This window comes from Triticum urartu, chromosome 3A, assembly GCF_056163025.1.
Source record: "Triticum urartu cultivar PI428250 chromosome 3A, HENAU_Tu73, whole genome shotgun sequence".
NCBI classification, from domain to species: Eukaryota; Viridiplantae; Streptophyta; class Magnoliopsida; order Poales; family Poaceae; genus Triticum; species Triticum urartu.
The window spans coordinates 580,901,399-581,045,577 of record NC_141875.1 but is presented as its reverse complement, the minus strand read 5'-3'; the positions used below and the strand labels follow the sequence as shown (position 1 = coordinate 581,045,577).

The 144,179-nt window shown below is 45.4% G+C and overlaps 4 protein-coding genes and 2 pseudogenes across 5 annotated transcripts in view; 1 reads left to right on the top strand and 5 right to left on the bottom strand.

Moving 5' to 3' along the window:
- Positions 1 to 1,701, bottom strand: part of LOC125545206 (uncharacterized) — a 3,346-nt gene extending 1,645 nt beyond the window's left edge. Inside the window, exons 1-2 of one of the 2 annotated variants that reach the window (XM_087513421.1) lie at positions 1,308 to 1,701; positions 867 to 1,206 (exon numbers count right to left, since the gene is read on the bottom strand). In XM_087513421.1, the coding sequence (XP_087369547.1) occupies positions 867 to 1,206; positions 1,308 to 1,627 (660 nt within the window). In that variant the 5' untranslated portion in view covers positions 1,628 to 1,701. The remainder of the gene's footprint in view (positions 1 to 866; positions 1,207 to 1,307) is intronic. The other variant, XM_048709091.2, reaches the window with a different exon arrangement.
- Positions 1,702 to 14,749: 13,048 nt separating this feature from the next.
- On the bottom strand, positions 14,750 to 15,527 carry LOC147980628 (uncharacterized; annotated as a pseudogene).
- A 41,650-nt stretch (positions 15,528 to 57,177) lies between these two features.
- LOC125545204 (uncharacterized) lies at positions 57,178 to 60,637 on the top strand. The gene is made up of 6 exons (XM_048709087.2): positions 57,178 to 57,635; positions 58,675 to 58,803; positions 58,891 to 59,011; positions 59,106 to 59,187; positions 59,980 to 60,133; positions 60,223 to 60,637. Exons 1-6 carry the CDS (start codon positions 57,312 to 57,314, stop codon positions 60,355 to 60,357), a joined length of 945 nt encoding a protein of 314 aa, XP_048565044.1. The 5' UTR covers positions 57,178 to 57,311; the 3' UTR covers positions 60,358 to 60,637.
- A 173-nt stretch (positions 60,638 to 60,810) lies between these two features.
- On the bottom strand, positions 60,811 to 63,098 carry LOC147980627 (Tetratricopeptide repeat (TPR)-like superfamily protein). Its single transcript, XM_087513420.1, has one exon. It carries the CDS (start codon positions 63,051 to 63,053, stop codon positions 60,945 to 60,947), a length of 2,109 nt encoding a protein of 702 aa, XP_087369546.1. The 5' UTR covers positions 63,054 to 63,098; the 3' UTR covers positions 60,811 to 60,944.
- Positions 63,099 to 75,494: 12,396 nt separating this feature from the next.
- Positions 75,495 to 80,328, bottom strand: LOC125545203 (uncharacterized). The gene is made up of 8 exons (XM_048709086.2): positions 79,806 to 80,328; positions 78,821 to 79,432; positions 78,066 to 78,372; positions 77,703 to 77,982; positions 77,334 to 77,441; positions 76,774 to 77,052; positions 76,192 to 76,335; positions 75,495 to 76,054 (listed from the first exon to the last, which is right to left on the bottom strand). The coding sequence occupies exons 1-8, from the start codon at positions 80,062 to 80,064 to the stop codon at positions 75,881 to 75,883; spliced, it is 2,163 nt and encodes a 720-aa protein (XP_048565043.1). The 5' UTR covers positions 80,065 to 80,328; the 3' UTR covers positions 75,495 to 75,880.
- Positions 80,329 to 95,732: 15,404 nt separating this feature from the next.
- Positions 95,733 to 97,956, bottom strand: LOC125546998 (uncharacterized; annotated as a pseudogene).
- Between the last annotated feature and the right edge of the window lie 46,223 nt (positions 97,957 to 144,179).

Here is a 144,179-nt window from a genome sequence, read left to right as displayed (position 1 = left end):
TCCATTAGAAAAATCTGGATGGAGTACATCGAGCTTTCAACTGCACTTTAGACTATTCAATCTAGGACATGATAGGACAGGTTGGTTTCCAACTCCAGCGAATGAATGATGCACTTCCATAGGATAATGACGCAACAGCAATAGTTTTAATAGGCTTCCGACTCTACAACCAATAGCAGTATAAGAAAGATTGGAAGTTTTCCAACTCCAGCTCACAATAGTCCACTTAAGACAGGCTGAATATACCACAGTGGGTAGCAGTAGCCCATGGACTAAATGAAAGCTTTATGATTGAAATGCGTACATAATTGTGAATTCATCAAGAACTGTCTGACAAACTCTCTGAAATTAGTAAAACCTTAGGTAACGTACTTGTGTGCAAAGTGTGAAAAATGCACAATAATTCGTATATCATAGTCTACCTCACGAAATTTCTGAAAATTGAAGCAGCAACTTCAGTATCGTCTACAGTAGTACTCCCTGCGTCCCTTAATATAAGACGTTTTTGCAGTTCAATTATTTTGCAGTTCAAATTGAACTGCAAAAACGTCTTATATTAAGGGACAGAGGTAGTACCATAGAAGCTACTTCAAAAGGAACTTTTATCTTAGCACTGTGAGTCTGTGATTTCTATTGCATTTCAAAATTAAGACCGGTGATATGTCAGGCTCTACTGCTCTAACAAGACACACGAAACGAACAAGTTCAATTTTATTCCAACCAACAATGACACTGCAACTGCAAAGCTAGACAAAACTAGCTAGAGGAATTTGTTAGAAGCCAGATTGAACGATTGTTTCCATGCACTAAATGCAGTACTAATAATGTACTAATAATAGCACAATGACATAGCAGACAGCACTCACATTGGTGTTGCTCAGCTCTAGATTATAGAAATCCACGGCGTCTGCCTTGAACAGCGGCCCGGCGTGCCAGGTCCCGGCGTGCAGCTTGAGAAATTTCGGACCGGAGACACGGAAGACGCAGACCTCGGACGGGTCCGGGGGCAGATAGAAATGCCCAGCGCGCGACTGCACGGCACTCCCGCCACCACTCTGCTCCGTCGCCCCGTCAACGATGGAAGGCTTGGCCACGCCGAGGTACCAGTCCTGGCCGCCGATGGAGCCCAGGCACTGCGTGACGCTGGCGTGGTGGGTGATGGACGAGAACTTGAGCGGCCTGCTCTCCAATCTCATGATGTAGAACCTGGCAAGATGGAGAGGGGAGAATAAAATTTCAGAATCTTGAGTCTAGTTCAGGTAGGAGAGGATGATTGGTTGGTGGTGCTAGTATGTGGAGAATCGAACCTGGGGATGCCGCGGCTGAGGTCGAGCTGGGCGTCGTGGGGGCCGAACTGGTCGCCGTCGGGGGAGGCGGCGATGACCTGCCCGAAGGGCGCGAAGGACTCCGGCGTGGCCTCCACCGGCCGCAGCGTCACCACCCTCGGCTCCTCCCGCTTGGCTTCCATCGCCCGCGGCGCCGACGACCAGGCGGCTCTGGCTCCGGCGCGCACGGCTCTGCAGCGCTTGCTGTTGCTGCGAGGAGGGGGAGGGGGAGGAGTGGCCGTGCTGCGGCGGCGGAAGTGGCCGAGGCGGCACGCGCGGCCCAGGAGGCCCAGCGCCTCCATCCAAACGTTTTCCCGTGGCCGAAACTGCAGCGTGCACGGTGTGGTGTGGTGCGCCGCAGTGTGCTAGTACCAGGCCACCGTGCGGCGTGTGTGCACCGGTGCATCTCTCTCGTTATGCCAGTGTCACTGTGTCAGGGCATCTTCAACGCGTGTGGATCTTACTCTGCCATCCAACATCATCCAAAAAAAAAACATCATCCCGCACATAGGGCCAGTTCTTTTCACGCAAGATTCTATAGAATCAAGATTCTGAAAAAAAAATTCTAAAATCTACTTCTCCTAGAATCTATGGTCAAGTTCTTTTCTGAGATTGTAGTTTAAGATTTCGCAAAAAAAAATTATAGTTTAAGATTCTAAAGAGAGTTATGTGTTAAAGAAGTTGCAGGCCTGTACCAGACACCTGTGTAGCATGTTTGATTGCACAGGGTCCTTTTACTGCTTTTCTTTGAACACTTTATGTAAATACTAGTACTACAACTTAATGATTAATCAAGGCACGAGGTATTAAAACGTATGGACAGCGATATTTGGCAACAGTGTGCCCGATAGGAAATTTACCTTACCTGTCGATCACCCGCCAGCTAACCAGGCCAACCACCCCGCCAGCTAATCAGGCCGACCACCCCGCCAGCTAACCAGGCCGATCGTTCTACAAGGCCCAACAGAATCTCAACTTTCCCCCACCCCCTTACCTCCCACGCAAGTATACCCTCTCTCACCCTCCCCACCACCCACACGCCCCTCCCCACCACCCACCCGCCCCTCCCCGCTACACAGCTGCTCAAAATCAACACCAAAGACCTACCCCTCCTCCAGATCTGGATCAAACAAGAGCAGATCATCAGGGAAGCGGTGGAAATTACCAGGGATACGGCGAAGAAATCACCAGGCAACATCACCTCACCCTAGTAAGAATCAAAGACTCATTCAAAATCTCCAAAAAATTCTACTTAATACAAATACTTACCCCACCGCCACCCCCTCCCAATCTGTGCAAAAATTACCATCCTTTCACCTCTAGAAAACAGAATAAGCAGACTTCTCTCATAATTTTGCATATTGCAGTGACTTACCAACCAACTAATTGCAAAATTACCAGCCCCCCGTAGTTTTTGTTACCAACTTTATGCAACAAAACAGAGTGCCCAAAAAAATACCACATTCCCCTGCTACACTAAACACAGATTTTGTGTTCTACCATGGAAAAATAAAGACAAATAAAGGAGAGAGGAGCCTTTATTGACCACAAAAATCATTCTCTCATACAATGGAAGATGCATTGCAAAAAAGGTTCATTTTTCAGTCTACAAGAATGTTATACTGCATGAAGTAAACAAGTTATCAATCTGTACATAGAAAAAGTTATCATCCACTTTAGCTAAGTACTAACATTGGATAAAGAAAAGTGCTGCCTTTTAATGGAGATGCTCATGTTGTACTGTAAATTGTCCTGTTTAGTGTTCTTCCCAATCACCCCTGCGATTCTTGCCTTCAAACACCTGTGTAAAGAGTAAAACAAAACAATGAGTTTCAAAAAAAGAGTGAACACGTGTAAATGTGTACTAACGTGCAAACGTAAAAACAAATCAAGCAGGAGTAGATAAATGGATGCTAGTAGAGGAGATAATGCAGAGGATGGAGGAGGGGGTAGAATGCATGAAGAAGGCGATGCAGCGCGCACAACAAGCAGCAATTCAGCATACCCAAACATCATGGGGACAGGTAAAATTACCAACATTACTGTTTACATATCATCATGGAATGAAAAATCCAGTCTTATACTTTACTATTGAAGTGGGTTTGAAATTTACCAGCATTTGTGCACACATATTACCAGGTCCAAAAAATGCAAATTACCAAGGTTTTTTAGGCATAAAGAATACTTTACTATTGAAGTGGGTTTGAAACTTACCAGCATTGGTGCACACATATTACCATGTCCATAGGATGCAAATTACCAGGGTTTTTTAGACAAAAAAGAAATGCTTTACTGTTGAAGTGGGTTTGTAAATTACCAGCATTGGTGCACTCATAATACCAGGTTCAGAGTATGCAAATTACCAGGGTTGTTTAGGCAGAAAAAGAAAGATACATTCACTGAATCTTCAGAAAACTACCATGATGGAAAACTGTTATTTATCATGTAATATTCCACTAAATCTACCAGGCCAAATTGTAGGTGCTCGGGCAATCAGCGCAAACAACAGCTTGCCCAGTGGTGGAACAAGTGCACATAGTGCTGGAACAAATGCAAGCACAGGAGCTGGGAGCCTTGGAGAGCAGACAATAAGCGAACCAACAACTCCAGAATCTGCTGGGATCGATGCTGATATGGAAGGAAGCAACATGGAGGCATATTCCACACCTAAGCCACCTTTGCAAGGGACAAAATTTGACACCCTGAAGAGCGCACGTGACCACTACAGCACATACGCGCGCAGGACTGGCTTTGCAATTAGGCAGCAATTCAAGAAAGAGAGGGTTGATGAAACTATAAGCAGGGTGCTACTAGTTTGTACAAAATATGACAAACGGCGCAAGGACAGGGATGAGCTGCAAGATGTGGAAAACCCAGCCAACATTGTTAAGAAGAGGGAAAAAAGAAAATTGTTAGGACTGAATGTGAAGCGCACATGTACCTATCCCACGATGATGCATGGTGGACTGTTGACCATTTCGAGGACACCCAAAATCACCCCCTGATCAAAAAGCCTTCCCTAAGAAAATTCTTATCATCACATCGATACATTCCGAAGGAGGAGCAGGACTTCTTGAGGGTTCTGCACGGATGCAACATTGAGACTGCGAGGCAGATGCAGCTGATGTCATGGTTCTACGGGAGCGCTAAAGACGTACCCTACACGACACAAGACATTGCTAATCAACGAGCTAAGTTCCGCTTAGAGCACCGCCACAAGGACGTTGGGAGCACAATTGCATACTTCCAAGAGATGAGGGCAAAAGATTCATATTTCTACTAGAGAATCAAACTTGATGATGAGGACAGGGTTGAGAACTTGTTCTGGATAGATGACGCATCACGCAGGGCATATGCAAAGTATAATGACTGTTTGTCGTTTGACACGACATACATGACAAACATGTACAAGATGCCGTGTGCACCATTCATTGGAATTAATAACCATGGTCAATCCATCCAGTTTGGGTGTGGCTTCATTCGAAACGAAGTAAAGAAAAACTTTGTGTGGTTGTTTAACACATTCCTCCATGCAATGGGTGGTGTTGCCCCTAAAAACATCATCACAGACCAGGACTTTGCAATGAGGAGTGCGATCGACGAGGTCTTCTTGAACATAATACACAGAAATTGCCGCTGACATATAATGAAGAAGGCGCAGGATAAACTTGGAAAACTTATGGCTGATGATAAACCACTAAACAGAGCGTTCAAAGACTGTGTCGACAACAGCTTGACTGGTACGTACCTAATCTGTTGACCCATTTTAATTACCATGCAGCAAACTTGAGAAGCCATATGAATATATGTGATGCACAAGTTACCATGTGTGGGTCTACACAAGTTACCATGATCTTGTTGGCTATATTACCAGGGGCAGTTACATATGTTGATACCAACTTGTGGTTTAGAAAAGTTACCAGATCTGGAAAAACTGTTCAATAAAGTTACCATCTAACAACTAAGAAAAGTTACCAGCATACTTGTACTTTAATCACCAATGATTGTGTATGATGTTGTAATTGTCTCATGTTTTGTGTATCATAGAGGAAGAGTTTGAAAACAAATGGTGGGCAATGATGGATGAATATGGCCAGATCGAAAACGAACATTTTCAATGGTTGTGGGAAAATAGGAAATGTTAGGCCCCAGTGTACTACATGAAGCATTTCTTTCCATTCTTGCAGACAACTGCAAGGAGCGAGGGATTCAATGCTGTGCTCAAGAAGTACGTGAACCCCAACAACTCATTAATTGAATTCGCAACTCAATACACTGCAATCCAGGAGAAAGTAATGGTGGTTGTGGCGAAAGAGCAAGTGGACACAATTTACAAAGAGGCAGACATGTATTCATTGAACCCAATCGAGTTACAGATGCGAGGGATATACACACAAAATCTGTTCTCCAAGTTCCAGGTAGAGATGAAGCTAAAGACTGCTTACGGATGCGACACTTTGCAAGATGGAACATTCATGATATGGTCGCTCCGAGGCATACTACCAAAGTATGGGGATAGGGACTACCATGTGTAGGCGAACAAGGATGAAGGGGTATACTCATGCACTTGCTGCAAGTTTGATCGCGATGGGCTATTATGCGCACACATACTACGAGTAATGGAACATATTGGAGTCTACGAGATACCAAGGAGGTATATCCTGGATAGGTGGACATGGGATCCAGAAGAGGATCTTGTTCAGCCTGATTACCAACAGCCAATAGTTAAGAAGGGTATGACAGAGGAAGGAAAAAATATCATGAGATATACATCTATTCTGAATGATTTCAAGAAACAAGCAAAAGACGCTTGCACTACTGATGAAGGGATGGCATTGGCAAGGAAACATGTTAATGCTTTCAGAGACGACATGGATGCACTAAAAAAGAGGCAGCTAAAGAAAGCAAGAAAGGAAAAAGATGAGGGAAAAGAAGCACAAATGTTTTCTTCACCAGGGACTAGTGCCCCTGAAGGTGTCCCAGTAGCGCATCAAGGAAGCATTCCTGTCACGCATGTGTCTGGCAATATTTTCCAGTTCCAGGGCTCACATGCCGAGGGATCCCAATCATTAAACACAAGAGTGATACTAGACCCACCAAAGTCTACTACGAAAGGGCGTCCGAGAGAGAAAAGATTCCAGCACCCATTTGACATTGCAAAGCCAAAAAAAAGAGGAAGTGTAGAGTTTGCGGGTCGACAGATCATGATAAACGCAAATGTACCTCACCCATCTTGCACTGAGAAATGCAAGTTAGATGGGCATTGAAATGCAAGTTAGAGATTTTACTTATCAATTTTACCCATTTATTGTGTAAAACGGTGTCGAGACACCATGTAATGAAAAGTTATCAGCACTGAAGCATGTAAGTTATCGTCCAGAATGTAATGGGGATTTTCAGAAATGAGAATGAGATTAGTTATCATTCTTTGTTTGTGAGCAAAATGTTATGACGCAATGAAAAAGAAAGTTATCAGCACCTATTATAGTATGTTATCAGCATTGACTATCATAATTGAAAAAATTCCTTATTTGACACTGTCTTAAAATCTGGTTCCTTATTTGACACTGGAAAAAAATTTCTTTCCTATTTGACACTAGTCCTAAATTTTATTCCCTACACGACACTTTCGTCCATTTTGAGTCTAAATGACACCTAAAAAGATGATTTTGCCCCTCATACGGTATGTGTATGCGCGCGCGTGTGTGCTGTTGCGTGTGTGGGTGCACGCGCACATGTCTGCTGTTGCTGCATGTGCTGCGTGTGTGTTTGCTACTGCGTGTGTACGTGCACGTGCGCGTGTGTGTGCTGTTGCGTGTGTGGGTGCACACGCACATGTGTGCTGCTGCTGCATGTGTGTGTGCATGTGTGCTGCTACGTGTGTGTTTGCTACTGCGTGTGTACGTGCGCGCGCGTGTGTGTGTGCTGTTGCGTGCCTATGTGCTGCATGCGTGTGTGCTGCTGCAGCTGCGTTTGTGTGTATGTGTGTGTGTTGCGTGCGTGTGTGTTGTTGCGTGCGTGTGCGCGCGTGTATGTGTGTTGTTGCGTTGTGTGCGTGTGTGTGTGCACGCACGCGTGCGTGTTGTTGCGTGTGTGTGCGCGTGCGTGTGTGTTGGTGCATGTGTATGTGTTGCTGCGTGTGTGCTCCTACCCTCGCACTGATGCTGCGTGTGCGCGCTATTGCCCCCCACACACATACCACATGAGGGGCAAAAGAGTCTTTTCAGGTGCCATTTAGGCTCAAAATGGACGGAAATGTCATATAGGGAATAAAATTTAAAACTTGTGTCAAATAGGAAAGAAAAACTTTTCTAGTGTCAAATAAGGAAGCAGATTTTAAGATAGTGTCAAATAAGGAATTTTCTCATCATAATTATCAACAAAAAATGTATAAAAAAGATAGTAATTAGCCCAGAAAAAAATGTATAAAACTATCATCGTTCTTAAACATAAAACTTATATTGGTGCAAATTTCTCACATCAATTACTCCTTATTGAACAAGTGATAGCGCCATTGCGTGCATTTGTTAAGAGGATGGTCCAGCCACATGCTTGTCAATATCTTCCTCGGCGCCGGGATCTGCTCCTTAGTTATTGTCGGGATATTTTTACCATCCCAGAACTCCAAGATCTTGAACGCGAAAAAACCGCAATCAGTGCTGTAAGGAAAAAAATAAAAATGTGTTAAAAAGCAAAATAAGATAAGCAAAAAGGTGAATGAACTTTTAAAATGCTACACTACTAAGTTACCGGGTATTTAGTTGAAAAAAAATGATGGGGTACTAGCCAAAAAAACTAACCCATTGTCCTGTTTGAACACATCGATGTACAGCAGATCATAGTCTTGGATCTGCTTACTCGAGTCCTTGTACGCAATCAACCAGGATTTTTTAATGCCATTCATAAGCTTCGTCGCATGTGTGATGAGCGAAGGGCTATCTTATGGACGAAGAGAATCAAGAACTTCAAATCGTTTTGCCTTGGGATTAAGGCACAAGACATACCAATGCCCGTCCTTTGGTAGACGTCCCAAATTTTGCAGTGTTGGAAACAGTAGGTGTTAAAAAATGTGAACACTTGAACACAAGAAGTTATGAAGTTATCAATGCATTTACAGTTAAAAAGGCAAAGTTATCAGGACACTGACAACATATGTTACCAGTAGGCATACATGAAAGTTACCACAGAAAGGAAAAATGTGAACACATGAACACAAGAATTTATCAATGCATTTACAGTTAAAAAGGCAAAGTTATCAGGACACTGACAACATATGTTACCAGTAGGCATACATGAAAGTTACCACAGAAAAGTAACATAACTAGGTACCAGCTAAAATTCTTTAATGGTACGATGTCTGACAAAACCAAAATAAGAGCCTGGTAAAATTGCCTGTTAGACCAACTAAAAAACAGCTTGTACGATTTAAAAGAAGAAAAGTATGTAGTTTACGTAAAAAATTGTACCTGATTTTGGTGACTAAGTATGTAGTTTGCATCACGACGGAAATATTTGATTAGGAACTTGCTCGTCATATCATGTATGAGAACATATACTGACAGCAACCATGGAAAGATGATCTTCCCTGGGGGTACAGAATCAGAAAGAGTTCGGATGTGGAGCTCTGCAATATTATTCGAAACTTGACCACCTTCTATCACACTATTAGCGAGCTCCTCCAATGTGACCCACCGCCCATCGATGTCAATAACCCTAATACTGAAAAGCAAACAAAGAAAAAAAAGTATATAGGCAAATGTTTTGCCGGTGAGGGGTTAAAATACTAGAGAAAAAGATAACAGTAAATGTCATTACTGTTTTATCTTGGAGTCAACTGAATCAGTGGTGTGCTTGATAACTTCCGCGTAAATAACCTCTTCGAGTGCAGATGTTGTGAGGCCACAATATGGAGGCAGAAGGAACTGCGATGGGCGGCTTACCCTAACTTTCCGAATGTACGATTTAGGAGTCACACTGGCTGAATGATTACCATAGGGAGGTTGAATAACTGGTGTAGCGAATTCAAGGCTGATGGGGTGGTCTAGAAGAAAAGTGAAGGGAGTTATCAGAGTTGGGAATGGTGGAAAGAAATATTATGGGAAACAAAAAAGAAAAAGAAGTTATCGGAGTTTAGAACAGTAAATTATCAACATGAAGATAATGATGTTATCAAGGTTGGCAGTAGGAAAAAGTTTGTTAAATAAAATCTTCCTATCAGTACCTTTTACAGAACCATAATTTGCTTTTGCTCTAACAGTGGCACGTTCGACTTCTTCAACCCACATAATTACATCGTCGTCTTCAACATCCGCATCATAAACTCGAAATCGACGCTCTTCAAAAAGTTGCGATCAGGTCAGTTTGTGAACTGACAAAAGGAATGTCAAATATGTGGAAAAACAACTAAAGAAAAAAGTGATAGATAGTACAGAATGATGATATAATTACTGTAGAGAGAAAAAGGGAAGAAAATGAGGGGGTCAGGATAGTTAAAGGGGCAGCATAAATGTATTAGAATGGTTTGTCTGTGCATGCAGGGAAAGGAAGGGGAGGGGTGTATTTACAGCATCAATAAAGGAAACAAAAGGGTTGGAGTTATCAGCATGGTGATAGCAGAAGTTATCAGGGTATGATCACAAATGTTACCATTTAAGTAACTAGTTAGCAAAAAAAATGAAAACATGTAGGTATCTAGTTAGAACAAAAAAAATACTAGCACAACATTCGCAAAAAGTTATCATGGTGAAAGTTACCATACGATAAAATGGTAAGCTGGAAAACAAGGTACAAAAATCTTTCATGTAGAGCGATGTATTTATCAGTTAAAAGTAGAGCGCTACAATTATCAGTCAGATGTTAGCATGGTGATAGCAGAAGTTACCACACAAAGGGTTGAAGTTATCAGCATGGTGATAGCAGAAGTTATCAGGGTATGATCACAAATGTTACCATTTAATTAACTATTTAGCAAATAGTTATCAGTCGGATGTTAGTAAAAGTTACCAGGAACCAGGAAAAACGAACAATAATAATCATGTAAAATACATCCACACACCAGACAACATAAAAAATAAAGGAGCGCAAATGTGAAACGAAAACACATAGTTCATTACATAGCACACACGCAAAAGCATAAGTCATTACATGTGAGAGGGGGGGAGGTTGTCCATACATAGGATAAAAAAGAGCATAAATATACACACAAGGATCAAACTAAAAGCATAAAAAAGGTCTTCGAAAAGCAGACATCCATCACATCACTCTTTTGTGATAAAGCGAAGACACGTATATGCCTTCACTTACCAAGGTCAGCAGGCTCAGAGCCTGAAAACGGATTGGAGTCAATAGGATTATCTTCTGCATTCTTTAAATCTCGTGGTGCTGCCGCCATATGATCAATTGGGGGTGCTGCTGCTCGGTCTTGGGGAGCATTGTTAACCGTTGGGGCCACTGCTGGTGCTTGAGTTCTCGAAACAACCGCTGGGGACGGTGTTAGTACTGCAGCAGGGAATGCGGTAGTCGTAATAATATCTAGTCTGGGCGGTGTGGGGCCAAAATCTAGGCCAAGAGAGCAAGATGGTGGGGTGAAATCCCAGTAGGCCCTATCAGCAACAACATCTTCTACATCTGCATTAATGCTGAATTCTTGGGCGGCGACTTGGTCATCCCCAGGTTGAGCTTCAACAAACACTGCATCTTCAGTTTCAACTGGTTCTGCCACATTGAATTGGGAAGATTCAACTTGAGCTTGAACAACACATGGTATTTTGACAGAAGCTTGGTTATCCTCAGCTGCAGCAGCGGTCATTGGAGGAGCAATTCCTTGAACTTGATCGGCAGAAGCTTCAGCTACGGCAGCGCTCGTTGAAGGAGCAATTCCTTGAGGTTGATCAGCAGAAGTTTCAGCTACAACATCGCTCATTGGAGGAGCAATTCCTTTAGGTTGATCAGCAGAAGTTTCAGCTTCAGTGCCAATAACAACATTGGCAATTTCTTCTACCACTTGAGTAATAGTGGCTGCTGCCGCGAGCTCATTCACAGCTCCAAAACCAGCATCTGGTGAATTCCTCGCAGGGGCATTATCTTGCACAACAGCTATTGGAGAATTGACCATGGGGGAGTCTTTAAAATCATCTTTCGCGTCCTTGGGAGCAAAACGAGGAGAAGACCTAGTTGCAGCTGCAACTTTAGAAGACTTCGTAACCTTCCTCACAGTAATCTTGGTCTTCTTGCTGCACACAAAGAAAAATAAACATGAACATCACCAGCTTATAAAAACATTAGTTACTAGCTTATATTAACATTAGTTATCAGATTATATTTGCATACAACAGCTAAAAATAACATTAGTTACCAGCTTATATTGACAGAAGTTAACAGTTAAAAAATAACTTTAGTTACCAGCTTGTATTCAAATTATTTGACAGCTTATCGCCAACTTGGTTATCCACATAATGCAAGAAATCAACATCGTCACGAATCATTAATGAAGATGGTAACTATGAAGATAACAAAGTTACCAACAAAATTATCATGCTAAAAAAATATTGTTAAGAGCTTTGACTATAAAAACTACCAGTCATTCCCGTACAGATTATGATGCCACACATAAAAGAGTTAAATTACCAGTATATATTCACCTAATTTACAAATAAAAAATAAACAAATAGAGAAAATCATTTAGATATCATATAGCAAGGAAAAATAACATTCATAATCACCTACGTGACGTGTCGGACGAGTCAACATCTGCCGAAGAACGCGCAGGATTACTAGGTATCTCCTCAGACGTGACACCCACACTGATAGACCGCGTTTGCTGAAGGTCGGCAACACTAATAGATGGAGCATTCGAACCCCTGACAAGTTATTATTTGAAAAAGGATATAGTGCACGTGAGAAAAATGTTACCGTAGACAAATAACACATGCTTACCAGCATATAACTACTAAAATTATCATGCAAACAAAGTTAAACTACCATTGTTCAAATAAAAAACTGAAGTTATTATCGTGAAAATAGCTACTGAAAGTTATCAGCCTTACCATGATATAATTACTATCCTTTCTAGAAAAAAACACAAGCTTGATAAGGAATAGAAACTATCCAGACATATTTACTTCTAATTATCAGAAGCTAGGTGCTAGGAAAAGTGATAACACAAAAGAGTAACAACAAGTATGTACACAAAGAAAAATAAACATGGACATCACCGGCTTATAAAAACATTAGTTACCAGCTTATATTAACATTAGTTATCAGATTATAATTGCACACAACCGCTAAAATATAACATTAGTTACCAGCTTATATTGACAGAAGTTACCAGCTAAGAAATGCAATATAACAAATGAAAATAAAAAGAAATCAACTAGCAGATGATAAGAAACTCACTTGCGAGGATGTTGCTTCTTCCGCGTGGGATTGGCAATTACTGAGTTAGTGCCCTTATCAGGGCCTACAATGCCAAGCTCATTGATGATTATTGCCTTGATAGAACGATGTGTATCATCCAACGACGACTGGTCAGAAACAGTTGTACCAGTGGCCATGGGCGGAGAAGGTAGGCGTAATTTCTTGCGACGCCTGGAATATTGCTTTTCCAAGTTACGGACGAGAGAAGAACCGCACCTCTTCACAGTAGCATCAACAACAGCCTCGTTTTGAGTATCCGTCATATCTGGCTGGTTATGCAATCCATCAGTAGATACATTCCCAGAACATGCAGTAAGCATAATTTGAGACTCGAGAGGCTGATCAGTTCCTGCAGTAGTAGTTGTATCAATTCCGGCTGACCTTACCGACACATTGGCAGTTGCAAACATGGTTGCACCCAAATCAGCATTCGCTGCGCCACTACCTGAAGCATCATGGACATTCGGTCCAGCACTACCCCCACTACTTGAAGCCTCATGGGCGTTCGGTCCACCCGAAGAACCATGGTAATGAACGTGAAAATCTAGATCTTCGTCAGAGTGACCATCACCGCCACCATCACTATCCTCATGATCAGAATCTGAACCTTCGATAGTTTGCTTGCCGGTATCTTTTAGTTCACACGAGCAGGATGCAGGACGGGTGCTTGCAGTCTTCCCGGCAGTCTTCCCGGCAGCAGAAGATAAACCCTTTAGTTGGCTCTCTAACACACGGGACATCCATGAGCTGTCTTCATCATCCAAGGACATGAACTCATTAACAAGACCACCCAGGAGGCCAACCATGCCAGATGAAAAGCGACCCACAATAGCAGAAGCTTTAGCAAGTTTCTGATAGAAAATCACGAATGAAAAAATAAATAATCAGGTTGTGAGAGACATTAAGTACCATGCAAAAACAACTAAAAATACCACACAAAGATAAGTTCAAATGAAGTTATTCCAAAGTGAGAATCTAAAAAATAAAAAAGTTACCATCCTAAAAACAATACAAGTTACCAGGTCTTTATAACAATATTTACCAGGAAAAGGAAAACAAAAATACCCAAACACACTAAAAGGATTAAAAATACCTGTTCAGAACAGTTTTGCGGTGCATGAACACGCATGAATTTATCTAGACCTTGTAAACCACCAAACAAGCAATAGTCTTGACCATATTGGGGCTTAAGCTAAAAAAATATGATAAAAACCAAATTAAGATCTTGATAAAAAAGATGGCAATACATAGAAGGTAAGAAAAATGACGAATGGGAAATTTGTCCCTCTGGACATCCATCCGGAGAACTTTCGATGCCAACTCATTCATCCACACGTTAATTGCAAAAGGACCATTAGGCAAGATGATACCAAGGCAAGTTAAGTCAATAGCATCTATATACAGAAGCTGGAAAAAACAGAAAAGGTCATTACAATCTAGCTGTTTGGCGGAATAAGACGTACAATCCAAATATCATGGGAACAAAAAAAGAATAGGGGGACTAACATTGTAGAATAGGAGGCAACCCATCATAGGCTTTCCTTTTGAAAGGGCTTCGTGAAGCTGATCCGCAATAAATTTGCACCAGTTGAGGTTTTTTACATTGCCAATATTTTGCTGCGAAAAAAAAGAAAGCACATGAAACATAGAGGAATGTATGCACACAAGTTAGCAGGGGACATAAGTAGATACTTATAACACTGTTAAAGCATTGAATCACCAAGTACATAAGCACACAATTACCACATTATTGAGAAGTCAGTCAAAATTACCACATTGCAAGACATAAATAAATTATCAGGTGCATTACTAAATAATTACCATACTTTCAGAAAAAGTTATCAGGCGCATTACTACGTAATTACCACACCATCAGAAAAAAGTTATCACGTGCATCACTATGTAATTACTACACCTTCATAAAAAGTTATCCGGTGCATTACTATATAATTACTACACCTTCATATAAAGTTATCAGGTGCATTACTACATAAATACCACACTTCAGATCACAGAAAAATCAAAGGGACAGAAGTTACCACACTCCAAAAATCAGGGAAAGTTATCAAAGTGCATATGTGCATAATCATCAGACTAAGAAGCAAAAAATTACCAGGTAGAAAAACAGAAAAAGAAAAGCGATAAAAAGCATGAACTAGAAAGATAGCCAGATGTTCTTACCAACACAGGATACCATCTAGTGCTGATCTTGTTCGAAGTCGTCGGCGCCATCACGGTGCTGGCAGCAAGCACAAGCCACAAGCGCTTGAAATTGTCGTCATGATGGTTAGTGCTCAAGATAAGGTTTAATACATCCACAGTTTTAGGAGCATGTCCAAGATCACCAAAAAGATCTCCCGCAAGCTCAAGCTGTGCATCTGTAGGAACCTTGAAATCCATCGCAATATCACCTCTGGGCACACCCATTATACGATGCACAGACTCTTCACTGACCGGTAACCTTCCGTGACCGGGTACAACAACCTCACGGGAATCAGGGTCGTATAGACCAGCAAGCCATTGAGAAAGCCGATTGAACAGATTATCACACTTGATATTCCACAGACTAGTGAAATCCATGTCATCGATCGCGGCCATTCTCTCATCTGACATATCCTTACAGGCAGTCACAAGAGCACTAGGAGAAGCCCTGTTCCGATCTGCGGGAGGCTTATGCTTCTTTAAGGGGTTCACCTCCTCAAAGTCATCATCTAATTTGCGCTTCCTTGGCATCTTGACCCGACACACAAGAATAACAAAGAGAAAAAGTGAGCATAAAGGATGCATAGCTGTTGAATTAATAGTCACACACCTATTCTTATGATACATTGGTAACTTGTGAACATACAACAAGATAACTCATCCACAACAGAGAAGGACGAAAATAAAAAAAGGACATGTCTGCTTCTACTAGATATTGAATACCTGATTTTTTTTGCTTACGATACACCGATAAAATGTATGTATCAGGCAAGATAACTTATGCAAAATAGGGATGGCAACAACTTACACACAAACACATATATTGGACATCACATCACTAAGTATTAAAAAATCAGTGACATGATAAAATTTACAGGGGACTCCTGATAAATTATTCACACCACTGATGGTAATATTCACAATTAAAGTTCAGGTAAGTTAAAATGATGGCACATCCATCAGTTAGAAACACAAAAATGCATCATGAAAAGAGACACCACTGATAGTGCTAGAACAAACAATCCATCATGACAACCTAAACACAAAATGAGATGAACTGCATATAAAACACACAAACAGTATGGGATTATCACCAGCAACCTAATTATACAGGTGGTAATTCAATTCCTTCACTGCAACCATAAGAGCATGATAAAACTGAGCCCAACATAGATACAGAGTGAGGAGAGTCGTTGTAAAATCCCCGCACCAAACCCTACCGACGACCAAAATAACGGCAGAAATCATCATAGGATAACGTCGTCGAATCATGAACGGAAACATAATGGTTATGCATCTAGAGAAAACCCTAGAAATCAGAATCGAGCCGTGTAGCAGGGGGGTCAGTTCAAAAACTTACGGCAACTACCCACGAGACTGAAAACGGCAAATTAAGCACTAAAATGATGTGCATGCGAAACAGAGGCTAACAAATAGCAAATGCACCATGAATTGAACGTATTGGGCGCATTCCTCGTCTGTTCTAACCCGCGACCAATCTGATGAACATCCCGCCACTAACGGCATCCAGAAACAGAGCACAAACTAGTGGGGCAGATGTGAGGGGGATTGAGCGATACTCACCGGTGGAACAGAAAACTACCGCCGAGAATCGGCCGGAGAAAGTGCCACCGCTCGCCGTCGACGAAGAGAGAGCGGGGGCGGAGCGGCCAATAAACACAGAGCGGAGCAGCGCGCGGTTACCAAATAAATCAAGGGAGTGGGGGGAGGGAGGACTTAAGTCCGCATCGGGGGGGAGACGGTTCGAGCGAGCGAGCGGATGTGCAGCGGTGGCCCACACAGTAGCGAGAGAAAAGAGGAAACGGCTCGCTGGAACGAGTAACGCGCGTTCGATTCAAAATCAACGGCATCCAGGTGGTGTGGCCTTTTTTGCAATCTATCACAGGTGTGCCAAATACATTTTTCGAAAATGTATTCATTGGGAACATGCACCACAACTCACAGCTACTCGATCTCATGCACACCTCTCCTCCTTCCGATACTGTTTCTCCGTCTACTTCTTTGTATTCTCTTTATAACTTTCAGCGAGCAGTGCAAATCCCGTCCTCCATCGATGGCTGGTAGATTAATTCCTTCAAGGTACGCTCCATCCTCAATCCAACAACTATTTATTCGGTGTGTTCTTCTCGATTTCTCATCTCTACTCTGTTTCTTTAGATTCCATTGCTGCTTGCTACCGATGCTGCCCGACTAGAGCATTAATCGGACTATTAGACGCACTGCCTTTGGTCGCCATATGGTCTTCTTCCCAAGTTCTTTTCATTCCTTTTTGTTTCTATGTTCTATTTCTTTCCTTTTTGCGGGAATATATGTTCTATTTCTAAGTTCTAACACATCATAAGTTTTTTAATGAACTAATCACTTGATCTAAAACATGTGATCTGGATAAGTGTTTAGCAAAATAATCAAATGATATTTTGGAGAAGATTGCTTATGAAAAAAAAACTGAAGATTTTGTGACAGAGAATGCTAGTAGGATGGCATGCTTATGCTAAATAACGTACTAATTGTGAGTTTCGAGAATCGCCTTTTGAGTATAAAATTTCATTTCCGTAATTGCCACTGGTTATATCAAGGGCCTAGTTTTAGATTTGGCACGGGGCCCCCGTTTTCTTGGGTACGGCCCTGAGAAATTGTTTGATGAATTGTTAACACTTTGTTTTTTTTGTAACAGTATCTACTAGTCGGATGAGTACGAAAGTGATTATGAATGTCATAAAAAGTGTTAAATATTACATTTAGAATGGAACTAAAGTTTTATTCATTACAAAAGTGGATAAACTAAAAAATGAACAATCTCAAGGTACGAGACTAGCAGCAATCGCCTCGCGTGTTGCATTCATGGTACCATCATCTTCTGGTGGTAGAGCGTTGGCACCTGTAAATGGCAATTGAGGTTGCACATATGCATCATTGTCATACTTGTCAAAATGCTCATCACGTGATTTGCTATCACGAATCCAATTGTGGAGACACATGCATGCAGTGACAATCATCTTTTGGGTCTCCGGTTTGTACCGAGGTATACCTCCGAGAATTCGCCATTTCATCTTGAGAACACCAAATGTTCTTTTGATGACATTTCGCAAAGAAAAATGCCGATGGTTGAATGTCTCGTATCTCCCAATTGGTGGGTGTTGTTGGAAATCTAGTACACGGTATTGTTGCCCTTTGTATGGTGCTAGATATCCAAACATGTTTGGATATTCAGAGTCGACAAGATAATATTTATCTACAATAGGACATCAACAAAAGACATTAGAAAACTACTACATACCATCCTACTTATAACAATATGGATACATGCGAGAGATTACCTGTGTGGGGTTGTGGAAAGTGATCATAACGAACTATGGCATCGCTCCATACAAGTGTGTCAGGAACAGATCCAGGCCATCCGGGAACAACAAACGTGAACCTCATATCAAAATCACAAACTGCCATAATGTTTTCACTTGTGAAGCCTTCCTATTCCTGTGTTGGGGCTCCAACTCCTTGGGCATAATCACCTTAATGTGTGTTCCATCAATTGCTCCAATAGCATGTTGACAATGAGGCCAAAACTTTGTTTTAGTAAGTACTAGGTGAAGTTCATGAAGGAAATATGCCCTAGAGGCAATAATAAAGTTATTATTTATTTCCTTATATCATGATAAATGTTTATTATTCATGCTAGAATTATATTAACCGGAAACATAATACATGTGTGAATACATAGAAAAACAAAGTGTCACTAGTATGCCTCTACTTGACTAGCTCGTTGATCAAAGATGATTATGTTTCCTAGCCATAGACATGAGTTGTCATTTGATTAACGGGATCACATCATTAGGAGAATGATGTGATTGACTTGACCCATTCCATTAGCTTAGCACTTGATCGTTTAGTATGTTGATATTGCTTTCTTCATGACTTATACATGTTCCTATGACTATGAGATTATGCAACTCCCGTTTACCGGAGGAACACTTTGTGTGCTACCAAACGTCACAACGTAACTGGGTGATTATAAAGGTGCTCTACAGGTGTCTCCGAAGGTACTTGTTGAGTTGGCGTATTTCGAGATTAGGATTTGTCACTCCGATTGTCGGAGAGGTATCTCTGGGCCCTCTCGGTAATGCACATCACTATAAGCCTTGCAAGCAATGTGACTAATGAGTTATTTGCGGGATGATGCATTACGGAATGAGTAAAGAGACTTGCCGGTAACGATATTGAACTAGGTATTGAGATACCAGCGATCGAATCTCGAGCAAGTAACATACCGATGACAAAGGGAACAACGTATGTTGTTATGCGGTTTGACTGATAAAGATCTTCGTAGAATATGTAGGAACCAATATGAGCATCCAGGTTCCACTATTGGTTATTGACCGGAGATGTGTCTCGGTCATGTCTACATAGTTCTCGAACCCGTAGGGTCCGCACGCTTAAAGTTTGGTGACGATCGGTATTATGACTTTTTGTGTTTTGATGTACTGAAGGTAGTGAGGAGTCCCAGATATGATCACAGACATGACGACGAGTCTCGAAATGGTCGAGACGTAAAGATCGATATATTGGACGACTATATTCGGACACCGGAAGTGTTCCGGGTGATTTCGGAGAAAATCGGAGTGCCAGAGGGTTACCGGAACCCCCGGGAGAAATAATGGGCCTTATGGGCCTTAGTGGAGAGAGAGAGGGGGCTGGCCTAGGGCAGGCCGTGCGCCCCTCCCCCTCTGGTCTGAATTGGACTAGGAGAGGGGGGCGGCGCCCCCCTTTCCTTCTCCCTCTCCCCCTTCCTTTCCCCCTCCTAGTAGGAGTAAGAAAGAGGGGAGTCCTACTCCTACTAGGAGGAGGACTCCTCCTCCTGGCGTGCCATAGAGGGGGCAGGGGGCACCTCTAGACACACAAGTTGATCAGTTGATCTATTCCAGCCGTGTGTGGTGCCCCCCTCCACCATATTCCACCTCGGTTATATCGTAGCGGTGCTTAGGCGAAGCCCTCCGTCGGTAGCAACATCATCACCGTCATCACGCCGTCGTGCTGACGAAACTCTTCTGTGAAGCTTTGCTAGATCGAAGCTCGCGGGACGTCATCGAGTTGAACGTGTGCGGAACTCGGAGGTGCCGTGCGTTCGGTACTTGAATCGGTCGGATCGTGAAGACGTACGACTACATCAACCGGGTTGTGCTAACGCTTCCGCATTCGGTCTACGAGGGTACGTGGACACACTCTCCCCTCTCGTTGCTATGCATCACCATGATCCTGTGTGTGCGTAGGAATTTTTTTGAAATTACTACGTTCCCCAACAGTGGCATCCGAGCCTAGTTTTATGCGTAGATGTTATATGCACGAGTAGAACACAAGTGAGTTGTGGGCGATACAAGTCATACTGCTTACCAGCATGTCATACTTTGGTTCGGTGGTATTGTTGGATGAAGCGGCCTGGACCGACATTACGCGTACGCTTACGCGAGACTGGTTCTACCGACGTGCTTTGCACACAGGTGGCTGGCGGGTGTCAGTTTCTCCAACTTTAGTTGAACCGAGTATGGCTATGCCCGGTCCTTGAGAAGGTTAAAACAACACTAACTTGACGAACTATCGTTGTGGTTTTGATGCGTAGGTAAGAACGGTTCTTGCTCAGCCCATAGCAGCCACGTAAAACTTGCAACAACAAAGTAGAGGACGTCTAACTTGTTTTGCAGGGCATGTTGTGATGTGATATGGTCAAGACATGATGCTATATTTATTGTATGAGATGATCATGTTTTGTAACGTATTTATCGGCAACTGACAGGAGCCATATGGTTGTCGCTTTATTGTATGCAATGCAATCGCCCTGTAATTGCTTTACTTTATCACTAAGCGGTAGCGATAGTCATAGAAGCAATAGTTGGCGAAACGACAACGATGCAACGATGGAGATCAAGGTGCCGCGCCGGTGACGATGGTGATCATGACGGTGCTTCGGAGATGGAGATCACAAGCACAAGATGATGATGGACATATCATATCACTTATATTGATTGCATGTGATGTTTATCTTTTATGCATCTTATTTTGCTTTGATCAACGGTAGCATTATAAGATGATCTCTCACTAAATTTCAAGATAAAAGTGTTCTCCCTGAGTATGCACCGTTGCCAAAGTTCGTCGTGCCGAGACACCACGTTATGATCGGGTGTGATAAGCTCTACGTTCATCTACAACGGGTGCAAGCCAGTTTTGCACACGCAAAATACTCAGGTTAAACTTGACGAGCCTAGCATATGCAGATATGGCCTCGGAACACTAAGACCGAAAGGTCGAGCGTGAATCATATAGTAGATATGATCAACATATTGATGTTCAGCATTGAAAACTACTCCATCTCACGTGATGATCGGACATGGTTTAGTTGATTTGGATCACGTGATCACTTAGATGATCAGAGGGATGTCTATCTAAGTGGGAGTTCTTAAGTAATATGATTAATTCAACTTAAATTTATCATGAACTTAGTACCTAATAGTATTTTGCTTGTCTATGTTGATTATAGATAGATGGCCCGTGTTGTTGTTCCGTTGAATTTTAATGCGTTCCTTGAGAAAGCAAAGTTGAAAGATGATGGTAGCAATTACACGGACTAGGTCCGTAACTTGAGGATTATCCTCATTGCTGCACAGAAGAATTACGTCCTGCAAGCACCGTTGGGTGCCAGGCCTGCTGCAGATGCTGCTGATGACGTTAAGAACGTCTGGCAGAGTGAAGCTGATGATTCCTCGATAGTTTAGTGTGCCATGCTTTACGGCTTAGAACCGGGACTTCAACGACGTTTTGAACGTCATGGAGCATATGAGATGTTCCAAGAGTTGAAGTTAATATTTCAAGCAAATGCCCGGATTGAGAGATATGAAGTCTCCAATAAGTTCTATAGCTGCAAGATGGAGGAGAATAGTTCTGTCAGTGAACATATACTCAAAATGACTGGGTATCATAATCACTTGACTCAACTGGGAGTTAATCTTCCTGTTGATAGTGTCATTGACAGAGTTCTTCAATCACTGCCACTAAGCTACAAGAGCTTCGTGATGAACTATAATATGCAAGGGATGAATAAGACAATTCCCGAGCTCTTCGCAATGCTAAAGGCAACGGAGGTAGAAATCAAGAAGGAGCATCAAGTGTTGATGGTCAACAAGACCACCAGTTTCAAGAAAAAGGGCAAAGGGAAGAAGAAGGGGAACTTTAAGAAGAACAGCAAACAAGTTGCTGCTCAGGAGAAGAAACCCAAGTCTGGACCTAAGCCTTATACTGAGTGCTTCTACTGCAAACAGACTGGCCACTGGAAGCGGAACTACCCCAAGTATTTGGTGGATAAGAAGGATGACAAGGTGAACAAAGGTATATGTGATATACATGTTATTGATGTGTACCTTACTAGAGCTCGCAGTAGCACCTGGGTATTTGATACTGGTTCTGTTTCTAATATTTGCAACTCGAAACAGGGACTACGGATTAAGCGAAGACTGGCTAAGGACGAGGTGACGTGCTACCTCTTGAGCACTGCGTTGATTTTCCCTTGAAGAGGAAAGGGTGATGCAGTAAAGTAGCGTAAGTATTTCCCTCAGTTTTTGAGAACCAAGGTATCAATCTAGTAGGAGATCACGCTCAAGTCCCACACACCTTCACAAACAAATAAGAACCTCGCAACCAACGCGATAAAGGGGTTGTCAATCCCTTCACGGTCACTTACGAGAGTGAGATCTGATAGATATGATAAGATAATATTTTTGGTATTTTTATGATAAAGAGAAATAAAGATGCAAAGTAAAATAAAAGGCAATAGAAATAACTAAGTATTGGAAGATAAATATGATGGAAGATAGACCCGGGGGCCATAGGTTTCACTAGTGGCATCTCTCAAGAGCATAAGTATTACGGTGGGTAAACGAATTACTGTCAAGCAATTGACAGAATTGAGCACAGTTATGAGAATATCTAGGTATGATCATGTATATAGGCATCACGTCCGTGACAAGTAGACCGAAACGATTCTGCATCTACTACTATTACTCCACACATCGACCGCTATCCAGCATGCATCTAGAGTATTAAGTTCATAAGAACAGAGTAATGCTTTAAGGAAGATGACATGATGTAGAGGGATAAACTCATGCAATATGATATAAACCCCATCTTTTTATCCTCGATGGCAACAATACAATACATGTCGGTTCCCTTTCTGTCACTGGGATCGGGCACCACAAGATTGAAGCCAAAGCTAAGCACTTCTCCCATTGCAAGAAGGATCAATCTAGTAGGCCAAACCAAACTGACAATTCGAAGAGACTTGCAAAGATAAACCAATCATACATAAAAGAATTCAGAGGAGAATCAAATATTGTTCATAGATAATCTGGATCATAAACCCACAATTCATCGGATCTCGACAAACACACCGCAAAAGAAGATCACATCGAATAGATCTCCAAGAAGATCGAGGAGAACTTTGTATTGAGATCCAAAGAGAGAGAAGAAGCCATCTAGCTAATAACTATGGACCCGAAGTTCTGAAGTAAACTACTCACACATCACCGGAGAGGCCATGGAATTGATGTAGAGGCCCTCCGTGATCAATGCCCCCTCCGGTGGAGCTCCGGAAAAGGCCCCGAGATGGGATCTCTCTGGTACAGAAGGTTGCGAAGGTGGAATTAGGTTTTAGTGGTGCTCCTGGATGCTTGGAGGTACGTGGATATATATAGGAGGAAGAAGTACGTCGATGGAGCAACGAAGGGCCCACGAGGGTGGAGGGCGCGCCCAGGGGGGTAGGCACGCCCCCTGCCTCGTGCCTTCCTCCGTTGTTTCTTGACGCCCACTCCAAGTCTCCTGGGTCATGTTCGTTGGGAAAATCACGTCCCCGGAGGTTTCATTCCGTTTGGACTTCGTTTGATATTCCTTTTCTTCAAAACCCTAAAATAGGCAAAAAAAAACAGCAATTTGGGTTGGGCCTCCGATTAGTAGGTTAGTCCCAAAAATGATATAAAGGTGTAAAATAAAGCCCATTAACATCCAAAATAGATAATATAATAGCATGGATAAATCAAAAATTATAGATACGTTGGAGACTTATCAAGCATCCCCAAGCTTAATTCCTGCTCATCCTCGAGTAGGTAAATGATAAAAGAAGAATAATTTTTGATGTGGAATGCTTTCTAACATGTTTCTCAATGTAATTTTTCTTTATGGTGGCATGAATATTCAGATCCATATGATTTAAGACAAAAGTTTAATATTGACATAAAAATAATAATACTTCAAGCATACTAACTAAGCAATTATGTCTTCTCAAAATAACATGGTCAAAGAAAGTTATCCCTACAAAATTATATAGTCTGGCTATGTTCTATCTTCACCACACAAAATATTTCAATCATGCACAACCCCGATGACAAGCCAAGCAATTGTTTCATACTTTTGATGTTCTCAAACTTTTTCAATCTTCACGCAATATATGAGCGTGAGCCATGGATATAGCACTATATGGTGGAATAGAATGGTAGTTGTGGAGAAGACAAAAAGGAGAAGATAGTCTCACATCAACTAGGCGTATCAACGGGCTATGGAGATGCCCATTAATAGATATCAATGTGAGTGAGTAGGGATTGCCATGCAACGGATGCACTAGAGCTATAAGTGTATGAAAGCTCAACAAAAGAAACTAAGTGGGTGTGCATCCAACTTGCTTGCTCATGAAGACCTAGGGAAATTTGAGGAAGCCCATCATTGGAATATACAAGCCAAGTTCTATAATGGAAAATTCCCACTAGTATATGAAAGTGATATCATAGGAGACTCTCTATCATGAAGATCATGGTGCTACTTTGAAGCACAAGTGTGGAAAAAGGATAGTAACATTGTCCCTTCTCTCTTTTTCTCTCATTTTCTTTTTTTCTCTTTTTTTATTTGGGATTTTTTTGGCCTTTTTTCGTCCGGAGCCTCATCCCGACTTGTGGGGGAATCATAGTCTCCATCATCCCTTCCTCACATGGGACAATTCTCTAATAATGATGATCATCACACTTTATTTACTTACAACTCAAGAATTACAACTCGATACTTAGAACAAGATATGACTCTATGTGAATGCCTCCAGCGGTGTACCGGGATGTGCAATGATGCATGAGTGGCATGTATGAAAGAATTATGAAGGGTGGCTTTGCCACAAATACGATGTCAACTACATGATCATGCAAGCAATATGACTATGATGAAGCGTGTCATAATAATGGAACGGTGGAAAGTTGCATGGCAATATCTCTTGGAGTGGCTATGGAAATGCCATAATAGGTAGGTATGGTGGTTGTTTTGAGGAAGGTATATGGTGGGTTTATGGTACCGACGAAAGTTGCACGATACTAGAGAGGCTAGCAATGGTGGAAGGGTGAGAGTGCGTATAATCCATGGACTCAACATTAGTCATAAAGAACTCACATACTTATTGCAAAAATCTACAAGTTATCAAAGCAAAGTATTACGCGCATGCTTCTAGGGGGGTAGATTGGTAGGAAAATACCATCGCTCGTCCCCGACCGCCACTCATAAGGAATACAATCAATAAATAAATCATGCTCCGACTTTATCACATAACGGTTCACCATACGTGCATGCTACGGGAATCACAAACTTTAACACAAGTATTTCTCAAATTCACAACTACTCAACTAGCATGACTCTAATATCACCATCTCCATATCTCAAAACAATTATCAAGTATCAAACTTCTCATAGTATTCAATACACTTGTATGAAAGTTTTTATTATTTCCATGTTGTTCTAAAGGACTCTCAAAATAATATAAGTGAAGCATGAGAGATCAATTATTTCTATAAAATAAAACCACCACCGTGCTCTAAAAGATATAAGTGAAGCACTAGAGCAAAAACTATATAGCTCAAAAGATATAAGTGAAGCACATAGAGTATTCTAATAAATTCCCAATCATGTGAGTCTCTCTCAAAAGGTGTGTACAGCAAGGATGATTGTGGTAAACTAAAAATAAAAGACTCAAATCATACAAGACGCTCCAAGCAAAACACACATAATGTGGTGAATAAAAATATAGCTCCAAGTAAAGTTAACGATAGACGAAGACGAAAGAGGAGATGCCTTCTGGGGCATCCCCAAGCTTAGGCTTTTTGGTGTCCTTGTATTTTACCTTGGGGTGCCATGGGCATCCCCAAGCTTAGGCACTTTCCATTCCTTGTTCCATAATCCATCAAATGAACTTGAAAACTTCACAACACAAAACTCAAAATAGAAAATCTCGTGAGCTCCGTCAGCAAAAGAAAACAAAACACCACTTAAAGGTACTGTAATGAACTCATTCTTGATTTATATTGGTGTTAAACCTACTGTATTCCAACTTCTCTATGGTTTATAAACTCTTTTACTAGCCATAGATTCATCAAAACAAGCAAACAATACACGAAAACAGAATCTGTCAAAAACAGAACAGTCTGTACTAATCTGTAGCTAACGCAACTTCTGGAACCCCAAAAATTCTAAAATAAAATTCTGGACGTGAGGAATTTATCTGTTAATCATCTGCAAAAATAATTAACTAAATAGCACTCTCCAAATAAAAATGGAAGCAATTCTCGTGAGCGCTAAAGTTTCTGTTTTTTACAGCAAGATCAAAAAGACTTTCCCCAAGTCTTCCCAACGGTTCTACTTGACAAAACACTAATTAAACACAAAAAACACAACCAAAACAGAGGCTAGATAAATTATTTATTAAATAACAGCAAGGACAAATATTGGGTTGTTTCCCAACAAGCGCTTTCGTTTAAGGCCCCTAGCTAGGCATTGATAATTTGAATGATGCTCACATAAAAGACAAGAATTGAAGCACAAAAGAGAGCATCATAAAACACGTGACAAACACATCTAAGTCTAACATACTTCCTATGCATGGGCATCTTATAGGCAAACTCATTATCATAGCAAGCAAAAACTAGCATATGCAAGGAAGCAGAAAGAAACAATATCAATCTCAACATAACGAGAGGTAATTTAGTAACATGAAAATTTCTACAATCATATTTTCCTCTCTCATAATAATTACATGTGGGTTCATAAGAAAATTCAACAAAATAGCTATCACATAAAATATTTTCAACACGATCCACATGCATGCAAAGTTGACACTCTTCCAAAATAGTGGGATTAACATTAACTAAAGTCATGACCTCTCCAAACCCACTTTTATCAAAAACTTCATAAGATTGAACATTCTCCAAATATGTGGGATCTAAAGTTGACACTCTTCCAAACCCACTTTCAATATTATTGCAAACATTATAACGGATCTCATATTCATCATGGGGCTTAAATAAATTTTCAAGATCATAAGAAGAATCACCCCAATCATGACCATTGCAACAAGTAGTAGACATAGCAAAACTAGCATCCCCAAGCTTAGGGTTTTGCATATTATAAGCACAACTGACATTAATAGAATTTATAATATCATCATTGCAATCATGCTTTCTATTCAAAGATCCATCGTGAATCACTCCATAAAGCACTTCATCACAATTTTCAGATTCACGAATTTAAAGCAAAACTTCATAAAGATAATCTAGTGCACAGAACTCACTAGCAATTGGTTCATCATAATTGGATCTCTTAAAAAGATTAGCAAGCGGATGAGGATCCATAGATCTTAGGTTCTCTGTTTAGAAATAAATAAACAACTATTCCAACCAGACGAGCAAACGAGCTAAGTAAGACATCAAAGCAAATGGAAAGACGAACAGAAGAAGGGAGAATAAAACAGCAAGGGTGAAGTGGGGGAGAGGAAAACAAGAGGCAAATGGCAAATAATGTAATGCGAGGGATAAGAGTTTGCGATGGGTACTTGGTATGTCTTGACTTGTGCGTAGACTCTTCAGCAACGGTGCCAGTAATGGCTCGTTGTCGGGAGTCAAATCTTCACTTGACTTGGCGCGAATCTCCTTGGCAACGGCGCCAGAAATCCTTCTTGCTACCTCTTGAGCACTTCGTTGGTTTTCCCTTGAAGAGGAAAGGGTGATGCAGTAAAGTAGCGTAAGTATTTCCCTCAGTTTTTGAGAACCAAGGTATCAATCCAGTAGGAGATCACGCTCAAGTCCTACGCACCTACACAAACAAATAAGAACCTCGCAACCAACGTGATAAAGGGGTTGGCAATCCCTTCACGGTCACTTACGAGAGTGAGATCTGATAGATATGATAAGATAATATTTTTGGTATTTTTATGATAAAGAGAAAATAAAGATGCAAAGTAAAATAAAAGGAAATAGAAATAACTAAGTATTGGAAGATAAATATGATGGAAGATAGACCCGGGGGCCATAGGTTTCACTAGTGGCTTCTCTCAAGAGCATAAGTATTACAGTGGGTAAACGAATTACTGTCGAGCAATTGATAGAATTGAGCATAGTTATGAGAATATCTAGGTATGATCATGTATATAGGCATCACATCCGTGACAAGTAGACCGAAACGATTCTGCATCTACTACTATTACTCCACACATCGACCGCTATCCAGCATGCATCTAGAGTATTAAGTTCATAAGAACAGAGTAATGCTTTAAGGAAGATGACATGATGTAGAGGGATAAACTCATGCAATATGATATAAACCCCATCTTTTTATCCTCGATGGCAACAATACAATACGTGTCGGTTCCCTTTCTGTCACTGGGATCGAGCACCGCAAGATTAAACCCAAAGCTAAGCACTTCTCCCATTGCAAGAAAGATCAATCTAGTGGGCCAAACCAAACTGATAATTCGAAGAGACTTGCCAAGATAAACCAATCATACATAAAAGAATTCAGAGGAGAATCAAATATTGTTCATAGATAATCTGGATCATAAACCCACAATTCATCGGATCTCGACAAACACACCGCAAAAGAAGATCACATCGAATAGATCTCCAAGAAGATCGAGGAGAATTTTGAATTGAGATCCAAAGAGAGAGAAGAATCCATCTAGCTAATAACTATGGACCCGAAGGTCTGAAATATTGGAAATATGCCCTAGAGGCAATAATAAAATGGTTATTATTATATTTCCTTGTTCGTGATAATTGTCTATTGTTCATGCTATAATTGTGTTATCCGGAAATCGTAATACATGTGTGAATACATAGACCACAACACGTCCCTAGTGGGCCTCTAGTTGACTAGCTCGTTGATCAAAGGATAGTCATGGTTTCCTGACTATGGACATTAGATGTCATTGATAACGGGATCACATCATTAGGAGAATGATGTGATGGACAAGATCCAATCCTAAGCATAGCGCAAGATCGTGTAGTTCGTCTGCTAAAGCTTTTCTAATGTCAAGTATCTTTTCCTTAGACCATGAGATTGTGCAACTCCCGGATACTGTACGAATACTTTGGGTGTGCCAAACGTCACAACGTAACTGGGTGACTATAAAGGTGCACTACGGGTATCTCTGAAAGTGTCACGAAACGAGACTGGGATTTGTCACTCCGTATGACGGAGAGGTATCTCTGGGCCCACTCGATAAGACATCATCGTAATGAGCTCAATGTGACTAAGGGTTGATCATGGGATGATGTGTTATGCAACAAGTAAAGTGACTTGCCGGTAACGAGATTGAACGAGGTATTGGGATACTGACGATCGAATCTCGGGCAAGTAACGTACCGATTGACAAAGGGAATTGTATACGGGATTGCTTGAATCCTCAACATTTTGGTTCATCCGATGAGATCATCGTGGAACATGTGGGAGCCAACATGGGTATCCAGATCCCGCTATTGGTTATTGGCCGAAGAGTTGTCTCGGTCATGTATGCATGGTTCCCGAACCCGTAGGGTCTACACACTTAAGGTTCGATGACGCTAGGGTTATTAGGGAGATTTGTATGTGATTACCGAATGTTGTTCGGAGTCCTGGATGAGATCCCGGACGTCACGAGGAGTTCCGGAATAGTCCAGAGGTGAAGATTTATATATCGGAAGTCATCATACGGTCACCGAAAATATTCGGGGATATACCGGTATTGTACGGGGACCACCGGAGGGGTTCCGGGGGTCCACCTGCCACGGAGGGCCTTATGGGCTGTAGGTGGAAGGGAACCAGCCCCTAGTGGGCTGGGCACCATTCCCCCCTAGGGCCCATGCGCCTAGGGTTTGGGGGGGACCCTAAAGGGAGGCGCCCCCCCCCTTGCTTGGGGGGCAAGCCCCCTCCCCCTTGGCCGCCGCCCCCTCTAGATCTCATCTAGAGGGGCCGGCCCCCTTCCCCCTTCTCCCTATAAATAGAGGGGCGAGGGGAGGGCTGCAGCACCACATCCAAGGCATAGCCCCTCCCCTCCCCAATACCTCTCCTCCTCCGCAAGAGCTTGGCGAATCCCTGCCGGAGTACTGCTGCTCCACCACCACCACGTCGTCGTGCTGCTGTTGGAGCCCTCTTCCTCAACCTCTCCCTCCTCCTTGCTGGATCAAGGCGCGGGAGACATCCTCGCTCCGTACGTGTGTTGAACGCGGAGGTGTCGTCCGTTCGGCGCTAGGATCATTGGTGATTTGGATCACGACGAGTACGACTCCATCAACCCCGTTCTCTTGAACGCTTTCACTCGCGGTCTACAAGGGTATGTAGATGCACTCCTCTCCCTCTTGTTGCTAGATGACTCCATAGATTGATCTAGGTGGAGGGCGCGCCTAGGGGGGTAGGCGCGCCCCCCTGCCTCGTGCCTTCCTCCATTGTTTCTTGACGCCCACTCCAAGTCTCCTGGATCACGTTCGTTGAGAAAATCATGTTCCCGAAGGTTTCATTCTGTGGACTCCGTTTGATATTCCTTTTCTTTGAAACCCTAAAATAGGAAAAAAGCAACAATTTGGGTTGGGCCTCCGATTAGTAGGTTAGTCCCAAAAATGATATAAAAGTGTAAAATAAAGCCCATTAACATCCAAAATAGATAATATAATAGCATGGAGAAATCAAAAATTATAGATACGTTGGAGACGTATCAAGCATCTCCAAGCTTAATTCCCGCCCATCCTCGAGTAGGTAAATGATGAAAGAAGAATAATTTTTGATGTGGAATGCTTTCTAACATGTTTCCCAATGTAATTTTTCTTTATTGTGGCATGAATATTCAGATCCATATGATTTAAGACAAAATTTTAAAATTGACATAAAAATAATAATACTTCAAGCATACTAACTAAGCAATTATGCCTTCTCAAAATAACATGACCAAAGAAAGTTATCCCTACAAAATCATATAGTATGGCTATGCTCTATCTCCACCACACAAAATATTTAAATCATGCACAACCCCGATGACAAGCAATTATATGAGTAATATCTTTTATGGTCATGCACCCTTAAAGAGTGGTCTATTTTTGTTGAATCTCGATAGTAGTGATACACATATTCATAATGTTGAAGCCAAAAGATGCAGAGTTGATAATGATAGTGCAACTTATTTGTGGCACTGCCGTTTGGGTCATATTGGTATAAAACGCATGAAGAAACTCCATACTGATGGACTTTTGGAATCACTTGATTATGAATCACTTGGTACTTGCGAACCATTCCTTATGGGCAAGATGACTAAAACGCCGTTCTCCGGAACTATGGAGCGAGCAACAGATTTGTTGGAAATCATACATACTGATGTATGTGGTCCAATGAATATTGAGGCTCGCGGCGGGTATCGTTATTTTCTCACCTTCACAGATGATTTGAGCAGATATGGGTATATCTACTTAATGAAACATAAGTCTGAAACATTTGAAAAGTTCAAAGAATTTCAGAGTGAAGTGGAAAATCATATTAACAAGAAAATAAAGTTTCTACGATCTGATCGTGGAGGAGAATATTTGAGTTATGAGTTTGGTCTACATTTGAAACAATGCGGAATAGTTTCGCAACTCACGCCACCCGGAACACCACAGCCTAATGGTGTGTCCGAACGTCGTAATCGTACTTTACTAGATATGGTACGATCTATGATGTCTCTTACTGATTTACCGCTATCATTTTGGGGTTATGAATTAGAGACGGCTGCATTCACGTTAAATAGGGCACCATCAAAATCCGTTGAGATGACGCCTTATGAACTATGGTTTGGCAAGAAACCAAAGTTGTCATTTCTTAAAGTTTGGGGCTGCGATGCTTATGTGAAAAAGCTTCAACCTGATAAGGTCGAACCCAGATCGGAGAAATGTGTCTTCATAGGATACCCAAAGGAAACTGTTGGGTACACCTTCTATCACAGATCCGAAGGCAAGACATTCGTTGCTAAGAATGGATCCTTTCTAGAGAAGGAGTTTATCTCGAAAGAAGTGACTGGGAGGAAAGTAGAACTTGATGAGGTAATTGTACCTGCTCCCTTATTGGAAAGTAGTTCATCATAGAAATCGGTTCCTGTGACACCTACACCAATTAGTGAGGAAGCTAATGATGATGATCATGAAACTTCAGATCAAGTTACTACCGAACCTCGTAGGTCAACCAGAGTAAGATCCGCACCAGAGTGGTACGGTAATCCTGTTCTGGAGGTCATGTTGCTAGACCATGACGAACCTACGAACTATGAGGAAGCGATGATGAGCCCCGATTCCGCAAAATGGCTCGAGGCCATGAAATCTGAGATGGGATCCATGTATGAGAACAAAGTGTGGACTTTGGTTGACTTGCCCGATGATCGGCAAGCCATCGAGAATAATTGGATTTTCAAGAAGAAGACATACGATGATGGTAATGTTACTGTCTACAAAGCAAGACTTGTTGCGAAAGGTTTTCGACAAGTTCAAGGAGTTGACTACGATGAGACCTTATCACCCGTAGCGATGCTTAAGTCCGTCCAAATCATGTTAGCTATTGCCGCATTTTATGATTATGAAATTTGGCAAATGGATGTAAAGACTGCATTCCTGAATGGATTTCTGGAAGAAGAGTTGTATATGATGCAACCAGAAGGTTTTATCGATCCAAAAGGTGCTAACAAAGTATGCAAGCTCCAGCGATCCATTTATGGACTGGTGCAAGCTTCTCGGAGTTGGAATAAACGCTTTGATAGTGTGATCAAAGCATATGGTTTTATATAGACTTTTGGAGAAGCATGTATTTACAAGAAAGTGAGTGGGAGCTCTGTAGCATTTCTAATATTATATGTGGATGACATATTGTTGATTGGAAATGATATGGAATTTCTGGATAGCATAAAAGGATACTTGAATAAGAGTTTTTCAATGAAGGACCTCGGTGAATCTGCTTACATATTGGGCATCAAGATCTATAGAGATAGATCAAGACGCTTAATTGGACTTTCACAAAACACATACCTTGACAAAGTTTTGAAGAAGTTCAAAATGGTTCAAGCAAAGAAAGGGTTCTTGCCTGTATTACAAGGTGTGAAATTGAGTAAGACTCAATGCCCGACCACTGCAGAAGATAGAGAGAAAATGAAAGATGTTCCCTATGCTTCAGCCATAGGCTCTATCATGTATGCAATACTGTGTACCAGACCTGATGTGTGCCTTGCTATTAGTTTAGCAGGGAGGTACCAAAGTAATCCAGGAGTGGATCACTGGACAGCGGTCAAGAACATCCTGAAATACCCAAAAGGACTAAGGATATGTTTCTCGTTTATGGAGGTGACAAAGAGCTCATCATAAATGGTTATGTTGATGCAAGCTTTGACACTGATCCGGACGATTCTAAATCGCAAACATGATACGTGTTTATATTAAACAGTGGAGCTGTCAGTTGGAGCAGTTCTAAATAGAGCATCGTGGTGGGATCTACATGTGAAGCGGAGTACATTGCTGCTTCGGAAGCAGCAAATAGAGGAGTCTGGATGAAGGAGTTCATATCCGATCTAGGTGTCATACCTAGTGCATCGGGTCCAATGAAAATCTTTTTTGACAATACTGGTGCAATTGCCTTGGCAAAGGAATCCAGATTTCACTAGAGAACCAAGCACATCAAGAGACGCTTCAACTCCATCCGGGATCAAGTCCAGGTGGGAGACACGGAGATTTGCAAGATACATACGGATCTGAATGTTGCAGACCCATTGACTAAGCCTCTTCCATGAGCAAAACATGATCAGCACCAAGGCTCCATGGGTGTTAGAATCATTACTGTGTAATCTAGATTATTGACTCTAGTGCAAGTGGGAGATTGAAGGAAATATGCCCTAGAGGCAATAATAAAGTTATTATTTATTTCCTTATATCATGATAAATGCTTATTATTCATGCTAGAATTGTATTAACCGGAAACATAATACACGTGTGAATACATAGACAAACAAAGTGTCACTAGTATGCCTCTACTTGACTAGCTCGTTGATCAAAGATGGTTATGTTTCCTAGCCATAGACATGAGTTGTCATTTTATTAATAGGATCACATCATTAGGAGAATGATGTGATTGACTTGACCCATTCCGTTAGCTTAGCACTTGATCGTTTAGTATGTTGCTATTGCTTTCTTCATGACTTATACATGTTCCTATGACTATGAGATTATGCAACTCCCATTTACCGGAGGAACACTTTGTGTGCTACCAAATGTCACAACGTAACTGGGTGATTATAAAGGTGCTCTACAGGTGTCTCTGAAGGTACTTGTTGAGTTGGTGTATTTCGAGATTAGGATTTGTCACTCCGATTGTCGGAGAGGTATCTCTGGGCCCTCTCGGTAATGCACATCACTATAAGCCTTGCAAGCAATGTGATTAATGAGTTAGTTGCGGGATGATGCATTACGGAACAAGTAAAGAGACTTTCCGGTAACGAAATTGAACTACGTATTGAGATACCGATGATCGAATCTCGGGCAAGTAACATACTGATGACAAAAGGAACAACGTATGTTGTTATGCGGTTTGACCGATAAAGATCTTCGTAGAATATGTAGGAACCAATATGAGCATCTAGGTTCCGCTATTGGTTATTGACCAGAGACGTGTCTCGGTCATGTCTACATAGTTCTCGAACCCGTAGGGTCCGCACGCTTAAAGTTCGGTGACGATCGGTATTATGAGTTTTTGTGCTTTGATGTACCGAAGGTAGTGAGGAGTCCCGGATATGATCACAGACATGATGACGAGTCTCGAAATGGTCGAGACGTAAAGATCGATATATTGGACGACTATATTCGGACACCGGAAGTGTTCCGGGTGATTTCGGAGAAAACCAGAGTGCCAGAGGGTTACCGGAACCCCCCGGGAGAAATAATGGGCCTTACTGTAGAGAGAGAGGGCTGTCCTAGGGCAGGCCGTGCACCCCTCCCCCTCTGGTATGAACTGGACTAGGAGAGGGGGGCAGCGCCCCCCTTTCCTTCTCCCTCTCCCCCTTCCTTTCCCCCTCCTAGTAGGAGTAGGAAAGAGGGGAGTCCTACTCCTACTAGGAGGAGGACTCCTCCTCCTGGTGCGCCATAGAGGGCCGGCCGGCCTCCCCCCTTGCTCCTTTATATACGGGGGCAGGGGGCACCTCTAGACACACAAGTTGATTAGTTGATCTATTCCAGCCGTGTGCGGTGCCCCCCTCTACCATATTCCACCTCGGTTACATCGTAGCGGTGTTTAGGCGAAGCCCTGCGTCGGTAGCTACATCATCACCGTCATCACGCCGTCGTGCTGGCGAAACTCTCATGTGAAGCTTTGCTAGATCGGAGCTCTCGGGACGTCATCGAGTTGAACGTGTGCAGAACTCGGAGGTGCCGTCCGTTTGGTACTTGGATCGGTCGGATCGTGAAGACGTCTGACTACATCAACCGCGTTGTGCTAACGCTTCCGCATTCAGTCTACGAGGGTACGTGGACACACCCTCCCCTCGCATTGCTATGCATCACCATGATCCTGTGTGTGCGTAGGAATTTTTTTGAAATTACTACATTCCCCAACAGTCCGAAGAAAGTTGGATCAATTGGTCTAGTGTAATCACCAGCCATGCGGTCTACACACGCCAAAATCTTGTGGAATTTTTTGTTAATGACATAACGACTATGTGCAAACTGATCCGCGACATTATCGGTGGTCTGACATGTACCTACGGTCCATAAAAAAATTATGCCAATGCTTCTTTGGATGAAATGTTGCAAGTTGACTCAAGCCCATACTTCTGAACTAACAGATCATGCAATGTGTGAAACGCTGACCTCCTCATTCTGAACATAGCATTGAAAGCTTTTGTATCTTTCTCCTTCTCTTCTACCTATTGGAGGCCTGTCACAAGATGTAACTTTCTTGGTGCATACGAGAGTGTCACACTTGACGACGCCACATCCATAGCAAATGCAACCATGGCAGCTTCAAATTCCTTTTCTTCTGGTTTCTTTTTTGAAAAATATCCATTTGCCACAACAACATGCACATAATGTAATATTAGATACAACACAGTTTATAGCAATTACTTCAAATAACTTGGTTCACAACAATACAAGCAAATAGATTAGTTCATAATAGTACAAGCAAAATAGCTTAGTTCACAATAGTACACGCTCCAAAGCAAATAGCTTAGTTAACAATAGTACAAGCAAATAGTCTGGTAGGAGACAATTAAAACATAGGTGGTCTACATATTGTTGAGCTCCAACATGCAGAGGGCCGCGGAGGATGGATGTGCTGCGGCGGGAATGAGTACTGGCGGCGGCGAGGACCAATTCGGCGGCGGCGAGTACCGGGACAGCGGCGGCAAGGTTAGGGGCGGCGAGGCAGGGCCAGCGGCGGCGCTAGAACCCTAGCGCAACCCTGCTCGTTCTCTGTGTATCGACCGTGGCTGGCTCGATGGTAGTTTGTCCATAATAACCAGCTATAATAGGGGTACTCTATTAAGTCCAAACATTTTCTTTGGTGGGACTTGCCAAAATCCCGAGATTCTGGGAAAATTCAACTATATTGGAGATTTTGGATTGTGCTAGGATTCTGTGTAGAATCCTCCGAAGATTTTGGAAAGACAATCGAGTTCTTTTAGCTAAAGATTTTCCAGACCGAGATTCTCTAAAATCTGCTCAAAAGAACTGGGCCCGAGTTCTTTTTGCTAAAGATTTTCCAGACCAAGATTCTCTAAAATCTGCTCAAAAGAACTGGGCCATATTTATGGACGGATTCGTGCATCCGAACTCTTGTAAACCGGCATCAAATCTAGGAAGGTTTTGCGGTTGTCCGACCTTCACCGTGTACATGTCTGATAATGCGTTCGCTTCAACCATGGCATGAAATGATGTGGCTTTCTATCTCCCTCTCCACGAAATAGTTTTGTACACCAATGGGCTGTCTAGTTTCCCATAGGGCCTAGTTCTGGACGGCGATGCTCTGCTGGATAGTTGTCATCGGAGGTGTGGAACCCGGCAGAGAGGTCGTAGTTGCGATCTTATTTCGAGAGATACACCGAGGTTTTGTCCGAGGGAATGTTCGAGTTTCTGTCCGAGGGCCTCCCAAAGGACTGTCTGAGAGACCGTTTGAGGACTGTTCGAGGGAGAACATCCTCGTGGTTGGGAGGTTGCAAAATCCTAGTTGGAGGGATCTCCACCGACTCTCCTTCCACCGCGCTTCGAGAAAATAATGATCAGATCAAACCTTGTATGCATCTTCATAGTGGTCCTGGCGTGCTCGTAGTACAATTTTTTTTGTTTTCTGTTGCGTTACCCAGTGGCATCAAGTTTCGTGCTATGCGCAGATGCAGGTTACGATCTAGAATACATGAGATGTATGGGTATTGCACAATATAATTTTGTAACAGATGAGATATATTGCTGAAAATTATTTGTGCAGGTAATTGATGAAATCTATTACCTGATGTTCTTGTTGCTTCTCTTCAATATGCATATTTCTGATCTTGACGACATGGTGGAGTGCTTTAGTTCTGGCAATCCACGATCATGACAGATCAACGAGGTGCTTTAGTTCTTTGGGTTACCATTGTTAAAGAAAGATGAAATTTAGTAGATTAAAGGGCAATGCAGATATGATCTGCACGGGGTTCTTACGTATGATGTATTTCAGTGTGGGGATCGAGATTTTTTATCTCGTGTTTCATACGCCCTGCAAAGCTAATCTGGCAATTTGAATAATCATACTTGATGATGAACGTTGATAGCTGCGGCTTGTTTTGAAACCTTAGAAGCCACATAAAATAAAATCTACACAAATCGATTAGAGGTATTTAACTTGGTTTTGCAGGAAGGCATTTGATGTGGGATAGTCTTCGTCACATTTAATGAGATTATGTATGTGATGGCTATATGATGTAAATTAACTAACATGACCTATGTGTCATGATTCGGCATCATGGCTTGAGCCAGATGATTATCACCTTAATGACATGCATCTCAACCTTGTTGTAATGCATTAATATTATTAGCTATAATGATAGCAATATTATTTGATGCATCTTCAAGACGGTGACAAGTTTTGCGAAGGTGGACACCGATGCAAATGCCCGACGAAGTTAGATAGGGCTCGGCGAGATTCTACACGCACACCCCCAGAGTTTGAACCTTTCTTGGGTCCTGGGAGCTCCGATTCCGACACCGCCTATGATTTGTCTAGCATGGAAGATATTGGGAATTCTAGTTCATTTTCGTTGACAGGAAAAGCATGCCTGTCAAAATAATTTTTATCTCCAATTTAAGCCTTGAGCTCTAGCACCTCTGCAAATCTCTGCTTCCCTCTGCGAAGAGCCTATCTATTTACTTTTATGCCATTTTTATTTTTAATTTTGAGTCTCCATCTTCTCTTATAAAGCACCAACTAGAGAGCACTATTGTCATACTTTTGTATTGGATGTAGCTAATGTTGAGTGTGTTTCATGAATGGATCAATGATTGAGCATAATGGGTTAAGGATAACTTTCTTTAGCATTGATATTTTGAAAGACATAATTACTTATTAGTATGTTTGAGTATTGATATCTTCATGTCAAGTTATAGACTATTGCGTTTTAAGTCCAAATATTCATGCTACAAAAGAAAATAATATATGATGAATATGTTAGGTAGCATTCGACATCAAAAATTCTATTTTTATCATTTACCTACTCGAGGACGAGCAGAATTAAGCTCGGGGATGCTTGATACGTCTCCAACGTATCTATAGTTTTTATTGTTCCATGCTATTATATTACCAATCTTTAATGTTTTATATACACTTTCAAGCAATTATATATATCATTTTTGGGACTAACCTATTAACTTAGTGCCCAATGCCAGTTGTTGTTTTTTTGTTTATTTTTGGTTTCGCAAAATATTAGTACCAAACGAAGTCCAAATGCCACAAAACTTTTTGAAGATTTTTTTGTCGACAAAAGAGACACTAGAAGCTTTGGGAGAAGACCAGATGATGAACCGTGGGCCCACAAGGCACCAGGGCGCGCCCGGGGGGTAGGCGCGCCATGGTGGCTTGTGGGGCCCACATGGCTCCGTTTGACCTAACTCCGCCTCTATAAATTCTCTAAAATCGTGAAACCAACAGAGGAGTCCACGAAATACTTTTTCCGCCGCCGCAAGTTCCAGAACCATGAGATCCCATATAGAGGCCTTTTCCGGCACTCTGCCGGAGGGGGATTCGATCACGCCCGGGTCTCTACATCATCCTTGTTACCCTTCGATGATGCATGAGTAGTTTACCACAGACCTATGGGTCCATAGTTAGTAGCTAGATGGCTTCTTCTCTCTATTTGAACTTCAATACAATGTTTTCCTCGGTGCTCATGGAAATCTATTCAATGTGTAATGACTTTTTGTGGTATGTTTGTTGGGATCCGATGAATTTTATTTGATTTTTCTCTAAAATCTTTTATGCATGATTCATATAGCCTCGTATTTTTTCTCTGATTTATTGGTTTGGTTTGGCCAACTAGATTGATTTATCTTGCCATGGGAAGATGTGCTTTGTAATGGGTTCGATCTTACGGTGCTCAATCCCAGTGACAGAAAGATGACACATATGTATAGTTGCTATTAAGGGTAAAAAGATGAGATTTATTTCATACGTGAGTTTATCTTGTCTACATCATGTCATCTTGCTTAAGGCGTTACTCTGTTTTCCCGTGAACTTAATACATTAGATACATGTTGGATAGCGGTCAATGTGTGGAGTAATAGTAGTAGATGCAGAATCATTTCGGTCTATTTGTCTCGGACGTGATGCCTATATACATGATCATTTCCTTGGATATCGTCATAGTTATTTGCTTTTCTACCAGTTGTCCAACAGTAATTTGTTTACCCATCATATGCTATTTTCAAGAGAGAATCCTCTAGTGAAAACTATGACCCCCGGGTCTATCTTTTATCATATATTAAAACCAAAAATACCTTATTGTAATTTTATGTTAATTTGTATTTCTATCCGATCTATATATCAAAAACTATACAATTTAATCTTGCTCGTAACCGTCAAGGGACGCCCCTTGTTCGTGTTGGGTTGCAAGTATTTGTTGTTTGTGTGCAGCCGTTGTTCACGAGTCGTTTCCTGGTTCTCCTACTGGATTGATAACCTTGGTTTCATAACTGAGCGAAATACGTATCTCTACTATACTGCATCATCCTCTCCTCTTCAAGGAAATCCCAACGTAGCTCACAAGTAGAAGGGAGCGGCGAAGAGCAATGCAGACGGCCATCTCCTCCTCGGGCCCGCTTGGGACGAGGTCCTAGTTCACAAACTGGGAGTCTCGGAGTCGGATCCGCTGCCCGCCATGCTAGAGAAGACCGAAGATTGCCGAAAGGGAGTTTGGGGGCAGAGTGGAGTGGCCAGGGTTTGATCTAGGATGCGGATGGATACGAATATATGTGGGTTCGAGATGGACCAGCGTGGGTTGGATCCAACATGGTGTACACCCAGGTGCGTACGGGCCTCCCCATATTCGCTTCAGATTTAGACAGGATATGAGGGGGCTGGTCAGCAGGACGTATAGGGTCAATTTAAGGCGTCCCACTGGGTCTGGATTTTGTGATCGATTAGTGACCGGGTCGGCCGCCCGGACATACATGGGGTTTGGGAGGCCCAGTTGTAGATGATCTTAGAGCATCGACAACCATAGATACCTATTCCAAGCCCCTATACACCCACAGAGCGCTCGGACGCACCCACGGACTATGACCGGATGGGCATTAAAACTTGCCATTTGCAACCATGGTCCCTATTTTCAAAACACCGAATCCATGCAAACACATGCACGTCAATCATTTTGAACAAACATAGCTTTCGCTGCACACAAATATAAATAGTTCATACTTAATAGTATGTGATCCAAGTATAGTTCAAACATAAATATTGTTCATAGTGCATAACGGGTAAAATAAAAGGCAAGTTTACTGATTTCTAGTGTGCGACCACATATGCTTGACAAGGTCATCCAAAAGTTGTATATGTGCTTGTTGATCTCGTAGTTGTCGATGCATCTCCGGAAAGTTGGCAATGCTCTCTACCTCTTGTTCCGGGAGGAGGACATGAACACCGGTCTTCTCGAAATCATGCGTGCACGCTACCCCTTTACCCTCATCCTCAACAGTCATGTTATGCAAGATAACACAACATGTAATGAGCTGCCAAAGTGTCTTCGATTCCCACATCATTGCAGCTCCACGAACAATACCACAACGAGCTTGGAGCACTCCAAATGCCCTCTCCACATCCTTCCTCGCTTCCTTCCATTGTTGCAGAGCGGGTTTTGTTTGTTGCCTTGGGGGTCATATATGGTCTTCAGAAACGCCGCCCGCTGAGGATAGATACCATTGGCAAGGTAGTACCCCTTCGTGTAGTTGTGTTCGTTGATGGTATAGTTGCACAGTGGAGTTTCTCCATCAGTCTCTTGAACAAAGGATATCGCTAGAGCACACTGAAAGAACATGCGGTGCCCCCATGTTTGGTTTTGGTAATTGATGACAATCTCTATGGACTAATGGTTGTCTTGAGTTATATTTGAAGGTTTTGTCCATAGGCTTTTCTTGGAGTACATATGTTGGTTTCAAGGAGAGTTTGTGTCAACCAAAGTGCTATTCAAGGAATTATCCAAAGATTGGTCATGTGAGTGTTGAGCTTATTGCAAGCATGTCTTGAAGAAGAAGATTGTGTGATCATTCATGTCTACCTTCAAGACATCATCCAAATGAAGAGAATTGGAAAGATTCAAGGTTGATCAAGATTAAGTCAAGAATGAATCAAGTTGATCAACACACAAAGCATACAAGATGTACTGAGGGATCAAGTGATCCCATGGTATGGTAAGCATTGTCCATTACGCTTTGTTTGCTAACCCATGGTTTTCGTGAGAGTTCTTTATGGGGTTAGGTTGCGCTGTGCAAGTTCAAGTGGAGCATCATGAAGAGATCAAATGCTTGAAGCTTTCCGTCCATTATGGTAACAATGGATTTATGAAGATATGCCGAAGAGTGGCTCACCCATAGTGGAGTATGGGGGAGCAATCAACTAGTCTTCATAGAGCCAACACAATGAAGAAAGGTGGTCGAACTTGAGGAAGTCAAGATCGTCATCATCTAGCTCAAGTGGACTATCTGCAAGACAAAGGTTTACCCTTGATAGGTTTTCTATTTTACCGGTCTCATAGTGGTAGTTGGGAGACCGGGTTATAGGATCGATTGTCGTACTATCAAGGGGGGCTCTTGATGAGTAGCTTGATCGTATCGTTCGTAGAGAGCTCAAACCATTGCATCCTTGCATCATCTTTCTTGGTTCTTGTTTGGTTCTCTTTGAGAGTTTTGGAGCTTATGGTCCTCTTGTTGACAAGCTCGAGTTCATCAAAAACGGAGTTCACATGCATCTTCTATGATGTTTTCGATGTTGGAGGTTTTGCCGGTTCTTCTTGGTTGGAGGTTTCCTCCGCTGTTTTGATGCTACTCGTCGTCTTGTATCCAACAAGCTTGAGTTTGCTCAATTCGGAGCTCTTATGAAGAAGTTATGGCAGTTCTGGTTTTCTCCCTGTGGTAGTACCGCGGTCGGCAGCGGTAGTACCGCTTATAGCGTCAAGCGGTAGTACCGCTCCAGTACCGCTCTACTACCGCCTCGTTTTTGGGTCCTGCACTTTTCGTGTCGGGTTTAGCAGTAGTTGCATGGTAGTACCGTCTATAAGCGGTAGTACCGCTCCGGTCGGGCGGTAGTACTCTACTCTGCCCTGCCTCTTTTGGTCCCGTGTTTTGCTCCTCAAGTGGTAGTACCGCTAGGGTGAGCGGTAGTACCACTTATTGATGTCTAATACACAACCTTCTTCTTGTAGACGTTGTTGGGCCTCCAGTGCAGAGGTTTGTAAGACAGTAGCAAATTTTTCACAAGTGGATGACCTAAGGTTTATCAATCCGTAGGAGGCGTAGGATAAAGATGGTCTCTCTCAAGCAACCCTGCAACCAAATAACAAAGAGTCTCTTGTGTCCCCAACACACCCAATACAATGGTAAATTGTATAGGTGCACTAGTTCGGCGAAGAGATGGTGATACAAGTGGTATATGGATAGTAGATATAGGTTTTTGTAATCTGAAAATATAAAAACAGCAAGGTAACTAATGGTAAAAATGAGCACAAACGGTATTGCAATGCGTTGAAACAAGGCCTAGGGTTCATACTTTCGCTAGTGCGAGTGCCCTCAACAGTAATAACATAATTGGATCACATAACTATCCCTCAACATGCAACAAAGAGTCACTCCAAAGTCACTAATAGCGGAGAACGAACGAAGAGATTATGGTAGGGTACGAAACCACCTCAAAGTTATTCTTTCCAATCAATCCATTGGGCTATTCCTATAAGTGTCACAAACAGCCCTAGAGTTCGTACTAGAATAACACCTTAAGACACAAATCAACCAAAACCCTAATGTCACCTAGATACTCCAATGTCACCTCAAGTATCCGTGGGTACGATTATACGATATGCATCACACAATCTCAGATTCATCTATTCAGCCAACACATAGAACCTCAAAGAGTGCCCCAAAGTTTCTACCGGAGAATCACGACGAAAACGTGTGCCAACCCCTATGCATAGGTTCATGGGCGGAACCCGCAAGTTGATCACCAAAACATACATCAAGTGAATCACGTGATATCCCATTGTCACCACAAATACGCACGGCAAGACATACATCAAGTGTTCTCAAATCATTAAGGACTCAATCCGATAAGATAACTTCAAAGGGGAAACTCAATCCATTACAAGAGAGTAGAGGGGGGGAAGAAACATCATAGGATCCAAATATAATAGCAAAGCTCGCGATACATCAAGATCGTATCACCTCAAGAACATGAGAGAGAGAGAGAGATCAAACACATAGCTACTGGTACATACCCTCAGCCCCCAGGGAGAACTACTCCCTCATCGTCATGGAGAGCACCGGGATGATGAAGATGGCCACCAGAGAGGGATTCCCCCCCTCCGGCAGGGTGCCGGGATGGGTCTAGATTGGTTTTAGGTGGCTATGGAGGCTTCTGGCAGCGGAACTCCCGATCTATTGTGCTCCACGATCGTTTTAGGGTATATGGAGATATATAGGCGGAAGAAGTACGTCAGGGGAGCCACAAGGGGCCCACGAGGGTGGAGGGCGCGCCCCCTGCCTCGTGGCTTCCTCGTTGCTTCCCTTACATGGACTCCAAGTCTCCCGGGTTGCTTTCCTTCCAAAAATAAGTTCCGTGAAGTTTCAGGTCAATTGGACTCCGTTTGATTTTCCTTTTCTGTGATACTCTAAAACAAGGAAAAAACAGAAATTGGCACTAGGCTCTAGGTTAATAGGTTAGTCCCAAAAATCATATAAAATAGCATATAAAGGCATATAAAACATCCAAGGTTGATAATATAATAGCATGGAACAATCAAAAATTATAGATACATTGGAGACGTATCAGCATCCCCAAGCTTAATTCCTGCTCGTCCTCAAGTAGGTAAATGATAAAAACAGAATTTTTGATGTGGAATGCTACCTAACATATTTCTCTAAGTAATTCTTATTTATTTTGGCATAAATGTTCAGATCCATAAGATTCAAGACAAAAGTTTAATATTGACATAGAAACAATAATACTTCAAGCATACTAACTAAGCAATCATATCTTCTCAAAATAACATGGCCAAAGAAAGTTCATCCCTACAAAATCATATAGTTTAGTCATGCTCCATTTTCGTCACACAAGAATGCTCTCATCACGCACAACCCTGATGACAAGCCAAACAATTGTTTCATACTTTAGTAATCTCAAACCTATAAACTTTCATGCAATATATGAGCGCGAGCCATGGACATAGCACTATGGGTGGAATAGAATATAATGAGGGGGGTTATGTGGAGAAGACAAAAAGGAGAAAGTCTCACATCAACGAGGCTAATCAATGGGCTATGGAGATGCCCACCGATTGATGTTAATGCAAGGAGTAGGGATTGCCATCCAACGGATGCACTAGAGCTATAAATGTATGAAAGCTCAACAAAAGAAACTAAGTGGGTGTGCATCCAACTTGCTTGCTCACGAAGACCTAGGGCACTTGAGGAGGCCCATTGTTGGAATATACAAGCCAAGTTCTATAATGAAAAATTCCCACTAGTATATGAAAGTGACAAAACAAGAGACTCTCTATCATGAGGATTATGGTGCTACTTTGAAGCACAAGTGTGGCAAAGGATAGTAGCATTGTCCCTTCTCTCTTTTTCTCTCATTTTTTTCGGGCCTTCTCTTTTTTATGGCCTTTCTCCTTTTTTTTGAGCCTTCTCTCTTTTTTATGGCCTTTCTCTTTTTTTATTCCTCACTTGGGACAATGCTCTAGAAAATGATGATCATCACACTTCTATTTACTTACAACTCAAGAATTACAACTCGATACTTAGAACAAGATATGGCTCTATATGAATGCCTCCGGTGGTGTACCGGGATTGCGATGAATCAAGTGTGACATGTATGAAAAATTATGAACGGTGGCTTTGCCACAAATACGATGTCAACTACATGATCATGCAAAGCAATATGACAATGATGAATGTGTCATGATAAACAGAATGGTGGAAAAGTTGCATGGCAATATATCTTGGAATGGCTATGGAAATGCCATAATAGGTAGGTATGGTGGCTGTTTTGAGGAAGATATAAGGAGGTTTATGTGTGACAGAGCGTATCATATCACGGGGTTTGGATGCACCGGCGAAGTTTGCACCAACTCAATGTGAGAAAGGGCAATGCACTATACCGAAGAGGCTAGCAATGATGGAAGGGTGAGAGTGCGTATAATCCATGGACTCAACATTAGTCATAAAGAACTCATATACTTATTGCAAAAATCTACAAGTCATCAAAAACCTCGGCACTATGCGCATGCTCCTAGGTGGGTAGATTGGTAGGAAAAGACCATCGCTCGTCCCCGACCACCATTCATAAGGAGGACAATCAAATAACACCTCATGTTTCAAATTTGTTATATAACGTTTACCATACGTGCATGCTACGGGACTTGCAAACTTCAACACAAGCATTTGTCAAATTCACAACTACTCAACTAGCACGACTTTGATATTATTACCTCCATATCTCAAAACAATCATTAAGTATCAAACTTCTCTTAGTATTCAATGCACTCTATATGAAAGTTTTTTTTATATCCCTCTTGGATGCCCATCATATTAGGACTAGTTTCATAACCAAAGCAAACTACCATGCTGTTATAAAGACTTCTCAAAATGATATAAGTGAATCATGAGAGTTCATTAATTTCTATAAAATAAAACTACCACTGTGCTCTAAAAAGATATAAGTGAAGCACTAGAGCAACAACAAACTACTCCGAAAGATATAAGTGAAGATCAATGAGTAGTCAAATAATTATGCAACTATATGAAGACTCTCTAACATTTAATAATTTCAGATCTTGGTATTTTATTCAAACAGCAAGCAAAACTAAATAAAATAAAATGACGCTCCAAGCAAAACACATATCATGTGGTAAATAAAAATATAGCTCCAAGTAAAGTTACCGATGAACGAAGACGAAAGAGGGGATGCCTTCCGGGGCATCCCCAAGCTTAGGCTTTTGGTTGTCCTTGAATATTACCTTGGGGTGCCTTGGTCATCCCCAAGCTTAGTCTCTTGCCACTCCTTGTTTCATAGTCCATCGAATCTTTACCCAAAACTTGAAAACTTCACAACACAAAACTTAACAGAAAACTCGTAAGCTCCGTTAGCGAAAGAAAACAAAACACCACTTCAAGGTACTGTAATGAACTCATTATTTATTTACATTGGTGTTAACCTAATGTATTCCAACTTCTCTATGGTTTATAAACTATTTTACTAGCCATAGATTCATCAAAATAAGCAAACAACACACGAAAAAAAGAATATGTCAAAAACAGAACAATCTGTAGTAATCTGTAGCTAAAACAAACTTTTGGAAGCCCAAAAATTCTAAAATAAATTGCTGGACGTGAGGAATTTATCTATTAATCATCTGCAAAAAGAATTAACTAAATAGCACTCTCCAATAAAAAATGGAAGCAATTATCGTGAGCGTTAAAGTTTGTGTTTTTTACAGCATGATCGCAAAGACTTTCCCCAAGTCTTACCAAAGGTTTTACTTGGCACAAACACTAATTAAAAGCATAAAACCACATCTAAACAGAGGATATATGAATTATTTATTACTAAACATGAACAAAAATCAAGGAACAAAAATAAAATTGGGTTGCCTCCCAACAAGCGCTATCGTTTAACGCCCCTAGCTAGGCACGATGATTTCAATGATGCTCACATAAAGGATAAGAATTGGAACATAAAGAGAGCATCATGAATAATATTACTAACACATTTAAGTCTAACCCACTTCCTATGCATAGGGATTTTGTGAGCAAACAACTTGTGGGAACAAGAATCAACTTGCATAGGAAGGTAAAACAAGCATAACTTCAAGATTTTCAACACAAAGAGGAAACTTGATATTATTGCAGTTCCTATAAGCATATATTCCTCCCTCATAATAATTTTCAGTAGCATCATTCAACAATATAACCAGCACCTAAAGCATTCTTTTCATGATCTACAAGCATAGAATTTTTATTACTCTCCACGTAAGCAAAATTCTTCTCATTCGGAATAGTGGGAGTATCATAAGAGACTTGAATACTATAAATTGTTTTCACATTAAAAGACTAATGTTTAGAAAAGGGGTAACCATAATCATGCCAAGTTTTATAAATATAAGCACTACTTTTTATAGCATAAGAATCATCACAATAATCATCATAAGTAGGAGCCATGCTATCATCATTATAAATTTGCATATCAAAACTTGGGAGACTAAAAATATCATCTTCATTAAATGTAGCATCCCCAAGGTTGGGACAAACATTAATTGCAGCAAATATATTCTCAAAAACATCATCTTCATCAAATATAGCATCCGCAAGCTTGGGATCATAAGCATAATCACTCTCATAATTAATAGTATGGATAGCACCAACCGTATAGCAATTATTATATTCTTCCAAGCAAGTGCCAAAAAGATTTTCAAGATCATAAGAAGTATCATTATCTTCCACAATTATATTTTCATGAGGCACAATAGTAATAGGAGCAGCATTATTTGAGAGGGATATCTTTCTACCTCTCTTCCTTTTTCTTTTCTTCTTCTTCACCACATCATGTGTGGGTTCAATCCTCTTTTTGGAGCTCCTTATTAATGAGATTGGTTGAATAGGAGGCTCCTCCTCATTACCTGATTCATAATAAGAAATAATAGAAGGGTATTGGGAAGTCCCTTCCCTTTCGTTAGTATTCTCTTCATCCTCTATTTGTTTTCTTTTCTTTATGTAATTGGCAATATAAGGATTTTCAATGCAATTCACCGCACAATACATATAAATTTCCTCTAGATCAAAGCCAAGCAGTTTATAACGGGAAAATTCTGGAAGATCCCCAGTTATATGCTTCATTTCTTCGCAACCCATAAGTAAGCTAAGTTCATTATAGTGTGCAAGGGAAATCAACTCATCACAATTTTTGGACACGATTAGATCATGAAACAATTTGCATCGGATGGTTAAATGACCACGTTCATTGCAAAGCTCACAAGTATGGCCAAGAAAATTTAAATTTTCAGCACAATCATCTAGCCATTCTTGCAACAATTTAGTTTCTAAGTACTTATGCTTCTTGCAATATCTACCTTCCCTATTTGGTGTGTACTTACAAACCCAATGCACTCCACAAAAATTGATATGTTTATAGGAGAAATTTTCATCATAACTAGTGCAATCATCATTAGTACCATGGATATTCAAGGAGTTCATACTAACAACATTGCAATCATGCTCATCATTCAAAGATTTAGTGCCAAACATTTTAATGCATTCTTCTTCTAACACTTTGGCACAATTTTCCTTCCCATCATACTCATGAAAGATATTAAAAAGATTAAGCGTATGAGGTAGACTCAATTCCATTTTTTTTATTTTCTTTTATAAACTAAACTAGTGCTAAAACAAGAAACAAAAAGATTTGATTGCAAGATCTAAAGATATACCTTCAAGCACTCACCTCCCCGGCAACGGCGCCTGAAAAGAGCTTGACGTCTACTACACAACCTTCTTCTTGTAGACGTTGTTGGGCCTCCAAGTGCAGAGGTTTGTAGGACAGTAGCAAATTTCCCTCAAGTGGATGACCTAAGGTTTATCAATCCGTAGGAGGCGTAGGATGAAGATGGTCTCTCTCAAGCAACCCTGCAACCAAATAACAAAGAGTCTCTTGTGTCCCCAACACACCCAATACAATGGTAAATTGTATAGGTGCACTAGTTCGGCGAAGATATGGTGATACAAGTGGTATATGGATAGTAGATATAGGTTTTTGTAATCTGAAAATATAAAAACAGCAAGGTAACTAATGGTAAAAGTGAGCACAAACGGTATTGCAATGCGTTGAAACAAGGCCTAGGGTTCATACTTTCGCTAGTGCGAGTTCCCTCAACAATAATAACATAATTGGATCACATAACTATCCCTCAACATGCAACAAAGAGTCACTCCAAAGTCACTAATAGCGGAGAACGAACGAAGAAATTATGATAGGGTACGAAACCACCTCAAAGTTATTCTTTCCAATCGATCCGTTGGGCTATTCCTATAAGTGTCAGAAACAACCCTAGAGTTCGTACTAGAATAACACCTTAAGACACAAATCAACCAAAACCCTAATGTCACCTAGATACTCCAATGTCACCTCAAGTATCCGTGGGTACGATTATACGATATGCATCACACAATCTCAGATTCATCTATTCAACCAACACATAGAACCTCAAAGAGTGCCCCAAAGTTTCTACCAGAGAATCACGACGAAAACGTGTGCCAACCCCTATGCATAGGTTCATGGGCGGAACCCGCAAGTTGATCACCAAAACATACATCAAGTGAATCACGTGATATCCCATTGTCGCCACAGATACGCATGGCAAGACATACATCAAGTGTTCTCAAATCATTAAGGACTCAATCCGATAAGATAACTTCAAAGGGGAAACTCAATCCATTACAAGAGAGTAGAGGGGGGGAAGAAACATCATAGGATCCAAATATAATAGCAAAGCTCGCGATACATCAAGATCGTATCACCTCAAGAACACGAGAGAGAGAGAGAGAGAGAGATCAAACACATAGCTACTGGTACATACCCTCAGCCCCGAGGGAGAACTACTCCCTCCTCGTCATGGAGAGCACCGGGATGATGAAGATGGCCACCAGAGAGGGATTCCCCTCCCCCTCCAGCAGGGTGCCAGAACAGGTCTAGATTGGTTTTCGGTGGCTACGAAGACTTCTGGCGGCGGAACTCCCGATCTATTGTGCTCCCCGATCGTTTTAGGGTATATGGAGATATACAGGCGGAAGAAGTACGTTAGGGGAGCCAAGAGGGACCCACGAGGGTGGAGGGTGCGCCCAGGGGGGTTGGGCGCGCCCCCCTGCCTCGTGGCTTCCTCGTTGCTTCCCTTACGTGGACTCCAAGTCTCCCGGGTTGCTTTCCTTCCAAAAATAAGTTCCGTGAAGTTTCAGGTCAATTGGAATCCGTTTGATTTTCCTTTTTTGCGATACTCTAAAACAAGGAAAAAATAGAAACTGGCACTAGGCTCTAGGTTAATAGGTTAGTCCCAAAAATCATATAAAATAGCATATAAAGGCATATAAAACATCCAAGGTTGATAATATAATAGCATGGAACAATCAAAAATTATAGATATGTTGGAGACGTATCACTTATATGCGGTACTACCGCCCCAAGGTTCATGTTTTGTTGCTCCTTTTCCCTGTTTCTTCCGCCTGAGCGGTAGTACCGCTCGTGTGCGGGCTGAGCACATAACGGTTGGATTTTCCCCCTCCTATAAAAGGGGGTCTTCTTCCCCAATGAACCTTATCCCTTTGAGCTCGTGTTCTTTCCCCATTGTTGACCTTCTTCGAGCTTGCTAACTCTCAATCCCTCCATGGATTCTTGCTAGTTTTTGAGGGAAAAGAGAGAGGAGATCTAGATCCACATTTCCACCAATCACTTTCTCCTCTATGTGAGGGGAACCCCTTGGATCTAAATCTTGGAGTTCTTCGTGTTCTCTTCTTTGTTCTTTCTCTCATTTTCCTCCCTAGCATTTGTTGCTTTGGTGGGATTTGGGAGAGAAGGACTTGGGCACTCTCTGTGCCTTTGCCATTGCATGTGGTGCATCGTTTTGAGTTTCCACGGTGATACGTGGAAGTTACAAGTTGAGAAGGTTATTACTCTTGGGTGCTTGGTACCCTTGAGCTTGTTCCTCTTGGGTGCTTGGGCTCCCTAGACGGTTGAGGTCACCTCGGAGCCATATTCCATTGTGGTGAAGCTTCGTGGTGTCGTTGGGGAGTTAACCCCAACCTTTGTGGTGTTCGGAGATCAATCATTGTGGTGTAAAGCTCCGAGCAAGCGTCGGGGTCTCCAATTAAGTTGTGGAGATCGCCCCGAGCAATTTGACGGGTTCCGGTGACCGCCCCCAAGGGTTGCCAAAGTGTACAGGTTCGGTGACCGCCCCCATGGGTTGCCATTTGTACGGGTTCGGTGACCGCCCCCAAGGGTCCCTTAGTGGAATCACGACATCTTGCATTGTGCGAGGGCGTGAGGAGATTATGGTGGCCCTAGTGGCTTCTTGAGGAGCATTGTGCCTCCACACCGTTCCAAACGGAGATTAGCATCCGCAAGGGTGTGAACTTCGGGATACATCGTCGTCTCCGTGTGCCTCGGTTATCTCTTACCCGAGCCCTTTACTTATGCACTTTACTTTGTGATAGCCATATTATTCTTGGTCATATATCTTGCTATCTCATAGTTGCTTATCTTGCTTAGCATAAGTTGTTGGTGCAAATAGGTGAGCCTAGTTGTTTTAGGTTTTATGCTTGACAAATTAACTGCTAGGTTTATTCCGCATTTGTTCAAGCCTAAACCGTAATTATTTTAAAACGCCTATTCACCCCCCCTCAAGGCGACATCCATGATCTTTCACACACTGATGTCATTGCACGAACCTGGCGTGCCAAAGAAAGCATGCCAAATCCACAAGTCCTGCGATGCCACTGCTTCAAGTATGATGGTGGCTTCTTGTACATGACCTTGGTATTGTCCACGCAAACCTTTTGGACAGTTCTTCCAGTGACAGTGCATGCAATCAACTGAACCTAGCATACGGGGAATCCTCTTGCTGCTCCAATTGCCAACAATTTTTCTGTGTCCTCCACAGTTGGCCCTCTCGGGTACTCTGGTCCGAACACCTTCACCATAGTGCGTGCAAATTGCACCGTGTTTTCAAGACCATGGTCTCCCCCATCCAGATTCCTGCATCAATTGCATATGTTGCTTTACAATAAGCAAGCATCCTGACATCGGCAGTGCTTTTTTACAGAGGAGAGAAAGAAAGTTTTTCGCAACAATCCTTCGTCAGCTTGAAGTTGCCATCAACCTTCTCTACGCCTTCCACTACCCGCAAGAACAAGTTTATGCTCATCTAGTAGCGACGATGAAAGAAGGTTCCGTGGAATGTTGGGACAACTGCGAAGTAGTCCGTGAAAAGTCGTGTGCCGGCAATCCTATCACGTGGAATCACTCTCCTACCCTTGATGGAACCCTTAAAGTTTAGGACGTGCTCCTCTACCTTCTCGAACTCCTCTTGGATGCTCATCATCATCATCATCATTCCAGCATCCTCATCGTCTGAATCCAACGACGCGATGAACTTGTTGAATATGAATTCGTCAAGATCATCGTTTCCATAGCCATCATTCCACGCCGAATCCATTAGAGACCTAGAAATAATGGCCCAAAGGATCAAAAACCGGCTCGGACATTTCACCGAACACGTAGAGTGCAGGGTGAAAATATGGGAGAGTTTGACGTACCGGGGTGCTGTCCGGTGGCGGCCTGGTCGGCGGCGGTGTGCGTTGGGGCGTCCGATGGTAAAGCCCTGAGTTGGAGTAGGCAACGGAGGATTGATACCGGCAGAAGTCTGATTGCGGCAGTGCGCAGAAGGGTGAACAAAGAAAAAAGAGTGACGCTCGAGCAAGGAGAGGGGAGACGGATATGATCAAATTGGCACGGGCCCCAACGGTCAGTCCTACGTGACGGACGCGTCCATGCGTCCTGTAGCCGTTCCAGATATGAGGCGGATATAAGAAGGTTGTTCCATAGCCGCCCCAGATATGAGCCGGGTATGAAAAGGCCATCCCATAGCCGCCCAAGATAGGGGCCGGTTGGATGACATTTTTTCATTCGGACACTGATCATGTTTGGAACGGGTCTGGCGTCCGGTTGTAGATGTTGTTTGCTGGGTGCAGAAAGCCTGGAAGGGAAGAGAAAAAGGGCCGGCCAGATACTCCTTTCGCCACAGTTTTCGCCAGGAATGGACGCAGCACCGTGCGAGCGTTCCGAAAGAAACTTTGGTGCGTCGACGAGAGGTAGGCAAAAACCCATTGCCTCTCTCGACGAGGTAGGTATGCCGGTCTTGCGGTGCTGCCGAACTGATGACACTCCCTTTTTCCAGATCCAGCTGCCAGTGCAGACCAATCTGTAAACGCAACCGAGGATGGCTGCTAAACTAATAAAAGCATCTCTTCATGCTTTCAGCGTGGACCCTCGCTACGCTAACAGAGACATTAACAAACCACATGGCACTGTTGTACTAGTACCATACTGCTGCGAACGCTCGTAAATGATTGGCAGAAGAATGAAAAAATACTCCAAATTTCTGCCGGTATACATACACTGCAGTAGTACTTTGGTATGGGTTTGCTGATGAATTTTCTGCTCTAATAGATGAATTATCAGCTACTTTCCGTCTGGGTTTATTTGACCCCGTTTTATTTGGGTCAAAGCTTGGTCATAAATTTAACTAGTAAAATATAAACTACATGACCTAAAAATAATGTTGTGCAAAACTTGTTTTGAATACAAATCCAATAGTGTATCTTTTGTGATATATACCTCATAGTTTGTTGTTGTCATAGATAGTCAAATTTTGATATTATATAGTTAGAAATTCTCATGTATGTTTGCATGTTGTCGTGAGCCTTTTCCTGCACATGTTGCATGCTTATATGTTGAGAGAATTGGATTAATGCAGCTATCTATTTAGATATTGAAGATACATATGTTGCAGAGTATTCTGTCTGAGTGTGTAAACAGGGGTTCATATTTTTACTTTTTTCTTGGAAATTGAGGCACATCAACTGATAGAGGACTATTTATGATCGTAACTCTATAGCCGACACATGAAACATAAGGAACCCCCTAACTAGCATGCGAGTCCAGGCTAATACATGCTTCTTTTTTGAGAGGGTACAGTAAGTAGCACATATACAACCACACCGCAGCAGTTTTGTGGTTTTCTAAAGCACATTACATACGCAAATGCTCGTATATACACACATACACTCATTGCTATGGACGCACACGTGCACACCCGACCCTCATCATAGGCACGTCGTAGTCGACGGAAACATCTTCTCCCATTGAACATGCATTGCCAGGACTTGAACCTTGATAGGCTGGGGTTACCACTATCCTCCAAACCATCCAACTATAAGTTGGTTAGCAACAGTTTTGTGGGTTGTAATCTCAAAAGAGAAATGTATATTTTGCACTAGCGAAGTTTATCGTTTCTACGCCTAGGCGCAACAACAATGTTATGAAAAAATATACGGTGAAAACCAAGTAAAACCCATGCTTGAAATGTTTAAAAGACACTTTAAAACATTGTGTCACATGCTTCGGATGTTTTACAAATATGTAAGGTTTCAAATTCAAATTTAATTTCACTTAGGAGCTAAAAAATCGTCATCAAACCCAACAATTTTACATGTTTCACATTTGAGGGTTGCTGAATTTTGTTTTTTCATAACTCAAACACGAACTCGCGAAGTTGAATTTGAAACTGAAATCTTCTTTTAGGGGATTTGAAACTGAAATCTAACAGGGCTTTAGAACGTCTCATCTCCAATAACTTCATTTTTAGATTTTTTGAAACACGACTATCACTTGGTTTTCACCGGATACTTTCTCCGATGTTTTGCCGTACTCTAGGGGGAACTATACTCTTTTTACATTTCAGATATTATTAACACGTGATGGACAAGACTTCAACCCAACAAGATAAGGTCGTATTTTCTCGCAAAAAAAAAAACAAAACAAGATAAGGTCGTCTTGCCTCTCCCATTGGCTGGCTCCAGTTAGGCGTCTTTTACTATCAGCACTGCTAGTAGTATATCCAGTGAGCATGGCCCACGTCGTTTTCATTGTTGTTGAGAACGCAAAAGGGATCAGAGGTGCCTGCTTACCTAGGCACAAACTTTTTCTGAAAATGACCTACTTAGGTACAATCACCAAGAAAGAAATATCGGCCGAGCATCCCTTGAGGGCAGGGCAATACGGCATGACACCTTTGGGAGAAAGGAATATTTCCTGCAATTGCGGAGTAAAAATGTAAACACCTGATCCAACTATCTTAATTTCTCTAATCTCTATGTATTTTAAACATAATTAATCACATACACGAATAATGCGCACGGCACTAGATCTATATAATCGCACGCACACACTATATCCCTAGGAATGCACGTGCGCGTGCAAATTTATGAACGCGCAGACGTATACCTTATCCATATGCACACACACACATGCAAACTCGAGTTCTATGAACACCTCCAAAAGACTTAAGTTAACACGTCATAATACTGAAAATAAAAGCACAGCGTAGAAAAGTCTGAAACAAATCCAAAAAAACATGCAAACACCTGTGTCAAGTCTAACACTTCAAACCTGATGGGTTGATTTTACCACAAGAAATCTGACCCTAAGCTATGCTTAGTTCGGCATATGTAGAAAGAAGCATCGTCACCTAGTAAATCTAAGTATAAGTATATGGTACTAAACTACTCCACATGTTCCTAAATATAAGTCCTTTAGATATTCCATACGAACTACATGTAAAGCAAAACGAGTGAATGTACACTCTAAAACATGTCTATATACATCCGTATGCAACCATAAAAAAATCTCTAAAAAGACTTATATTCAGAAACGGAGGAAGTACTCCCTCTTTTTCAAATTACTCGTCTCAAAAATGGATGTATCTAGAACTAAAATACATCTAGATACATCCATACCCGCGACAAGTAATTTGGAACGGAGGGAGTAGTACTTAACGTCTTATATTATAGGACGAAAAGGTGTGATTTTATACAAGAATAGCGATTTTTAAAGTTTTATTAGTGAATTTTTATATTCATTTCTATGACGAGTAATTCAAAACGGAGAAAGTATCTTAATCCTCATGGTTAAAAACAACGATTAGCCCTTAATATACTTTTGAAACCAACGAAGCTTTGTGGAGCAAACGAAATCAACGCAGCCCGATTGTCTTGATTAACGTGTCAACATTACCGCGCCACCATTGATAAGTACTTTCGCCGAAACAAAACAAATTAGGTTAACACGAGCAGATAAGCATCAAGCCAGCAGCCAGAAATGCATGGAGACAAAAACAATTTACTACTTCTACTGACGACCAAGAGAAAACTCCGGGTGCACGTATGACAATTTACTACACTTCCGGCAGCTCGCCAGTTTAGCCGCACTCTCGCTGACCTCCGGGCCCACCGAATCCGCCCCCCAATCACCGATCCCCTGTTCCGCTAAGCCCACCCGGGCACGCCCACGCCCGCCCCCACGTACGTGCACGCGCCCACAAAGACCACCCGACCACCACCACCTCCCCCCTCCCTCCGGTCGCCTCCGGCCTTGCCTCGCCCCCTCGCCCCTCCCCCCGCCGCCTGCCCCGGCAGCCCGTCCCTGGCCCCCATGGCGGCCGCGGAGGTGTACTCGCCGACCGCGGCGGCGGCGGCGCAGCACCAGCAGCGCGGGAAGGCGGCGACGCAGGCGTGGCAGGCGGTCGTCGGCTGGATCGGCTTCCTCCTCCAGGTCCTGCTCCAGATCCTCCGCGGCACGCCCTCCTGCGCCCAGCTCCTCTCCTTCGTCGGCTTCCGCTACCCGCTCCTCTCCTCCGCCTCGGCCGCCCCCGACCAGCCGTCGCCGGAGGTGGCCTTCATGCCGCTCCGCTCCGAGATCCCGGCCGACGCCGCCCCCGTCCCGGCGCCCCCGCCTGAGCCCCTCCAGCGCCTCACGGTACGGGAAGATTCGGTTTTTCATTGGGTTCCTTGGAGCTATTTGCTGTTCCGGTCAGGGAGCAATAGATACTTTGGAAGGGGATGGATTCCATTTCGATAGGAAGTGGATGCAGGAGGAGTGTCTCCATCCAATTGCCGTCCATTTCTGTCTTCGGGCTGGTGAATTTGGGATTAGGCGGAGGGGTTGGTTTGAGCTAATTGGGTGTTCTTCCTGGTTAATTCAGTTAGCTTTGATTGATAGTGTGTTTTATTTGCTGCTGAATTAGTATATTTGCTATAAAGCAGGCCATTTCGGGTTGTTGGGTGGTAAAAAATCGTCTTCTCCGATTACGAGCACCTAGAGTCACTTGTGTTGCAAATCCAAAACAAAAGCTTAGTTGATGTTAGTAGCCACTTCAATCCCAAAACAAGGGCTTATTGATTTATTAGCCAACAACTGCATTAATCTCATCTCTAGACAAGGGCTGGTTTAGAGAATTTACAGGATCCCGGTGCTGCTACCTTTACTGGATCAAATACTCCCTCCGTCCAGAAATACTTGTCCTAGAAATGAATGTATTTAGACTTATTTTAGTTATAGATACATCCATTTTATCCATTTCTAGGACAAGTATTTCCAGACGGAGGGAGTACTTAATTAGGCAATATATTGTTTCTGGTCACTGATCTTGTACTAGTCAATTTGCGAGAGACCATTTCTGGGAAACTTCTTGTCGCTGCTGTTACTTGAGAAGATATCTGAGCCTGCCCCTCAATACTGGCAGCGTGATTGGATATGAATTATGATATTACGCATTTGGTCATGATAGATGAATCGGCATGTGTGCTGTTTTACTGGCACATACACTCATAACAGTGTTTCTTATAAGCATACTGTATTTAGTATGATGAGCTTATGGCTTCCCACAAAATAGAATCAACTGAATTAATATTTGTGTTAAAACTAAATCCAAGCCACATTTAGTGTGAAGTCAGCTTTAACGATTCTGCTATAAACTCATTCATTATCTCTGAACAAATATGGACTACCTTTTCAGGTAGTGCTTGACCTGGACGAGACTTTAGTTTCTGCGTACGAATCATCTGGTCTTCCTCCTATTGTACGCACCCAAGCTGTTGAAGCTGGATTACATTGCTTTGACATGGAGTGCATATCAACTGATAAGGTACCAAACTTCTGCTCTTGCTACTTTATTGTGTTATCCTTTTAATCATTACTGATAAAGGACTATTTTCTTGTGTGAGCTGTAAAGGATGTTGAAGGGAAACAAAAGGTGAATCATGTTACTGTTTTTGAACGTCCTGGTCTGCATGAGTTCTTGCAGAAAACTAGTGAGTTCGCAGATCTTATCCTCTTTACAGCGGGTTTAGAAGGTATGGTGGCTGCTAATATTTTATTCATCTCTCTCTCTCTCGTCACATGATCCCAATCAGCTTCCTCACCATACCTGTCCAAATTTCTCCTCAGGTTATGCAAGACCTTTAGTGGACATAATAGATGCTCATAATAGGTTCAAACTCCGTCTCTATCGTCCATCAACTGTTACTACGTAAGTGTTACAGAAACTTCCCCATAGGGATAGGATACAAGTGATTTTGTAACGTCGTGCTGCTGCTGCTGCGTCTTGATGATAGCCATCATTACTTTGCTTTCTGTCATGTGTACACAACTAATCAGTTGAATGTTACATGCAAACCAGCAGTTCTTTAGGTGGAAAAGCACATGTAGTTTATTTATAATTTGTATGAGTTCAATACTAGAGATTGGTCGTTTCCCATCAATTTGAGTGACAAACTGACAATATTAACACAATCCTTTCTTTTAAGGCATGCCATGCACTGAATGTACCATACAGTGGGTGATTACCTGAAAAGATTAGATTGAAGATGGTAATCTGCAGTGTTTGAGTAGTGTAAGGATTAGAGCGACGATGATATCTACAGTCTGCAATGTTGGGGGGGCATGACCCTGGATCTCTGCGGTGCAATGCCAGCCATGAAGGGTGCCACACTGCAAAGGCAGGGTGGCCAGAATATAAGGGATTTATTGTCTCTTCTTCATGGTCCATCCATACCCTTCGTCATGCCTTATAGCGCCAATTTTAGAAAAAGAAGGAAGCAGCTCATCAATTCTGCTTGCATACAAGGCATGTCCCTGTGCTAGTCTTTAGTAATGAATCGATGGTGCTTTCTTCGGCTCTGCATGCATGTTTTTGCATGTAATACTTTGTTTGGAGTAGGACTGGCTGATAGTGCATATAATACTTGTTTGCCAATAACCTAACACAATACAGTAGCGGGCCAGTTCATTTTCTGATATCAGTGGGCGTGTACAATTTCAGGGAATACAGAGAGCATGTGAAAGATCTTTCGTGCCTGTCAAAAGATTTCAGTAGAATCGTCATTGTCGACAACAATCCGTTCAGCTTCATAGTGCAGCCTTTGAATGGAATACCTTGTGTTCCATTTTCAGCTGGACAACACTCAGACGATCAAGTAACTGATAATGGACACCCGTCATTCAATGGTTCCGGTCCTCTAATTTGTACATGTTCATTGATATTCCTTTTTGTACTGTTTTTCAGCTGATGGAGGTTATCTTCCCGCTCCTGAAGCATCTCTCTGTCCAGAGAGATGTGAGGCCAGCCCTGTACGAAAGGTTTCATATGCCAGAATGGTTCCAAAAGCATGGGATCCCTCGAACTGATCAGGCTCTCTAAGACTTGTTTAGGTGGAGAAGAATCAAGTGCCTGCCACGCCATATGTCCCTTAGGGGGAGAGCACTTGTACATTATTATTTATATTCATTTTTAGATTCTCTTCCCTGATATAAGATCATGTCATTGTTCATACAGAATTGCCATGTCTGGAGGTAAAAGGAAATGTAATCTAGCAGAATGTCACATTTGTATTGGTGTCAACATCAATTGTTGTATATCACCTTTGTTGTAAATTTGCTTGTTGATAGCTCATTTAATCTAATGCACAGTTCAAGGTCTATAGCTATGATGTCAAGAGGCTACATCAACTGACATTTAATCAAGGTTTCAGTCAGAAATTATGTTTGTGGAAATTCGCAAACAAACAAACAAATTTGTTCAGGGAATTTTACCAGCATTTTTGCCAAAATCATGTGTTTATAAATCTAACCGTCTGATATTTACATAGGCCTAAGACCAATAAGCATATAATTAAATCACTAAGGAATCACACAAGACTGGATTTTTAAGCTTGCTGACATTCAAATTTTGTCAGAGTCTCTTTAGCCTGAACTCTGGACATGAGAGGAGGCACTGAAGCTTCTTCCTTATCTGAGTTTCTGGGCGCGGAAATCGCTGGAACTTCGTATCTGGCTGATAATCTGTGCGGCCTCGTCAAATCTGTATGCTCTCTCGTACACGCCGGCGGACACGAGATAGAGCTCCCTCTTGTCGATGCTGGGGTCATGGCTAAGCTCGCCGACCAGCCGCTCCAGCGCCTCGAAGTCCTGCTGAGCGCCCAGCAAGCTGAGCATCTGGAAGTGCACCCTGTCCGAGAACACGCAGCCTTCCTCCCTCAGCGCCCGGTACAGCCCCGCGGCCTTGTCGAACTCCTTGAGCTTGCCATAGGCGTTCATGGTGACGGCGATCGTCTCCGAGTCCGGCAGGTGGCCCAGCCTCCTCATCTCGTCGAGCACCTCCACCACGCTCCGGTGCCGCCTGTTCTTGGCGAACAGCGCCATCATCGCCCGGTGCACCGACGGGTCCTTGACCTCGCCGGTGTGGACCGCGCGGCGGAACAGCCACGCGGCCTCCTCCACCCGCCCGGCGCTGGCCAGGATCTTCATGGCCGTCTCCTTGGGGATGGCCTGGTCCGGGTCTCTAAGCTCGCGCAGCAGCCGCTTGGACTGTGACACGAGCCCCGCGCGCTCGTACGCGACCACCATCGTCTGGTACAGCACCGGGTCCATCTCCGTGCCGGACTCCCGCAGCTTGTCGAAGAGCTTGGCGGCGCGGTCCAGCTTCCCGGCCTTCACCCAGATGGAGAGGACGGTGGAGTAGGTGACGGCGTTGGGCTGGATGCCGCCGGCCTGCATTTGCTGCACCAGGCTCCCGGCCTTGTCGTCCTCCAGTGCCTTGCCGTGGATGGCAATCATGGTGTTGTACGTCACCACGTTGGGCCTGACGGCGGCGCCGTTGCTGGCGCCGTCGGAGGCGGTGCTGCACATGAGGCCGAAGAGGTGGACCGCCTCCCCGAACAGCCCGGCGTCGCCGTACACGCGGAGCATGGTGTTGTACGTGACGACGCTCGGCGGCACCCCGGCGCGGCGCATGGACCAGAAGAGCCGGTCGGCGTCGCGCGCGAGGTCCAGCTGCCCGTACGCGTTGAGCACGATGTTGAAGACGGAGAGGTCGGGCTTGACGCGCGCCACGGCGCGCATGTGCGAGAAGAGCGAGACCGCCGCGAGGTGCCGGCCGCGGCGCGCGAGCGCGGCGAGGACCGGGGCGTAGGACTCGGCGTCGGGGGCCACGCCGTCGGCGGGGACGTCGTGGAGCAGCAGGCGCTTGGCGTCGCGTAGCAGGTCGGACTTGCAGTAGGCGGCGATGGCGGCGTTGTAGGCCTTGAGGTCGGGCCTGATCCCCGCGGCGCGGAGGCGGGAGAAGAGCGCGAGCGCCTTGGGCGCGTCGCCGGCGCGGAGGGCGAGGTGGATGAGGTTGGAGAAGAGCACCAGGTCGGGCGCCACGGCGTCGGCCTCCATGAGCGGGAGGAAGGTGAGCGCGTGGTCGAGGTGGCCCGCGCGGGTGAGCGCCGCGAGGAGCGTGGAGTAGGAGAAGCCGTCGGCCGCGACGCCCCTGGCGCGCATCTCGAGGAGGAGGCCCGACGCGAGGCGGAGCTGGCCGGCGCGGCAGGCGGCGCGGAGCAGGAGGTTGTAGGGGACGAGGAGCGCCGACGAGGAGAGGTCGGGCGCGAGGAGGTCGAGCAGGGCGACGCCGCGCCGCGGGTCCGGGAGGCGGGAGAGGAGCGTGCAGAGGAGGCGCGGGGAGACGGGTCGGTGCGGCGAGAGCGCGGCGGCCAGGTCGGGGGCCGCGCGCGCGGCGGAGAGCGCCGCCACGAGGGCGGCGACGTCGGGGGCGTGGTCCTGGCGCTGGAGCTCCGCGGATTTGTGGCGGTGGAGGGGATGCGAGCTCGGGAGGTTGGGGTTTAGCCAGATGGACTTGGCGCCTGCGGCGGGGCCGCGGCGGTGGGGCGACGGGGAAGGGAGGGCGGCGGCCGCTGCTGCCGTCGGCGGCATTGGTCTTGGGGTGCGGGAGTGGCGCGGCAGCCGGGAAACGGATAGGAGATTTTTTGGCGTTGGCAGGGACGTTTGCGAGACGTATCGGGCTGGATTGGGACACCCGTCGGAGCAAAATGCCGCGTCGGAGCGAAGTGGCAGCATTCAGATTTCAGAACTTGTGCTTGAGCGACAGGGTTGCGGCTTGACAATCGAGAGTTCACAGCCAAAATAGAGCCAGCAGCACTTAAACGTTCATATATTTTGGGTCAGCACGGTACATATATTTTGGGTCATTTAAGGCCATGTTTACAACGCCCTCGAACTGATCTGCACGTCTGAATTCTCGCAAACCAAAAACAAAATTGAGGGAGGTTTGTGACCTTCTGAACAGCCGTCACGTAGGCGTTTCACGCCCCAGACCCAGCCAAAATCAAGGTGGAGCTCGCACATTTTGACATTTACCATTTTTTCTAGTGAAAGCCCCCCTCCCCCCCCCCCCCTCGTCGTGGCCCCGCCTCCTAGTTCCCATCCATTTCGCCCTCCGCCGCCACAATGGAGACGACCGAGAAGGTCATCGTCACACTACAGCCGAAAGGACAAGTTGGTGGTGGTCGCCAGCAAGGTTAACATGACAAAATGCAACACCTACCACCACAAAACAAAAGAAGGGGGAGGACACTTTGGCGGCAGCCAGTCACCCAGTACCTCCTCCTCCAAAGCGTATGAAGACGCGGTTGCGTGTCATGCAATCACCGTTGCCCTGCAGCTCGGTCCGCAGCATCAGTCCGTGTCCACCATCACCGCTGGCCATCAAGTATCGTTCAAAGTCGACCTCAACGGGGACTACACCTTCACGAAGCCTCAGTCGCAGTCGCCGACACTTGTCCATTCGTGGATGCCGGCTCCCTCGCCCTTCGGTGTCGGGTCTCTGTTTGCCGGAATGTTTCAACTGGGCGAGATGGTGGATGACGAAGAGGCACTGATGAACATGATCCATGACATTGCAGGCCATGAAGACGATCAAGTGGAGGACTCCCAGCCGGAGGCAGAGACACAACAACGCCCAGATGTCGGACACCACGTAGACCTAGCCGACGTACACCCAACAGTCGGGCGGTGATCCAGACAACATTTGGGCGTCGGGTGCGGGTCCAAAGAAGAAGAGGGGAGAATTTTTTAACTTGAAGGATGATGAATTGTTGGTTGATGCGTGATTGGGCACAAGAATTGATCCGACTCATGGCACGGAAGTAAAAGGGGGTGGAACATTTTGGACAAGTGTGTATGCTTGATTTCATGAGCAAAAGCACTATGATCCCTATCACACAGAAGTGATCCATGAGGGTAGCTCGAAATCGCTCACTAATCGATGATACACCATTCAAGAGACCACAAGCAAGGTTTTTTTTTTGAAAAGAAGGATGATCCCCGGCCTCTGCATCAATCGATACATGCAACCATATTATTAAATAAACATGTAACAAAGTCTTAAGGTTCAAAGAGGCTCATAAACTGAGCATTATCGAAAGAAAATAAAACTGAAAAGTGTCACATCCGGCGACATAGAACTGAAAAGTGCCACATCCGGCGATAAAAAACAAGCTACGATGCCTACACACCTAGCCTATTATTAGCTGGTCACCCAAATCGGCTGAAGATAGCCCGTGCTTGTTGGGGAACGTAGTAATTTCAAAAAAAATTCACGACTATCGCTACCGCTTAGTGATAAAGTAAAGCATTACAGCGTGATTGCATTGCATACAATAAAGCGACAACCATATGGCTCCTGCCAGTTGCCGATAACTCGGTTACAAAACATGATCATCTCATACAATAAAATTTAGTATCGTCTCTTGACCATATCACATCACAACATGCCCTACAAAAACAAGTTAGACGTCCTCTACTTTGTTGTTGCAAGTTTTACGTGGCTGCTACGGGCTTAGCAAGAACCCTTCTTACCTACGCATCAAAACCACAATGATAGTTTGTCAAGTTGGTGCTGTTTTAACCTTCGCAAGGACCGGGCGTAGCCACACTCGGTTCAACTATAGTTGGAGAAACTGACACCCGCCAGCTACCTGTGTGCAAAGCACGTCGGTAGAACCAGTCTCGCGTAAGCGTACGCGTAATGTCGGTCCGGGCCGCTTCATCCAACAATACCGCCGAACCAAAGTATGACATGCTGGTAAGCAGTATGACTTATATCGCCCACAACTCACTTGTGTTCTACTCGTGCATAACATCAACGCATAAAACCTAGGCTCGGATGCCATTGTTGGGGAACGTAGTAATTTCAAAAAAATTCCTACGCACACGCAAGATCATGGTGATGCATAGCAACGATAGGGGAAAGTGTTGTCTAGGGACCCTCGTAGACCGTTCGCGGAAGCGTTATATCAACACGGTTGATGTAGTCATACGTCTTCACGTCCGACCGATCCAAGTACCGAAAGCACGGCACCTCCGAGTTCTGCACACGTTCGGCTCGGTGACGTCCTCGCCTTCTCGATCCAGTAAGAGGGGCGAAGTAGTAGATGAGTTCCGGCAGCACGACGGCGTGGTGACGGTGTTGGTGAAGAACAATCTCCGCAGGGCTTGGCCTAAGCACTACGAAAACTATGACGGAGGATAAACTAGAGGGGACGGGGTTGCCGGCACATGGCTTGGTGTTTCTTGATGTGTCTTTGGTGCTAGCCCTACCCCTCTATTTATATGTTGAGCCTTGGGGTCGAAACTTGGAGTAAAAGCCTCCTCAAAGTCGGTTTCACCCGAAAGGCAAGAGTCCTTCTCGGACTCTAGGGCTAGATGCCAGGGTTCCCGGCGTCTACCCCCTAGACGCCAGGGTTCCTGGCGTCTAGCCTCTGGTCTCCGCAAAACTTCCTTTTGCACTTTCCAAAAGCCTCGCGGGCTTTCCCCTTTGGCCCAGATAAAGTGTTCTCGTGCCCAAACATTTCGGGAAACATCCAGAACCCCTTCCGGTGAATTCCGGAACCCTTCCGGAGATCAAACACTACTATCCCATATATCAAACTTTATCTCCGGACCATTACGGAGTTCCTCGTCATGTCCGTGATCTCATCTCGGACTCCGAACAACATTCGGTCATCAACATACACAACTCATATAGTACTATATCGTCAACGAACGTTAAGCGTGCGGACCCTACGGGTTCGAGAACTATGTAGACATGACCGAGACACCTCTCTGGTCAATAACCAATAGCGGGACCTGGATGCCCATATTGGCTCCTACATATTCTACGAAGATCTTTATCGGTCAGACCGCATAACAACATACGTTGTTCCCTTTGTCATCGGTATGTTACTTGCCCGAGATTCGATCGTCGGTATCTCAATACCTAGTTCAATCTCGTTACCGGCAAGTCTCTTTACTCGTTCCGTAATACATCATCCTGCAACTAACTCATTAGTTGCAATGCTTGCAAGGCTTAAGTGATGTGCATTACCGAGAGGGCCCAGAGATACCTCTCCGACAATCGGAGTGACAAATCCTAATCTCGAAATACGCCAACCCAACAAGGACCTTCGGAGACGCCTGTAGAGCACCTTTATAATCACCCAGTTATGTTGTGACGTTTGGTGGCACACAAAGTGTTCCTCCGGTAAACGGGAGTTGCATGATCTCATAGTCATAGGAACATGTATAAGTCATGAAGAAAGCAATAGCAACAAACTAAACGATCAAGTGCTATGCTAACGGAATGGGTCAAGTCAATCACATCATTCTCCTAATGATGTGATCCCGTTAATCAAATGACAACTCATGTCTATGGTTAGGAAACATAACCATCTTTGATCAACGAGCTACTAGAGGCATACTAGTGACACTCTGTTTGTCTATGTATTCACACATGTATTATGTTTCCGGTTAATACAATTCTAGCATGAATAATAAACATTTATCATGATATAAGGAAATAAATAATAACTTTATTATTGCCTCTAGGGCATATTTCCTTCAGTCTCCCACTTGCACTAGAGTCAATAATCTAGTTCACATCGCCATGTGATTTAACATCAATAGTTCACATCACCATGTGATTAACACCCATAGTTCACATCGACATGTGACCAACACCCAAAGGGTTTACTAGAGTCAATAATCTAGTTCACATCGCTATGTGATTAACACCCAAAGAGTACTGAGGTGTGATCATGTTTTGCTTGTGAGAGAAGTTTAGTCAATGGGTCTGCCATATTCAGATCCGTAAGTATTTTGCAAATTTCTACGTCAACAATGCTCTGCATGGAGCTACTCTAGCTAATTGCTCCCACTTTCAATATGTATCCAGATTGAGACTTAGAGTCATCTGGATCAATATCAAAACTTGCATTGACATAACCCTTTACGACGAACCTTTTGTCACCTCCATAATCGAGAAACATATCCTTATTCCTCTAAGGATAATTTTGACCAATGTCCAGTGATCTACTCCTAGATCACTATTGTACTCCTTTGCCAAACTTAGGGCAGGGTATACAATAGGTCTGGTACACAGCATGGCATACTTTATAGAACCTATGGCTGAGGCATAGGGAATGACTTTCATTCTCTCTCTATCTTCTGCCGTGGTCGGGTTTTGAGTCTTACTCAACTTCACACCTTGTAACACAGGCAAGAACTCCTTTTGACTGTTCCATTTGAACTACTTCAAAATCTTGTCAAGGTATGTACTCATTGAAAAAAACTTATCAAGCGTATTGATCTATCTCTATAGATCTTGATGATCAATATGTAAGCAGCTTCACCGAGGTCTTTCTTTGAAAGAACTCCTTTCAAACATTCCTTTATGCTTTGCAGAATAATTCTACATTATCTCCGATCAACAATATGTCTTTCACATATACTTATCAGAAATGCTGTAGTGCTCCCACTCACTTTCTTGTAAATACAGGCTTCACCGCAAGTCTGTATAAAACTATATGCTTTGATATCAAAGCGTATATTCCAACTCCGAGATGCTTGCACCAGTCCATAGATGGATCGCTGGAGTTTGCATATTTTGTTAGTACCTTTAGGATTGACAAAACCTTCTGGTTGCATCATATACAACTCTTCTTTAATAAATCCATTAAGGAATGCAGTTTTGTTTATCCATTTGCCAAATTTCATAAAATGCGGCAATTGCTAACATGATTCGGACAGACTTAAGCATAGATACGAGTGAGAAACTCTCATCGTAGTCAACACCTTGAACTTGTCGAAAACCTTTTTGCGACAATTCTAGCTTTGTAGATAGTAACACTACTATCAGCGTTCGTCTTCCTCTTGAAGATCCATTTAATCTCAATGGCTCGCCGATCATTTGCCAAGTCAATCAAAGTCCATACTTTGTTCTCATACATGGATCTCATCTCAGATTTCATGGCCTCAAGCCATTTCGCAGAATCTGGGCTCATCATCGCTTCCTCATAGTTCGTAGGCTCGTCATGGTTAAGTAACATGACCTCCAGAACAGGATTACCGTACCACTCTGGTGCGGATCTCACTCTGGTTTACCTACGAGGTTCGGTAGTAACTTGATCTGAAGTTACATGATCATCATCATTAGCTTCCTCACTAATCGGTGTAGTAGTCACAGGAACAAATTTCTGTGATGAACTACTTTCTAATAAGGGAGCAGGTACAGTTACCTCATCAAGTTCTACTTTCCTCTCACTCACTTCTTTCGAGAGAAGCACCTTTTCTATAAAGGATCCATTCAAAGCAACGAATATATTGCCTTCGGATCTGTGATAGAAGGTGTACCCAACATTTTCTTTTGGGTATCCTATGAAGACGCACTTCTCCGATTTGGGTTAGAGCTTATCAGGTTAAAACTTTTTCACATAAGCATTGCAACCTCAAACTTTAAGAAACGACAGCTTAGGTTTCTTGCCAAACCATAGTTCATACGGTGTCGTCTCAACGGATTTAGATGGTGCCCTATTTAACGTGAATGCAGCTGTCTCTAATGCATAACCCCAAAACGATAGTGGTAGATCGGTAAGAGACATCACAGATCGCACCATATCTAATAAAGTACGGTTATGACGTTCGGACACACCATTATGCTGTGGTGTTCCAGGTGGCGTGAGTAGTGAAACTATTTCACATTGTTTTTAACTAAAGGCCAAACTCATAACTCAAATATTTTACTTCTGCGATCATATCGTAGAAACTTTTATTTTTGTTACGATGATTCTCCACTTCACTCTGAAATTCTTTGAACTTTTCAAATGTTTCAGACTTGTGTTTCATCAAGTAGATATACTCATATCTGCTCAAATCATCTGTGAAGATCAGAAAATAATGATACCTGCCACGAGCCTCAATATTCATCAGACCACATACATCAGTATGTATGATTTCCAACAAATCTGTTGCTCGCTCCATTGTTCTGGAGAACGGAGTCTTAGTCATCTTGCCCATGAGGCATGGTTCGCAAGCATCAACTGATTCATAATCAAGTGATTCCAAAAGCCCATCAGCATGGATTTTCTTCATGCGCTTTACATCAATATGACCTAAACGGTAGTGCCACAAATAAATTGCACCATTATTATTAACTTTGCATCTTTTGGTTTCAATATTATGAATATGTGTATCACTACGATCGAGATCCAACGAACCATTTTCATTGGGTGTGTAACCATATAAGGTTTTATTCATATAAACAGAACAACAATTTATTCTCTTACTTAAATGAATAACTGTATTGTAATAAACATGATCAAATCATATTCATGCTCAACGCAAACACCAAATAACACTTATTTAGGTTCAACCTAATCCCAAAAGTATAGGGAGTGTGCGATGATGATCATATCAATCTTGGAACCACTTCCAACACACATCGTCACTTCACCCTTAACTAGTCTATGTTCATTCTGCAACTCCCGTTTCGAGTTACTACTCTTAACAACCGAACCAGTATCAAATACCGAGGGGTTGCTACGAACACTAGTAAAATACACATCAATAATCTGTATATCAAATATACCTTTGTTCACTTTGCCATCCTTCTCATCCGCCAAATACTTGGGGCAGTTCCGCTTCTAGTGACCAGTCCCTTTGCAGTAGAAGTACTTAGTCTCAGGCTTAGGACAAGACTTGGGCTTCTTCACTTGAGCAGCAACTTGCTTGCCATTCTTCTTGAAGTTCCCCTTCTTCCCTTTGCCCTTTTCTTGAAACTAGTGGTCTTGTCTACCATCAACACTTGATATTTTTCTTGATTTCTACCTTCGTCGATTTCAGCATTACGAAGAGCTTGGGAATCGTTTCCGTTATCCCTTGCATATCATAGTTCATCACGAAGTTCTACTAACTTGGTGATGGTGACTAGAGAATTCCGTCAATCACTATTTTGTTTGGAAGATTAACTCCCACTTGATTCAAGCGATTGTAGTACCCAGACAATCTGAGCACATGCTCACTGCTTGAGCTATTCTCCTCCATCTTTTAGCTATAGAACTTGTTGGAAACTTCATATCTCTCAACTCGGGTATTTGCTTGAAATATTAACTTCAACTCCTGAAACATCTCATATGGTCCATGACGTTCAAAACGTCTTTGAAGTCCCGATTCTAAGCCGTTTAAGTATGGTGCACTAAACTATCAAGTAGTCATCATATTGAGCTAGTCAAATGTTCATAACATCTGCATCTGCTCCTGCAATAGGTTTGTCACCTAGCGGTGCATCAAAGACATAATTCTTCTGTGCAGCAATGAGGATAAACCTCAGATCACGGATCCAATCCGCATCATTGCTACTAACATCTTTCAACTTAGTTTTCTCTAGGAACATATCAAAAATAAAACAGGGGAGCTAAACGCGAGCTATTGATCTACAACATAGATATGCTAATACTACCAGGACTAAGTTCATGATAAATTAAAGTTCAATTAATCATATTACTTAAGAACTCCCACTTAGATAGACATCCCTCTAATCCTCTAAGTGATCACGTGATCCAAATCAACTAAACCATGTCCGATCATCACGTGAGATGGAGTAGTTTCAATGGTGAACATCACTATGTTGATCATATCTACTATATGATTCATGCTCGACCTTTCGGTCTCCGTGTTCCGAGGCCATATCTGTTATATGCTCGGCTCGTCAAGTTTAACCTGAGTATTCCGCGTGTGCAACTATTTTGCACCCGTTGTATTTGAACGTAGAGCCTATCACACCCGATCATCACGTGGTGTCTCAGCACGAAGAACTTTCGCAATGGTGCATACTCAGGGAGAACACTTATACTTTGATAATTTAGTGAGGGATCATCTTATAATGCTATCGTCAATCAAAGCAAGATAAGATGCATAAAAGATAAACATCACATGCAATCAATATAAGTGATATGATATGGCCATCATCATCTTGTACTTGTGATCTCGATCTCCGAAGTACCGTCATGATCACCATCGTCACCGGCGTGACACCTTGATCTCCATCGTAGCATCGTTATCGTCTTGCCAATCTTATGCTTCCACGACTATCGCTACCGCTTAGTGATAAAGTAAAGCATTACAGCGCGATTGCATTGCATACAATAAAGCGACAACCATATGGCTCCTGCCAGTTGCCGATAACTCGGTTACAAAACATTATAATCTCATACAATAAAATTTAGTATCATGTCTTGACCATATCACATCACAACATGCCCTGCAAAAACAAGTTAGACGTCCTCTACTTTGTTGTTGCAAGTTTTACGTGGCTGCTACGGGCTTAGCAAGAACCCTTCTTACCTACGCATCAAAACCATAACGATAGTTTCTCAAGTTGGTGCTGTTTTAACCTTCGCAAGGACCGGGCGTAGCCACACTCCTTTCAACTATAGTTGGAGAAACTGACACCCGCCAGCCACCTGTGTGCAAAGCACGTCGGTAGAACCAGTCTCGCGTAAGCGTACGCGTAATGTCGGTCCGGGCCGCTTCATCCAACAATACCGCCGAACCAAAGTATGACATGCTGGTAAGCAGTATGACTTATATCGCCCACAACTCACTTGTGTTCTACTCGTGCATAACATCAACGCATAAAACCTAGGCTCGGATGCCATTGTTGGGGAACATAGTAATTTCAAAAAAATTCCTACGCACACGCAAGATCATGGTGATGCATAGCAACGAGAGGGGAAAGTGTTGTCTAGGGACCCTCGTAGACCGTTCGCGGAAGAGTTATATCAACACGGTTGATGTAGTCGTACGTCTTCACGTCCGACCGATCCAAGTACCGAAAGCACGGCACCTCCGAGTTCTGCACACGTTCGGCTCGGTGACGTCCTCGCCTTCTCGATCCAGTAAGAGGGGCGAAGTAGTAGATGAGTTCCGGCAGCACGACGGCGTGGTGACGGTGTTGGTGAAGAACAATCTCCGCAGGGCTTGGCCTAAGCACTACGAAAACTATGACGGAGGATAAACTAGAGGGGACGGGGTTGCCGGCACACGGCTTGGTGTTTCTTGATGTGTCTTTGGTGCTAGCCCTACCCCTCTATTTATATGTTGAGCCTTGGGGTCGAAACTTGGAGTAAAAGCCTCCTCAAAGTCGGTTTCACCCGAAAGGCAAGAGTCCTTCTCGGACTCCAGGGCTAGATGCCAGGGTTCCCGGCGTCTACCCCCTAGACGCCAGGGTTCCTGGCGTCTAGCCTCTGGTCTCCGCAAAACTTCCTTTTGCACTTTCCAAAAGCCTCGCGGGCTTTCCCCTTTGGCCCAGATAAAGTGTTCTCGTGCCCAAACATTTCGGGAAACATCCAGAACCCCTTCCGGTGAATTCCGGAACCCTTCCGGAGATCAAACACTACTATCCCATATATCAAACTTTATCTCCGGACCATTACGGAGTTCCTCGTCATGTCCGTGATCTCATCTCGGACTCCGAACAACATTCGGTCATCAACATACACAACTCATATAGTACTATATCGTCAACGAACGTTAAGCGTGCGGACCCTACGGGTTCGAGAACTATGTAGACATGACCGAGACACCTCTCTGGTCAATAACCAATAGCGGGACCTGGATGCCCATATTGGCTCCTACATATTCTACGAAGATCTTTATCGGTCAGACCGCATAACAACATACGTTGTTCCCTTTGTCATCGGTATGTTACTTGCCCGAGATTCGATCGTCGGTATCTCAATACCTAGTTCAATCTCGTTACCGGCAAGTCTCTTTACTCGTTCCGTAATACATCATCCTGCAACTAACTCATTAGTTGCAATGCTTGCAAGGCTTAAGTGATGTGCATTACCGAGAGGGCCCAGAGATACCTCTCCGACAATCGGAGTGACAAATCCTAATCTCGAAATACGCCAACCCAACAAGGACCTTCGGAGACTCCTGTAGAGCACCTTTATAATCACCCAGTTATGTTGTGACGTTTGGTGGCACACAAAGTGTTCCTCCGGTAAACGGGAGTTGCATGATATCATAGTCATAGGAACATGTATAAGTCATGAAGAAAGCAATAGCAACAAACTAAACGATCAAGTGCTATGCTAACGGAATGGGTCAAGTCAATCACATCATTCTCCTAATGATGTGATCCCGTTAATCAAATGACAACTCATGTCTATGGTTAGGAAACATAACCATCTTTGATCAACGAGCTACTAGAGGCATACTAGTGACACTCTGTTTGTCTATGTATTCACACATGTATTATGTTTCCGGTTAATACAATTCTAGCATGAATAATAAACATTTATCATGATATAAGGAAATAAATAATAACTTTATTATTGCCTCTAGGGCATATTTCCTTCAGTGCTACCGTCTCCCAGCGGTTGCACCAAATAACCATAGGCTCCCTGAAGTCCGCATGAGTGAGTAAGGACCACATACGGATCCAAGATGTAACTCTGTAGATAATCTGCAAGTAATTATTGAATTTTGTCCCTTTAAAAATCATATCATTCTAGTGTTCCATATAGCCCAAAATAATGCACATATTCCAATCCGAATATGTTTAGCTATGTGTATGTCCATTCCATTAAGCCACGTTCCAAATAACATGTTTATGTTCCTTGGGGGATGAACGTTAAAAGCTATATGAATTGATCGCCATAATAATTTTGCAAGAGGACATTCGAGAAAGAGGTATTTAATCGTTTCATTTAGATCAGAAAAACAGCACCTGGAGTTACCAACCCAATTCCTTTTTCACCAAGTTATCTTTGGTTAGAATGACTTTTTTATGGACGAACCACATAAAGATTTTAATTCGAAGCGGAACTTTAATCTTCCAAATGTGCAAATACCTCAACAATGGCCCGGAATCAATGAGGTCTGAATACATGGATTTCACTGAGAAAATTCCATTCATGGTTAACTTCCAGCGTATTGTATCCGCCTGATCGGATAGGTGAACATCCATCAACCTACGGACCAGGTGCAACCATGCATTCCAACGTTCACCTGGTAGGGATCTGCTAAATTGAAAAGTGCCACATCCGGCGATAAAAACATATGAGCTCTTGGATTGTCACGCTACTCGACCATTCAAGAGGCCACAAGCAAGTATTGCGGCTTTTACAAACAATTGCAAATCCGATGGCCAAGTAGCGCGACAGTCCAAGAGCTCATATGTCTTTTGTTGCTCTATGTGCGTTAGTCATTTGGCCGGATATGCTCTGTGTGTTGGTCATTTGGCCGGATATGCAACTTGTTGATCATGTGTTTTTCTTCCTAGGTCGGTCAGTGCATGCACATTGTTGTTTAGGACAAAAAAGAAGCACTTCCTCTTCATACATTGTTGATTGAAGTTGAATGTGCGCCTCAAGTGGCTTAATGTTGTCGTCAATTCCGTCAAAACCGCATCATGCCCAATGTAGATAAATATGGTGATCCAACAAAAGGAGTCCTTGCTCCCGCCAAAAGGATAGGTAGGAATTGGGGCAGAAAGTACTAGGAGGACGAGGGGAGAAGGAGAAGCGAAAAGAGACGGCGGCCAAGATGACGAAGAGGTTCAAGGACATCATGGCAAAGAAGGAGTAGGCATACATCAAGCACAATGATGCAAAGGAGGAAAAGAAGACCAAGAGGTTTGACAAGTTCATGGAGGCGCAAGCTAAGAAGATCAAGCTCCAAGAGAAGAAGATTGATGCCAAGATGTTGACCATGAAGATGTCGGACTTGGATTCTATGCGGCGAACATTGTGCAAGCATATCATGCTAGCATATTGGAGCGCTACTCAGATGCTTCGGAGGAGCCAGACGAGGAGTGAAGAATTTGACACGGAAAGCTGAACTAGGAGGCAAAAATTGACGTCTTTTTCCTTCCTTGACTCTTTTTAGATCGGTTGGATGTAAAAACTTGTTGATCCAATGCTTTTTAGTTGTGATTGCATATTTTTTTTTCAAAAAGGGGGTATGCCCCAGCCTCTGCATCTGAATGATGCATATGAACATTGTCACTGAGTTGCTATTGATCTATGTATGCATCAAATGGAGGTGGAGGAGGCCGGACCCGGAGCGGACATGTGGTGCACCAGGTTGATGGCCGGCTCCACTACCATTGTCCGCCGATGTTTGGTGTGTCCGATTCGATGCACGGCGTTGTAGATGTCCTTATCAAACACTGGACAATTATTTTTGTATCTTAAATTTTCACTGATGAATCACATAGATTACAAGTGTAAGTTTCAGCTGTACAGACACACATGGAAAATTTCCTCATATTTACATACACGCATGAATCAGCAAGGCTTCCACTCCGAGAATTGCGCTGAAAGACCGACACCAACCAAGAAACCGGGCCACAGGCCAGTTCAACAAAGCCTGCAGCCAAAAGGGCAAAGACCCTCTACACCTCAAGGAAACAGCAACGTTTCATGCCACATGGAACTCTCAGAAAACCACTCTTTTTTTACAAGTTTTTAAAAGAAGGCTTCACAAAAGGAGTACCGAAACTTCATCCTTATAACGTGAGCAAATCACCCCTGAAGCAGAAGAAAGGAGTGGCTGGCCCCAGATTAGTACTCGGATGAAAGCCACGGATGCTCGAGCGCTTCGCTGGCTGTTGGTCTCTTCCTGGGGTTTATTTGCAGCAGATAAGATAGAAAATCCACAAACTGCGGATCAGGGCATCGCAAGTGATGTCGCAAAGAAGACTTCTCTGGGACTAACTCCTCTAATTGACCTGTCTCCTGGATACAGATAAGGACGGTAAGTCCAAGTTTTTTAGTTTTTACTATCCACGATATTAAGATCGAGTGGTTATCGAATACTTTTAATGCATTTGACTGATAGGGGCTTGAAACAGCAAACATGAAATGAAGTGTACCTCATTCTTGGTGAAAAGGCCATAATCATCGGTGAAATATTTATGTGTTTCCTGTCCCAACTCTAACATTTCCATGTCTATTGGACCAATTATCCCGATCATTCGGGCAAGCATCATGGACACTGGCTCATTAGGAAATAGTACCTGTCATGTGCAAGAGTCAACATTATGAGTTTTATGAGCAGATGATTTGCTGCTTTTAAATGGTAAAACAACTAGAAGCACACCATTGTGCTTTGTGTTTGTGTGAGTTGAGGTTATATAAGATAAAAAGACTATCCACGTCCTCCAAGACAGAAACAAAAACACCTACCATATACATCTCTGGTTGGAGCTATATATTTCCATAGATTTTCAAGCTCTATTTTACTCACTCTGCTTTTGGAGGACCACAGATCTACATATATTTGAAAAATAAAGAATATGGACATGCTAGTATACTATGAAGTCCATGTATTGCAATCTCCATAAGATCAATCTACTGATATGACCAACCATCGACCATTATGTGCTTATTATCATAGTAAGATCTTAATCTATGTACAAAATTCAAATTATCAACTCAGCAAAAGAACTACTTACTTCACCAGTGTACAGTTCAGCAAGGATGCAACCAAGAGACCAAATGTCAATCCTCTGATCATATGGCAGGCCCAGAATGACCTCGGGAGCTCGATAAGAACGTGACTGGACATACAGGCATAAGCTGTCTGTCAAGAAGCAACTACTTCCAAGATCGATGACCTTAATTTCACACCTGCTGTAGCTCTTGATAAGGATATTCTCTGGCTTTAGGTCACAATGAATGATCCTTAAATGGTGCAAATATACCAAAGCTTCTAAGCATTGGCGAGCAATTGCCTGAAAGAAAGGGACAATTTTGTTTCACCAGAACTCCTAACTTTCATGAGTGAATTATAACTGTGCTCAATCTGTTAATCATATAAACAACTTTATCTTTTTACGAAAACAATAAGTTTGGAGTACATATTTTAATTCTAAGTTTAAGCACAATATGCCAACAAATAAGGTGCGGCGTACAGGTGGCATGTTCTTATGTGCATGCATAATTATTGCACTAAGGGATTCTCAGAGAATGTCACAGTAATACAGAATATCTGGTAAATGTCAATTCAACATACCTGTATCCTAGGAAATGTAAAGTACAAGTCACCACCAGAATCCTGGTTATATTTCTGAAACTCATACAGATTTGCTCGCAGTAATTCAGTGACAATGAAAAGATGTTCCTGCCAATATTTGTTTACTGTCAGCAATCAGCTTTATGCAAGGTAGAATGCGAAAGGAAAAATGTTTACTAGGCTCGACAATCAAACGCATGCCTGCAAGCAAATGAAGTATGTTGCTACAGTACATCTTTTGAGATATTCATAAGGACCAAGTCCCTTAAATATCTTCTTATATTCCAAACAATCAAGTACTAGTTTGCAGTATGGAGTTGACAGAAAATGGGTATCTTAGCCAACTGCCCCTCCCTCAAGTGAGTATACCTGATGATAGAAGTAGTCATAGAGCCGCAGTACATGATGCTCATCTGATGGATCGTATTTATTCACAAACTTCAGCAGTTTTATCTCATCCAAACTCTGATCGAAGAAATCCTTATCATTTTTTATTATTTTTAGGCAAATATCTATTCCTGTCTGAAGATCATGTGCTTGGACAACCTTGCTGAATGCAGCCGAGCCAAGATATTCAGTAACATAATATCTTCCTGCTATGACTGAATTCAAGACAATGGGAAAATCTTTATTTGCTTCAAAGCCAGTTCTGCAATGGATGCATACCATATAAGCATATGTATTATTTCTAGAACAACAACTAAAGAAAGAAAAAAAAGATTTGATGTGAACCTGTTCTTGCGGTGGACAATTCTCAATTCAAATACCTCGTATTCCTGATGGAAATTAGAGACGGCCTGATCAATGTTTGACTCTGGATCTTCTTTCTCAGCTATAAGTGTAGCAGATTTCCGAACATCTGTATTCAATGGCCCAACATCTTCAAACTCGTAGGTGTCATCATAATCATCAGTCTCAGGGAAAGGATGCAAGCTATAACTCTCTTTCAGATATTCTTTATCACTGCTGCTTTTCAGATTGTTTTCATTGTTATAATCCAACTCTACATTATCAGTGACATGGCGCACCTGTACTGGACCTATGCAAGACGGTAAACATTTGAAATTAGAACCGAAACAAACAGCAAGCAAGCAAAGGAAAACCTTTAGACAGTAAAGTGGATAACAGGCACTACATGACCCATGCGTTAGTGCTTATAAGCATTGGACAGCAACAAAATTTGCTCCTTGATTATTTGCAGCTCTGAAAATGTTACTGAAAATGGCCGTCACTGGCTAGTATAACATTTTCCCTGCCTTGCATATTTGCAAAATGGCAGCAGAGATTCAGGTATTTACAATTCAACCTGGAAATCTCTACAGTACCCAACCTTTTAGATATTGTAATTTATTCCCACTCCCCCTCTACATTAAATCCAGTAAACAATTTCAAACTGTCTTCATTCGAATAAGTGATTTAAGAGGAGAAACTTTACATTATACTAGTAGTACCATAGAATTTGCAACAAATGGAGTACTGATACTTACTTGCAGCAATTTCAGCATCATCATAAGTATCAAATGAACTGAGCATTTGAAGCTCCTTCTCCACAACATTCAGCTCCATATGGTCGTCTACTTGCACAGAATTTGTCGGCAAATCACACTCAAGCACAGCATCCCCACTCTGTTTCATCTGAAACACATCCGGGCCACACTCATCCAGTATCTCCGTCTGGTCATCCATGATCTTGTACCTCCCATACACGGCAGAGCTAGAATTCCTGAGCACCTCGAGCTCCTGAAAATTCTTTAGTCCCCTGGCACAGCAACCGCAGAGCGGTGACGAGCAGGTGTACACCTCGGCGCACCCCTCACAGCCGTCATTGCCGGCGTGTTCATGGCGGCAGTAGTCGCCAGGGCCAAACACGAACGTTTCTGCCGGTCCTGGGCCGCCCTGAGCGCCGAGAACAAACTTGTCCTCCTCCTTGTCTCTGTCGCCCGGCTTGGTATGGAAGATGTGGTCGTCGTAGAGCCAGCCTTCCTGGAAGAAGAGGTCGGTGGTGTCGTACTGGCGTGCTGTGCCGAACTCCATCTCAGATGACGACGCGTCTGACAGCGAGTGCTGCGACGACCACACGCCATAAGGGTTCAGCAGGCCTGATCCAAGAAACAGAAACATCAAATTCTGGGTCAGAATTATGATAAAATTTCCTAGAATTAGGAGAACAGAGCACTGGACTAGGCGGGGAGATAGAATTTTGTGGCAGGCGTCGGTGATGGGCCGAACCGAGGGAGGGGTTTAACCAGTCCCCCAGGATCAATTTCAATTCTTTGACAGTAAGTATGAAAATCTTCCAAGAAGAAACATATTGGGTCGAACCAGAGGCTTGGAATTGTTCTCAAAGCCACCGAAATATCGGCGCACGGATCGAGATTTCGCGGTGCAAAGCGCGCCAGCGACGGAAACAGAGAGGGGCCTGGAGGAGGAGGGGTTTAACGGAAACGGAAAAAGGACTTACGGCGTGACTACCTGAGGGCGATGAGCGCATGCTGACGAAGGCGGAGGAGGACGCCGAGCCGGAGCTGGAGCCGGGGCTGGCAGGCGGCGGCAGGCCGGCGCCCGAGGCCGACATACGGAGGGGCGGGAGCTGGGGATCTAATGCGGCGGCGGGCCCGGGCTCCCCGTCGGCGGCGCGGCCCAGCACGTCGTCCCGGAGCGCGGAGGCGGTGCTGGCGAAGCCGTGGTCGGTGAGGAAGGCCATGACCTCGTCCAGGCCCGGCGCGGCCATGTGTTCTTCGTCCGGGGCGCGCGGGGCGGCCGGGGGCGATGACGGCCGGTTGGTGCTCAGGCGCGTGGCGCGCGGCGTGAGGTAAGCAGTTGCGTCGCCATTGGAGCTTGGAAGCGAAGCGAGCGAGTCAGTCAGGTCGGGTCGGGTCAGTGCGGGGGAGGAGAGGACGAGGAGGAGGAGGCGAGGACTGGAGAAGGAGGGGGCGAAGAAGTCAGAGGAAAGAGAGGGGAGGGGAGAGCACGAGGCCGCATAGGATCACCAGGGTCGCGTGTGCGTAAGCATAAATGGCTGCCTTAATTGCCTTTCAGCCCCTCTGGTGGAGTGGTTTTGCACAAATGCTCACCCAATTTGGGTTCTCCCCGAGCAACTGACTAAAAGTATGAGGTGTTTCTTTATAGTTTAAGTTTATTAATAAAGTCTGAAGTTGTTTGGATAAACTACTCTCTCCTCCGTCCCATAATATAAGATTATATTAGTGTATAGATCTTATTTTATCATGGGACAAACAGAGATAATACTCTACGCATTTGCCGCGGTAATCTTGTTAAAATAAATGCTTTATCGATGAATATTCAATTCCGAGTCCAGGCTCATCTGCACCTGGTGAATAGTAACTTCAAAAACATAGCATAAGAAATCGAAAAACATATCATATTTTTTGAATTTTTCCCCTGTTACTTTGAATTTGCTATTCACCCACGGGTGCAGATGCACCCGAGAGTTGAAATGCCTCGTCCCGCTATTAGGTGATATGTAAAAATTATAATTACTGGAAATAAAACATAAGAGTACTTCTTGATATACACTTTAGGAACGTTAAAAAATTGAAGCATATAACAAAAGCATGCATGAAGGAGAGAGAAAATTAGATTGCAGCTAAAACAGTGTCATTTATATAAAACAATGAAAGATGAACCATATATGTATGCTTCAAGCGTCAAATACGTAGACTGTGTCCAAGCACAAAACTTAGTGCAACCAAATAATGTGGTATGGCAGCGTTGCATGGATATAATCTCTTCGTTTCTTTTTACTCCGCGTATAAGATTTGTTTGGAGTCAAACTATGCAAAATTTGACCAAATTTATATCAAAAGTTTAACATCTACAATACTAAAGCTATATGCTATGAAAATTCATTTCATGATGCATCTAATAATATCGATTTCATACTTTGATTGTTGATATTTTTCTTATAAAGTTAGTCAAACTTTACAAAAATTGACTTTGACCAAATTTTATATGCAGACTAAAAAGAAACGAAGGGAGCACAAAAATACAAAGTAGTATAACTTGCATGCATGGCTTGCTGATGTGGCATGGTTGTATGGCTAGGGAAAATAGGTAGTGAGTTATAACTACTTATCTAGGTTGACCCTAGCATTACTTTCACTAATATATATCGCATATCATGAACATCATAATAAAATTATAAACATTGAAAAATATTTTAAATTAGAAAACAAGGTCTTAGTATACCAGGTATATTTGATTACATGATGCAAATGATGATAAAAAGATACATCTACTCAACTTTAAACAATTATTGAATAAATACAACATGATGAAGTGCGGGGGGGGGGGGGGGGGGGGGGGCAACTGCCCCCTCTCCATCCTATAGCGCTGACGTTGTATTTGGCAATATATATATATATATATATATATATATATATTTGTATTTTATTTAGGTACGCAAATGTAGTGGGCCCTTATTTAAGATGGTCCCTAAGCCACCGCACCTTTAACCTTTAAGGCCCTTTTTACAGGTTTGTTGTATGTGTAATTATATAGGTTTGAGAGGTTTGTCCAAAGGTGGAGTTTGACAAAGGGGATGCGATGGATCATCTATTTCGGTATCTGCTTCCGCATCTCAGCATGGAAAGCTCCATGAGAAGATTTAATAACAACAATTTCTCCTACAATCAGATGCTCCGTGAAAAGGGCTATGGATTTGGCATTCTCATCAAGACCGCCTGGACGGTGCCCAAGCGCACTGAAGCCACTTACTCGATTAAAGATCCTTTCAAGGTAATGTAATCTTGTCTCATGCTTGCACATATGTAATCTTGTTGGTTGTTTTCATTAGAGGGTCGCTCATACTTTGACTTGTACTTAGGTGATGGAATTTCTTTAGAAGCTAGTCACATGGAGAGGTGACACCACTGGAGATGAGGACAAAATTGTTGAGTCTTGAGGAAGAATAGTTGGCAGCCACAACACGTCACCGGGGGATTTGTGTATGTTGTTGTTGTGTTCGGGTTTATCTCTGTTTTACTCACTCCAATGTTCTTGTCTTAGGGTTCTACTGTTGATTGTTTTCTTGTGTCAAGATCTGCCGGTTCGTGTTATTTGACATTGGAACATATAGTGATGGGACCATGCTTCATTTATTCGCTGACACATTTTACACGGCCATACTCAATGCAAAAAACAGATACATATACTCAACTTTAGACAATTATTTAATAAATACAACATGGTGAAGTGCGGGTGGGGGGAGGGGGGCAACTGCCCCCTCTCCATCCCACAGTGTTGGCGCTATATTTTGCAAAACATATATTTTTGTAATTTATTTACGTATGAAAATGTAGTGGGCCCTTATTTAAGATGGGCCCTAGGCCGCCGCACCTTTAAGGCCCTTTTTATAGGTTTATTGTATGTGTAATTCTACAGGTCTGAGAGGTTCGTCCAAAGGTGAAGTTTGACAAAGGGGATGTGATGGATCATCTATTTCGGTACCTGCTTCCGCATATCAATATGCAAAGCTCCATGAGAAGGGTTAATAATAACAACTTCTCCTACAATCAGATGCTCCATGAGAAGGGCTATGGATTTGGCATTCTCATCAAGACGGTCCGGGCGGTGCCCAAGCCCACTGAAGCCACTTACTCGATGAAAGACCCTTTTGAGGTAATGTATTTTGTATCATGCTTACACATATGTAATCTTGCTGGTTGTTTTCATTATAGGGTCGCTCATACTTTGACTTGTACTTAGGTGATGGAATTTCTTTAGAAGCTAGTCACATGGAGAACTGACACTGCTGGAGCTGAGGACAAAATTGTTGAGTCTTAAGGAAGAATAGTTGGGAGCCGCAACACGTTACGGGGGGATTTGTGTGGGTTGTTGTTGTGTTTGGGTTCATCTCTATTTTATTCACTCTAGTGTTCTTGTCTTGGGGTTCTACTGTTTGTTGGTTTCTTGTGCTAAGATCCATCGGTTGGTTCTATTTGACTATTTGACATATTAGAACAGATAGTGATGGAACCATGCTTCGTTTATTTGTTGACACATTTTACACGGCCATATGAACACGGGTAGTGGATTCTATTGTGCTATGAACACAAGGCCGACCCTAGCATTATGGACAGCCTAGTGCAAATGAGATATAAGGGACCTAACAAATATAACACGGTAACATAAATACATTCATCGATATATATCGCATATCATGAAAATTATTATAAAGGTATAAACATTGAAAAATAATTTTAATTAGCAAGTCTTAATACACCATGTATATTTTTTTACACGGTACAAAGGCAAATGCAATACACCATGTATATTTGATTACGTGATGCAAATGTTGATAACAAGATACATCTATTCAACCATAAGCAACTACTGAATAAACACAACATGGTGCTTTAGCCTTTTGTTCCCATTTAAATTCTTCTTGTTACATAAGTCTATGTAACTGCGCTCTCGGATCTTTCTACCTTGTCTTATTTCAGCAGCCAGTCAATAAACCTCACAATGTATACCTCTTTTAAAATATTTATACCAAAAATTCATATTTTGATTCCACCTTTTAATTTTTCCATGAGCTTTCTCAGTTTTCTCTGCCATTTATCTATATTGGATCCTTGCATAGTTGGTTCCAGCCAAGTCTCATATCAATTTTCTGGATAGCTTGTCTCACGAACCATTCAAACCTAAAAATTAGATTAGTTTTTGGGACATCCCCGGTATCTAGAAACAATGGGGTGTGATTTGAGTTCTCTCTAATCAAAACATTAACCATTGTCAAGGGATAATTCTCCTCGCAATCAGTGCAACATAAGATCCTATCTAGTTTTTTCAAAAGTAAGATCTTGCAAATTGTTCCCCCAAGTAATCTTTCTACTATTCATAGTAATTTCCCTTAGCCCTGCTTGTTGCAGGATAGTGTTGAAAATAAAACTTCGATGCCCAGAGTGCATACTCTATTTTTCTCCAAAGTTTTCCTAATTATATTAATATACCCCCTAACAAAATAGGATTAACACTATCCTATGAAAATCTGGATAGCTCAACAAGGAAGTTGGCTTTCCTTTCAGTCTGGGCCTCTTTGTAAACCAACACCAGATCCCCATCTTGATGTAGTAATCCTCATCTTCTTGAATATCACATCAGGACTGTATAGTTAACCCCTAAGACTAGCCACAGTGGGGAGTAACTTAGACTAGTAATATGCATATGTTACTGGTCTATTTACTACCTCTACAGTGGAGAGTAACATATATGTGGTGTCATGCAACACTTCATTTACTAGGTTATAGACTCATCTTGCCTTGATATGTGTGATGTTACTCATACTACTAGTAACTAACTATGTTACCACATGACTCTCTTTCTTCATTAATTACTTGGCACATCATCTATTTTGCCTAGATATGCGTGATGTTATCACCTATGTTATCTCCCACTGTGGGTAGTCTAAGAATAGTCCCCTCCCCCTGATAACCCACAAGTATAGGGGATCGCAACAGTTTTTGATAAGTAAGAGTGTTGAACCCAACGAGGAGCTAAAGGTAGAACAAATATTTCCTCAAGTTCTATCGACCACCGATACAACTCTACGCACGATTGATGTTCGCTTTACCTAGAACAAGTATGAAACTAGAAGTACTTTGTAGGTATTGTTGGATAGGTTTGCAAGATAATAAAGAGTACGTAAATAAAAGGTAGGGGCTGTTTAGATAAAGAAACAATAAAGTAAATATAGCGAGTGTGGAAAAGTGGTGGTAGGAGTTGTGAAATTGCCCCTAAGCAATTGACTACTTTACTAGACCGATAGCAAGTATTATGTGGGAGAGGCCACTGCTAGCATGTCATCCCTGACTTGGAATTCTATGCACTTACGATTGGAACTATTAGCAAGCATCCGCAACTACTAACGTTCATTAAGGTAAACCCAACCATAACATTAAGATATATTGGTCCCCCTTCAATCCCGTATGCATCAATTTCTATGCTAGGTTGAAGCTTCTGTCATTCTTGCCCTCCAATACATAGTCTTATCAACATACAACTAACCCTAGGGTGTGATCCACGCGCGCAATCATATGATGGGTACCAAAGGACAACAACATAACCACAAGCAAATTAAATCAATCATAGCAATTCATCAACCACCGATAGGACAACGAAAATCTACTCAGACATCATAGGATGGCAACACATCATTGGATAATAATATGAAGTATAAAGCACCATGTTCAAGTAGAGGGTACAGCGGGTTGCGGGAGAGTGGACCGCTGTAGATAGAGGGGGAAAGGTGATGGAGACGTTGGTGAAGATGGCGGAGGTGTTGGTGTAGATCGCGGTGATGATGATGATGGCCCCCGGTGGCACTCCGGTGCCACCGGAAGCGAGGGGGAGAGAGCCCCCCTCCTTCTTCTTCCTTGACCTTCTCCCTAGATGGGAGAAGGGTTTCCCCTCTAGTCCATGGTCTCCATGGCGTGGGAGGGGCGAGAGCCCCTCCGAGATTGGATCTGTCTCTCTTTGTTTCTGCGTTCTCATATTCTACCCTTTCACCGTTTCTTATATTCCTGGAGATCCGTAACTCCGATTGGGCTAAAATTTTGACACGATCTCTATCCGGATATTAGCTTTCTTGCGGCGAAAGAAGGGCATCAACCGCCTTACGGGGTGGCCACGAGGGTCAGGGGCGCGCCCCCTGCCTCGTGGGCCCCTCGAGCATCGTCTGGCGTGGATTTTTCTTCCCAAAAATCATATATATTCCAAAAAAATCTCCGTCAGTTTTTATTCCGTTTGGACTCCGTTTGATATGGATATTTTGCGAAACAAAAAACATGCAACAAACAGGAACTGGCACTGGATCAATATGTTAGTCCAAAAATAGTATAAAAAGTTGCCAAAAGTATATGAAAGTTGTAGAATATTGGCATGGAACAATCAAAAATTATAGATACGACGGAGACGTATCAACCCCCCCCCCCCCCCCCCCCCCCCGCGGCGTGGATTTACCCCTAGATGGGGTATGTTGGCAAAGAAAATATTTGTAGGTCGGTTCTGGTAAGTTCTACCTCATATTTTCCCGTGATCCTAGGAGATCTACTTTTGTATCCACCACTAACTCCCTCAGACATCTCTTCTCCACATCCCCACCAAAACGTCTTATATTCCAAAAAATTCCTCTCATTTGTAACTTTTGGAGCTTCACAAAAGAGAAAAGATAATAGAGGACCGAACAAAATGTCTCTTGGACCATGTAGTACTGGCATGAATAGTACATTTGTTAAGATACTTCAAAGAAAAATTTCACATATAACCGTTCATGTGCACCACATGCTTGTAAATTTACATAAAAAAATGTTTACAGCCCAAATAAAAGATAAATTGCGACACTAAAATAGCAAAATATAGCACTAATATGTTGTTCTGACGCAGGCAAATAACATATTTTCGCATTAAATGTTACAAGCAGAAGAGGAACTAGGATATTGTTCTTAGATTTTCCTAGCAATTGAAAAGGTACTCTTTGTTCCTGAAAGCACACACTTGGTCTGGGTGTGTCTTTACATATTCGAGTCAGATCGCGGTAACATCAATAAAAAATGTATTCTTCTCGCATACTCCGTTTTTATTTAATTTGCATATTAGCTTTGTCTTAAATTAAACTTTATGAACTTTGATCAAGTCTAGAAAAATTATGAACACCTTCAATGTCAAATAAATACCTTTAGATTTGTTAGTGAATATATTTTCACATAATATATATATATAGTTTTATAATAAATGTTCATATTATTTTCTCTAAACTTGACTAACCTTATAAAGTTTGATTTATGACAAACCTAATATGCGAAGTAAATAAAAACAAAGGGGGTATGCAAAATGTTTTTTATACGAACATATGTGTGGCTTGGTACTATTGTTTCTTTTTCTAGTGACTTCTTTCTCATGCCGCTACGTGTTTCTGCTCTTACTCTTAGTTTATACCCATAGTCTTTATATAGGGTTAACTCATTTTGAGTCTATCTTTGATCATCAATCTGACTAACAAAACTTAAGTCATATGGCAAGAGATATATCACTGAAAATTACAAATGTTAGTACTAACAACCGCCTACGTGTACCCATGTTCTGTATAGTGTACCCAATATTGATCATCACATGTATTTTTTGGTTGACTCGGTAACGGTGTGAATGACGAAAAAGATCACATTGAAACGTGACAAAGTTACTCCTAGCATGCTACTCCTTTCGTCCGGATTTATTAAGGCCTCCCACGTTTTGAGCCAAACTTTGATTATACATTTACGTAATAAAAATTAAGTTATATACGGAAAAAATAGTATCGTTGGGAATGGCATTCGAATACGAATTCCACAATATATAAATCAAATCGACGGAGGTAGCCGTAGAAAGCAAATCCATTTGCTCAAAGATTAGATGATATGTGAGACTGAGAGAAGGTGAGGATGGGCTTGAGTATGCAAATCCCCAGAAAGATTCGAATGTGCTGCCATTACAAAAACCGGTTGAAACTCAAGGAACTCATCACGGACCGGAGGGGGCGGGGTCTCACACGCGAATTCTTTGCCCGCGCACAGCCCCGCGGCGTGTGGGGTGGCCAGGTGGCGGAGTCCGTCCGTCAGTGTACCCTTTTTGGCTTTTCAATCAGTGGAAAAAGCGCGAGCAGTCCGCTGCTGCCAAACCGACGTGGCGGGGCCATCCGCGCGCGCCCCGGCGCCCTTTCCGCCGCCCGCTCCCCTTGGCAACCGCGCTCGCGCCCGCGGGGTTGGTGGTGGTCGGGGCCGTGGGGAGTCCACTCCGCTCTCACCGACGTCACCGGATCTCCCAAAGTCCAGCTCCTCCCGTGCTCTCACGGTGCGCGCGCGCGGCCGGGCGACACTCAGGCCAATTCCAGCGCCTGATCCTATCTTTCTTCGTGTGCGTTCCTTTAAAATAAAAAGGATGAATCAGACAGCTCAGTGCGCGGGCGTAAACGAATTTTTATTCGTTTTCTGTCTGTTTTCGACCCATTCCGGCTTAAGTTTGTGTTGCTTTTGAGGGTGAAAAGGACAGCACGCTGACAGGCTGCCCGTGTGCGCGGGTCCTCACCTGGCCCGTCCGTCGGTGGCACAGGGACATTTTCTTCTATCCGCTCCCTCTCGTCCTCCGGTCGCACCCCGTCCACTTTTCCCCATTCTTGTCCACTCTTTCCCTTACCGCCGCGGTCGCTGCCATTGCAGCTGTGTAGCTCGGACGCGCGCTTGCCCAACCCTTTCCCTCGGTGCCCCCGACTTACCCAACCACGGCCACCTGATTTGAGCACCCGGCGGCCGGATTTGGAGCGGATCCGGTCGGTCTTGAGCTCGTCCGGCTATGGGAGGCCATGCCGCGCCATGGACTGGCCAGGCACCGGGCCGGAAGGCCCCGGCAAGGCTGCATACAGGTAGTGGCTCCTCCTCTAGCCGCTCGGATCTACACCGTCGGTGGTCCGCCGGCAGATACACGAATGGCGGTCGGTCGGGCTCGGTGCTAGCCCAAAAGCTCGTCGGCGCACCGTTGCCACTCATTAAGTGCGACCACTGCCCAAAGAAGGTCGTGCGCCGCGTGTCTACAACGCCGGAACATCCCAAATGGGTGTTTATCAAGTGCTTAAACGATGGAGTATGTGCTATTTTTAGCTTCGGTTGTGGTATTGGATTTGACTATAATTGTGCTAACTTAAAATTTTATTGTGTAGTATGGATGCAAGTTTTGGTATTGGGAAGAAGAGTACATCGATATATTGATAGAACGCAATTTAGTAGATGTTCATGCACTTTTAGCTAGCATAGAGGGTAGAGATGAGACTAGTGCACTTGTTGCTAGAATTTAGGCTAGATATGAAACTAAATGTGAGGATGCAACGTCTACTTCTTTACATTCGAAGAAGAAAGAAGCATGCAAAATCGAGCCTCCTCCGCAGATAAACAATGAATGCATCGAGAAGACATTAATCCAACTTACCCGAGCAGTTATGGAAGTTGGATATCTTCTAAAATGTATTCTTGTGATTTTTATTATTTTTGGTCTTACTTTTATAGTCAAAATTTGGTGATATAGTTCTCATGTACCAAAAATGAATGATGAAAAAATTATGGGCTTGCAAAGAAAAATGTATGCGGACAAGATGTGACCGGGATGCGTCCGCGCGTTGGGCGCACGGTCACCGCATCCCAAAAATTGTTCGGACACGACCCCATTGCACTACCCAAATAGACAGAAAACGGACAAAACAGACGTCTATTTGAGATGGTGCGGTGGAGTTGGCCTCACGTTATTACCAACCCCGTCCTTGGCAGTTGGCACCTCACTCACCGCTGCCCAGTGAAGTCCGCGCCATCCCCACCTCCTGGGCCTCGATCATGCCTTTTGAGTGATTACTCGCTGGCTGTGGGGATCCCCTGCGCCGGCCAGCCATGGCCGGCGCCACCACTGACCTGACCACGTACCTAGCAGTGGTCTAGACGCGCCGAGGGGCACTCCGCTGGTGCACTGGTGCTAGCAGCACCAGCACGGTGGTAGTACACGGAGGTAGTTGCGGTTGCATTGCGATGGCCATGGCGATGGCGACCAGCTATCTCTACCTGGCCCGGGGGGCAGGCCGTGGGGATGTCCCGTTGCTGTGCCTATCGCCGCATGCCCCTCTGCTTTGTCGTTTGCCTTGTCGTTGTTGGCAGCCCTGCCCGCCGGTACAAGTACCGAGCACGAGCAGTAGGAGTATAGTAGTACCCCATCGTCCCATACTATTCCTTGCGTGGTAGTGCTCATTGACTCGTTGTGGTGGTATTGGTGCGAGTTAAAAACTGACATGCTACATGGTCACGCTTTGGCACGCGCGTGTGGCTCCGGAGGCTCCCCCAACCCTAGAACAGCCAAGCCTCAGATCGCCTCCTCCGGTCACTGCCGCCGCCGGCGCCGGCGGTGGCGGCCGCGCCCGGCTGCCGAAGGCGGCGGGTGCTGGCAGCCTCCCTCGACGGATCCCCTTCGCGCGGAGCGGGACGTCTCCGGGGCGGCCATGGTGATGGGGTGGCCGGCGGTTTGATTCGTGGCGATGGTCGTCGGCGCACGGCGGAGAGCGCGACGGAGAGGCGGATCCAGGCGAGCTGCTGCAGAGTGGTGGAGGTTGGTGGTGCGCGGGCGCTGATGGTGGCGGTGGCGCGAGCTCAGCCATGGAGGCGGCGGCACCGAGAAGGCCCAGCCAGGAAGGAGATCCTGCGGGCAGCGGGCGGCCGGCGGCCTCCTCGTGAGGGGCTTGCGGTGGTGCTCTCGGAGGCGCGGGCGCTGGATTGTGGATGGAGGTGCGGGCCGGATCTGAATCGTCTCAGATTCGATCTGGGTCTTTGGTGCTGTCTCCATCGCCTGGCAGTCCCTGGTGCGGGTGAAGGCCGACGTGGTGGAGTAGGCCCTTGCACGGCGTGGTAGGATGCGGCGGCTCCTTGTCTGGATTGTTGGTGGCGTGTTCTCTCGGCAGTGCTGGTGTTGGAGGATCACGGCTGTGCAGCTTTGTCGGCAATTTGCTGCGGTGACGGCGGTGTGAGGATTCATGGACAGTGCCTCCCCAAATCTTGAGGTGTGGAGATGAGTGACATTACGGATGAAAATCCTGTCCGGTTCTGGCCGGGCCGGCAGCGATGGCACCTGCGGGTGTCGTTCCCCTCCCTGGAGGCGTCGCCGAGTGTGTCGCCATTTTCCTTGTCTTCTTGGTGTTGGCCATTGTCTCCGCGCGAAAGCCTTGATTCGGTGTGGGATCGGCACGATGGCGGCTTCTTTGATGTCGTCTCTCTGTTGGGAGCATTGTGCCAGGAGACATGGTTTGGAGGTCCTATGTTGTGCTCCACCGGTGTTCGCCGCTGCCCTAGTTCGTTCTCTCCGGCGCAATGTACGGTCGTCGGTGGTGAATCCAAGATGGTGCTTTTCTTAGGTCGGATCGAGTCCTGCCATCCTCTTGCCACCTCCTTTAGGCATCAAGGGGGATGGTGCATTGACGAGGGAAGCTTGGCGAGAGCTGCTGTTCTTCGGAGGTGACTGACGTCGGTCGAGACGCGGCGAGGTTTTCGAATTAGGGTAGGGCCTTTTGCGTCGTAGTTGTGTTGTCGTTGCTGGCTGTCCTTGGACTAGCCAGTTGTGGAGTGGGTGCTACGCTCGTTGTTCGCAGCGAGTGGTAGTCGTTTTGTACTTGCAATTCTCTTCTTCTATAAAGCTATGGTACGCAATTTGCGTACTCTCGAAAAAACATGGTCACGCTTTGTTCTCTAGCTAGCAGCATGCAAACTGTTGCCTCTCTCGTCTGCAGTTATAGTTTACCCCTGCTGTCCTACACAGTGATTTTCCGGTGCTTGCTCAGGATCGGAGGCTAGGGTCATCACTCATCAGATGGAGATGCCAGCGTGTACTGTATACGTGTACTACTTAGGGCATTTCCAAGAAGTTGTATGTTTTTCTTCGAGGAACCGGCAGGAGCACTGCCTTTTCATTTCAGACGAAAAAGAGGATTTATGTACAAAGATGCTAGGTTTTTCCGGGGAAACCTGACGAAACCCTTATAAGAACCGTTGTGGTATGCTAAGTGAATCAAATCAAATCACCCAATGTCGGTCGCCACTTGTGCTCTGCCAAAGGCGCAAGCCCGCATTCTTATGTCGTCGAGCGCGATGGCCGCCACCTCCAGGTGAGTGAGGCGGGTGCCGATGAATATTCGGCGGTTGCACTCCTTCCAGATATTCCAGATGGTGTAGAGGAAGTGACCGCTATGCCGACGTCTTTCGTCCTTGGACAGGGGACAGATGAGCCGATCCCACCAGTCGGAGACTCCCATGGGAGGCGGAATTGTCATCATGTTCGACGGCGCCTCCCCAGTCCATGCCTGAACATGCGACCAAACCGCAATCGCAAATGGGCAGTCCTTGCAGAGGTGAGTTGCCGTCTCCGGTGCTCCCAGACATAGCGGGCATGTAGGATCGTGCGGCCATCCGCGAGTAGCGAGCATGTCGGCTGTGAGGATCTTTCCATGGAGCACCAGCCAGGAAAAGAGCTTGCATTTGAGTTCCGCGTGTGCCTCCCAAATCTTCATCGGCGAGAACCTGGGGAAGGAGCCAGTGAATTGGGCTGTATATGCCGAAGCCACGGAGTAGATTCCATTTGTAGTCCAACGCCAGGAGATGGAGTCCTCCCTGTCCGTAGACAGTGTAACCTGGGAGGTCAGAGATGCTATCGAGATGAATTCCTGCAGGTGTATGGGGGACTGAAGGCGGGCGACTGCTCTGATCCAGTTATCCTCGTGCAGCTCCTTGGACACAGTTCTCTGCTTTCTTGTGGCGATTTTGTATAATCCGGGAGCCAGCATCCTAAGGGGACCCTTTCCCGTCCAGTCATCATGCCAGAACAGAGCTTTGTGGCCGTTACCCAGCACGATGGAGGTCGAAGCTCTGAATAGCGCCATATCCGAGTCGTCGCAGGGTAGGGCAGAGCCCACCCACTAACAGTCAGGGTCGGTCCACATTAGCCATGGCCAGCGTAAGCGGAGAGCCCGACCAAATCTCTCTAGGTCTGTGATTCCCAGCCCACCTAGGGCCTTTGGCCTGCACACTGTCTTCCAGTTTACCAGGGAGTGTCCTCCGGTCGCATTCTCGGAATTGTCGCCTTGCCATATGAAGTTGCGAGAGATCTTGCTAAGCTTATGATTGGCCCACGCCGGAAGAGGGAGCGCAGTGAGGTGATGAGTGGCCATGGCGCATAGCACAGACTTTGCCAAGGAGACCCTTCCCGGCCTCGCAAGGTTCTTTCCCTTCCATCCCGGAAGCTTGCCCATTGCTTTGTCTATGAGAGGTTGCAGATGAACCCGCTTGAGCCTTGAGGTATGCAGGGGAAGGCCCAAGTACTTAGTTGGGAATGCAACGATCTTCACAGGGAATCCCGATAAAATGTGGGCGATGTCAATCTGGTGGCAGCGAATAGGGAACACCTCCGTCTTGGTGAGGTTGGTAATGAGACCCGATGCCTCCCCAAAACAGGCGAGAATCCCTGCAATGGCATCCAATTCTTCCTTCAAAGGGTTGGCAAAGATGCCTGCGTCATCAGCGTAAAGTGAAATTCTGCAGGAAGCCGAACGAGCCTTGATCGGCTGCAGAATCCCGGCGTTGGAGGCAGCCCGGAGCATAAGCTGAAGCGGGTCAATTGCAAGGATGAAAAGCATGGGGGACATAGGGTCACCCTGACGCAGGCCGCAAGCGTGATCAAACGGGGGGCCCGGGTTTCCATTTAGCAGAATCCGCGAAGAAGATGATGCCAAGGACATGTAAATCCAGTCTCGCCAACATTGACTGAAACCAAGTTGCTCGAGTACCTCCAGTAGGTAAGCCCAGCCAACAGAGTCGAAGGCCTTTGAGATGTCCAGCTTGAGGAAGAGGCCAGGCGTTGACGTGCGATGCAACTCCTTTACCAAGTTCTGCACATGTAGGAAGTTATCATGGATGCACCGTTTCTTCACGAAGGCGCTCTGGCTCTTGGAGACTAGCGTGGGGAGCAGAGGGGCGAGCCGGTTTGCTAACAACTTCGAGAAAATCTTCGAGATGCTGTGAATGGGGCTGATTGGGCGGTAGTCCCCAATCCTAGTGGCGTCTGCCTTCTTTGGCAGCAGAATTATGTTCGCCGAGTTGATCATCCCGGCGCAATAACCCCGTAGATCTGCCAGTTGTAGGATTGCGGCCACGACGTCGGTCTTGATAATCTCCCAACAGGACTTGAAGAAGGCGCCAATGAACCCGTCCGGTCCTGGCGCCTTGACCGAAGGCATAGAGAAAACTGCCTCCTTAATCTCTTCTTCATCAAACGGGGCGTCCAGCTGGGATAGGTTGTGGCGCTGCATACCGATGTTCTCCCAGGCCAGGCGTTTGGATCACCGAGTCGGCCTTCCGAGGTGCTCTTGGAAGTGGTCGAGGAGGGCCCACTCCTTGTCTTCAGTTGTAATTGCCAGCCCGACGTCGGTCCTGATGGTCTGAATGAAATTCTTGCGCCTTCTTCCATTGGCTCGGGCATGGAAAAGCTTGGTGGTGGCATCCCCCAAACGGATCGAGTTAAGACGCGAGCGCTATCTCATCTTGACCTTCTGGATGGCGAGAAGGCCAAGGTAGGAAGCCTTGAGTTGTCTCCTTAGAACCCTCTCAGGTTCTGACAATGGCCGCCCTTCCTCAGCGACGTCCAGACGCCAAATGATCTCCTTTGCCACCGCAATCTGGGTGTTTAGAACACCAACCCTCTCTTTTTGCCATTTGCGCAAAGCCTTCGCGGTTCGGCACAACTTGGTATGAATCGTACGGAGGGCATCCCGGGACAGGATGGGCTTGTTCCACACGGCCGCAACCGCATCATGGAAGCCGGGGAGTCGCAGCCAGAACTCCTCAAACTTGAAGGATGGCTTCCTCGCATTGTCGATGCACCCCTGAAGAAATAGCGGGGCATGGTCGGAGCAGGTCGTTGAGATGGCCTGGAGATGCGCATTTGGGAAGAGCAAATCCCAGTCATCGGAGTGGAAAACGTGGTCAATCTTGGTCATGACCGGATTTGCTTGCTCGTTGGACCAGGTGAAGCGCCTCCCACACATACGTAGCTATTTTAGCTGCATGAAGTCAAGGGCCCCGCAGAATTTCCCAATGAGATGGCGATTGATGTTGGCGTTGCTCTTGTCCGCCGCTTTAGTGATCAGATTGAAATCCCCCAAAATAAGCCACTGCCTTCCAGTCGTGGCAGAGAGAGCCCTCAACTCCTCAATGAAAGCCACCTTCTCAGGCTCGCCCTGAGGACCATAGACGCAAGTGATGGTCCAGGCAATGCGATCATTTAGCATGGAGAAAGAGGCGGAGATGGTGCCCGGAGTAGCCTGGCAGTCTGACAGCGCGAAGAAGCGGTCCAACGTAGCCAAGATCATTCCTCCTCTAGTGCCGGATGCAGGCAAGACAAAGTAATTGGCGGTGAAGCAAGGGCCAAGCATCTCCCTGATGATGGAGTCGTCAACTAGTTGAAGCTTCGTGTCTTGGAGACAGACGATGGAGGCGTGGGAGTCGTGAACGATAACGCGAATGGTGTCACGTCGAGCGCGCGCATTAAGTCCACGGACGTTCCAACAGATGATTTTTACATCAGATTGCGCCATATGGGAAACTTAAAAGTAGCACGGTGGATGTAGACTTCAAGAGGCGCCGAGGAAAAAGAATGAAACGGAGTGGAGTGCAACTAGCAGACTTGAGCTTGGTGACACAATGTAGGGAAGATAGGCAACCTCCGGTCGCGATGTTACATGGTTCTGGACGACTAAAACGAAGAGCAGGAAAGGAACGGTGATACATCATGCTCGCAGGAGAGGAGCCCAACAAGTAACGGCAGCTAGGGAGCCTACACATCAGCGACCTGGGCAATAGCGTTTGCAACCTCCTGGGCGGCCTTCTTCTTGTTCTTTTGTGCCTTCTTCTGGGTGATATCCTTGGCGTGCGCTACCAGTCCAGCAATAGCCTGGATGACGGGGGCCGCGAGCGGGGTGTTGAACAAGTCGAGGTAGGCCTGCTTGGCCTTGTCGTCGTATCCAACAGACGGGTCCAGTACAACACAGACCTTGGCAATGAGCTCCTGGACCGCCTCTGTAGCAACCCCGTGTGGGGCTTTTGCCTTCTTGTCGAGCCGGGCGTTACGCCGAGCGGGCGCAACCGGCACGCCCCCCTTGCCCCTACGGGTGGCCGGAGTCGACAGCAATGGGGCAGGCGGCTCCCCGGCGACGCCAGCGAGGAAAGACTCCAGGGGGTTCCCAATCGGAGGCACGTTTGTAGCATCTGCCGGGGCAACAATGACAGCGGGTTCAGGGCAGGCATCTGCCGACGGCGTGAGAGCTCCGACCGGGTCGGTGGCGTTCGCCCCAGGCTCGATGACGGCGGGGGGGGGGGGGGGGGGTCACGGCGACGAGGGTCTCTGCCGGGCCACTCCCAGCAGCAAAGACCGAGTGGACATCGACCGGCTCAGGCCTGACCACGAGGGCGGCGGAGAGAGGCGCAGCGACGAGGAGCCCGACAGGGTCACCCCCCGCATCGCACATCGCGCGGCTAGCGTCGATAGGCAGGGCCGGAGGCGAAGCATCATCGGTCGGTGGCGGATCAGGGGCGGACCAGGCTTCAACCCCCAGCGTGTCAAGGCTCCGCACGTCTGGGGACAGGGAGAGTCCCGCGAAGTATGCCGACAGCGTAGGCAGGGCGGCCACCGCCGAACCCGCCTCCGCCACGCCAACAGCCGCGCCAACCAGCAAGGATGGGCTGGCTGGGCCGCCAGCGATCGAACCAAGCTTGACAAAGGCACCCTCCACCCTTTCAGCAAGGCCGGCCAGCCGCCGACGCATGGCAGAGAATTCCCCGCGCATCGGAGCGAGCGCGGTGTCGATAGCCGCCGATAGCTCGGACCGAAGTAGGCGGGCGTGGTCCACCAGCAGAAGGCGCAGCTTGCTGCATGCCACCGGGTCGACCTCCATCGCCATGACAGGAGACGCAGCGCCCACGGGGGAGCCCGCATGGCGACGTCCATGACGCGCTGAATCCACGTCGCGACGTCGAGGAGAGCGGGTGCGCTCCATGCGCCCGTCCAAGGCCGAGTCGTTGGAGCGGGGCACCCGGCCGCGTCCGTCCCGGCCGCCACCGCCACGCCAGTCGTCGTCGAAGTCGTCGCCGTCGTCCCGGCGCCGCGGCATCCGTCAGGGGTGGTCGTCCGTGCCCCGGTCACGGCGACGCAGTGCAGCAGCCCGTGAGCTGCCTTCCACGTCAGGGAGGGCGAGGGTGGCTCCAAGAGGCGGCGGGACACCGTCGACGCACTCCATGTGCCACTCCAGCGGTAGCCCGGGAGGGCTGAACGCCTCGGCACGACCGTCGGAGGTGTAGCAGTCCAGGGGAGCATTGGAGTGGTCCTCCACCATGTCCAAGTGGACCAGCACCCGGAAGGTTGCGCCATGCTTGCAACCAGACGGCCTCGCCACATTGGCGAACACCTTCAGGCCGCCGGAAGGACGGGTGGTGAATGTTAGCCAGATGACCTTGGGGATGAGGTTTGGGTCTGCAGTCCAGGCCCAGAGGTCGAGCGTCTCGGAGCTTGTCCGGAGCGCGGATTGGTCGTCGAGGCGATCCAGGGAGCAGCGCCGGCCGATGATGCGCTCGGCGACGTACGGCGTCCACGCGTAGTCAGGGACGTTCTCCAAGCACAAGTGCACTCGGTAGTTGAGGGCAGCCCCGAACGCGCGCTCCAGGGGACGCCAGGGCCTGATGTGGACGATGGCGCCGGCAGCACGCACGCGACCCGCGGCAAGCGCCGCGTCGCACTGGGCCTTGTGCTCGAACTTGACGAGGAATTCCACCGGGTGGTACGGGGTGACGGCCACATCCCCGTGGCTGAGCCGGAATTGCTTCCGGATGGCACGGTCGACGTCCAACATGACGAGCCACCATGGTGCGTTGATGGCCCACGCAATGGCCGCCGTCTGCTCCCACTCAAGCATGTCGCGGTCCATGTCGAATGAGGACGGGATGAAGCACGAGTCCTCCTCGGGGCAGGCATCCGGCGCCCCGATGCCGGCGGAAGCGTGAGCCATCCTAGCGCGGGAAGGGGGAGCGAACGGGGAGGCGACAACATCAGCCCCGGAACGGGCGCCCGAATCTGCGGGCAAGCGGCGCGGCAGAGGGGCCGCAGGCGGGGAGGCCGGACGCAGCTTTGACGCACGCCGCAGGGGGCACCAGCGCTCGATGTGGCCCGAGAGGTTGCAGGAGAGGCAGCGCACAGGGTCGCGACAGGCAGAGGAGCGATGATGTTTGGGGGCGAGACAGCGAGAGCAGCGCCCCTCTGTGCGCTTTTTGAAGCGGATGAAGCTGGCTCGGCGTTGCTCGCCGAGGCCGCCCGGCGCGGGATTGGACGGGACGACAGACGCCCGGCTTGAAGGCACGTCCCGTCGGGGGCGGCGCTGCCACTGCACGAAAGTCCAGCCCTCCTCCTCCCTAGGAGCGGACGGGACAGGCCGCGGCGCAAGGACGCCTCCTGACGCCGCATTGACGAGCCAGGATGGGCGAGGGGGGATGGTGATGATGGGGCAGAGACGGGTGGCCGCATTGAAGGCGTCCGGCGCGGCCGCGGAGTCTTGAATGCTCGCAGAGGAGGGGGAAGCCCCAACAAAGCCTGGGGGAGTGGCCGAGCCTGGAACGAACTCACCCTCCTCATCAATGCCAGCAGGCAAGGGGGCCGAATCCAGAAAAAAATCGCCAGATCTGCCCGACGAGCGCGTCACGCGCGCAGGGGAGACGGACGCCGGCGTGCACCCCAGGGCGGGCACAGCAGGGGGGAGCAAGGGACCAGAGGAGGCGCCGCACCCAGATCTGGCGTAGAGGCCAGCGCAGAAGACCGAAGCAGAAGCCTCTGCGCCTCAGAGAAGAACCAGGGGCCCCCGGGGCCAGGCGCACCGGCCGGAAGGGGGGAGGGGGCAGCAGACCGGGGGGGGGGGGGGGGAGACCGCCGGCGGGGCGGGGCGACCGGGTGCCGCGCGCGGGGACGAGAGCCCGGGGAGCTCCAACGGATACATCTTCTCGATATTCAAATTGTCAGGTGTAAGTATTTATCCATAGGGATATTTCGGTGGTAGGGAATTAACAGGTTGTATGTTAGTTTTGTTGATAAATGTTTATGTCAGCAACCAACAAGCTATCATACAACTACTCCAATAAGTTGTATCTAAATACTCCAATGGGTAGTATCTAAGAGCATCTCTAGCCGCGCACCCAACATCCCCCTCCCCCCAAGGCGTTTTTAGCGCCGGCGGCCGAAAATCGGCCCAGTCGCGCTCTTAGGATCTCATTTAGCGCCGGTTTGGGCCGAAATAATAGCTGGCGATCCCGAGCCGAACCCAAACGCCCGGGGGGCGCCTGGGGGCGCCGGCAGAAGCGAAAAGGGACGCGGGGCCGCTCTGTCGGTGAGAGGAGGTCCTTTTCCCGCCGTTTCCTCTCGCTTTCCCCCTCGCTTTCCCTCTCATTCTCCATTCCTCCCGCCCATCTCCTCCTCCTCCCCGCCCGTCCGGCCACCATGCCACCGAAGAAGTACGTGGTTCCCCGCGCCCCGACGGATGCCACCGCCGCCGCCACCCAGCCGAAGCAGAGGAAGCAGACGATGCCGCCGTCGAAGCCTCCGGGCATGTCTAACGCCGACTGGAGGGCGGAAGTTCAGCGCCGGGAGGCTGTCACCACCGACTGGCAGAACAGGGCCAACGCCAAGAAGGCCCGGGACAGCGCGGCGCTCGCGGCTACGGCGGTGGCGGAGCAGGCGGAGCGCTCAGCTGAGGCGGTCGCGCGGGGATGATGAATCCACCCGGCGGCCACACGACCTGGAGCCAGCAAAGCGTCGGGTCTCCGGCCGGCTTCTCGTCGTCGCCACAACCATGGGGCTGCACGCCGTCGCCGGGCTACGCTGACGGCGACGCGCACGGTGGGTTCAACCCCAACATCACCTTCCCCCATGGTTACCCGGCCCAGCGCACACCCTCGCCCACCTACTTGCCGCCAGCCTACACAGCCTCCCCGACGCCACCTCTCCACCGAGGCGCGCTGCCCTTCTCACAAGGCTCCTCGTCGCATCTCGGCAACACCAACGCGACGGAGGCCGACATGGACGACATCATCATGACCGGTTCGACCGCCACTGCCGCGTCCCCCGGGTTCACTGCCCATGAAGACACAGTGGAACTCAACGGCTACATGGACGGCGAGCTCGACTACGGCGAGGATGAGCCAGATGAAGAGGAGGAGGGAGGAGCCGGCGCCTGCTCCGGCAAGGAAAGGGAAGAAGAAGAAGCGGGCGGCCAGGACCAGTAAGCCGCGCATCAAGTGGGCGTCCAAGGAGGACGAGTGCCTCGCCGAAGTGTGGAAAGTCGTCTGCCTCAACCCGATCACCGGCACGAACCAGAGCATCGACACGTATTGGGACCGCATCAAGGCCGAGTTCGACGAGCGCAAGCTCGTCGACCCCTACTTCAAAGGCGTCCACATGCAGAGCGGGTCGAAGGCAATGCCGAACCATTAGGGGCTCATCCAAACGGCGTGCAACAAATGGCATGGGATCGTCGAGGAGATCGCGGCTCGCCCCGAGAGCACGCCATCATCGAGGATCAGGTATGGCACGCCGGCCTCTCCCCTTTCTTTTCGCCGGGTGCGCGCCACTGACTGTTTGTTCCCCGGCGTAGCTGGTGCAGATGTTCGCCATGTTTTGCCAGGACAGCAGCGACCAATATTTCAAGTACCTCCACGTTTTCAAGTGGATCGAGAAGTGCGAGAAGTGGGCGGATGTCCGGCGCACCCTCGCCAAGGCCAAGGAGACGTACAAGCCGGACACGCCGATGCCGGACGCATCCGAGGGGCGCCTAGACGGCAACAAAGGGGCCAAGAAGGGGAAACACGCCGAGTCAGGTACCGCACGTGTGCATGAGTCCATCGAGCATTGCCTCGCCGACGCCAAGACCCGGGCCGCTCTGTAGGAAGAGAAAACTGAGGCGCGGTGGTCGGCATTGATGACGAACAACGTCGTCAAGCTCGACCTACTCTGGACCAACGTCGCCGCGAAGAAGAGGAACATCGACCCGGCTTTCCTAATGGGCGGGGTGGACATGTCGGTGATGGACGAGCAGGTCAAGGCATGGTACCTGGCGGAGCACGGCCTCATCCTGAACTAGATGTCGTCGACGGCGCCGCCAACTCCCACGCCGCCGCCAAGCCCGAGCGATGATGCCTCCACGACGCCCAACAGCATAGAAGCTGCGCCGACGCCGCCCAGCACAAAAGCCGCGCCGACGACGCCTAGCCCGCGCACGCCGACTCCTCCGACGCCGGAGGCCGACAACGTCGTTTGGTGCGTTGCCTACGAGTCCCTTCTTTTTGCACGCCGAACTTTTCGTTTGATCGTCGAACTGTGGCAAGGTGATCGCCGAACTGTGGCACTGATCGCTGGACTTGTGGCATTTTTGGGGGCAGAAAATGGACCACGTTTGAATTTGCGACGCCTTGGAGGCGGCACCCGTGGGCGTGGCTGGGACCTAGATCGCCTCCAGGGCCTAAAAATCACCGGGCGAGCGCCAGAAAGAGCGCTGGCCTATGCGTTGGGGGCCGAACGAGTGGAGATGCTCTAAGCTATCCAATAGATGATGAGAAAATAAATGTGATTGCTCTTTTTTTCACCTTGGAGCTTATGCAAAGGTTGTTGGTTAATCTACATACAACTTTACTCTCTCTCTGCATTTATTACATGCCACATCATCACAATGTCCTAGGTGGCAAATTTACCAACACCTATCTCGCAACTGTCGGAGATGCCCTTAGGCTAGTCATAGTGGGAGTAACTTAGCTACTCCCTCTCTCTCAGTTTACAGGGCGTGCTCGTACTCCTAAGTCGTTAATTTGACCAACCTAATGCAAGTCATATATTACAAAAAATATACCAATATAAACTTCAGATGTTCTATTTTCAAACGGTATAATTTTTGTGTTATATAGTTTATATTAGGGTGATAAAATTGGCAACCTAGGTATATGCGTAGGACTTGTAAACTGAAACGGAGAGAGTAGTAACATAATGCATATCAAGACGAATTTGCTTATGTGGCAAACAATTAATGAGGAAAGAGAGGTTTTGGGGTAACACAATATGTTATCATGACATAGCGCAACCCAAGACAAGATGAGTCTATGCCTAAATAAATGAAGGCTTGCATGACACCACAACCATGTTACTATCCACTATGGAGGTAGAGTAACATAGGCTAGTAACATATGTATGTTACTAGTCTAAGTTACTCCCCACTATGAACCTGTCAACGAGTTGGTATGATCAAGGAGTCTTGCCCCACTTAGAGCAAGTACAATAGTGGGATATAAGCCCGCTTACATGTCATTTTTGCCAATGTGGAGGAGAGAGACAAGAAAAAATGAAGGAATGCAAGAGCCAGCCTTTATGCATGCTCCTAAGTAAAACTGTAAAAGTATTTAATGAGAGAAAAGAGATAGAGAGAAAGTGACAAAAGGCGTAACTTTATAGCCAACTCCATTGTACGAGTGATTAATAATGCTAACTCTTGATGACATATTATGTTCATATAGCCAACGACTGGCTATACTATTAACTATGTTCTTACCGCGTTGTTGCCGATTTGCACGGTTCTCCAAAATTTCAAATCCCGTGAAATCCGGGACTTGGCAAAACAGTCGATTGCATCAATGACTTCCTTGTTCATTCGGGTCCGACCCGATGCTCGGAATCACTCGGTCACACAACAAGCCAGAATCGATCGAGGCGATTGACAAGGAATTAAAGCTGCGTCAGAATCTGCAGAGGTCGAAAGTACTTCCGAGGCATTGAGTCCAATCAGATTCCACTCCAGTCCTTTTAACTCGGACCCCGATCCATTCGGGGGCTAATGACGATGACATGCATTTGGGGTAGGGTCCTAGTCCTGACCTAGATACCCAACCCAAAGAAATCACATACAAGAATCCAAGGCCCACATAGTTAGGAAGGAGTCACCGACTGGGATACCTACAACTTACAAGTCACTCGGACACAGGATTCACTTGGTGACCTCACCAACACTCGACCGTCTCTGCTCACTCGGAGTACCGAGTGTCACTCGACCATGGAAGACCTAGGGTCACCGTGAGACAACAGCAGTCGGACAATCAGTTCGTCGCCTTGAAGAGCATCTAATGCTGGCGTTACCTGTAACGCCCGCATCCTTTAACTCTCCCATTGAACCCTTGGGTAACGGGGCCTTAATGAGGGGCCAGTAGACTCTATATAAGCCACCCCTCCACCCCTGCAGAAGGGTTCACACCTCTTGTAACACAACACTCCAGATAAGCAAGGTCCTATAACATCGAGACATTGGGGCTTTACCTCTTTTGAGAGGGGTCTGAACTCATAAATCCGAGTGTACAACCACACTGTAGCTAGGCTCTGCCCTCCTATACGTACCCCTATACTCTACTGTCAGATCTGTTCCCACGACACATATCCCTGTACGAATATGTTTGACTATGTGACTGTCACTCCATTAAGCCACGTCCCAAATAACGTGTTTATGCTCGCTGGAGGGTGTACATTAAAAGCAATATGTATTGATCCCCATACTAATTTTTCAAGTGCACACTCAAGAAAGAGGTGTTTTTTTACGGGAAACTATCGATCTGTTCATCTTCAATCATGGTGGTATAACGAACACCAGAAATAAAAAAAATGCATCTAGATTCCAGGGCACAACTTGTTGTAGTAGACAATCGGGAAGTCATCGTGCTAAAGTCCCGCAGGACCAACACCCCAGAACAGCAACCGTCGCCGATGAAGAGAATTTCAGATCGAAAGAATCTAACCTAAAGACACATGAACAAAGACGAATAAAGACCGGATCCGAGCGGATCCACCAAAGACAACCAGCGACCAAATCTCGCGAGATCTACTGGAGACACACCTCCACACACCCTCTGATGATACTAGACACACCATTGGGACGGGGGTTAGACGGGGACCTTATTCCATCTTCAAGAAGAAGCCGTCGTCGTCTCGTCTTCTTGAGCATGACACAAACCCTAACAAAACTTGAAGAAGCACCTGAAAACCGAGCCCTCCCGCTGGCAAGGGCCGGGATCCACCGCGCACCCATGGCCTTAAGGCCACAGGAGACGTGGGAGATCGGCCGAACCGCCGACGGGAGGCAGAAACCCTAGCTGCCTTTTCTTGAAGGAGGGACAGGGGTGCACGAAGGCTCCACTTACATGATATCACAAACGCAACATCTACAATTACCAACCCAGTTCTTTTTTGCCAGATTATCTTTGGTGAGAATAACTCTTTTGTGAAGGAACCACATAAAGATGGAGGCCCTTGCGGGCGGCGGGTAGGTACCTCCCCAACCCTCGTCCCTCGCGTCGCTCTCGCGGGCGGCGGCGGGGGAACCCTTGTAGGGAACACAGTAATTTCAAAAAAATTCCTACGCACACGCAAGATCATGGCGATGCATACCAACGAGAGGGGAGAGTGTTATCCACGTACCCTCGTAGACCGAAAGCGGAAGCGTTAGCACAACGCGGTTGATGTAGTCATACGTCTTCACGATCCGACCGATCAAGTACCGAACGCACGGCACCTCCAAGTTCTGCACACGTTCAACTCGATGACGTCCCTCGAACTCCGATCCAGCCGAAATGAAGTTCCGCCCTGACACTCCCATTATTGGCTTCCTTCCCTGGGGACCGCTCGGGCGAAGGCAGAGCATGGAAGAAGAAATGTTTCTTCTATCTAAAATATTAGAAAGAATTTTGCTGATTTATTTCTTTGAGGGAGAGTTCCGTCAGCACGACGGCGTGGTGGCGATGATGATGTTCTACCGACGCAGGGCTTCGCCTAAGCACCGATACGATATGATCGAGGTGGATTATGGTGGAGGGGGGCACCGCACACGGCTAAGAGATCCAAGGGATCAATTGTTGTGTCTATGGGGTGCCCCTTGGCCACGTATATAAAGGAGTGGAGGAGGGGAGGGGCCGGCCCTCTCTATGGCGCGCCCCAGGGGAGTCCTACTCCCACCGGGAGTAGGATTCCCCCTTTCCTAGTAGAACTAGGAGCCCTTCCAAGTAGTAGGAGTAGGAGGGAAGGAAAGGGAAGGGAAAAGGAGAAGGAAGGAAGGGGGTGCCCCTCCTCCCTAGTCCAATTCGGACCAGCCCATGGGGAGGGCTGCGGCCACCCTTTGAGGCCTTTCTCTCCTTTCCTGTATGGCCCATTAAGGCCCAATACGAATTCCCGTAACTCCCCGGTACTCCTGAAAATACCCGAATCACTCGGAACATTTCCGATGTACGAATATAGTCGTCCAATATATCGATCTTTACGTCTCGACCATTTTGAGACTCCTCGTCATGTCCCCGATCTCATCCGGGACTCCGTACTCCTTCGGTACATCAAAACACATAAACTCATAATATAACCGTCATCGAACTTTAAGCGTGCGGACCCTACGGGTTCGAGAACTATGTAGACATGACCAAGACACGTCTCCGGTCAATAACCAATAGCGGAACCTGGATGCTCATATTGGCTCCCACATATTCTACGAAGATCTTTATCGGTCAGACCGCATAACAACATACGTTGTTCCCTTTGTCATCGGTATGTTACTTGCCAGAGATTCGATCGTCAGTATCTCAATACCTAGTTCAATCTCGTTACCGGCAAGTCTCTTTACTCGTTTCGTAATACACCATCCCGCAACTAACTCATTAGCTGCAATGCTTGCAAGGCTTAAGTGATGTGCATTACCGAGAGGGCCCAGAGATACCTCTCCGACAATCGGAGTGACAAATCCTAATCTCGAAATACGCCAACCCAACAAGTACCTTCGGAGACACCTGTAGAGCATCTTTATAATCGCCAGTTACGTTGTGACGTTTGGTAGCACACAAAGTGTTCCTCCGGTAAACGGGAGTTGCATAATCTCATAGTCATAGGAACATATATAAGTCATGAAGAAAGCAATAGCAACAAACTAAACGATCAAGTGCTAAGCTAACGGAACGGGTCAAGTCAATCACATCATTCTCCTAATGATGTGATCCCGTTAATCAAATGACAACTCATGTCTATGGTTAGGAAACATAACCATCTTTGATCAACGAGCTAGTCAAGTAGAGGCATACTAGTGATACTCTGTTTGTCTATGTATTCACACATGTATTATGTTTCCGGTTAATACAATTCTAGCATGAATAATAAACATTTATCATGATATAAGAAAATAAATAATAACTTTATTATTGCCTCCAGGGCATATTTCCTTCAGTCTCCCACTTGCAGTAGAGTCAATAATCTAGTTCACATCGCCATGTGATTTAATACCAATAGTTCACATCACCATGTGATTAACACCCATAGTTCACATCGACATGTGACCAACACCCAAAGGGTTTACTAGAGTCAATAATCTAGTTCACATCGCTATGTGATTAACACCCAAAGAGTACTAAGGTGTGATCATGTTTTGCTTGTGAGAGAAGTTTAGTCACCGGGTCTGCCACATTCAGATCCGTAAGTATTTTGCAAATTTCTATGTCAACAATGCTCTACACGGAGCTACTCTAGCTAATTGCTCCCACTTTCAATATGTATCCACATTGAGATTTAGAGTCATCTGGATCAGTGTCAAAATTTGCATCGACGTAACCCTTTACGAGGAACCTTTTTGTCACCTCCATAATCGAGAAACATATCCTTATTCCACTAAGGATAATTTTGACCAATGTCCAGTGATCTACTCCTAGATCACTATTGTACTCCCTTGCCAAACTCAGGGCAGGGTATACAATAGGTCTGGTACACAACATGGCATACTTTATAGAACCTATGGCTGAGGCATAGGGAATGACTTTCATTCTCTCTATATCTTCTGTCGTGGTCGGGTTTTGAGTCTTACTCAACTTCACACCTTGTAACACAGGCAAGAACTCCTTCTTTGACTGTTCCATTTTGAACTACTTAAAAATCTTGTCAAGGTATGTACTCATTGAAAAACTTATCAAGCGTCTTGATCTATCTCTATAGATCTTGATGCTCAATATGTAAGCAGCTTCACCGAGGTCTTTCTTTGAAAAACTCCTTTCAAACATTCCTTTATGCTTTGCAGAATAATTCTACATTATCTCCGATCAACAATATGTCATTCACATATACTTTTCAGAAATGTTGTAGTGCTCCCACTCACTTTCTTGTAAATACAGACTTTACCGCAAGTCTGTATAAAACTATATGCTTTGATCAACTTATCAAAGCGTATATTCCAACTTCGAGATGCTTGCACTAGTCCATATATGGATCGCTGGAGCTTGCATATTTTGTTAGTACCTTTAGGATTGACAAAACCTTCTGGTTGCATCATATACAACTCTTCTTTAATAAATCCATTAAGGAATACAATTTTGTTTATCCATTTGCCAGATTTCATAAAATGCGGCAATTGCTAACATGATTCGGACAGACTTAAGCATAGATACGAGTGAGAAACTCTCATCGTAGTCAACACCTTGAACTTGTCAAAAACCTTTTTGCGACAATTCTAGCTTTGTAGATAGTAACACTACTATCAGCGTCCGTCTTCCTCTTGAAGATCCATTTAATCTCAATGGCTCGCCGATCAATGGGTAAGTCAATCAAAGTCCATACTTTGTTCTCATACATGGATCTCATCTCAGATTTCATGGCCTCAAGCCATTTCGCGGAATCTGGGCTCATCATCGCTTCCTCATATTTCGTAGGTTCGTCATGGTCAAGTAACATGACCTCCAGAACAGGATTACCGTACCACTCTGGTGCGGATCTCACTCTAGTTTACCTACGAGGTTCGGTAGTAACTTGATCTAAAGTTACATGATCATCATCATTAGCTTCCTCACTAATTGGTGTAGTACTCATAGGAACAGATTTCTTTGATGAACTACTTTCCAATAAGGGAGCAGGTATAGTTACCTCATCAAGTTCTACTTTCCTCCGACTCACTTCTTTCGAGAGAAACTCCTTCTTTAGAAAGGATCCATTCTCAGCAATGAATATCTTGCCTTCGGATCTGTGATAGAAGGTGTACCCAACATTTTCTTTTGGGTATCCTATGAAGACGCACTTCTCCGATTTAGGTTTGAGCTTATCAGGTTGAAACTTTTTCACATAAGCATTGCAACCTCAAACTTTAAGAAACGACAACTTAGGTTTCTTGCCAAACCATACTTCATATGGTGTCGTCTCAACGGATTTAGATAGTGCCCTATTTAACGTGAATGTAGCTGTCTCTAATGCATAACCCCAAAACGATAGCGGTAAATCAGTAAGAGACGTCATAGATCGCACCATATCTAATAAAGTATGGTTACAACGTTTAGACACACCATTACACTGTGGTGTTCAAGGTGGCGTGAGTAGTGAAACTATTTCACATTGTTTTAACTAAAGGCCAAACTCGTAACTCAAATATTTTACTTCTGCGATCATATCGTAGAAACTTTTATTTTTGTTACGATGATTCTCCACTTCACTCTGAAATTCTTCGAACTTCTCAAATGTTTTAGACTTGTGTTTCATCAAGTAGATATACTCATATATGCTCAAATCATCTGTTAAGATCAGAAAATAATGATACCTGCCACGAGCCTCAATATTCATCGGACCACATACATCAGTATGTATGATTTCCAACAAATCTGTTGCTTGCTCCATTGTTCCGGAGAACGGAGTCTTAGTCATCTTGCCCATGAGGCATGGTTCGCAAGCATCAACTGATTCCAAAAGCCCATCAACATGGATTTTCTTCATGCGCCTTACACCAATATGACCTAAACGGCAGTGCCATAAATAAGTTGTACTATCATTATTAACTTTGCATCTTTTGGTTTCAATATTATGAATATGTGTATCACTATGATCGAGATCCAGCGAACCATTTTCATTGGGTGTGTAACCATATAAGGTTTTATTCATGTAAACAGAACAACAATTTATTCTCTTACTTAAATGAATAACCGTATTGCAATAAACATGATCAGATCATATTCATGCTCAATGCAAACACCAAATAACACTTATTTAGGTTCAACACTAATCCCGAAAGTATAGGGAGTGTGCGCTGATGATCATATCAATCTTGGAACCACTTCCAACACACATCGTCACTTCACCCTTAACTAGTATTTGTTCATTCTGCAACTCCCATTTCGAGTTACTACTCTTAGCAACTGAACCAGTATCAAATACCGAGGGGTTGCTATAAACACTAGTAAAGTACTCATCAATTACATGTATATCAAATATAGCATTGTTCACTTTGCCATCCTTCTTATCTGCTAAATACTTGGGACAGTTCCGCTTTTAGTGACCAGTCCCTTTGCAGTAGAAGCACTTAGTCTCAGGCTTAGGTCCAGACTTGGACTTCTTCACTTGAGCAGCAACTTGCTTGCCGTTCTTCTTGAAGTTCCCTTTCTTTCCCTTTGCCCTTTTTTGAAACTAGTGGTCTTGTTAATCATCAACACTTGATGCTATTTCTTGATTTCTACCTTCATCGATTTCATCATCATGAAAAGCTCGAGAATCGTTTTCGTCATCCCTTGCATACTATAGTTCATCACAAAGTTCTACTAACTTGGTGATGGTGACTAGAGAATTCTGTCAATCACTATTTTATCTGGAAGATTAACTCCCACTTGGTTCAAGCGATTGTAGTACCCAGACAATCTGAACACATGCTCACTGCTTGAGCTATCCTCCTCCATCTTTTAACTATAGAACTTGTTGGCGATTTCATAGCTCTCAACTCGGGTATTTACTTGAAATATTAACTTCAACTCCTGGAACATATCATATGGTCCACGACGTTCAAAACGTCTTTGAAGTCCTGATTCTAAGCCGTTTAAGCATGGTGCACTAAACTATCAAGTAGTCATCATATTGAGCTAGCCAAATGTTCATAACATCTGCATCTGCTCCTGCAATAGGTTTGTCACCTAGCGGTGCATCAAGGACATAATTTTTCTGTGCAGCAATGAGGATAAACCTTAGATCATGGATCCAATCCGCATCCTTGCTACTAACATCTTTCAACTTAGTTTTCTCTAGGAACATATAAAAATAAAATAGGGGAGCTAAACGCGAGCTTTTGATCTACAACATAGATATGCTAATACTACCAGGACTAAGTTCATGATAAATTTAAGTTCAATTAATCATATTACTTAAGAACTCCCACTTAGATAGACATCCCTCTAATCCTCTAAGTGATCACGTGATCCATATCAACTAAACCATGTCCGATCATCATGTGAGATGGAGTAGTTTCAATGGTGAACATCACTATGTTGATCATATCTACTATATGATTCACGCTCGACCTTTCGGTCTCCGTGTTCCGAGGCCATATCTGTTATATGCTAGGCTCGTCAAGTTTAACCTGAGTATTCCGCGTGTGCAACTGTTTTTGCACCCGTTGTATTTGAACGTAGAGCCTATCACACCCGATCATCACGTGGTGTCTCAGCACGAAGAACTTTCGCAACGGTGCATACTCAGGGAGAACACTTGTACCTTGATAATTAGTGAGAGATCAACTTATAAAGCTACCGTCGAACTAAGCAAAATAAGATGTATAAAAGATAAACATCACATGCAATCAAAATATGTGACATGATATGGCCATCATCATCTTGTGCCTTTGATCTCCATCTCCAAAGCATCGTCATGATTTCCATCGTCATCGGCATGACACCATGATCTCCTTCATCTTGATTTATATCAATGTGTCATCACATGATCGTCTCGCCAACTATTGGTCTTGCAACTATTGCTATCGCATAGCGATAAAGTATAGCAATTCTTTGGCTCTTGCATCGTATGCAATAAAGAGACAACCATAAGGCTTCTGCCAATTGCCGATAACTTCAACAAAACATGATCATCTTATACAACAACTTATATCTCATCACGTCTTGACCATATCACATCACAACATGCCCTGCAAAAACAAGTTAGACGTCCTCTACTTTGTTGTTGCAAGTTTTACCTGGCTGCTACGGGCTTTAGTAAGAACCGTTCTTACCTACGCATCAAAACCACAACGATAGTTTGTCAAGTTGGTGCTGTTTTAACCTTCGCAAGGACCGGGCGTAGCCACACTCGGTTCAACTAAAGTTGGAGAAACTGACACCCGCCAGCCACCTGTGTGCAAAGCACGTCGGTAGAACCAGTCTCACGTAAGCGTACGCGTAATGTCGGTCCGGGCCGCTTCATCCAACAATACCGCCGAACCAAAGTATGACATGCTGGTAAGCAGTATGACTTATATCGCCCACAACTCACTTGTGTTCTACTCGTGCACAACATCAACGCATAAAACCTAGGCTCTGATGCCACTGTAGGGGAACACAGTAATTTCAAAAAAAATCCTACGCACACGCAAGATCATGGTGATGCATACCAACGAGAGGGGAGAGTGTTGTCCACGTACCCTCGTAGACCGAAAGCGGAAGCGTTAGCACAACGCGGTTGATGTAGACGTACGTCTTCATGATCCAACCGATCAAGTACCGAACGCACGGCACCTCCAAGTTCTGCACACGTTCAACTCAATGACGTCCCTCGAACTCCGATCCAACCGAGCTTTGAGGGAGAATTCCGTCAGCACGGCGGCGTGGTGACGATGATAATGTTCTACCGACGCAGGGCTTCGCCTAAGCACCGCTACGATATGACCGAGGGGGATTATGGTGGAGGGGGGCACCGCACACGGCTAAGAGATCCAAGGGATCAATTGTTGTGTCTATGGGGTGCCCCCTGGCCACGTATATAAAGGAGTGGAGGAGGAGAGGGGCCGGCCCTCTCTAGGGCGCGCCCCAGGGGAGTCCTACTGCCACCGGGAGTAGGATTCCCCCTTTCCTAGTAGAACTAGGAGCCCTTCCAAGTAGTAGGAGTAGGAGGGAAGGAAAGGGAAGGGAAAAGGAGAAGGAAGGAAGGGGGCACCCCTCCTCCCTAGTCCAATTCGGACCAACCCATGGGGAGGGATGCGGCCACCCTTTGAGGCCTTTCTCTCCTTTCCCGTATGGCCCATTAAGGCCCAATACGAATTCCCGTAACTCCCCGGTACTCCCGAAAATACCCGAATCACTCGGAACCTTTCCGATGTACGAATATAGTCGTCCAATATATCGATCTTTACGTCTCGACCATTTTGAGACTCCTCGTCATGTCCCCGATCTCATCCGGGACTCCGTACTCCTTCGGTACATCAAAACACATAAACTCATAATATAACCGTCATCGAACTTTAAGCGTGCGGACCCTACGGGTTCGAGAACTATGTAGACATGACCAAGACACGTCTCCGGTCAATAACCAATAGCGGAACCTGGATGCTCATATTGGCTCCCACATATTCTACGAAGATCTTTATCGGTCAGACCGCATAACAACATACGTTGTTCCCTTTGTCATCGGTATGTTACTTGCCAGAGATTCGATCGTCAGTATCTCAATACCTAGTTCAATCTCGTTACCGGCAAGTCTCTTTACTCGTTTCGTAATACACCATCCCGCAACTAACTCATTAGCTGCAATGCTTGCAAGGCTTAAGTGATGTGCATTACCGAGAGGGCCCAGAGATACCTCCGACAATCGGAGTGACAAATCCTAATCTCGAAATACGCCAACCCAACAAGTACCTTCGGAGACACCTGTAGAGCATCTTTATAATCGCCAGTTACGTTGTGACGTTTGGTAGCACACAAAGTGTTCCTCCGGTCTCATAGTCATAGGAACATGTATAAGTCATGAAGAAAGCAATAGCAACAAACTAAACGATCAAGTGCTAAGCTAACGGAACGGGTCAAGTCAATCACATCATTCTCCTAATGATGTGATCCCGTTAATCAAATGACAACTCATGTCTATGGTTAGGAAACATAACCATCTTTGATCAACGAGCTAGTCAAGTAGAGGCATACTAGTGACACTCTGTTTTTCTATGTATTCACACATGTATTATGTTTCTGGTTAATACAATTCTAGCATGAATAATAAACATTTATCATGATATAAGGAAATAAATAATAACTTTATTATTGCCTCTAGGGCATATTTCCTTCAACCCTAGCCCCCACCCCGCTCGCCCGCCTCCTACACCATCCCCTCCCCTCACCGCCGCCAGAAGGCGCAGCCGGGCGAAGCCCGGTGCGCGTCGGCGGCGGCCGAGCCCTTCTTCTCCTCCTAGCATGCGGCTGTAGTGCGAGATGCGGCGGCGCGACGGAGTCTTGCCTGATGCGGCGAGGGCGCGTCGTGCGGTCCGGCGGCCAGAGGCGGCGCGAGCGGGTGGCCAAGCCGTGGCGGCTGCGTGAGGGGTTGGCTTCGGGTGTAGGGGAACGCGGTAATTTAAAAAAAAATCCTACGCACATGCAAGATCATGGTGATGCATAGCAACAAGAGGGGAGAGTGTTGTCCACGTATCCTCGTGGACCGTAAGCGGAAGCGTTATGACAACGCGGTTGATGTAGTCATATGTCTTCATGATCGATCGATACTAGTACTGAAAGTACGGCACCTCCGTGATCTGCACATGTTCGGCTCGGTGATGTCTCACGAACTCACGATCCAGCTGAGTGTCGAGGGAGTGCTTCGTCAGCATGACGGCGTGATGACAGTGATGATGATGCTACCGGAACAGGGCTTCGCCTAAGCACCGCTACGATATGACCGAGGTGGATTATGGTGGAGGGGGGCACCGCACACGGCTAAGAGATCAATGATCAACTTGTGTGTCTATGGGGTGCCCCCTGGCCACATATATAAAGGATGGAGGGAGGAGGAGGCCGGCATGAGGGAGTGCTGGACTAAGGGGTCCTCGGGCGTCCGGCCTGTTATCTATGGGCTGGACTGATGGGCTGTGAAGATACGAAAACCGAATACTACACCCGTGTCCAGATGAGACTCTCCTTGGCGTGGAAGGCAAGCTTGGTGACGGAATATGTAAATTCCCTTCTTTGTAACCGACCTTGTGTAACCCTAGATCCTCCCGGTGCCTATATAAACTGGAGGACTTAGTCCGGATAGATATACTCAATACCTTAGTCATACAGGCGAGACTTCTAGGGTTTAGCCATTACGATCTCGTGGTAGATCAACTCTTGTAATACTCATATTCATCAATATCAATCAAGCAGAAAGTAGGGTATTACCTCCATAGAGAGGGCCTGAACCTGGGTAAACATCGTGTCCCATGTCTCCTGTTACCATCAACCTTAGACGCACAGTTCGGGACCCCCTACCCGAGATCCTCCGGTTTTGACACCGACATTGGTGCTTTCATTGAGAGTTCCACTGTGCCGTCATCGCAGAGGTTGATGGCTCGACTTATCGTCAAGGAAAATATCACCTCAAGAGGAGCTCTGGCCTCGAGCCAAACCCTCCGGTTGGGCGGTTTTACCATGATCGCCCGCTCGGCCTTTGAGCCGATGAGGATGACCTCCTGAGTCATCAAAAAACGTATCTGCGTTGATTATGGATACGCCAAACGGATGGATCCGACGGATTTATTATCTTTGAACGAACTCTTAGATCGCATCGCCGCCTTGGGAGTTGCTACAGACTATGATCGGATTGGGCTTAAACCCGACCAGAGAGAGATTAATTCTCCACCGATCACCCACCGGATAGCGGTAGTCGAGGAGCAAGATAACCCTTCCTCTATACTGAGGACGAATAACGTTCGGATCTACGACCCCGAGAAGCCGGACACCTACCGGTGGAAAGACATGCCTCGCCCTCCAAACTTAGAGTCGGACAATGGGCTTAAAAAATCAGAAGATACTCCGGAGCTCGAACTGTTCAGTCCAGAAAAACCTCAGACTCCGGATCATCGATCTGGTCAGGGTTCAGATCCAACGCCACCCACCCACTCACACATAAGCGCTCTCACGAGCATACAACAGCAGCCCCAGGAAACGGTCCACTACTTTTGGGCCAGATTCCTCCTTGTCAAGGACAAGGTCAATGATTGTCGCGACGAGGACACAATATCAGCATTCCGCAACAATTGCACGAGCGAAGGACTCCTCAACGCCATTAATCGCCGCCGCATACTACACTTCACTGACTTAGAAACTATTGTACAGAAGTACATCGCAATGGAGAGCGCTTGGAGAGATCGGACAGTCTGGGAGCTATCGGTCCCAACTCAACCACTGGTCCAGGCAAAAAGGGCGCACCCCTGTAACTCGCCTAGACCAATAGCCAAAAAATGCAAACCCGTTATGCGGCGCGGAACCATTCTGGAGGAATGGCTTGATAGCCCATGCAAAATACACACCACACCGGATACCATACTAACCCACAGCCTTAGAGCATGTTGGATACTCCGGCAGGTAGCCAAAAACGACGAGGACATCCTCACCAAAGACACCCCAGAGCAACACCCTCCAGAAGACGACAAACACAGAGTCCTGACAATCTTTGAGACATTCACTTCAAACAATAGGCACAAAAGAGCACTCCGCGAACTCGCCGAAGTCTGCCAGATCGCAACAATAAACCCTTGGAATGACACAACAATAACCTTTAACGCTGGCGACGAACCAAAACACAGGAAAATCCGAACACCAACCGCCTTGGTCCTCAGCCCAATCATGGATGGCTTTCGGCCCACCAAGGTTCTCATGGACGGCGGCAGCGGACTGAACCTCATCTATGAGGATACAATACGAAAAATGGAAATAGACAGGAGCCGCATCGAGCAAAGCAGCACGACCTTCCGAGGAATCATTCCCAGTCAGGAGGCACGATGTGCGGGAAAAATCACACTCGATGTGGTATTCGGCACGCCGGAGAACTATCAGTCCGAAGAGATAACCTTCCAGGTGGCCCCCTTCAACAGCGGATATCACGCCCTCTTAGGGCGAGATGCATTTATGCGCTTTCAAGCAATACCCCATTACGGGTACATGAAGCTTAAGATGCCCGGGCCCAATGGTATAATCACTCTAGTTAGTGATCCGGACATAGCACTCCGCGCCGAGAATTAAACCGCGTCCCTGGCCCTTGAGGCATTATCTGAAGCCCTCGTGGTCGAAGAGTTAACCGCGCTATGCTCCATGGTGGACAGAGATGATGTGGTCCTAGACAAACGACCCAAATCCACCTCATTCAAACCGGCAGAAGAAATAGTCAAATTCCAAGTCCATCCAACGGACCCCAAGAAGACAGGATCCATCGGAGCACAACTAGACCCGACGGTTGACGCCGCTCTATGAGAGTTCCTGGACGAAAATTGGGATATATTCGCCTGGCACCCTTCCGATATGCCAGGAATCCCACGCGAGTTGGCCGAACACAGCCTCAAAATATTGAAGGGACACAAACCGGTCAAGCAAACACCGCGGTGCTTTTCCGAACCCAAACGCCAAGCTATGGTGGAAGAGCTAGCCAAGTTAATCGAGGCCGGATTGATTAGAGAAATAAAACGTCTGGACTGGCTAGCAAATTTGGTGATGGTACCAAAGAAGGACAAATTCTGGCGCCTGTGCGTCGATTTCAAAGACCTTAGCAAGGCATGCCCCAAGGATCCCTTCCCCCTCCCCCGCATCGATCAAATCATTGACGCCACCGTGGGACACGACTCACTATGTTTTGTTGACGCATATTCCGGATACCATCAAATCAAAATGAAGGAATTCGATCAAGCTGCAATAGCATTCATCACCCCATATGGACCATTCTGGTTTAACACCATGCCCTTCGGGATCAAGAACGCTGGCGCTACATACCAACACATGATTCAAGCATGCATGGAGAAACAGATCGACAAAACAGTTGAAGCTTATGTGGACAACATCGTCATCAAAACTAGGCATGTCGAAACACTAATAGACGATTTACGTCTCACATTCGACAACCTCCGCGTGTATGACATTAAGCTCAATCCAGAAAAAATGCATTTTTGGCGTCCCTGCTGGAAAACTGTTGGGCTTCATCATTTCCAATAGAGGAACTGAAGCAAACCCAGCCAAAATCTGAGCTTTGTCATAATTGGCTAAACCAACAGACCTTAAACAAGTTCAAAAACTCGCGGGTTGCGTAGCAGCTCTAAGCCGCTTTATCTCCAGATTGGGAGAAAAGGCACTGCCACTCTATCGCCTTCTATGGCGAACCGACCACTTCGAGTGGACGGACGTGGCAACAGCCGGACTGGAGGAAATAAAAGCCCTTTTTGCGAGCAATCCAATCCTGGCCGCACCAAACGCCGGCGAACCGATGTTATTATACATATCGGCAACACATCAGGTGGTGAGCGTCGCACTCGTCGTTGAACGAGAACAGGACGGGCATAAATTCCCGCTTCAGAAGCCAGCATACTACGTATCCACTGTCCTTACACCATGCAAATCCCGGTACCCTCATTATCAAAAGATAGCATATGCGGTCTTCATGGCATCCCGAAAGCTCTGTCACTACTTTCAGGAGTGTTCGATCACGGTGGCCTACGAAGTACCACTCAATGACATTATAAACAACCGCGATGCTACGGGCCGGATTGCCAAATGGGCCATCGAGCTCCTCCCATTTGACATTACATATAAACCACGTCGAGCTATCAAATCCCAGGTACTGGCTGACTTCGTCGCCGAATGGACGGAGGCCGAACTCCCTAAAGAGTACGGGACATACTCCAATTGGGTCATGTATTTCGACGGCTCCAAAATGCTAGCAGGGTTAGGAGCGGACGTCGTTTTAACGTCCCCTACTAGAGACGTCGTTCAGTACGTCCTCCAAATACTATACACAGACTCCACTGACACAGCCGAATACGAGGCCTTATTACATGGTCTCCGGATGGCTGTCTCCATGGGCATACAACGCCTAGTGGTGCGTAGGGAATCAAACCTGGTAATATCTCAAATAAATGGAGACTTCAATGCCAAAGATCCGAAGATGGCAGCGTATCGTAACACAGTCATAAAAACGTTGGCCCGGTTCGAGGGGCTTGAGTTCCATCATGTGGCTCGAGAAAGTAATCAAGCGGCGGATGTTCTTGCTCATATCGGCGCTAAGCGCGATCCCGTCCCACCTAATATCTTCCTGGAAAGGCTTTTTAAGCCATCCGTGGTGTGGTAGGGGAAAACGGCAATACTAGTCCATATCCAAACATAACCGCAGATCCCGAAAACACCGACGTCGTTGGAGGCTCAGCCACCGAAATAACACCGTCGGCGCATCTCATCATGGCAGTCATTGCCCCATGGACCGAACCCTTCGTGGCCTACCTTAACAGGAAGGAACTTCCTGAGGACCAGAATGAGGCCCGCTGCATTCTCCGGCATTCAAAGGCCTACAAGGTTCATGATGGAGAGCTCTATAAGAAAAGTGCTACTGGAGTCCTTCAACGATGTATATCCGCGGAAGATGGGCGACAACTCTTGGCTGAAATTCATGTCGGACTCGGCGGTCACCACGCTGCAGCTCGGGCCCTTGTTAGCAAGGCCTTCCGTACAGGGTTTTATTGGCCGACGCCCCGAGCAGATGCACAGGACCTTGTCCAACATTGCGTCGGATGCCAACTCTTTTCCAACCAAAGCCATATGCCCCCCACTGCCCTACAAACAATCCCCATCACTTGGCCTTTTGCGGTCTGGGGGCTCGATATGGTCGGACCCCTTAAAGGAGGAAGTCATAAGAGAAAGTATCTGCTGGTCATGGTGGATAAATTCACTAAGTGGATACAGGCCAAACCAGTCAAAACGGCCGAAGCGGGGCCAGTAATAGATTTCATATCCGACGTGGTACACTGTTACGGTGTCCCGCATAGTATAATCGCCGATAATGGCTCCAATTTTACAGTCGATGATGTGAAAACCTGGTGCGCTAATCTAGGCATTAAGCTCGATTACACCTCTGCCTATCACCCGCAGACAAACGGTCAAGTCGAACGGGCTAATGGTCTTATTATGAGCGGCATCAAACCCAGACTAGTGCGGTATTTGAAGGAATCGGACAAGCACTGGGTGGAGGAACTTGACTCCGTACTCTGGGGGCTGCGGACCACGCCCAACCGCACTACCGGATATACACCCTTCTTCATGGTGTACGGTGCGGAAGCAGTGTTACCCTGCGATATTATTCATGACTCACCTCGAGTGCGTATGTACGAAGAGAGAGAAGCCGAGCTAGATCGGCAGGAAAACATAGATACCTTGGAGGAGGAGCGCGATGTCGCATATTATCAACAACAGGCTCGTAGGTATCAAAGCGGGGAAGTGCGGGCCAAGACTTATAACGTTGGTGAACTCGTTCTACGCGTGGCGGAGAAGAAATAGGACAAACTCAAGCCCAAGTGGGAGGGTCCCTTCATCATTGACGAAGTTCTCACCGGAGGAGCGTACCGCCTACGTGATGCGTGAGACAATCACCTGGATACGAACCCCTGGAATGCGTCCAGACTACGACGATTTTATGCCTAGCGCCGAACTCTGTGTTCGTTTCCTTCCTCCTGTTATTACAGTTATTTTTTTTCTCCCTCTCTTTTCGTTTTTTTACCTTTTTCATTTTTTCTTTAGCCTTACAGCTAGACCATCCCTACCTGGTGCGTACATCTCTAAATATGTACGTTCATTATACTTGGGGGCTTCTCGTACAGAAGCTTGCGACTATTCTTCGAGCACCAAGCTCGGCACATATGCGTTTTTTCCATATGTACCTTTTCTTCGCCATTATATGCATCGATATGACTTAAGTTTTGGCCAAGCTGGGTTGCCTGGCTCCTGTGCTTATGCCCTACGTTCCTGTTAGTTCGGCTAGGGCATAAAGGGAGCACATCTGTGATTGTTACTGCCGGGTCATACGGATGTGTACCTCAGACTGGGTGAAGCAGAAAGCTAGCATTCTTAAGGGAATATTCGGTCGGCGAATTAAATGTGTTTCCGCATTCATTCCATTGTGAACCCCAGATGTTACTTACTCTACAATTTTTTCAATCACAGTTCAGACATGCACATTAAATGCATGCACACCCACGGAAAGGAACCCTTAACGGAACTATTCTCTCTGGAAGATGTTTCTTACATAATGTAATATAACATAACTAGCCGGATACACATTGTCTGCTCGAGAAATTATGACCCCTACGCCTGGTTTCCAAGCATACCCCAGTATATTCTGCCGCTAGGGTATTCGGAAACACTCCGCACCTTCGGGTCCAGAGGTTGAAGCGAAAATGTCGGTGATGACAATTGTCTTTATTATCCAGCTAGAAGGAAAGTACATAGTCACTCATGACTCAAACACTTCCTGCTCTATACCGTCCAAAAGGAGGTGTAATTTACAATCCTGTTGGGAATATTTGGCGGCCACCTCTACTTGGTCATATACTAAATTAACGGGAATTTCTTCCCCATTCGGCCCTAGTGGTCCGACATGAGGCATGTGATTAGGATCCAGCTTGGTATATCGCGTCTTCACCATGGCCCAGGCCTCTCGCGCACCCTCTCGGCAGGCCGATATCTTCCACAGTCGGATACGCCGCCGCGCTCCCTTGAACAGCTCTACCAGCTTCTCCATACTTCCTGGAGGGGAGCCGGATGGCCATAAGGCCTTGGCTACACTCCGCATCGCCTGCCGAGCTTGCTCGTGCAACTGCGACAGCCCTTGCAGAAGATCACTTGATGATCCGGACACCTCCTCTTCAGGGCAGTTCATCAATATACCTGCAATTATAGCTATATCAGCTATTGTTACCTCCAAACTGTTATAAGATAAAAGCGGCCACATACTGAATATGCCGCCTCGCAGCTTCTTGTTCTCCTTCACAGAGTCCGCTAGCTAAGATCGCACATCTTTTAGTTCTTTGTCCAGTTTGGTGTTCGAATCCTGTAGTTTCTTTTTCTCTTGAACGTCTTTTGTCAATACACGCTCGCCCGCTGCTAGTAGCTTTTTGGCTCCGTCTTCTTCGCTTCGAGCGGCGTCCAGCTGCTCTCGTAATCGGTCTAACAACCCAACACAAAGATAAGCACCCAGATTCACACTATCAGTGTATCATTATGAATTCTCGATAGAGGGAAATAGTACTCGGAGATGCCTTGTATTTCCCTAGTTTGGCATTGGCAGCAAGCAGTCGGTGCTGACACTTTTCTAGTTCTTGAGCTAACAGGGTGTTCTTCTCCGTAAGCACCTGGTTGTACATTGATACTTAAATCAGTTGTTTCAACTCCTTTAAGTCTCGGGGGCTACTGGCATATGGTTATCATAGTCAGACAAAACAAATTTACCTGCACATCTTTCAAATGTTGCCTTGTGGCCCTGTTAAGCCCATCTCGAGCAGCTCGGATGTATGCATCGGCCGAGATGAAGGCGTTAAACGACTCTTCCGAAAAACCAGGGTCTTGTAAAATGGCCTGGCGGCGCCGATGATCCATGGCACTCTCCACTTCCGAGTTGGTGACAGATACATCATCCGAGTCCTCGGCTGGAGGACAGTCCGGCGCCGCCTCCGCATCAGCCCTCGTCTTCACGGTAGGATTTGAATCCTGGCTGCGGGAAGTACGATCGCTCGAACCTCCGGATATAGTCCGGCGCACCTTTTTCCTGACACATGGCAAACGGGAAGGTCACGGTTGGACGTGACTGCCCAGGTACACATTGGCAAACTCATACCTCTTCGATGAAGGCTTGGCCGTGTCTTCGTTTGCTTTCCTCTTGGGAGGCTAACCTGGTGTGGGGGACGCTCTCTTCGGAGATACCCCTGGGGTGGTATGCGCGCCGAACCCTTCCCCTTTTGAGCACAGGATAGTGTGGTGGGTGAGAAGGAAGGAGAGATCTCTTTTGGATAAGGTGTCTTTGGATTACTTACATCTGAAGCTGGAAGGAGGCCGGGGTAATCGGCGATAATGGGTACATAGGTACCGTCGTAGCTCATCTGATAGAATGTGCCCTCCTCAAGCTCCACGAATATGTCCGGATCTTCTTCACATCCGGGGTCAAGATCCCTGTTGCGACTCTTCGACTGAGGGGCAGGGTCATAGATCCCCTCGACAGCCTTTCACCATTCCTGTTAGGAGTAGATAAGATGATGCCTGTCAACGAATGATCTAGGGATAGGATAAAATAAGTGGGGCTGAACCTTACCCAGCTGGGAGGATTGTACATGGAAAGTCCGTCTCGATATCGGAGACGGCTGAACTCCTCCTTTTCCCCTTTATACAGCTCGGCCAGAATCTTGGCTAGAGCAGCGGGGGTCTTCGGGCCCTTTCGGTCGTAACGCGAGGCATCGTCTTCTGTGTTATAATGCCACATGGGCAGTCCTCGGTATTGGAGTGGCTGGATCCCCCACGTTATAGAAATCGACATCACCTCGACTATTGACAATCCAGACTGGGCAAGCGTTTTAATCTTGCCCAGTAGCAAGCTGATCTCCGCGCTATCCTCTTCCTCGAGGCTCCGAGGACGCCAGCTATGGCGCTTCTTCAGCGGAGCATTTGAAAACTCGGGGAGGCCTATGCGGACGGGGTCGGGTAGAGCGACGTCGTCAATGTAGAACCATTCGGAAGGCCACTCTTCGGGAGCTTTCTTCGGCGTGCTGGACAGGTATCTGGTCTCGGCGATGCGCCACACTTCGGCTCCTCCCACTTCAAAAATTGATCCCCCTTGATTGCGAGGGACGAGGCAGAACAGTCTTAATCAAAATGGGCCTCGCAACCGAGGAATAGTTCACACAGGGCGACATAACCCGCAATGTGGAGGATGGAGCCGGGGGTAAAATTGTGCAGCTGGAGGCCATAGTACTCCAGCAGCCCTCGGAGGAATGGGTGAATTGGAAACCCCACTCCCCTCAGCAGATAGGGGACGAAGCACACCCATTCTCCCGCAGAAGGATTGGGAAAATCCTCTGCCTGGGTTTTGCCATTGAAGGAGGCCAACCCTGCTCGAGCAGGGACCAGATCTGCTCGAGGGAGAAATCCCTGCATTTGCAACTTCGCCAATCGGCTAGGGACACAGAGCACCTCTCCCACTCTCCTCTCTCTAGGTTGGAACGGGAAGTGGAGCTAGGATTGTTGGCCATGTTGGAATGGTCTTGCCTGGCGGTCTCTGAGGATTTTCTCCGCTTGGTGCCGAAAGAATCTGAGATCCAATATCTTTAAATAGATGCTCCTCCTTGCAGGATTGGGGTGTTATTTGCAAAAAATACCCTCACTATTCGCATTCACTCGACACGTGGAAAACGAGGACATTAAGCGCCTTGCAATACGGTATAGAGGAGGAAGCCGAGGGGAGACACCGAATCTACGGCCGAATACACTACTCAAAAATCATTAAAGAAGGAACCCGCCTTGCAATACGAAGGCAATCTGTATGCCGAACACCTTGCTATTGAAGACTGGTTCGCGGGCTACTGAGGGAGTCCTGGACTAAGGGGTCCTCGGGCGTCCGACCTGTTGTCTATGGGCCGGACTGATGGGCTGTGAAGATACGAAGACCGAAGACTACACCCATGTCCGGATGGGACTCTCCTTGGCGTGGAAGGCAAGCTTGGTGACGGAATATGTAAATTCCCTTCTTTGTAACCGACCTTGTGTAACCCTAGATCCTCCCGGTGTCTATATTAACCGGAGGACTTAGTCCGGATAGATATACTCAATACCTTAGTCATACAGGCTAGACTTCTAGGGTTTAGCCATTACGATCTCGTGGTAGATCAACTCTTGTAATACTCATATTCATCAATATCAATCAAGTAGGAAGTTGGGTATTACCTCTATAGAGAGGGCCCGAACCTGGGTAAACATCGTGTCCCCTGTCTCCTGTTACCATCAACCTTAGACGCACAGTTCAGGACCCCCTACCCGAGATCCACCGGTTTTGAACCGACATGGTCCTCATAGGGCGCGCCCAAAGTGTGGAGTCCTACTAGGACTCCCTAGTCCTAGTAGGATTCCACCTCCTACATGGAATAGGAAAAAGGGAAGGGAGAAGGAGAAGGAAGGAAGGGGGCGCCCCCTTTCCCTAGTCCAATTCGGACCAGTCCATGGGGAAGGGGCTCGTCTACTCTTGAGGCCTTTCTCTCCTTTCCCGTATGGCCCATTAAGGCCCAATACGAATTTCCGTAACTCTCCGGTACTCCGAAAAATACCCGAATCACTCGGAACCTTTCCGATGCCCGAATATAGCCTTCCAATATATCGATCTTTACGTCTCGACCATTTCAAGACTCCGCGTCATGTCCCTGATCTCATCTGGGACTCCGAACAAACTTTGGTCATCAAATCACATAACTCATAATACAAATCGTCACATAACATTAAGCGTGCGGACCCTACGGGTTCAAGAACTACATAGACATGACTGAGACACATCTCCGGTAAATAACAAATAGGGGAACCTGGATGATCATGTTGGCTTCTACATATTCTACGAAGATCTTTATCGGTCAAACCGCATAACAACATACATTGTTCCCTTTGTCATCGGTATGTTACTTGCCCGAGATTCGATCGTCGGTATCTCAATACCTAGTTCAATCTCATTACTGGCAAGTCTCTTTACTCGTTCCGTAATGCAACATCCCGTAACTAACTCATTAGTCAAATTGCTTGCAAGGCTTATAGTGATGTGCATTACCGAGAGGGCCCAGAGATACCTCTCCGACAATCGGAGTGACAAATCCTAATCTCGATCTAAGCCAACTCAACAAACACCATTGGAGACACCTGTAGAGCTCCTTTATAATCACCCAGTTACGTTGTGACCTTTGGTAGCACACAAAGTGTTTCTCCGGCATTCGGGGGTTGCATGATCTCATAGTCATAGGAACATGCACAAGTTATGGAGAAAGCAATAGCAACAAACTAAACGATCATCGTGCTAAGCTAACGGTTGGGTCAAGTCAATCTACTGTTCAAGAAATCTTCCGATTCACCGATTAATCTTCTGATTTATCGCTAATCATGGGGTGACCGATAAGATTATGCCTTATCTTTGCCGTTTATCTTTTGGACCGATTTATCGTTCTGACAAGTGATTTATTGGGAATCTACCGATAAATCAGACATATTCATAGCACTATGTTTGCAAAAACTATGTTTATTTATGTTTTGTGGACCTTGTTACGCAATATGTACCATTATCCTATTTTGTTTGTCATTATATGCGGATTCAAAGGCTAGAAATCAAGGTAACACTTCTGTCAAATATTGTTTTGGTGTTGAATATAGCGTATTTTAGTGTTGGGAACCTGAGATTTGCAAAAAATATCCGATTAATAGTCGACCGATAAAATCAATTAATCAGCCGATTTCTGATTAATCCCTAATCCCTAGCTGACCGAGACGATAACGATAAGCGATATCCTCAACATTGAGTCAATCACATCATTCTCTAATGATGTGATCTCGTTAATCAAATGACAACTCATGTCTATGGTTAGGAAACATAACCATCATTGATTCAACGAGCTAGTCAGGTAGAGGCATACTAGTGACATTATGTTTGTCTATGTATTCACACATGTACTAAGTTTCTGGTTAATACAATTCTAGCATGAATAATAAACATTTATCATGATATAAGGAAATATAAATAACAACTTTATTATTGCCTCTAGGGCATATTTCCTTCATCGCGGCGGCGGCGTGATAGGTCTCCAACGTATCTATAATTTTTGATTGCCCCATGCTATATTATCTACTGTTTTGGACTATATTGGGCTTTATTTTCCACTTTTATATTATTTTTGGGACTAACCTATTAACCGGAGGCCCAGCCCAGAATTGCTCTTTTTTGCCTATTTCGGTGTTCCGGATAAACAGAATATCAAACGGAGTCAAAACAGAATAAAATCTTCGGAAATGTGATTTTCTCGCCGAACGTGATCCAGGAGACTTGGACCCTACTGCAAGGGATCAAAATGTGGTCACGAGGGTGGGGGGCGGCCCCCCTAGGGCGCGCCCCCCTGCCTCGTGGGCCCCTCGGTGCTCCACCAACGTACTCCTTCCTCCTATATATACACACGTACCCCCAAACGATCAGAACAGGAGCCAAAACCCTAATTCCACTGCCGCAACTTTCTGTATCCACGAGATCCCATCTTCGGGCCTGTTCCGGAGCTCCGCCGGAAGAGGGCTGTCATCACGGAGGGCTTCTACATCATCCTAGCCCCTCCGATGAAGTGTGAGTAGTTTACCACAGACCTTCGAGTCCATAGTTAGTAGCTATATGGCTTCTTCTCTCTCTTCGAATCTCAATACAAAGTTCTCCCCCTCTCTCGTGGAGATCTATTCAATGTAATCTTCTTTTTGCGGTGTGTTTATTGAGACCGATGAATTGTGGGTTTATGATCAAGTCTATCTATGAATAATATTTGAATCTTCTCTGAATTCTTTTATGCATGATTGGTTATCTTTGCAAGTCTCTTCGAATTATCCGTTTGGTTTGGCCAACTAGATTGGTAGTTCTTGCCATGGGAGAAGTGCTTAGCTTTGGGTTCGATCTTGCGGTGTCCTTACCCAGTGACAGAAGGGGCAGCAAGGCACGTATTGTATCGTTGCCATCGAGGATAACAAGATGGGGTTTATTTCATATTGCATGAATTTATCTCTCTACATCATGTCATCTTGCTTAAGGCGTTACTCTGTTTTTAACATAATACTCTAGATGCATGCTGGATAGCGGTCGATGAGTGGAGTAATAGTAGTAGATGCAAAATCGTTTCGATCTACTTGTCACGGACGTGATGCCTATATACATGATCATGCCTAGATATTCTCATAATTATGCACAATTCTATCAATTGCTCAACAGTAATTTGTTCACCCACCGTAGAATACTTATGCTCTTGAGAGAAGCCACTAGTGAAACCTATGGCCCCCGGGTCTATTCTCATCATATCAATCTCCATCACTTTTATATTGCTTTGCTATTTACTTTGCCTTTACTTTTTGCTTTGCATCTTTATATCAAAAATACCAAAAATATTCTATCTATCAGATCTCACTCTCGTAAGTGACCGTGAAGGGCTTGACAACCCCTAATCGCGTTGGTTGCGAGTAGCTATCGCTTTGTGCAGGTACGAGGGACTTGAGGGTGGGCTCCTACTGGATTGATACCTTGGTTCTCAAAAACTGAGGGAAATACTTACGCTACTCTGCTGCATCATCCCTTCCTCTTCGAGGAAAACCAACGCGAGCTCAAGACGTAGTGTCGTGGAATTGCCACGGTAGATGTCCTCTTGCAAGGACTTGATCATGGAGCCATCGCAACTAGGAAGCTTAAAGGGGTTAATCGGGACAAAGGACACGCGAGGTTTATACTAGTTCAGCCCCTTACGGTGAAGGAAGGCCTACGTCTAGTTGGGTTGGAATTGCTTGAGGTTTCGATGACCAGGGAGCGAGATACGCTATACCCGGTTCTCGATCTCTTGTTTCTTTTGTCCCTAAGCCGCCAGCGGGTCGTCCCCTTATATACACGGGTCGACGCCCTACGGCTTACAGAGTCCCGGCCGGCTCATAAACAGTGTCCGGCTCGGTGACTAGTTATTTCTACCTTACAATACAAGTCGCGCCCTCATGGCGGTTTATCACCATGGGCCCTAAATCGTCTGTGGGCCTTTAGACCCTTTACTGAACCGCCATCTTCACATCTTGGACTTGGGCTTCAGATGGGCTTCTCTTTGCGTAACCCGGCCCCTCCTGGGCGGCTTACGTAAATAATTATATCCCCAACATTAGGCCCCAGATTGATTTGAACCGGTTCATGCCAATCTTTAAAAACCTTATAAACTAGCCCTTAGTCTTCTGTTTTGCGCCGAAATTCTAAGCCGCTGTGACGTCATCATCCGGATCCGGGTCAAATCTTTGTGACGTCATCTTCAATAAAATTCATATTTTAATCCGTCATATCCTCCAACGAATCTTTGCCTTTACTGACCATCCCGAGAATCGAGGCGTCGGGGCCGCTGGATAATGATGCTTTGGTCTCCTCGTTTCTTGCGCCGTCTTGGTCGGCCCCTCCTTATAAATAGATGCGACCTAGGCCTTCTCCATTTCCTTCAGTCGTCTTCCTCCTCGCACTTCTTCCTTTGCTGCTCAAGCTCCGCCGCCACCGCCGTCGAACTCCTCGTCTTCACCGACTCAGGCCGCTGCATCACCCTGATTCCGAATAGAAAACGACGGCGGCCCTCTGCAGCTCTTCCGCATCTGTGAGTTCCTCTTTTCCCCTTTCTCAGATCTGTCTTTAAATCTTCTTGAGTTCGTTGGTGTTCATCACTGCCTGATGCAAACCTCCATTAATTTCACCTCCAATGCCTTTGTTTAGATTATAGAAACAACATAAAACTGCTGCGGAAAATATTCGTGCTTATCCTGTATAAGAACAGATCTCATTTCCCTTGTTTTGGAAACCCTCCGCGAGTATATGAACTTCTCTGTACTGTTTTTAGGTCTAGAAATATTTTCTTTCTCAGAACCTCGTTTGATCCAAAATAATGATTGCAACTTATGAAACCTGTTTGTTCCACACTTAACCAAAAAACCGCATCTGTTGACTCTGCTTCAGCCATAATAATTCATGTGACCGGTTTAAAATAATACCGGTTGTCAGCACCGCTTGCTTATGGCGACTTTAAGAAAACCTTAATCATCTTTAGTACCTGCAGCTGCTAATCATTATCACATAGTTACCTGTATGTCATTAGGCCCCTTCTTAAGCCGCGATCTCAGATAACCCAATAATGCTTATTCTCCGGGTTATAATGAACCGGAAAATTTCCTTTATCTTGTTGTAGGCTTCAATTTATCCAATGGCACCCAAAGCTGTTAAGCCTCCGATTACCTGCAACTGGGTCCCATCCATTGTTACAGAGAGCAAACTGTCCGAGTTTGTAAAGTCTGGCCATCTGCCCAAGAAGGATGTCATGTCTTATCGCGCTCCTGACCCATCTGAAGAGAAACCTCAACCCAAGGAAGGGGAGGTGATCATTTTCACCGATCACATGAGCCGGGGATTTGCTCCTCCCGGTTCAAAATTCTTTAGAGACGTTTTGCACTTCTTTGACTTAAGACCTCAAGACATCGGGCCCAATTCGGTGTCAAATATCTGCAATTTTCAAGTTTTCTGTGAGGTCTATCTTGGAGAAGAACCCAGCCTACTTTTGTTCAGGGAGTTGTTCTATTTGAACCGGCAGAATGAACGCGCCAACGGACCGAGTCTAGAACTTGGTGGCATCTCGATTCAGCGACGAAGAGATTGCCTTTTCCCTTATGCTGAACTGCCGAGTCATCTAAAGGACTGGAACCAAACGTGGTTCTACTACCAGGACACTTCTTCGGCTGGTGAAAACCCGCTGCCCGGCTTCCGTGCATTGCCCCTTGAACCTACTCACCCGCTGCCGGATAAGTTGACAACTACTGAACGTCTGCCACTCACCCCCAAAATCAAGAAGATAAAAGCTCTTTTAGGGAACGGCTTAGATGGCATTGACCTGGTCTGAGTCTGGGTTGCTTGGAGAATAATTCCATTAAGCCGCCGCCCCGGCTTAATGTGTAATTATTTAGGCGAGAAAGATGACCCTCAGCATCATAGCCCTGACGACTTACCAGATGATGTAGTGGAAGCTACAACTCAGTCCTTGTTGAAGGAGGGCACAGTGAATAGTAACGCCTTCGGCTTACTACCTTTTTGCCAGAAGAACCCGGCCCCTGCAGTAAGTTTCCAGCCGTCGGGTTATTATTATCTCTTTTTTTTATCATGTTAGGCTGTATTCTTATGCATAACCCGTTATAACCTTTTACAGGCAAATGATAACTTCTGGAAAACCCAATATGATCATGAGGCAGCCAAGAAAGCCAGGGCAGCCAAGAGAGCCGAAAAGAAAACCACCAAGCCCACCACCTCAAGGAAGAGGAAGCCAAGCGCCTCTGAGCTGTTTCAGCTTGATGATACTGATGATAATGAGGAAGAGGTAACCTTTGAATTTCCCTTTCTCCTTTATCACTACCTTACTGATACCAACCTTCTTTCAGGAAGACACGGGCAACAGCCAACCCGTCGAGGAAGAGGTAATTATAATCTCCTCCGACTCCGAGCTTCAGTCGCGTCAGAAAATTCGAAGAGTAACCTAGAAAGTAAGATTTTCACATCCTTTGGCTTACCAAGATCCTGACTTTCTTTTGAAGCGACAGATTTATGAGAGCCGGAGGCAGACCCGGACCAGCAAAGACGCGGAACTCTCCTCCGGTTTACCTGATGTGACCAGGAAACGCCAGGCTGAGGTTACCTCCGATTCACACCTTCTTTTTCCTTTGGCGGGTTTCATTCATTATCCTCTCAATTCTTCTGACTCCAATTATCAGGATATTTCACCTTCCTCCGGTGAGTCTATGTAGTCCAACATGCCAGCCTTCAAAACTGCTCCCGGGTAATATAAACTTGTTGTACCTTATGCCTTTATTTTACTCATACTTTTCGTATTTAACCTGTCTACTTTTTCCGCAGTGTGCAAGTAAAGCCCAGCAAAAGGGCAAAAAAGAATAAGCCGCCCCAAGAGTCGGTTGTGACTGAACCAGAGCTGGGCACAGCTGCTCCTGATGCCCCTGCTCACGAGCCGCCGCCTCAACCATCTCATGACGCTCCTATATCTTCCTCTGACCAGCCTACTGAGCAAATCTTCAACAAGTCTGGTAACCCGGAGGCTCCTAGCCCCGCCAAAGCAAGTGATCCGGAAGTTCAGATCCTCAAAACTCAGTTTGTTGAACCGGCACAGTGTTCTAAAGAGACCGTGTTCTTGCCAAGTGTACTTGCCAAGTGTTCTAAAGAGGAGTTGGTAGAACGCCGAAAGGCCAAGATGGACGTCACTGACTATACTCATTTGAGTATCGAAGAGACCGTCTCCGGCTATATCAATCAAGTACATAGCAGTCGTGACCTGGAAATTGACATGGTGAAGCAGATACAACAGAAATCTAAGGTATGACTTATGCTAGCTTTCTTTAACCATACTTACTGTACCAGCCCCCAAGTCTATTGCTTATAAGTAAATATGCTGTAGACTTTTGAAAATTGCCTAGCACTGCTTATCCGGCCTAGGAAAAAGACTTTTAACCCAGTAACACTTGCGATACACATTAGCCCCCAAGTGCTAAACATCTTTGCTTGCAAAGTGTTTGGGACTTTAATTTCCATGAACCGGAGTAGTAATTGAAAATTCTTCAGGATACATTAGCCCCCAAGTGCCAAATACCTTTGCTTGCAAAGTGCTTGGGACTTAACACTATTTACCATAATCTTGAGTGTTATCTGGTGCAATGCAGGTCATGATAAGTCAATTTGAATCGGAAATTGTTGACCTGAAGAACCGCGTGGCAGCCCAGGAGACTGAAACTCAAAAGGCTAACTCCAAATTTGAATTCAGCGTCTCTGAACAAGAGAAGCTAAAGCAAAATTTTGAATCGGAGAAGAAAATTTGGGCTGATGAAAAGGCCGCACTGGTGACCCAGGCCGAGACAGCAGAGGCATCGCTGGCGGAAGCAACGGCCGAACTGTCCGACTTAAAGCGCCAGATATCTCGAATGGTCTTAGCAATCTTTGGTGAGTGACTTACTCAAATCTTAAACACTACAAAACTCCTTGAATGACCATTTCGGTTGTTTCCTCTGACTCACCTTATGCTTAATAACGCAGGCCCCAGGAGCACAAATCTCAAGCAGAACATGGTGATCAAGCTGAAGGCGGTTTATACTCTGGTGGAACAGCTCTACACCGGGTCACAACGTGCCCTGGCCGTTGTGTCTTTATCAAATGATGTTCCCTATCTCCTGCAAGATGTGCTGAAGCGGCTTGCTGTGATACCTCAGCGGATCCAAGAGTTAAGACGAGCATCTGCAAGAGCCGGAGCTATAGCCGCATTGAGCCGGGCCAAGGCGTGGCTTCTAGAACTAGACCCTGCTGATATTGCTCTTGGGTATCCAAGTTTAAAGGAAGATGGCACCGTGTTTAATGATAAAGATTTCACCGCCTGTGTGAAAGATATACGTCCGGTGGCTACTCTTATTGGGAACGACACTGACCTCTCCAAGTGTCAGCCGGGTTATGACAAGGAGAATCGGAGAATCCCCATGCGGCATTATGACGACGTCAGCTTGATCCTTCCAACCCGTAAGCACACCTTTGCTCCTGAAGTCGACCCAACCGGTTTAATAGATGATGAAGCTGAGTTTGAGGCCTTGAGTGGCATTGACTGGGCCTCATCATCCTTCCAGGACAAAGCAGCCGGCGGAGAGGCGGAGAAGGATAACCCGGAGGCTTCAAATCAACCCCAAGAGTAGATTATCAGGCGCCACCTGCTTATGTAGTTGTAGAAAAACAATGCCGCATCTTTCAGACTCGGAGAGTCTTGTAATAGAGTAAAAAATACCTTGAGTTTTGCTATGCCTTTGCGTATGCTTATGGCCTTTAGTACTAGCATAAGCTGCCGTCACTATATACTTTATATGAATCTGCTATGCCCTTTGCAGAAATACCTTGCATTGCCCTGTAGTGCTTACAGCTGTTTTCCGGCTTATATAAACCAACCCCTGAGGGTAAACTTAACTCCTGAAAATTGGCACATACAAGTTCACCTGGTTCTTATCAACCTGATGTAACTAATATTAATTCTGGAAGATTGTAATGTATTCCATTGTACCTTCAATAGGGTCACAAGATATCTAATGTTGGCAATTGTAAAATATGATGAACAAAATTCAAGGGTTTCTGATTCGAATACGATCAGTGACCCGTTCCAAAGGGGTTGAGCTAAGATTCGGATATGATCTGTTAGCCCCCAGTGGCTGTGGCGATGCCGATCAAGTGGGTATCGACAACTATGTTCTCTTTGGTTCGAATACGACCTATGTTTGAACAGGAAGCCCCCAAGTGACCATAAGAGTTGTTTAATGACGCTGATTCGAATACGATCCACGTCAGACCCAAAAGGAGTTAAGCTATGATTCCGATATGATCAAGAAGCCCCCAAGTGGGTTTGGCAGTATGCTGATCAAGTGGGTATCGACAACTATGTTCTCTTTGGTTCGAATACGACCTATGTTTGAACAGGAAGCCCCCAAGTGATCACGGCTAGATTCAGATATGATCATAAGCCGGACCAAAGGAAAGCCGGATTCAGATATGATCCGCTTCTCCTTGGTCATCTCCACCACCTGACAAGGAAAACACATAAACCTTATTGGGAGTGGAAAAAAGGACAGAGGTCCTACTTTATTGCTTTATATAATATACATAGTATAAGTATATACACATTAGAGCCGACGGCTCAAGTATAATAAGGCCGAAGATGAGCGATATTCCACGGCCGACGGGTCTCCTCCTCCGACTTACGTGAGTCTTTGTGTTCCCGAACATCGATAAGGTAGTATGATCCATTGTTCAGATTCTTGCTGACCACAAAGGGTCCTTCCCAAGGAGGGGATAGCTTGTGCATGTTAGATTGATCCTGGATGAATCGGAGCACTAAGTCGCCTTCCTGAAAGGTTCTGGACTTAACCCGACGGCTGTGGTAGCGGCGCAGGTCTTGCTGGTAAATCGCCGAATGGGCTATTGCCAAGTCTCGCTCTTCATCCAAAAGGTCAAGTGCATCTTGCCGAGCTTTTTCATTGTCTTCCTCAACATAAGCCGCCACACGGGGTGAATCGTGACGAATGTCACTTGGCAGGACCGCCTCTGCTCCATACACCATAAAGAAAGGCGTGTAACCCGTAGATCTATTAGGTGTAGTATTGATGCTCCAGAGTACAGAAGGTAACTCCTCCACCCAACAACCCGACGTCCGCTGTAAGGGGACCAAGAGCCGGGGCTTGATACCCTTCAAGATTTCTTGATTGGCTCGTTCTGCTTGACCATTTGATTGAGGGTGAACTACAGCTGAAACATCAAGCCGAATATGCTCTCGTTGACAGAACTCTTCCATAGCTCCTTTGGAAAGGTTAGTACCATTATCAGTTATGATGCTGTGTGGAAAACCAAAGCGAAAAATCACCTTTTTCATAAACTGGACTGCTGTGGCTGCATCACACTTACTCACTGGCTCCGCCTCCACCCACTTTGTGAACTTGTCAACCGCCACCAAGAGGTGAGTCTTTTTATCCTTAGATCTTTTGAAAGGCCCGACCATATCAAGCCCCCAGACTGCAAATGGCCAGGTAATTGGAATCATCCTCAATTCTTGAGCCGGCGCATGGGCTCGTCGTGAGAATTTCTGACATCCGTCACATTTACTGACCAGGTCTTCTGCATCAGCATGAGCTGTCAGCCAATAAAACCCATGACGGAAAGCTTTGGCCACAAGAGATTTTGAGCCGGCATGATGGCCACAATCGCCTTCATGAATCTCACGAAGGATCTCCTGACCCTCTGCAGGTGACACGCAACGTTGAATCGCGCCAGTGACGCTGTAATGATGTAACTCGCCATTGACAATTGTCATGGACTTAGACCGCCGGACGATCTGTCTTGCCAAGGTCTTGTCTTCAGGCAACTCTCCCCGGGTCATGTAAGCCAAATAAGGCACTGTCCAATCCGGGATAATGTGGATAGCCGCCACCAGCTGTGCCTCTGGGTCTGGTATTGCCAGATCTTCTTCTGTAGGTAACTTAACAGAAGGATTATGCAAAACATCAAGAAAGGTGTTAGGCGGCACCGGCTTACGCTGAGACCCCAACCGGCTTAAGGCATCAGCCGCCTCATTCTTTATTCGATCAATGTGTTCCACTACGTAACCCTTGAAATATCCAGCCACAGCATCGACTTCACGATGGTAAGCCGCCATGAGGGGATCTTTAGAGTCCCACTTGCCTGACACCTGTTGAGCCACAAGGTCTGAGTCTCCTAAGCATCTTACCCGGCTCAAGTTCATCTCTTTGGCCATCCGGAGACCATGGAGCAGGGCCTCGTACTCAGCTGCATTGTTAGTGCAAGGAAACATAAGCCGGAGCACATAACAAAAATTGTCACCTCGAGGGGAAGTTAATACAACTCCAGCCCCCGAGCCTTCCAACTGTCTGGACCCATCAAAGTGAATAATCCAATAAGTGTTATCGGGATTCTCCTCAGGTGCCTGTAGCTCTGTCCAGTCGTTGATGAAATCCACCAAAGCTTGAGACTTAATGGCAGTACGCGGTACGTACTTCAGACCATGAGACCCGAGCTCGATGGCCCATTTGGCGACTCATCCTGTAGCCTCTCTGTTCTGAATAATGTCTCCCAAGGGGGCAGAACTTACCACAGTGATAGGGTGACCTTGGAAGTACTGCTTCAGCTTCCGGCTTGCCATGAACACCCCGTAAACAAGTTTCTGCCAATGAGGATATCTTTGTTTTAACTCGATGAGTACCTCATTGACATAATAAACCGGCCGTTGAACCGGATGTTCCTTACCAGCCTCCTTGCGCTCTACCACAATTGCCACACTGACGGCTCGTGAATTAGCATCCACATATAACAGCAAAGGCTCTTTGTCAATGGGAGCCACAAGAACTGGCGGCTCAGATAACTGCCTCTTCAAATCCTCAAAAGCAGCATTAGCAGCATCACTCCAGACAAAGGTGTCTGCCTTCTTCATTAATTGGTACAGCAGTAGGGCCTTCTCACCTAACCGGCTTATGAACCGGCTTAAAGCGGCGACACGACCCGCCAATCGCTGAACATCATTAATACATGCCGGTTTAGACAAAGAAGTGATTGCCTTAATCTTCTCCGGATTAGCCTCGATGCCCCTGTTTGAGACCAAGAATCCCAAAAGCTTGCCTGCAGGCACACCAAATACACACTTCACCGGGTTAAGCATCATTTTGTAAACCCGGAGATTGTCAAAGGTTTCTCTGAGATCAGATATCAAGGTTTCCGCCTCCCTGGATTTCACTACTATGTCATCCACATAGGCATGAACATTGCGCCCAATTTGATTGTGGAGACAATTCTGTACACACCGTTGATAAGTTGCCTGGGCACTCTTGAGCCCAAAAGGCATAGACACATAGCAGAAGGCTCCAAACGGGGTGATGAAAGCCGTCTTCTCCTGGTCCTTAACTGCCATCTTGATCTGATGATAACCATAATAAGCATCCAAAAAGCTCAAATGCGCACAACCTGCCGTAGCATCAATGATTTGATCAATACGGGGGAGGGCAAAAGGATCAGCCGGACAAGCCTTATTTAAGTCCGTGTAATCCACACACATCCGCCAGGTGCCATTTTTCTTGAGTACGAGTACCGGGTTAGCCAACCACTCCGGGTGAAAAACTTCGACAATAAACCCAGCCGCCAAGAGCCGGGCGACCTCTTCTCCTATAGCTTTTCGTCGCTCTTCATTGAATCGCTGCAGAAACTGCCTGACCGGCTTATACTTCGGATCAATATTAAGAGTGTGCTCAGCGAGTCCTCTCGGTACACCTGGCATGTCAGAAGGTTTCCATGAAAAGATGTCCCAGTTCTCACGGATGAACTCGATGAGCGCGCTTTCCTATTTAGGATCCAAGTTGGCACTGATGCTGAATTGCTTAGATGAATCGCCCGGAGTAAAATCAACAAGCTTAGTCTCTGCAGCCAATTTAAACTTCATGGCTGGGTCATGCTCCGTAGTCGTCTTCTTGAGAGAAGTCATATCCGCCGGGTCAATGTTATCTTGATAAAATTTGAGCTCCTCTGCTGCACAGACAGACTCGGCGTAAGCCGCATCGCCTTCTTCACAATCCAGGGCCACCTTTCGGCTTCTATGCACAATGATGGTACCCTTGTAACCCGGCATCTTGAGCTATAGATAAACATAACACGTCCGTGCCATGAACTTGGCATAGGCCGGCCGCCCGAACAAAGCGTGATATGGACTCTTGATTTTGACCACTTCAAAAGTTAACTTTTCCGCCCTAGAATCATGCTCGTCTCCGAAGGCCACCTCTAGCTCAATCTTGTCCACAGGATACGCCGACTTATCGGGCACCACTCCATGGAAGACGGTGTTGGAAGTCTTTAAATTCTTGTCAGTTAAGCCCATGCGCCGAAAGGTCTCGTAATAGAGGATGTTGATGCTGGTACCTCCATCCATGAGCACCTTAGTAAATTTATACCCACCAACCTGCGGTGCCACCACTAGGGCCAGTTGACCCGGATTATCAATCCGGGGAGGGTGATCCTCCCTGCTCCAGACAATAGGCTGTTCTGACCACCTCAAGTAACGAGGGACAGCTGGTTCAACAGAATTCACAGCCCTCTTATTAACTTTCTGATCACGTTTACACAAACTTGTGGTGAATACGTGATACTGCCCACTGTTTAACTATTTTGGATGGCTCTGATAACCCGACTGCTGCTGCTGCTGACCTCCTTGACCAGACTGCTGTTGATTATAACCACCCTAGTTTCCCTGAAAACCGGATCCTGAACCACCGCCCGGGCCATGAAAGCCGCCGGCTCCTGAGCCGCCGCTTGGGCCTTGATTGCCATCAAACATATTAGAATTCTTGAAAGCTTTTATGATTGCGCAATCCTTCCATAAATGAGTCGCTGGTCGTTCCTGGGTGCCGTGTTTCGGGCAGGGCTCATTGAGTAGTTGCTCAAGAGACGGTCCTGACCCACCAAACCGGGGTGGCTTCCCTTTGCGCTTCTTATTGTTACCCTGTGCATTGGCCACAAATTCTGGGTTACCGTCCGCCTTACGCTTATTGTCTCCTTGACTTGCCGGGTTATGCTGCTGACCCTTTCCATTACCGTTCTTCTTTCCCTTCCCCGTCTTTTCATCATCACACACGGGGTCCTTGGTACTATCAGAATCGGCATACCTGACTAAAGCCGCCATCAGCGTCCCCATATCATTGCAATCACGCTTAAGGCGCCCCAGCTTCTATCTCAGAGGCTCAAAGCGGCAATTCTTCTCCAGCATGAGAACTGCTGAGCCGGCATCCATCTTATCAGACGAATGTATTATATCTTTGACCCGGCGCACCCAATGAGTCGTACATTAACCTTCTTCTTGCTTACAATTTGTCAGATCCACAATTGACATAGACTGCTTGCAAGTATCCTTGAAGTTCTGGATGAAACGGGCCTTTAGCTCCGCCCATGAACTAATGGATTTGGGTGGCAAACCCTTTAACCAAGAACGGGCCGTTCCGTCCAACATCATGGTGAAATATTTAGCCATTGCTTCATCACTAACCACCAGCAGCTCCATAGCCATCTCGTAACTTTCAATCCACGCCCCAGGCTGTAAATCGGCTATATAATTCGGCACCTTCCGAGGTCCCTTGAAATCCTTGGGCAGACGTACATTACGTAGAGCCGGTACCAGACAAGGAACTCCTCCGGTTCTAGTAGCAACTCCCGCGTCAACGGAAGTCGTCGGGTAAGCCAGTGAGTTATGTTGGGCTGCTAGCTGAGCCGCTAGCTGAGCCGCCCGCTCGTCCTCCTGACATATCCGATCCTGAACCGGGTTATACCCGCCGGGCTAGTTCCGACGTTGAGCGTTACTTGACAAGGCCTCTGACTCCATGTGTCTACTGTAACTCGGGCTTCGATTTTGACGAGGCGGGGCTAACCAGGGCGGAGGAGTCGAGTGAATCCTATCCCGGCTATAGGAGTAGGTCTCTTGCTGAGCCAGGGCTGTTTGGACAAGTTCTCTGATCTTCCGGGTTTCCACCGCTGTCGGATCATCCCCATCTACTCGGAGAGCTGCCAAACGTGATGATGCTGCGATTAAGTTCTCCATGGGGTTGGAGAAGTGACCCTGTGGTATTGGTACGTAATTGGGCGGTGCCATATTGCCATGAGGAGGTGCCATCCCCTGAGGCTGGACTGGACCTCCCACTCCAGATGTAATAAGCTGATTCGCACCTGGCGGGTTGCTTGGGCCGGCCCTGGGTGTAGCAAAGAGATTCCGAGGATCATAATTCTGAGGTAAACGGGACTGAGTTTTCTGATGGCTCCTCCTCATTACCTCATTAGATGCGTTTAAGCTCAACGTGAGCTACAAGGCCTCTGCCTGAATTTGTTGCGCTCGTACGTCCAAAGCCGCCCGCTCTGCTGCTAATCTAGCATCCTCAGCTGCTAAGGTTTCCTTGACTCGGGCGATCTCGTCGCGAACCTGTGCCACATCTGCCTCATGCTCAGATTGGTTTGCAGGGATGACTGTAACAGTTAACAAATCTGTAAGCTTATCCATGAGATCCATCAGCACTTGAGCCGGTGAGCGCACGGGGCCTCCTGCCTCGGCTGCTCCTAACCCGGACGTTATCACCACTGAGGCCGTAGAATTTTGGCCTGGTTGAGTACCAGCCATGAAGACTCCTGCCCAGTCTGGCGACTCTGAGAGGTCCGGAATAGTGTTGCCATCGGAACAGCCCCCAAGCACACCATCTTGAACTTGATACAACGAATCTGTTGAGCCGGCGGATGAATCGCCGTCAGAGAGGACGGCCGGCTCACCATCACCTTCAGATCCTTCAGGAAGTTCACCTCCATGGATGCAACCCACAAAGGCACGCTTCACGACGGGTTGAGCTCGGGCGGGTTTCGCACGCTGAACTGTCTCGACGAGGTCGGTGCAGCTGTCCGGCTCAGGACCCGGCTCACCAATCCGGCCGATGAAGACGTGAATTCCGCCAAAGGGGACCTGGTAGCCGTACTCAATTGAGTCGGCGTCGGGGCCCCAGCCTTCCTCGTCGATGTAGATCTTACCGCGATGACTCTTGGTCATCTGGCCAACTGCGTATCCCTTGAGCCCTTCGAAGCTTCCCTTCAAGAACTCAAATCCACCGTGCGCTGGCCCCACGGTGGGCGCCAACTGTCGTGGAATTGCCACGGTAGATGTCCTCTTGCAAGGACTTGATCATGGAGCCATCGCAACTAGGAAGCTTAAAGGGGTTAATCGGGACAAAGGACACGCGAGGTTTATACTAGTTCAGCCACTTACGGTGAAGGAAGGCCTACGTCTAGTTGGGTTGGAATTGCTTGAGGTTTCGATGACCAGGGAGCAAGATACGCTATGCCCGGTTCTTGATCTCTTGTTTCTTCTGTCCCTAAGCTGCCAGCGGGTCGTCCCCTTATATACACAGGTCGACGCCCTACGGCTTACAGAGTCCCGGCCGGCTCATAAACAGTGTCCGGCTCGGTGACTAGTTATTTCTACCTTACAATACAAGTCGCGCCCTCATGGCGGTTTATCACCATGGGCCCTAAATCGTCTGTGGGCCTTTAGACCCTTTACTGAACCGCCATCTTCACATCTTGGTCTTGGGCTTCAGATGGGCTTCTCTTTGCGTAACCCGGCCCCTCCTGGGCGGCTTACGTAAATAATTATATCCCCAACACGTAGCAAGAAGGATTTCTGGCACTGTTGCCGGGGAGTCTACGCAAAAAGTCAATATACCAAGTACCCATCACAATCCCTATCTCTCGCATTACATTATTTGCAATTTGCCTCTCATTTTCCTCTCCCCCCAATTCACCCTTACCGTTTTATTCGCCCTCTCTCTCCATCCTCCCTCTCTATTTGCCTCTTTTTGTCCGCTTGCTTTTTGTTTGCCCGTGTGTTAGATTGCTTGTTTGTCGCGATGGCTCAAGATGCTACTAAATTGTGTGATGTCACCAATACCAATAATAATGATTTCCTTAGCACTCCAATTTCTCCTCTTACCAATTCTGAATCTTGTAAAATTAATACTGCTTTGTTGAATCTTGTTATGAAAGATAAACTCGCCCGCCTTCCTAGTGAAGATGCCGCTACTCATCTGAATAACTTCGTTGATTTATGTGATATGCAAAAGAAAAAAGATGTCAATAATGATGTTGTTAAATTGAAGCTATTTCCTTTTTCGCTTAGAGATCGTGCTAAAGCTTGGTTTTCGTCTTTGCCTAAGAATAGTATTGATTCATGTAACAAATACAAAGATGCTTTTATCTCTAAGTATGTTCCTCCCGCTATGATCATCTCTCTTAGAAATGATATAATGAACTTTAAACAACTTGATCATGAACATGTTGCACAAGCTTGGGAGAGAATGAAATTAATGATACATAATTTCCCTACTCATGGTTTGAATTTGTGGATGATTATACAATTTTTTTATGCTGGATTAAATTTTTCTTCTAGAATCTTTTAGATTCGGCCGCGTGAGGCACTTTTATGGAACTCACTTTAGGAGATGCTACTAAACTCCTAGATAATATTATGGTTAATTATTCTCAATGGCATACTGAAAGAACTTCTAATAAAAAGGTGCATGCGATAGAATAAATTAATGTGTTGAGTGAAAAGATGGATGAACTTATGAAATTATTTGCTACTAAGAGTGTTTCTTCCGATCCTAATGATATGCCTTTGTCTACTTTGATTGAGAATAACAATGAATCTATGGATGTGAATTTTGTTGGTAGGAATAATTTTGGTAACAACGCTTATAGAGGGAATTTTAATCCTAGGCCATATCCTAGTAATCCTTCTAATAATTATGGGAATTCCTACAACAACTCTTATGGAAATTATAACAAGATGCCCTCTGATTTTGAATCTAATATTAAAGAATTTATTTCTTCGCAAAAGAATTTTAATGCTATGATTGAAGAAAAATTGCTTAAGATTGATGATTTGGCTAGGAACGTTGATAGAGCTCTTGATGTTGATGCTTTGAAACTTAGATCTATTCCACCTAAGCATGATATTAATGAGTCTCTAAAAGCCATGAGAATTTCAATTGATGAGTGTAAGGAAAGAACCGCTAGGATGTGTGCTTCCAAAGATGCCTTTATTAAAGCGTGTTCTTCCAATTCCTATGAAAATCAAGATGAAGATCTAAAAGTTATTGATGTGTCTCCAATTAAATCTTTATTTTGCAATATGAATCTTGATGAAACTGAATATGATCTTCCTTTACCTAGAAGGCGTTCTAAAAATTCGGAGTGTTTAAATCTTAATGATGAAATTGATGAAAGTGGGATTGAAAGAAATAAAAATCTAGATGTTGCTAAACCCACTATATTGGATTTCAAGGAATTTAATTATGAAAATTGCTCTTTTATTTATTGTATTTCCTTGTTGCAATCTGTGCTAAATTCTCCACATGCTTATAGTCGAAATAAAGCCTTCACCGAACATATTGTTGATGCCTTGAGGCAATCTTATGAAGAAAAACTTGAGTTGAAAGTTTCTATCCCTAGAAAACTCTATGATGAGTGGGAACCAACTATTAAAATTAAAATTAAAGATTATGAGTTTTATGCTTTGTGTGATTTGGCTGCTAGTGTCTCTAGTATTCCCAAGACTTTGTGTGATTTACTAGATTTTCGTAATTTTGATGATTGCTCTCTAAACTTGCATCTTGCGAATTCCACTATTAAGAAACCTATGGGAAGAATTAATGATGTTCTTATTGTTGCAAATAGGAATTATGTGCCCGTAGATTTCATTGTTCTTGATATAGATTGCAATCCTTCTTGCCCCATTATTCTTGGTAGACCTTTCCTTAGAACGGTTGGTGCGATTATTGATATGAAGGAAGGGAATATTAGGTTTCAGTTTCCATTAAAAAAGGGCATGGAACACTTTCCAAGAAATAAAATAAAATTACCATATGAAACTATCATGAGAGCCACTTATGGATTGCCTACCAAAGATGGCAATACCTAGATCTATCCTTGTTTGTTATGCCTAGCTAGGGGCGTTAAACAATAGCGCTTGTTGGGAGGCAACCCAATTTTATTTTTATTCCTTGCTTTTTGCTCCTGTTTAGTAATAAATAAATTATTTAGACTCTGTTTTGGTTGTGTTTTTTGTGTTTAATTAGTGTTTGTGCCAAGTAGAACCGTTGGGAAGACTTGGGGAAAGTCTTGTTGAACTTGCTGTAAAAAACAGAAACTTTAGCGCTCACGAGAACTGCTGTAATTTTTATAGAAAGAGTGATATTGAGTTAATTCTTTTTGCAGATGATTAAAGATAAATTCCTCACATCCAGCAATTTATTTTAGAATTTTTGGGGTTCCAGATCTTGCGCTAGCTACATATTACTACAGACTGTTCTGTTTTTGACAGATTCTGTTTTTCGTGTGTTGTTTGCTTATTTTGATGAATCTATGGCTAGTAAAATAGTTTATAATCCATAAGAAGTTGGAATACAGTAGGTTTAGCACCAATATAAATAAATAATGAGTTCATTACAGTACCTTGAAGTGGTCTTTTGTTTTCTTTCGCTAACGGAGCTCACGAGTTTTCTATCTTGAGTTTTGTGTTGTGAAGTTTTCAAGTTTTGGGTGAATTCTTTTGATGGATCATGGAACAAGGAGTGGCAAGAACCTAAGCTTGGGGATGCTCATGGCACCCCCAAGATAATCCGAGGACACCAAAGAGTCAAATCTTGGGGATGCCCCGGAAGGCATCCCCTCTTTCGTCCACTTCCATCGGTAATTTACTTGGAGCTATATTTTTATTCACCAACATGATATGTGTTTTTCTTGGAGCGTCTTGTATTATTTGTGTCTTTGTTTGTTAGTATGCCACAATCATCTTCGCTGTACACACCTTTTGAGAGAGCCATACATGAATTAAAATTTGATAGAATACTCTATGTGCTTCACTTATATCTTTTGAGCTAGATAATTTTGCTCTATGTGCTTCACTTATATCTTTTGAGCTAGATAATTTTGCTCTATGTGCTTCACTTATATCTTTTGATCTAGATAATTTTTCTCTATGTGCTTCACTTAGATCTTTTAGAGCACGGTGGTGGATATGTTTTAAAGAAACTATTGATCTCTCATGCTTCACTTAAATTAATTTGAGGGTCTCTTAATAGCATGGTAATTTGCCTAATAATAATATGCTTGGTATTCAAGATTTGTGAAACTTTCTTTTGAGTGTGTTGAATACTAAGAAAAGATTAAAGCGTGGTAATTGTTTTGAGATATGGAGGTGATAATATTAAAGTCATGCTAGTTGAGTAGTTGTGAATTTAAAGAATACTTGTGTTGAAGTTTGTGATTCCCGTAGCATGCACGTATGGTGAACCGTTATGTGATGAAGTCGGAGCATGATTTATTTATTGATTGTCTTCCTTATGAGTGGCGGTCGGGGACGAGCGATGGTCTTTTCCTACCAATCTATCCCCCTAGGAGCATGCGCGTAATACTTTGCTTTGATAACTTCTAAATTTTTGCAATAAGTATATGAGTTCTTTATGACTAATGTTGAGTCCATGGATTATACACACTCCC

What these genes read in the sequence shown, in the direction of transcription:
- LOC125545204 (XM_048709087.2), top strand. Translation starts at nt 57,312, where the DNA reads ATGGCGGCCGCGGAGGTGTACTCGCCGACCGCGGCGGCGGCGGCGCAG. An exon ending in AGCCCCTCCAGCGCCTCACG is followed by an intron (nt 57,636 to 58,674) that starts GTACGGGAAGAT and finishes CTACCTTTTCAG; the next exon opens with GTAGTGCTTGACCTGGACGA. An exon ending in CGTCCATCAACTGTTACTAC is followed by an intron (nt 59,188 to 59,979) that starts GTAAGTGTTACA and finishes GTACAATTTCAG; the next exon opens with GGAATACAGAGAGCATGTGA.
- LOC147980627 (XM_087513420.1), bottom strand. Translation starts at nt 63,053, where the DNA reads ATGCTGCCACTTCGCTCCGACGCGGCATTTTGCTCCGACGGGTGTCCC.
- LOC125545203 (XM_048709086.2), bottom strand. Translation starts at nt 80,064, where the DNA reads ATGGCCGCGCCGGGCCTGGACGAGGTCATGGCCTTCCTCACCGACCAC. An exon ending in ATGACTACTTCTATCATCAG is followed by an intron (nt 77,442 to 77,702) that starts GTATACTCACTT and finishes AAATATTGGCAG; the next exon opens with GAACATCTTTTCATTGTCAC. An exon ending in TTACATTTCCTAGGATACAG is followed by an intron (nt 77,053 to 77,333) that starts GTATGTTGAATT and finishes CCTTTCTTTCAG; the next exon opens with GCAATTGCTCGCCAATGCTT.